The sequence below is a fragment of the Eubalaena glacialis genome, chromosome 6, assembly GCF_028564815.1.
Source record: "Eubalaena glacialis isolate mEubGla1 chromosome 6, mEubGla1.1.hap2.+ XY, whole genome shotgun sequence".
NCBI lineage: Eukaryota > Metazoa > Chordata > Mammalia > Artiodactyla > Balaenidae > Eubalaena > Eubalaena glacialis.
This window is the reverse complement of record NC_083721.1, coordinates 123,918,274-124,062,452: the sequence shown is the minus strand read 5'-3', so window position 1 is coordinate 124,062,452 and position 144,179 is coordinate 123,918,274.

Below are 144,179 nucleotides of genomic sequence, written 5' to 3'. Positions count from 1 at the left end.
CAAGTCCACAAATTAGCCACAGTCAAAGTGGTTTCGGTATGTTATTTGCTTCCAAGTCTTTTCTGCTTTTGCTTTTGTTTTGCTTTGCTTTATTTTGTAGAAACAGCTGTGAATATTGCTTCTTTTTCAAATATGTCAAAAGTCACACTAAAATGCTCTTCCCTGAAGATCTGTAGTCTTTTGTGATGATAACATTAAACACAAGCAGATCTACACAGGCAAGTTATTCACTACTTACACATATGAAGTTTTATTTTTCTAGAGAGCTCTTAAATTTTAATTCTCTCATCTGAGGAGTCAACACCATTATGTTACTAGACTGGAACAAAGAAAAAAACTACATCTGAAAGAAAAGCTCTTCATCTACAAACTTTAACCATGTTTCTGAGACTAGATGAATTATACTTTTTAAAATTGTGCTTTGCCTACAAGCTGAAATGAGTCTTCGTTTCTTTTATACTATAATGAAGTAATGAAATATAAGCATAATCCTAGACCAAAAGTTCAATAAAAATAAACTTTGGATTACCAAAGTTCAGTAGTTTAAGTCCAGCATACTTCTTTTTCAAGTCCATCTCACTCAAATTCTATATGCAGACAACACATCTTTCCGCATGTATAAGATTCCTCCTTTACTACATTTATTTCTCAACATCAATGTTGTGTGCTTTCTTTCAATTTAAGTGATTCTAACTGAAAGTTAAGTATGTGTTTGGACATTTTGATTGAAAAACTTTGCACACAGGATTCTCATTTTATCATTAACGTTTTTATTATAATTCCCCAGGGTTATTAAATATATCATTAATATTTTCTAAATAATGTATTCCCCTTTCATGTTATAGAATCATCAAGATTTTGACTCCATTTAATTATTTTTCCATTCTAGTAAAAGTAGTCATGACTCAATTTTTATAGGTAAACTCATAACAGTTTAGCATCTACAAGCTAGTATTGTTTGGTAGAGTTTTGACATCTGCTTCTCATTTGTGGATTCTATTATTTTCTCACAAATGGTCAAATTTGAAATAGAATTGAAACCTAACATTATTCATAACTGTGTTTCACCAAAATGATCTCAATCATCCTAATTATTCAAATGAAATCTGAAAGTGTTATCTCCAAATCCAGTTGTTTCCATACACTTAAATATGACATCATATGAATGCAGTCATGGAATCCAAATGCAACTTCTCTACGCTATTATTATCTATAAAGCTTATTTTAAAAAAATAAGTAAAATCTATGAATTCAATGCATTATATGGTTTTAGTGCTCCTGTGTTATTTACAGTCTAAATAAATACCGTCTGCCACATACACCTGCTACATTTACATGTCATTCTACACATAATTGTTTTGTTTCTCAAACTTATAATTGGAAATTATCCAACTTTTCCTTTTTATTTTAATAATGCATATTAATAAACATGCCTAAAGTGGAATAAATGGTGGAAAAAGAAAGATAGAAGAGAGGGCAAATAAGAAATTAGAGAAGGAAAAAAGGGAGGAAGGAAGAAAGTAAGGAAAGACTGATTAACTTCATACTTGACCATATGGAACTTACACTCTCTTTCAAGTAACTACATTTACAAGTAGGATAAAATGTACTTTGAGTGAAATTTTAGTGCAAACTGTTAAATAAAAAAAGGAAAATCTAGGTAGGATGAGTTAGAAAAAACAGGTATTTTGAAGTGTACTTTCAATAATCATCTCACATCACGTTATTTTGAAGTTTAATCAAACTTATTTTAAAGGGGTTAGCATTATGCTTGAATCAGAATAAGTAATAAATGGTAAATATTAATTACTTTCACTGCTACCGCAGCAGTTTTATTGTTAACATTGTAAGACATTTTCAGAAGCATGGGGGAAGATTCCAAGTAGATAAGCAGTATAAGCAAAAGGATAATGACAGGATTGAGAGTTGCACGTTGAGTGGATGGTATAGGAATAGTCTTGATTAAATTTGAGAAACAAAGGAATAGTTTTGGAAAGTTGTAAGATTAAACAGGTTTTTTAAAAAGCCTGTTAGAACACTTTAACTTTAAAAGATTTTTTTTTTTAATCCTTTATATTAAAATATGTTGGGGAAAAAACAGAAGTCCAGAAAATGTATATAAAGATAATAATAATTTATAATTTTACCATTTTAATCACTGTAAACATTCTGGTTTAGTTTCTCCATAGGAAGATTTTCTCCCTGCAATTGTTTTAAAATACTTGGCATTATAATTAATATTATAATGCATTCATATATTTGTGCCTTGCTTCTTTTTTTAACATTATAACACAAGCATTTTTTCCTTGTAGCTGCAAGTTGTATACAGCCATCATTTAATGGACTCAAATAAACATAATTCTCTCTCTCTTTACTCCATCTTTCCTCCCACACTCCAGTCACAACAATCTACTGCATTTTTCTGAAGATTTCAAGAAAACCCAATGGGATTTCTATATAATCAGATCACTATGAATAAAGACTTCTTCCTTTACAAACTGTATTTATTTTATTTCTTTTTCTTGCTTGATTGCAATGTCTATAAGCTCCAGTACAGTGTTGAGTAGGAGTGGTGATAATGGACATCCTTGTTTCTGATTTTAGGAAGAAAATTAACTACAGTGTTATCAGTTTCTCATAGATGCCCATTATCAGGTGTGAGGGAATTCCCTACTTTTCCTCATTTTCTGAGAATTTTTATCGGGAATAGATGTTGGATTTGGTCAAATGCTTCTCTGTGTCTTCTGGCTTTAGCAGCAGGAAACTCAGGCTTTAGTTATAAACACCCCAGTATAGTTGGGATGGGGCTTTCTTCAACAGGGGCTTTGAGCATAAGGTCTTTTGCTGTGGGAGTAGTAATAGTAGCAGTAGTGATACCAATTATTGCTCAGGCACATGGGCTAAATAATTTATAAATAAATTATCTCTGGTCAGGGACAGCCTGTCTACCATATTGTCAGTCTTCCCACTCTGACTTTAAGAGTATATCATATATTTCGTTTCCCTTCTGAGGAGATACAAAAGAAAGTTCTCTCTTCCATGTTGTATTTAGAATGTTCTTATTTAGTAAAGGTAGCCTCTCTTCTTCAAATATAGAAACAGTTTTCACACTGCTGAATAAACTGATGACAAAATAGCAGAATATATTATTTGCCAGTTTATGTAAAACACTACAAAGATCTGTATTGTAACATACTTACATAATTTTGATTCTAAAGCACACTAAAGAAAAAAGAAACCTTGCTGATTTAGATTTATAGTAGGGTTCTACAAGCCATTTTCCAAATTTTTGGAAAATGTGTGTTTCTAGCATCAAAGGTTTTGGGTTTTGGAAATTCATGATTGTTCACATGCCATTTATTATCTATCACTGCCAACAGGGCCTGAAGTGGTAGAACTTAGTTAAACTTATAATATCTCAGCAGCAAAAAAGAAAAAAAAGAAAAAAAAAAAGAATATTTTCACAAAGGACATATACAGCCTCACACTGGTTCAGGTCAGGCTTTGACTCCAAATAAGTTTTCTGCAATTCACAAACATATGTTTGTTTTAAAAAGATATATTTTTGGAATTGTGGATAACAGATTTTGTGCCTATCATGGGCATTTAATTTCATTTAATTTTTTCGCACAGCTTTAAATAATTTTTGACAATATTATTTTACACTTATTTCTGATTATTCTAGAGAATTTCACAATTGTGATTTGTTGGTTATCACAAATCACCCCAACAAACTTGGTCATTTTGACAAAAATTGAAGAAATTCATTTATTGTAATTTATGGAAGGTGGCGCTAGGAAACACAGCCATTGTAAGAAACGTGTTTCAGAAGGGAAATATTTATGCCCGTCCTGTTTTACTTTATTGTAAGTCAAATATTTTTACTCATCATTTTGGAAAGTTTTTTAATGTGAAAGTATTATAAATTCACTTTAAAGCTAGGTTTTATATTTTATCATTCTTTCTTAATTTCTTATTTTCTTATTTTATGGAACTAGATGACCAAAGAGTAGTAGCAATTAAGGATTGACTTTGGCTATTTGGTTAAGACAGTACCAACTGTCTTTACAGGGTATTCTTATATTCATTTTACATAAAGTTTATACCTTTGACTATCATTTTGATCACTGAAGTGTTTTTCAAGAAATCTAGTACAAAACATTTTGGAATTCTGAAGAACATGCTCTAACTGTTATACAGTTGTTATGGCAAAGACAATTTTGACTTTCAGTTTTTCCCTCTAAATAAGAAAAAATGACACCCATTTGGTAGTGGGTTCCCATTATTGTGCAGGATATAGGTGCAACTTTCTTATTACTGAGATAAAAGAAAAGGTATCTGGTTCAACTGCATGCAATAAGAAAACTTCCACAAACCTCTTGACTGAAAATGAAATAGTCTGTAAAGAATAACAAGAAAGAAATAACTTGAAAAGTAACATAAACATTTTAGTCCAAGATCATAAATGAAAAGGATGATGAGAAAGTAAAGAAAGAGGTGGTAAGGGATAAAAAGAAATACCCTCAGCAATACATCTTTTGACCCAGATAGAAATATAATTATTACCTGGTTGGCTGTTTTTGGCAAAATGAGAAGCATATGGAGAATTGGCACCATATGGGTAAACCTTTATATGACAGTGTTTTATACAGATAGTTGTACATATAAAGACATATTTTATTTTTTAATGACTATTCTCAATTAATATCTGATTGAATACTTTACAGTCTCGGAGCTATTTGTTAAATTACTTATTTTTGTCAGTAGAATTTCACTTCACTAATCTGATAGCAGTGATGCTTCCTTCCAAGGAGTCACTGGAACAAGATTATAATTTAATATTAAATATGACAACTACAATTTCCTAAACATTTATGACTAAATGAGATATACATAAACTATCTGGTGCACAATATGGATAGAAAAAAATGTCATTTTATTTTTTCCACTGTTCCTTCTCCTAAAGATTATAAAACATAGTATAAATATGCATGTAACTATTAGACAACTTAGAAAATATTAACTCTTTTACCAAAAGAAATCTTTCTTTGCTCAAAAAGGACAGTCAGAAGGAACTATGTATGTTGACAGACCATAAAAATTGGTATCTTTAAAAGTTTTCATAGGGACTTCCCCGATGGTCCAGTGGTTAAGAATCCATCTTGCAATGCAAGGGACACCAGTTCGATCCCTGGTCAGGGAACTAAGATCCCACATGCCACGGGGCAATTAAGCCCGCATGCCACAACTAGAGAGCCTGCGCACCACAACGAAAGATCATGTGTGTCGCAACTAAGACCCGACGCAGCCAAAAAAAGTTTTCATGGATAATGTTTAAAATTTTCAGGACTTAGGGGTAGCATTTCATGAAAAGAAACTTTTTCACTTCTCAAAAGAACAAAGTAAAATTTTTTAATTTTCATATGTGAGGACCTAGCAAATGCTATAAATTCTTGGATTTGGTGAAAATTAAAACATTTTACATAAATTATGGTCATGTTTATCCATGTATATAATATGGAAGGTGAATATATCTAAAGAGTTGGCATTTGTAAAAACAATAGACAATGACTTTATTCATATAAATTTTGTTTTTTCCCCAATCAAATATACTCTGGAAATACATATTTATTCTGCATGAGGAATAACTCAATTTTATTAAATATATTAAATATATTAATGGCTTTTTATGGACCAGTGAGATAAAATTTTAAAAGAATAATCAAGTAGCTATGAGTATAGATATCAAGTTATGATGCAAGGCATAGACTGCTTTTATCTATATATATTACATTTTGGATTGTCAGAATATCTGTGCGTAGCTTTAGAGGAGGTGTCCCCTAGTTTTCTTCAGAGTGGAAAGGTATCCAGTGTCATTAACTAAACACATGGATGTATGATCATCATGCAAGATTTTTGAGATACAAAGAGATAAATATAACTCTGCTTGCCTTTGAGGAGCTTAAGAGTAGTATAAATAAAAAAAAAGATAATTAGAGCTTAGGTACCAATATAGTTAAGTTGGGATTTTGGACGAAGGAAATTAGAGAAAATGATCCAAAGGAAGTGACTCAGTTGAGTCTTTCAGGAAAGTTAAGATGGCCAAATTTTCAGATAGAAGGAGGCTAATCTAGAATGAGAAACAGCTGTGTTTCAGTTCAAGGGACAAGGGGTTGAAATTGGGAACTTGAGGGAAATGATAAAACTAGTGATCTAAAGAATGGCTCACATGAAAACCACAGTGTTATGGGAAAGAGTTTGGTTTCATTCTGAAAGTCATAGAAGTTAGTGAATGATTTTAAACAGAAAAGTCATTCGTAATTCACATTTTAAAAACATCTCTTCAGGTACTGTGGAAGATTCAGTCAAAAAGGACTATGACAAACTAGGGAAGCAGGTAATGAGGCTGTTACAAAAATTCACAGAAAAATGATGAAAACTGAAACATGGGTGTTGTCTGAAGGACCGGAGAGAGTGGTACATTTGAGAGACAGGAAGGAGGGAGAATGAACGGATGGCTCTGAAAGATTTAGGGTGCAGGTTTAGAGAGAGGAATGAAAAAATGTCTCTTCCATATTCCTGGCTTGGGAGACTGGGTGATTGGTGTTACCATTCCCTGAAATAGAGATAATGTAAATAAGAATAAATATGGAGAGAGGTAAAGTAAAAATGAGTTTAGCACTGGACATGTTAAATTTGGAGTGCCTGTGGGACTTAAGTGCTGATGTCAGTTCTGCTGGGATAAACTCCTTCCTAACAGATCATAAACTCAAACGTATTCCTCAGAAGCAGTCTATCCCTGCCATCATAATCTGATCATAAACATATGCTTGTTCAAATCCTTTAATATGAAGAATTCAAGCAGTTAAGCACTAATGCCTCCTTTGTATCAATGAACGATTATGTCTACAGATACATTCTATAACAGAAAAGTGCATTTTCTTTTCCTGAGTTTAGATTCAATCATTCAAGAGGTTGTGTATTTGCAAGTAATTTCAAAAAAGTCAAATTAATTTCAGATTGTAATGAATGAAATAGAAAACTAGCACAGGGGATTTTTTTTCAACATCTTTATTGGAGTATAATTGCTTTACAATGGTGTGTTAGTTTCTGCTTTATAACAAAGTGAATCAACTATACATATACATATATCCACAGGAATTTTTTTCATGCATGATTTCCCCAAATGGTTATCTGACTTGGATAAATTTTAAGGGCAAAATATTTGAAACAATTAACTTTACCTCTATTTCTATTTTGGGCTAAGATGAAGCTATTCAACTCAAAGTAATATTTCAAGTGTGGAGTTTTACATAATATTTACGCTTTGAAAAGTGTGTCCCTTATTATCGATTTTCCCCATGTAGACCATGGCACTTGTTTTAAAAAGTCCCACACTTGGGAGAAAGTCTTCAAATAATTTTGATGGCTTACACCTCCCTCTTGATTGCAACTTCACAAACAATATAGAATTAGCTACAGGACATTTGCATTTATACACATGCTGGCTGCTTTGGGATGTCCTATTTTGTGTAAGAGAACAGAGCAGAGGTACCTTTAAATGATGTTTTGTAGAGCTCCTTTAAACCTTATTAAATCTTTTCATCAACAGGAGGGAGACATCCTACTGTGATAATTTCTTTTCACCATCTCTCTCTCTGTCTCTCTTCTCTCAAATCTGAAAGCAACAGTATTCTGCAGAAAGCAGATGGGAACTGAATAGGACTTTTTAAAAGCTCATACATAAATAAGAAGGAAGCTGTCATCAATGTGTAATGTTCATTCTCTTAAAAATATATATTAAGCCCCTACCACATGTCAAACACTGTGTTAGACTCCAGTGTATACAGTGGTGATAAAAGCAGTCATGATTCTTGCTTTCCAGCAGCTAAGACTAAATATAGTGGGGAATATAGCATTGATTTAAAAAAAAAAAAAGTCATAAATACATAAACTTGAGACCTGTCAGGGTTAGCTTCTAATGTCAAGCAAGTGGCCTTTTATTTTAGAGGAATCTTGGGTATGGGAAATGCCACAATTCCACAGAACTCTTGTTGCTGTAGCTGTTTGGAAATGCATCATTTGTTTTAAAACAATTTGTCCAGATCAAAGTGGTTGAAAGAGAATATAAATCAAAGGAATCAGTGTATAGAAAAATAATATTTGCAATTATTTTGTGCCGTTAGGGTTTTGTTTAATTTTTATAATCTGAAGGAATTTTGTTAACTTTAACTTTTGGATTAAGATACAATTATACAGTTTATATGTATTTTAATATATTTACCCATTTTCCAGATCTCAAATTTATCATTCATTTCATCATTTATCATTCATTATGTTTGCTGTATATGTTGCTGGTATTAATGAATTTTAAAACTTTTGTCTCTGACAAAATTATATTGTATGAACACAATTTTATAATTGGTAGAAATTTTGACATTTTAAAAATCTGAATAAAGTCAAAATATTTTTTTAAAAACAGATGTCTTCAAGAATAAATATAAATAAATCTCCCAAATCAAAAATCTTAAAAAAGGATAAATTCTTCTTGAAAATACTAAACAAGTTATAAAACTGTTTTATTTTATATAAAAATTAGACCAAAACCCTTACAATTTAATAAAAACACTGAAAAGTTTATTTAAAACTTTAAAGAATGATTGATAGGACATCTGGTCTCTGGTTCCACATGTAAGTCACCACTCTGTCTTAACAACAAATAAAAAAGCTTGAACAGATTGAAAAATCTACAACTCTTCTTGAATGCATAAGACGGAGGACATAGGGCATTGAAAAATAATCAAGGAATACTACTGAACAATTCTATACTAAAAATTTTATAACCTTGTTGGAATGGACCTATTCCTTGAAAAGCACAACCTATCAGAACTTACACAAAAAATAGAAATTTGAATAAGCCTATACCTCTTGAAGAAATTGAATCAATAATTAATAACACTCCAAAACAGAAAGCACCATTCCCAGATGGGTTCACTGGTGAATTCTATTATATCAAACATTTCAGGGAGAAATTACACCACTTCTCTATAATCTCTTTCAGAGGATAGAAGCAGTGGGAATACTTTGTAAGTCACCTTATGAGGCTAGCATTACCTTATTACCAAAACCAAAGGCATTACAAGAAAAGAAAACTACAGACCAATATCTCTTGTTGCACATAAATGCAAAAATTCTCAACAAAATATTAGCAAATTAAATCCAACAGTATATAGAAAGAATTATATCCCATGACCAAGTGGTTTTTATTCCAGGTATGCAATGTCCTAGTTCAACATTCAAAAATCAATTAATGCAATCCAACACACTGATAGACTAAAAAAGAAAAATCACACGATCCTATCAATAGCTATAGAAAAAGCACTGACAAAATCTAACACCTATTCATGATAAAAACTGTCAGTAAACTAGGAATAGAAGGAAACTCCCTCAACTTGATAAAAAATAACTTAAAAAAAAAAAGAAAAAACACCACTAACATACTTAATAATGAGAAACTCAAAGCTTTCCCCCTGAGATAGGTAAAAGGCAAGGAAGTCCCCTCTCACCACTTCTTTTTAACATGATATTAGAAGTACTAGCTAATGCAATAAAACAAAGAATAGAAATAACATGTATACAGATTGAGAAGGAAGACATAAAACTGTCTTTGTTCACAGATGACATGGTTGTCTATGTAGAAAATCTTAAAGAACTGATCAAAACACTCCTATAACTAATAAGCAGTTATGGCAAGGTTGCAGGACATAAGGTTAATATTACAAAAGTCAATCATTTTCCTATATGCCAGTAATGAACAAGTGGAATTTGAAATTAAAATCACAATACCATTTACATTAACTCCCTCAAAATGAAACACTTAGATATAAATCTAACAAAATATGTGTAATATCTATATAGGAAAACTACAAAACTCTGCTGAATGAAATCAAAGAAGAATTAAATAAATGGAGAGATATTCCATGTTCATGGAAAGGAAGACTCAATATTGTTTAGATATTAGTTCTTCCCAACTTGATCTATAGATTCAATGCAGTCTCAATCAAAACCCAGCAAGTTATGTTGTGGGCATCAACAAAATCATTCTAAAGTTTATACAGAGAAGCAAATACCCAAATAGCCAACACAGTATTGAAGAAGAGCAAAGTTGGAGGACTGACACTACTCAATTTCAATACTTAGTATAGAGCAACAGCAATCAAGACAGTGTGGTATTGGCAAAAGAAAAGGCAAATAGATCAATGGAACGTAGTAGAGAGCCCTGAAATAGACCTCGATGAATATTGTCACCTGATCTTTGGCAAAGGAATAAAGGCAATACAATGGAGCAAAGATAGACTTCTACAAATGGTGCTGGAACAACTGGACATAAAAAAAATTAAGCTAGGTACACACCTAACACCCTTTAAAAATTTACTCAAAATGAATCACAGTAATAAATGTCAAATCCAAAAGTATAAAACTCCTAGAAGATAACACATGAGAAAAACTAGATGACCTTGGGTATGGTGGTGCCCTATTAATATAACACCAAAGACACAATTCATGAAACAAATAATTGATAATCTGGACTCCATTAAAATTAAAAACTTCTGCTCTTGTGTGAAAGACAATGTCAAGTGAATGAGAAGACAGGCCACAGACTGGGAAAGGATATTCGCAAAAGACACATCTAACAAAGGATTATTATCCAGCATATACAAAGTACTTATAAAACCCAAGAGTCAGAAAGCAAACAACTTGATTAAAAAATGGGCCAAAGCCCTTAACAGACACCTCACCAAAGAATATACGCAGATAACAAATAAACATATGAAAAGATGATCCACATCACATGCCATCAGGGAAATGCATATTGAGATACCACTACAATGAGATACCACTACACACCTATGAGAATGGCCAAAATTCAAAACACTGACAATACCAAATACTGGTGAAGATGTGAAGCCACAGGAAGTGCGATTGCAAAATGGTACAGACACTTTGGAAGACAATTTGGCCATTTCTTATAAAACTAAATATACTCTTACCATTTGATCCAAAAAATGTGCTCCTTTGTATTTACCCAAAGAAATTGAAAACTTACCTCCACTCAAAAATATGCACATGGATATTTATAGCAGCTTTATTCATAATTGCCAAACTTGGAAGCACCAAAGATGTCCTTCAGCTGCCAAATGGATAAATAAAGTAGTACATCTAGACAATGAAATGTTATTCAGTGCTAAAAAGAAATGAGTTATCAAGCTATAAAAAGACATGGAGGAATCTTAAATGCATATTACTAAGTGAAAGAAGCAAATCTGAAAAGCATTCTGGAAAAGGCAAAATCATAGCAATAGTAAAAACATCAGTGGTTGCCAAGAATTGGACACACACAAGAGATGAATAGGCGAAGCAAAGAGGAATTTTAGGGCAGTAAAAATACTCTGGATGATACCACAATGATGGATACACGTCATCATACATTTGTCCAAAACCCATAGAAGGTACAGTGCCAAGAGTGAATCTTAATGTAAACTATGGACTTTGGATGATTATGATGTGTCAATATAGGTTTATCATTTATAACAAATGTACCATTCTGGTAGGGGATGTTGATAATAGTGAAAGTCTATGCACGTATAGGGGCAGGGGTATATGGGAAGTCTCTGTACTTGCCCTCAATTTTGCTGTGAACCTAACACTGCTTAAAAAATAAAGTTCTAATAAAATGAGGAAAACAATAAAGAGCAAAGAATTTATAAATTCATGAAAAATGTATCTTTTCAGTAAATCTACTTGGAATTGGCCAGAGTTGCCAATGGATTTGCCAATGGGCAATTGTTTCTTCGATTGCCAAAAAAAAAAAAAAAAAAATCCAAGTGTAGTGGACATCTTTCTCTTATAAGTCACTCTCATAATTGGCTTGCTCTCAAAATATATTGGGAGTCATTGCTCCTTTTGCCAGCACCCCTTACTTAACAACTCAAACAGCAGCAACTTCCAGGTAAGTATATTGCTTTTCTTAGAATCTTAATATTATTTAGTTCCATATGCATTTCACCTAACCTAGAAAAATTCTTCAATTTTTGTGGCATATGTGTGACATCTTTTTTTTGTTTGTTTCTGCTTCTAAATTCACATGTTTCTTCCTTAATTGTGTTTTCTGTTAGTCCTTTCCTTAGCTTTCAGTTAATGGTGACTGGGGATGGGAAGGGCAGGGGCCAGGAATAATGCCTGTGCTAACATCATTCCCTGAAGACTCTTGTTTATGTCCTTCATGGAGAGTATTATATCAAATTGAAGAGCCAACAGAGTGCAAAAGACAAATCAGTGTGATATTGAGAATGTCAGTCTAAATTTGATTCTTTAAGTATCATATCTTTAGAAAGCCTCCCTAAAGTTTGCAGCTGGGTTAAGTACGCTTTGTATGTTTGCACACAATATTGTGTGTGAATGTGTGTGTTTGTATACTTATATACATATGTATGTGTATGTGTGAGTATACATATATATGTGGGAATAATTTAATTTACTACATTGCATTATAATTATCCCTTATTAGACTGTGAACACTCTGGAGGCAGGGAATATATGTTAGTAATATTAAAATCCCCAAGACCTGGTATAATACCTGAACGTAGAAAAATTTCAAATGTATATTAGTTGAATTAAGTATGGCATCTTTTACACATACAAGTATGAATAAGTATTCTATATTGTTATGAAGTATTACCACTTATACACTTATTCTAAATTTATTTCCTATTTACGTAACTGTCCATGTTTTTGCCTAATTGTTTAGTGTGATTATAATCAGTGAGAGGACATTACGTGTGAGATACAACATGAATTTACCACCTTTTCAGTGTACTTTGGAACTATATTTTGATAAGGGACATCAGTACATTATTATTTAACATTAGTATTTAGTTTTAAAATTGCTTATGTTTATCTACCATTGCTTACATATAATAATTGTCTATATTTGACACTTGTTTTATAATCAGAGGTTAATGGTACTAACTACCGTTTATAACCTTGCTGAGTAATCTCTGACTTCAAAGATAGATTGATTTGAATGTTATATTTAAAATACCTCATGTTGATGATTAATGTGTAGTAATGTATATAGGAAATTAATTATATAATTATGTTTCCAAATGCTGAATTCATGCTAAAATTATAATGACACTAACTAGAAATGGCTTCCTAGGTTATTTTCACGTATTATTAAGTAAGAAGATCAGGGGAAGTTTTTAATTGGTTTAGTAGCTTAAAATCCAGCTTGAATTTAATCTGACACCCACAACCGATATGAAATTGGATTTGTTCATTTTCGAATATGATACCAAAAACAATCTTAAAATATCCATGAAAAAAACTATGACACTGGTGATGAAGGATTCAATGTGTACCAGAGTGTGCATAGAAGTAGTCTCTGTACATCTGCTAAGTTTTCCTAAAAATTAATGCGTAAGGTGCAGAAAAATGGATTAGAATGGGGGTAATAAGGTATAATGTATAACTACAATAAATAAGGCCTATTCACATGACAGAAGTTGTCAAAATGGCCTTTCTTATGCTGCTAGTTCAGGCCTTATAGTACACACAGCTTCAGTGGCAAAGAAATAACTGAATTCTGATAGATCAAATCCACCCCTCCTCCCACCTGATATGTTTTCTACTATTTGTGAGAACAGATATAGTTACAGCAGCAACCTCAAATATTTCTTGACTAGCCACTGTTTAGAACAATCTCTGGTAGTGATTTAAGATGTAAAAAACTTAGAGTCTATAGGGAAAACCAAGCACACATAAAATATAAGTGGTAATAAGAGCTCAGGATTGGTAGAAATTGTGCTTCAGTCAGATTGATAATAATGTTAGAGAACTTTATTGAGGCCATAACAATCTCTTCCTAAGCTTTGGATAGGCTTTGTTATAGGAATTAAATAATAAAAGTAATGTATGCTATTATTTAGTATCATGATACTTTCTAGTATTGTTAAACATCTACCCTATGAAGTGGCTCTTATTATTCCCATTTTACCCCTAGGAAAACCAAATAATTTGTACAGGAGGCACACAGTTGAAAAGTGTTAGAATTGGAATATGAATTCAGGACTCACTGATTCTAAATCCCAAGCCCTTTCCATTATACCATGCTGACTGCTAATATCACCTCAAACTCTATTTTCCCTATTCAAACAGCATACTTTCATTTGGAAAATAGTAACACAACCTTCAGGTAATATGGAATTGTGACAAAAGAGACAGAAGATCAGAGCTGAAGGATGAAGAGGTCAACTTCCTAGACATATCATTCCAGACATTGCTTGGATGACCTTTTTTTCATTGAGCACCAGGTGACCCTAGACAGAAAAGACAATATATCAGCTTGGAATTGCATTTGGCTGCAAGTGGCAAAGAACAGAAATAACAGTTGCTTCAATATGAGAGAGGTTTATTTCTCTCTCACAGAGTAAAAGTAGAAATATGTAGTCCAGAGCTATTTTTTTTCTTTTTTTTTTTAAACATCTTTATTGGGGTATAATTGCTTTACAATGGCGTGTTAGTTTCTGCTTTATAACAAAGTGAATCAGCTATATGTATACATATATCCCCATATCTCCTCCCTCTTGCTTCTCCCTCCCATCCTCCCTGTCCCACCCTCTAGGTGGTCATAAAGCACTGAGCTGATCTCCCTATGCTATGCAGCTGCTTCCCACTAGCTATTTTACATTTGGTAGTGTATATATGTCCATGCCACTCTCTCCCTTCGTCCCAGCTTACCATTCCCACTCCCCGTGTCCTGAAGTCCATTCTGTAAGTCTGCGTCTTTATGCCTGTCCTGCCCCTAGGTTCTTCAGAACCATTTTTTTTTTTTTAGATTCCATATATATGTGTTAGCAAACGGTATTTGTTTTTCTCTTTCTGACTTTCTTCACTCTGTATAGTCCAGAGCTATTTTGACTGCTATGTGGTGATTCAATCAAGGACCTACCTTTTTTTCCCCCTCTCTTTCCATTTCATCATTCTTTGCAAAGTCTTCCACCTTTAGAATCACCTCCAGATCCAAAATGGCTGATGGAGTGAACACTCTTCATCATAACCTGCATTTCAGAGAAGCAGCAGGAATAAAGGGGAGGGCATATGCCAGCTCTGTCTGCTTCTAAAAGAGCTTTCCCCCAATTCTACCTACCAGCTTCCACTTATTTCTCATTAGTCAACTCTGGCTTCATGGAAGATTGGAAATGTAGTTATTTAGCTCGGAAAATTGTTGCCTAGAGTAATACCTGGATTTTGTTACTAAGGAAGAGGGGAGAATGGATACTGAGTAGCAGTCTGGGCCCCAAGCACTAAGGAAACAAAATAGTGAACACATTCCAGACATGCGCTACCCAAGCAATTTGAGGAGCTTGGCTCTCTTGTTAAGGTTAATTGGGAGTTTGTGGAATCCCCATTGGGAGAATTTCAAAGGGAAAACTGAGTGATCAGGTAATTTATGCAGCTCAAATCAGGTGAAAAATTCAGTTAAACTCTTATGATGGGCTCTGCGGCACAAAGCTTTCTGTCTGCTTACATTTTCTCTCAGCCCATCAGCAGGAATTAACTTAATCAGCAGTACAAGATCAAACTATTATGTATGCAACTCTATATTCTAAGCAACTTTCCATCAATCTAGAAGCCAATTACATGATAAATCATCAAAATCCTGTCTATATTTTCATGGTCAATTTTTAAATTTTCATAATTCACATTCATAAATATATAATATATAACATTCACATGCCCTGATCATATTCAGATATTATATCCTCCAGGAAACATTTCAAATGATGCAATTCACAACATGGAGAAAAATTCTAAGTCAAGTTTAAGATTGCTTCTATATTTTTCTTAGATCTAAAGTAAATTAATTCCTTAGTTGGAAAAAAATAAGGAACAGGGAAGCAGTGTAGCACTGCAGAATTAGCATGGACTTTGGACTTGAATAAATCTCAGTTTCAGTGCCGTCTCAGACCATAATTCTCTTGATATTTGACTTTGCACAAGCTGTGTAAACTCCTTGAGCCTCATCTTGAATTGTAAAATTGTGATTCTGGTACATAGCTAGGCCTGAGAACCTCTGTAGTACAGAGTATTTAAGAAATGTCTGTTTATTCTCTAATCATCAGCCTACTGAAAAGTCAGCCTTCCTTGGTTAACACAAGGTAGACCAAATTCCAAGAACTGGGCGCCTGCTTCCTAAGTCACCACTTCAGAGATGGAACATGGGTAGCAAATGTGTGGGACCGCATGGCTGAGCATATTTTATGGGATGGAGTCAGCAGGTTGAGTTTTTGTTACTAATTCTTGTTGTCCTGAGGGGGACAAGCAGTCTGGACACAATCCATTGTCTGTGAACTGAATTTGTCCTCAGGCCAGCCCTTTAAGTCCTAGGAAAAGAACAGGCTGTGAGGAAAAATAAAAAACAAAAGTAAAAAACAAAGCCAAGCAAAAAACTGTGCTACTACATCTTGGAACACAGAAACTCCTGCTTTGAGATCTGTTGAAAACATTGTAACCCAATGGGGAGAAATGCACTTTCTCAGTTTTGCTGTAAACTCCAGTTGCATCTTTTGCTTCCCAAATGCTGACTTGAATACCTGGAAGTTGATGTGGAATAGCTGTAATACTCACTGTAAAAATAGGATAACAGAACAAAGCAGGTGACCATCCCCCGTAACAGAGCAGTACAGTACAGTGGATATGCCCAGCATGCTCAGCCCAGCTGACATGGCTCCTGGCAGGGAACTGCTCAGGGGACTGTTTAGGAGGAACTGGGGTTCCTGATACTTGAGTGTGGAGACATTGGGAATGGAGTACCTGTAAGTCATCCTTCCAGAGCCTCCCAGAAATACATACAGAGGACAGGTAATACAAAGGAGTAAGAATCCTGAAGTTAAGCAGATGGAGATATGAGTCAACAAAATGTGGTTATATACGCTATAGTAACTAATTCATTTATGTTTAAGCTTGTATTCGGAGTCTAGCAGCCTGTTCTCTGTCTTATTCACTATGTATGATCTTGTTTGTTAATGGGCAGAAGCTGAGTGGAGGTAAATCCTGATTATTTGTACTCTGGGACAGAAAGGGGAGTAAGGTTACCCTAAGGAGCAGCAGTGATGTGTTGGGACCCAGGACTAGATACCACGAGGTTAAAACAGGTGGACCCAGAGTGTGCGTCAGGAAACGCACATAAAGAACAGGCTGCCAATTACGGTATGGTCAACAGATAAGCTAAAATACTCAGGAAATCAGCACTGAGTTCACCAATTCAAGAACTCTTGTGGACAAGAGAAACTACACTTTGGGTTGAAAGTAGGAGGTTGAGACACGATGTGGTAAACAAATAAGAAAAATGAAGTTATGCGTTATAGGACAGCAGATAAATGTACAGATACAGCTTTTGTTTGGTTCCTCTGACCATAGTAGGAACAAATGTCAAAAGGCATGACTGGATTTGTAAACAGCATGTGAGCATGAGCCTCGAATCTACTTAGAATCTTGCTTCTTTTTAGTTGGGGACCCTATATGACTATGGCCAATCCTTTAGGATGCAGGAGTTCTGTAACTTGGGCCCCAGTCCCATTTACCCTAATAATTAATTGCCATAGATGTCCTTATTTAATGATAACCATCTCTCACCTGTCTGATACGTCCTTCTTCCAGATTCTACCTTGGTTTCTTTCACATATCTAAAACCATCCTCATATAACCCTTGCTGAAAATCTCTGAAGATAACAAAGACTTGCCTGAATCTCTACCTAGTACCATACTTTAGATTATGCTCTACTTGCCTACTTGACTGTTGTTGACAGATGCTGGATCTGCCTTTAAATACCTATTCCTTTGTAGTAACATATAGGTTCTATGCCCCACTTCTTAATTGGTCAGCTAAGAACCACTGCTGAGAGAACCTTCTCTTCCAGGTTGGTTCTTACTGCCTGTCAGGATGATGTAAACACAATTAAACTACTAGCCCGGGATGCAAAGCCTTAGCCATAATAGAAGCTTTGTTCCAAAGAGCAAGTACTATTTAAAATAAACTGGATGTCTTAGCTTAAAGGGCTTGAAAACAAAACTAAAAGGTAAGGTCGTGCGGCGTCAAAAGGATCAGGACTTGGGGTCCCACCTCAAGGTAACCAATCTGCCATCTTATTAGGTTTCTTTGTACATGGTGGTGATTGAACAGCCCTGTTGCTCAGCCACATAACAGAATCTTTTCTCCAACCTTTGTCTGGAGTTGAACAAATCTTCTAGAGCTTTTCACCTCTTTTTAGATAGTTTTCCCAGATATGTCTGTATTGGACACTCCTAGATTTTAAATTTGCATCCAAAGCTACCCTTTCCTTTTTTATTTGATTTTATCAATCACCTCACCTCCTAAAACAGGAACTATTCTAAAATTAGATTTGAAAGGTTATAGATCTCCTTTAAAGATGTTCGTTTTGGTATTACAGTCACTCCTACTCAGATAGAGAGGCTATCTTTTCATCTGGGGTTTTCTTTAGAACTCTCACTTCCGTTTTTGAATTTCAAAGTAAGTACAAACTATGTTTTATACAAAACCTCTTCTGGTAGCTCATTATGTCAGTAAAGAGGAACAGATGAGCTGGTTCAGCTGGCGTCTTCCACCAGTAATGGTGTGGGGTCACCATGGCCCAGGATCTGGTCCTTAATATTTCAGGCTGAGGAAAATAATTCTATCATTTTATAGTTTCTCAGTCTGTGAGAGATAAGCTCATAGCAATGTCATAGACCAAATGACATGCCATTAGGTGATTTGGCTCAAGAACTAGGGCTGTTCCCCTGCAAAGAGCTCTTCCCTCTGCCACTCAGGAGACTAAATTACAAATCTGAAGGTAGCAATATAAGCTTGGAACAGGACAAGGGATGCTGGCTATGCTCAAGGTATTTTTATCAAATTATGGTACATAAATGACTTATCCTGATTTATATTAAAAATGTTTATGATGAAATAAAGTTGTTCTTTTGGAATCAGTCATTAAGATTCTCTGCTGAACAACAGGAAACAAATTCTCCATCTTTTAAATTTCTCATTTTAGATTTAATTTAAACTATATTAGAAATGTTATGGAAGCACAGTTCTTAACTCATGCATTTGAATATGATAGAGTTTGGGGGGTGATGCCTATGTCTTCTTGTTTAGATCCAGGGGATATTTGGGTCCCAATACATTTATAAACCTTCCCTTTGCATATGTGATCACTGCTCGTTTTACTTTCAGGATATTTGTCTGAAGTTGTCCCCAATTCCTGAAAATTAACATTATAATCCTTATCACACAGATAACATACTATACTCTCTAAAGAAGGACAAGCTGTATGTGATGGCCACTTTCAAGGTTATCTATCCATTGCTCATATATTTAGTTTTTACTTTAAAAAGTATAGTAGCTTGCCTTGAAGTTTAAAGTGTATTGGCCTCCCTTCTCAAAAAGAAAATGCAGTGCCCTGGCAGAATAAAAATGTCCTTGCCTCTGTGGCTTAACACATGGTAAACTCTGAAGCTGAATATTTTAATCCAAGCTCTGGGTCATTCTTTTAAAAGTACATAGTCTATGTACATAATCTTAAATTTTATTATTGGATAAATTAGAATTAATATAAAAATTCTCAGACAACAAAGCATTGGACTAACAAAGACCCTGTTAATAATAACTTGACTTACAGAAAGACTCATTGCTGAGCATAATGACTCTGCAAAATGCTGTGTCATAGCATGTGCTCCAACTGTATATGAGAGACGTAAAAGCTATCTTACTTAAGTACATTTTAAAAAAATGTCATTTATTTTTCCAATCCATGGGTGGCTATTTAGATGTATTTTAAGCATATGAATTTTTTCTAGTTAGATTACATTCATTGAGATGAAAATGTTGGCAGCTTGTAAGTAAACAATTTAGATATGCCAGGTGCACTGATATTTTATCATGAAGTAGAGATGTTTTGTACCTTTGCTGCAATTATTTTTTATGAGATTTGGAAAAAGATGGAGTATTTAGTATTAAACATAAATTAAATCTGAGCATTTTCTGTAATCTTTTTCATTCTTACACAGTTTTGATGATTGGCCTTATTTTAATACCAACCACCTGGGGAACAGTAGTGCACATGTATCTTGACAAACACAATCTGAAGCCTTATTTCATTAGTCCCACCTGTCCTTAAGCACTAAATTGCTTTCCATTTACCAAAGACAGTCTGAATTAATTTATGTGAGTTTTCTCTAAGGTGCTTTTTACATTTGTGTGCATTATTCTTGTAATCCTGGTTATATTGCTAAATCAGAGGAAGGAATAGATAGCATTCACTCATACACTTGATTATTTGTTTATTAATACCTAGTACTTGTCAAGAGCAGAAGAGTTTGAGATTTTATCTTGCTTTAAGCTAACAGGCTATCCTGCTACAGTTTCTATACGTAGAAGCTGGATGTTGGTAGAAGACATGATACTCTTGGATCAGAGATGAAGGACTTCAATTTACAACACAGCAAGCAGCTTAAGTTTCCTGTTTGCTTCAGTTCCCCTTGCCCCCAAATTCCACAGTGGCACATGAAATGCCCTTAGTGGACGTCACGCACACAGTGGTTTTGCTACAACTGAGGAGACTTAAACTTAGGCTACTCAAACGGTTTATAAAGCAAACTCCCCACACTTTTTCCTGGAGGCTCACATTAGCTTTGATGTACTCAGTTGCAAACACTTGTGCTCCCCTCTGGAGGGGGCTACTATCTATATCTTCTAAGGCTCTTCCTTATACAAATATCCTTGAAAAATAATCTGGAAAAAAAGATGTCTATGCCTCCGCTTACAAGATGTGCAGAAAACACAAGAAACTCAGGGAGAATTGCCTCCTAACCATACTTTATAGAGAGATATTTTTATGGTAACGAATCAGCCAAAGACTGTTTTATTTTAGATATAACACTGAGAGACTGAATATTCAAAGGAACAACGGTCAGACCATTATATGAAAATAGAACTCTTTCTGGCTCCCAACCTCTGCAGCAACCAGCCCTAGAAGCCAAATCACAACCTCTGTATAAACCAGACCCAAATGGACAGAACTTGGTCAATGACTGCCAACTTTCCTATTTTGCCTCCTGCTTCCAACTCAGGACCAAATAGAGAAAGCCAAATATGTTCCCCAGACCTATCACACAAGAGGCCCTGCTTCTAGTTAGCCATCCTCCAGCTTCCCCGGCCAACAACTTCCAATCAAGCATACCTGAAGCCTTTCCTTTTTTTTTTTTTTTTTTTTTTTTTGCTATGAAACTTTCCCACTCCTCTGCCTGCCTTGAGTCTCTGCCAAACACAGGTGATGGACTAACTCCCTTGTGATAGCAAGTTCTGAATTGCCTCTGTTTTCATTTCAGTTTATTTCCACAATATACATATTTAAACAAATATGAAAATTAGAACCGGATCCAGCAACAGTTTAATTTCTATAAAAGATACCAAATTAAGACATTACGGCTGTATGTGTGTGTGTTTTAAAAGATCTGAATAGAATTCAGGGAAAAAAATTAAATGGTGTAATCTTTGTGGATTTGTATATATTTTTGATGTAGTGTGAGTGCTTAACACTAATGAAAAAAGCAAAAATCTCAGTTTTCTTAAGTTACAGATTCAGTCTCTAGATACTTATAAAATGCCATGTAGCTAGAGATACTAAGAATAGCTTAAAAAAATCCCTCTACCATATAAATATTTAAAATCTATTAGAATTATATTGCTTTTATAACCTTACTATCCATGAAATGGTTTAGATGAGATGACCTTCCATGCTGTTCTTTAGTGCAAAGAATGAAGGAATTTTGCAAGCAGTAGCTGGCCTTATCAACACTGGGGACATATAAAATGTGTAAACTGAAAGGTAAAAGGCACCAAAATTCTAAAATATGCCTTGCTATAAAGACCAAAGAAATGTGGTCCAGAATCTGCTGCTTTTTATATTTTGGCTGTGCCTAGCAGATATTAGGCATTCAAGCATGTTTGTTTAATACATGAGTGAGAATATTTTTAGAAGCAGAATCTCAAAGCCCTCAATTTGTCCTTGTAACCTTGACCACTGAGGGGCCAAGGAGAAGGTACATGGCTGGGGATTTGTACCTTATCTGTAGCCCCCTGACTCCTGTATGCAGTTCAGTGGAGATTTCATAGATATCAGTATGATCACCTCTTTTAAGCACAAACACAGGTAATTCCATTCTGTCATCTATAAGTGCTCTCACCCCCAAGCAAACATTTTCATGGGAAGGTAAAGCTACTAAAATAATTGGGCTGATTATAGACTCAGAACAATGACATTCTAGCTATGCATTGACTAAAAGTGGATTGTTAGAGGAAAGAGTGAGATTAGAGAGAGGACATTGGTAGAGAAATCTGACAGGAGTTTCATTTGAGAAGAATTTGGGTAGCTGATTATGGGTAGCCAACGATGGAACTGGATATGGTACCTAGGAGGGGACTGAATGATTCCTCCCCTGGCTCACCTGAAAAATAACATCACACAGGGCCGCTGTTAGAGACCTGTGGCCTATGGTGTAGACAAAGATGATTCTGTTTCTGTATTAAGGCAATTTTTGAAATTCACCTAAAACACACCTAAAGTGAATCTAGGGTAAAGTTTGTTTTCATATAATTTTATTTTCCCTTGTTTCTGTGTTATAAAAAGAAGGAAAGCTTTATCTTGAACAAATGACAGTGTAGGAAATAGAAGATACACTTAGAAAACTAAAGAGCTAAAAAAAATTAGATACAACGTGCAGAAAGAATAAAAATATTCATTTTTAAACTTCTAGAAGAATTCACTGCTATTTTGAAATCTTGTTCTAGAGTAATAAATGTCCAAGTGGCCAGATGAAAATGCTAATTAAATTGGCTTTTAGCTTCAGCACTGTGAGGTCTGAAATAACTGTACCATTCTCTGTCACATCAAATGAATGAGGCTTAACCTTAAGACTATCAGAGGAAAATCAACATTCTTAGGAATTTGCTGCAGGTTCTCTTCTAATCTTTTTTAGATTAGTCATTTTCAAAGGACTTCTGTTTGTCCTCTTGCAGGATACTCAAGTTTTATTCAGTAAGTTGGCATCTGTCATTTAGTTGCTACCATTTTTTTTTTACTTTCCTTTCTTTCATTTTTTAATTTTTATTTTAATTTTTATTTTTAGTAATGCCATTGGGCTTGGGAGGTGAGGAAGGGCAAAGACTTGTCAGTTATTTGTGATACTCTCATTGGCTCACTTTGGTTGGTGTTGCATTTGTGTGTTTCTTGGGGCAAGTACAGGTGGATGATTTGATTTAACTATGTGGTCATTTTCACTTAGTGAAGAGTTTTAAAATTTTGAAGAAAAACTGACTGTTTTGCTGAATTGATGAAATCAAGCAGTAATTTTGGTGTCTTGGGAAAGAAGGTAAACAGGGACTCAAGTAATCTAAGAGGTTACCCAGTTACTACTTGCTTGCACCAAGATGAACTCAATGTCTTACTCTATGAAATGGATCTTATTATAATTTCATATTTTAAAAACAGTCTTGGTCTAAATCATGTCTAAAGTGTTTCTAATGCTTTATGTTTTTATATCAATTTAAAGTTAAATTGAATTTTTTATGAGGTAGTCTGCAGAGAAATCCTTGGTTTGAATTCCTTTCTGGCAAATATTACTATTTTGGATCAGGCTTGAATACAATTGAGGGTGAACTTTTTCTTTAACACTTAATCTGCTCTAAGTTTATTTCAATTTTTATAATACCCCAACCTTTGACAGTCTCAGATACCAGTGTCCTCAAGCTGTTCTGACTAGGCAGCCTCATGACCTTTTGAGATGGCAACATCCTGAAAAACCTTAAAATAATTGCAATCTCTCTTACACAGGGCTGGTTCCTGTCTCAATCCTCAATTCTTGTGTAAATGGAAGTTACCATCAACCTATGCTTTAGATCCTAAACCACAAACTATTACTCTTAAATTTAGAATAAGACCTCAAGCATCAGTCATATTACTGAGGTGAGGCTGTATTGTTTTTGACTTTTGCACACTGTATTTGAAATCAAAGGCATAAATACTTCATCTAATAGAACTGTATCCAAATTAGGCCCAGACTTCCAAACCTCTAAAATCACTTTCTTTGATACCTCTAGGCCAGATGTTTGCTAGCAATCCCATCTCATCCCAGCAAGCACACTATCTTCATAGTCTTCTTTCTCTCTCCCTCCCTCCTTTCCTTCCTTCCTTCCTTCCATCCTTCCCTCAGTTCTCTCTCTCTCTCTCACACACACACACGCATGCACACGCACACCACTACATGTGGTGGCATTCACATGTGTGGGACATTCTCTGTGCTGTTTTTATTTTATTTATTTATTTATGGCTATGTTGGGTCTTCATTGCTGTGTGCGGGCTTTCTCTAGTTGTGAGCGGGGGCTGCACTTCATTGCAGTGTGCGTACTTCTCATTACAGTGGCTTCTCTTGTTGCGGAGCATGGGCTCTAGGCGTGCGGGCTTCAGTAGTTGTGGCACACGGCTCAGTAGTTGTGTGCTGTTTTTAGCTCCACCCCTCACTCTCTCACTTAAGAAAGCACATCAGCATTAATGTAAATGAGTGATAGTGTCAATAGGAAAACTGCAATGACTGTCTAATTTGTAAAGAACAAATTGTTTGAAAATTGTAGTGTGTATCTATTGTAATGTCTCCTGAATCATGTAAACTTCTTCACTAGGTAACAGTGTGACTCCCCAGAGTGATACATCTAGTCACTGTAGCCCAAATCCCTGAAAGCATCCTTAATCCCTCCCACTGCATCTGCCTCCAATCCATCAGCCATGCCCTTAGCAATCCCTTCAACATTTAGATTTCCACCTCCAAGGATGCCATCGTAGTCCTTGCCACTGTATCTCTTGCCTAGGTCACTTATTTATCCTCCTCAGTAGGCTTCTCACTTCCATTCTCACTCTGCAATAGCTCAGTCTCCACACAGAAGTCAGAATGATCTTCTAAAGACTAATACTAGTTGAGACATTGCTAAATAAAACCATAGAATTAAACGCAGACATCCCCCCACCTCTGCTAAGTCTTTGCACAGCCAGTTCCTGCTTATCTCTTGAGTGCATTCTATAGCTTCTCCTCTTTGCTCACTAGGCTCAGCTGCCCTGCTCTGTTTTCTCGGAGAAAACATGGAGGCTTTGCTTGGCTTAGTGCTTTTGCCCTTCAGTGAGTCTGATTCATCAGGCTTGGCACATGGCTGGGCTCCTTTGCAGGCTTAGCTTACCTCCTCATCCTCCATCCTCTGCTTCTCCTCATTACTTCCCATCACATAACTGTGTTTACTTTCTTTATAGCATTCAGCAGACACTGAACTTACTTTTAAAATTTATTTACTTTGTGTTCATTTCACAGTAAAATGCAAGTTTCCAAGGGCAATACCCTGCCTTTCTTTTTCACTTCTGTATCCACTGCATCCAGACTAGTACATGACCAGAAGATAATCAGTGATATTTATTGAATTGTTGACCCATGTAATCATTCACTAACAATATGAGAAATCCAAGTCCAGGTACCAAATATCCATTTTATAGTGTTCAGCATGTTTTACATGTTCTATAGTGATACAATTTTACAATTACACAGCCCCTAACATACATAAAGTAGGATGACACAATGGAAAGAACATGAATTTCAGCATCAGACAAAACTAGATTTAAATCTTAGCTCTAGTCACCATCTGAAGTGAACTTTTTTAGTTTTAGAAGTCAGGATAGTGTTTAAATTTGGGAAGAGAGAGAGGGTAGTGATTGGAAAGGGTAATGAGAGGGGTTTCTGGGAGGTTTGTAATGCTTTATTTCTTCATTTGGACAGTGGTTACACAAGTGCATTGACTGATAATTCATTGACTTGTAAGCTTATGTGATTTTCCAAATCATATTATATATATTACATAAATTATATGTATATAATTCTACATATATTATATATTATGTATTATATATTATATATTATGTATTATGTATTCCTATTATGCATATAATTATACATAATTAATTCTATATATAATCTTTAAATTAAAATATGTATAAGGTAGTGACTTTCTGGGTCCAAGGGTCTGAAACCTGGTTAAGTTCTTGACACTTATTGCCAAATTTTCCTTCGGAAATTATTGTTGGTGTGCATGCCCATCATTTTCTCATTCATTTACTCAACAAATGTTTACTGTTTACTTACCAGTCACCATTATTGACGGACCCTTGACAACTCAGAATCCTCTCATGAAAGTATATCTTTATTACTTAATAGCGAAATATGTAACATGTTTTGCTTTTTTATAATTAGTGAAGTGGCATGATTTTTAATATTTTTCCACTGAAATTTGTTGCCTTGTTAATTATCCGTTCACACTGTGCCAAGTTTTATTTTGAGGTTGCAAGTTCTTTAAGTATTAATTAATAATTAATTCTTGTATTAAGTATCATCCCTAATTTTCCTTTTTATGATAGGATGAGGACTCTGGAGAAAGGCTGTGGATCCATAAAACTGCCACCAAATTTCTCCTGTCCCTCTCCCAATTACACTGTCACTTTTATATAGCAAAAGATTGGAAGGGGGTGTACTAAAATACTGCTGGAAACATGACGGTACAAATACAGATAATTTGAATTTTCTTCTTCATATATATAGTGTTTTTTTTTTTAACTTTTCCAAATTTAACATGTATAGGGTTTTAATTTTAAAAATAAATAAAACCTAAGACAGTTAATACAGAATTTGGTACATAGAATATGTTATTTTTTTCTACATATCACTCTTATTTTCTTCTTTTATTACTCTTTCTTTCCTTGCTAAATCTTTTCCATGCTATAAAAAATCTAGGATGCCTATAGTATATACTTTCTTTGAAATTTCTTTATGGGGAATGTGTGTTCATCTTAGAAGACAAATGTAGAAATCTAATAGAATGATGACCATAAATCCTTGGTGGCTTAGTAGTAGTAGGAATAACATTAACAGTACTAATAGTACTGCATGCCCTTTGAGAAGCTGCTGATGGACATTTTTAAACTGTAAATTGATGATGGTGACTGTTGTTGAGATGGTTGAAAATATTTATTGACTAATTGGTGTCAGTCAGTCTTCTAAGCACTGTATGTGCTTCATCTCATTTAATACAACATACCTACATTGTAGATTTTAATGTTATCCCCATTTTACATAAAAGGAAATAAGGCTTTGTATAGTTTGTGTAGTTTGACCTAAGACACCCAGGTAGTAAATGGTGAACCTGGGATTCAAACCTGACTGAAATCTGATCCCAGGTACAAGCATTTATGAGGGACAAGTACAAGGAATGATTGTGCCATTTACAATGAGCATGGCAGGCCCAGGGGTGGATGAAAAGTTCCTGCCCTCAAGGACCTCACAGTCTCCTAGTGGTACCAGATGAACATGATAGTCATTTTAACACAGTTTGATGAACGCTATTCCAGAGGGAAGCATAACACTGTGAGAGTATATAGGGGCACGTCTACTCCATGTTAATGCTGAGTATTTTTTCTTACCGCCCCCCCCCCCAAAGTGCCTTTTCTCATTACAAAAGCAATCTAGATTCAATGAAACATAATCCAAATACCCATATAGATAAACTGAAGACAAATTTAAAACAAATAAACAAAAAGTTTATAAAGCTATCACTTAGGATAGTATTTGTTATCCTTTCAGACCTTTATCAACATAATTTTACAAAACTGGAATCACAGAGCACACACTCTGTGGTAACCAAGGCTTCCATGGCTAAGCTTTACCACATGTTGCTTCCTTAGCCTAGAAGATTCTTCCTTTTAAACTTCACCAGTCAAATTTCTATTGCTTCTATGCTGTTACTTATCCTCAAAATTACTCTGTTAAGTTCATTTATACTATAGTCAATGTTTTTCATCTTTGTATTTACTATAATTTTATAATTAGATTAAAGGTACATATTTAAGCAGAGATTTTTGTATTTATTTCTAACTCTCCCTTAATGAGTAATTTCGTTCATAGTATGTCATAGTGACACATGTTGGAAAAGTGATCACATATTAATAGCCTCATAACACTGAGTGTTTTAAGTTCAATGATGGGAGATTTTCCTGAAGATAATCCATAAAGAACCACTTGATAAATATTAGTTGAACTAATGATACATTATAAACATAATTTATTTTTCCAACCTCATCTTTTAAAAAGTCTGAAAAGTATTTATTGTATGTTTATACCATAAATTATTTATTAATCCCTTACAGTTTAACAGCTGCCTTGTTGATATTTTTACATGATCATTCATGCTGCAGCAATAAAAACATCATACTTTTTACTCCCCAAAATAAGTGCCTAGAAATAGAATTGTTATATATAAAAAATTTACCTTTGTAAGACTACTGACAAATAAAACAATAATAGAACATAATAGAATAACTCTCAGAGATCAATATAATATTCAGGACAGGCCATTTATTCAATCATTTGCGTTTGTTTGGTCCCCTGAAAAAGCAGTCATCTCTAATTGTATTTTTAGCAGCTACTTTTCCCTGTTTTTTTTCTGTTTTTGTTGTTGATGTCCCACTTTGGTCAAAAGTACATAGACATATATACAATGGAATATTACTCAGCCATAAAAAGAAATGAAATGGAGGTGTTTGTAATGAGGTGGATGGAGTTAGAGTCTGTCATACAGAGTGAAGTAAGTCAGAAAGAGAAAAACAAATACAGTATGCTAACACATATATATGGAATCTAAGGGAAAAAAAAAAAAAAAAAAGAGGTCATGAAGAACCTAGTGGCAAGATGGGAATAAAGACACAGACCTACTAGAGAATGGACTTGAGGATATGGGGAGGGGGAGGGGTGAGATGTGACAGGGTGAGAGAGTGTCATGGACATATATACACTACCAAATGTAAAATAGATAACTAGTGGGAAGCAGCCGCATAGCACAGGGAGATCAGCTCGGTGCTTTGTGACCACCTAGAGGGGTGGGATAGGGAGGGTGGGAGGGAGGGAGATACAAGAGGGAAGAGATATGGCAACATATGTATATGTGTAACTGATTCACTTTGTTGTAAAGCAGAAGCTAGCACACCATTGTAAAGCAATTATACTTCAATAAAGATGTTTAAAAAAAAAAAAAAAAAAAAAGTACATAGATTATCCAAAGTCAGTTAGTTCAAAAGTGGGAAGAGTGGTAAAGAAATAGACTCAGTTATTAATGATGATTTATTTAAAACATGACATATTAGGGCCATCCTTATGTTTTGAAAGTATAATCTAACTTTTCTTATACCACATTATTTGGAGCCCATCTATAAATCTTGAGTGCTTGGTATTGATTTTATTTAGCATTAGGATAGTGTTTTGGCATATGTGACAACTTAAAAGCAGAGGTTTGAGTACAGTTATGAATTATTATAATTTAATCATCATAAATTAAATGGTGTCACTTACTACTTATCTTGCTTTATTATTAACTCATGCTATGGTTGTACAACTATAAATATAATTCAGGAACACTTTTATCTATGCCACCTAATTTTATACCTAAAGCATTCTTCAAGACTTAATCATTTTAGAAGTGTAATTATGTGGTAGAGGTTGCTAATTGACTCTCAGCATTCCAACATTCTTTTCCTCTTTAGTAACAAAACTGTAATATTATTTGGGATGACAACGAGCTCTGTTAAGAGACTAGATTTCTATAGCTTCCTGGAACTTAGGTGTAGCTATATAACTAAATTTTGTCATATTAAATGTAAGGCAAAGCATTGTCTATGACTACTGATAATTCTCCCTTTCCCTTTATTTCTACCACTTGTTTGCCTTGAGCTAAAGCAGTCACCTTTGATAATGAGAGGATGTTTAAAGTGCTTGTGAGCTCACCAACAATGGAGCCCACAAACCAGCCCTGAACTCTCTCCATTTGGATTTGTTTTTACAAGAAAGTATAATCCTTTGTTTTTGAGCCAGTTTTACTTGGTATGTTTTATGCATACAGCCAGATCTAATCCTAAATACAATATATTGATATTTATCCCAAGTATTCAGACTATACTCAGAAACCAGATTGACAATTTTACTGTTCATTGTCTATGGAGTGTCTGTGAGTTTCTCAACTGAAAATCCTAAAGTAGAGGAGACAAAATCTGTCTGTTGCCTAGGATGGCAGTTCTGATAGGAGATCCCAACAAAGTCAATGTTTTTCTTTCACTAAGTAGTCCTTGTTTTAATTATTTATTACTGTGTAACAAATTACCACCAACCCTTGGATTAATAAAACATGTTTATTATCTCACAGTTTCTATAGGTCAGGAGTTGGGCATGGCTTTGATGGGTTCTCTGCTTCAGTATCTCATCTGAAAGCTGCAGTCAGGGTGCTGGCCATGGCTGCAGTCTAACTTAAGTTAAACTGGGGAGGGAATGCTTCCAGGCTGAGTGAGGTCTTAGCTCTTTGTTGGCTATCAGCCAAGGTCTGCCCTCATTTTATGGCTGGTTGTTGACCCAAGGCCACCCTTGCTCCCTTACCACATGGACTTCCCCAATATGGCCACTGACTTTATCATAGCCAGCAAGAGAGAGCATCTCTAGTGAGACAGATGTTAAAATCTTATGTAGAATAATCACTGATGTGACATCCTGTCACCGCACCTTTGCCATATTCTGTTGTTAGAAGTGAGTCACATGTCCCACACACAAGAAACAGGAGGGGATTGCACAAAGGTGTTAGTACTAGGAGGCAGGGATAAATGGGATAGTCTGTATGCCACAATCCTCTGAAACACTTAAAAAAATTATCTATGCCGTATTTCTACTTACCTTTAATACTTATCAATCTAAGGTCTTTTGCAGAATCTTATTTTGCAGTAATTTCTGTGAATTGTTATTATTTCCCAAGGAATCATAGAACCTCACCTGGCTTTGGAACAATCTGCAAAATATAAAATATACTTTTCAATTCGTTCAGCCAAACCACCACAGGTCTTACGTCGTTCTGATCTGAGTATGTATCTCTGTTGTTTACCATTGAATCAGCTCAAGGAAAAGAGAAAATCCCCCTTAAATTGATTGTATCCATTTTAAGACAAATAGTAAATGTTTATAGTGTGCTGTATGAAAAAATTAATATACACATTTTCCTGCTTTATTGTTCTACAATGAAATTAAGTATAAACTATATGAGAAGAGAAATACTTTGCAAAAAAGGTTACAACTATACACTGTAGTTAATAGTGGGAGTCAAATAGAAGTTTACTTTTGTTCCTGGATGAACACTAAACATTTAAATCAGGGCATGAAATATTATATAAGTGAAGAAATATGTATTTTCTAGCACAGTTCCCAGATTTTGAATCCTGGTTTCTGAATATTCCTTGGCATGTTTTAAATTTATGAAACTGTGTTACCCCATTTAGAAAATCGGTGATAATTAGAAAAAAAAAGGATTAGGGTTGTATAAAAAATTGGCAGGGTAGGAATAGAGAGGTTTGCAATGCAGCTTTGAGGGAGATAAGGAAGGCTGAGCCAAAGATACTGCGGATTTAGGACTGCATTCCTCACTATTATAGGGGAGGGAGCTGATCGGTCCCTGAACTTTATTGCTGGAATGTGCTAAGATCTGTCAGGAGACAATATATTATAGTGTTTACAAGGGCACATTCTGTGAAACACTGAGTTCAAATTTTCACTGTAAATTTACTTGCTGAATGACCATGGCAGGATCATTTATTATATTTGAGCCTCAATTTTTTCAACTGTAAATTGAGATTAAAATTGATATCTCTCAGGGGTGTTGAGTATTCAGTGAGATAGTATTGATAAAGTGTCAGATCAGTTCCATAAATGATGTATAATTGTAAAGCTAAAAGAGGTAACTAAGTGTGTGTTTTTATGTATATGTGTTTATTTGTGTGTGTCTGTGTGTGTGTATTTTGGATAGCTATGGATGGTAAATGGAAAATCATCCCGGAGTATTACTCCTATAGTTAACTGGTAACATACTTAGCAAGTTTATTTTCTTGTTACTGTTGAAGTTCATTATCCTGTATCCCTAAAGCTGATAAAAGACCAGAAACAAGAGTCTGCCAATTGGATATTGTATTTGAAGTGCCCAGCACATTTATTGGCTCATAGTAGGCCCTCAATAAATACAAATTCCCTTCTTAACTATCCCGAGTCCATTACTGAAATTCAATAAAATATCTCTGTATACAAATGCTTTTAATTTTATAAAGTAAAACTTTCTTTGTCCTTAAAATGCACTTTTTCCTTGGGAGAATCACAGTCTACTTTACTCTTATAGTAAAGCTTGCTTATGGATGAAAATATGAGATGATGTTCTTTGTGGGAAGAATGTTTGAAATTAAATTTTATGGAAAAACCCATAAATCTATGAATGATGAAGCTTGTAACTTGAATATTAGGTGGCATTCTACTTTCCAAATTCTTCTAAGAACATTTTAAAGTATATTTATTAGAAGCATTTGAATTGTTATTTTAAATGACACTTTGCATCGCCTTATCCCAATTGCTAAAAATGAACCTCAAATTTTATAGAAACCAGAATCTGATTAAACCTGCTCCTGAAAACTGTTTCTCTGCATTGTAAAATTTCATTAGCATTTTAGACTTTGAAAACTCATTCAATGGTGTACATTTATTCTTATCTTTCTGGTCTTTGTGTGTTATCAAGTATATTATTTTAAAAGCATTTTATACTGCGATTAAATTATTTCTATCTTAAATCATTTGTAACAAGGATGGTATAATCTTTGAATTTTATGAGTATGTATTATCCATTAACTGCAAATATCAGTAATAACAAAGAATGTGTCTATTTGGAATTAAAAATAAAATTGGAGCTGCTTTCTAGCATGTTTATTTTCTGTCAATATTTATATAGAACATACCTGAGAACAAACTTTCAACCCAGATGCTAAGGTATGGAAGAGCTATGCTAAGTATATGGTGCTTGTAAAATTAGCAATATCTGTTGTGTACAGTGGATGTGGTAGCATATGATAATAAATTTGTGAAGTGATTGTAGTATTTGAAGAATGACATAAGAAACATGAGAAATCTACTCTCATTTAACTAAATCTTGAAAACTATTGGGAAAAAATAAAGCCATACCTGAAGAAATAATTAAGATAAGCAAGAATTCTCTTAGGTAGCTATGCATGTGGAAATTGCACTAAATTTGTAATCAGTAGTCATGAGCTGCATCCCTGATTTTCTTCCTTCTACCTGAGTGAAAGTAGCAAATCACTGAACACCTCCAAGTCACAATTTCTTTAGCAACAAGGTAGGATATTAATACACACTTCACATAGTTGTTATAAGGCTTAAATTAGACAATGTGAAACCCCATTGTAAATTGCTGGACAAATGTTACTCATTACTAAAATGTATATGAAAGTACTTTGTCAAATATGAAGCACCGTATTATTATTGAAATGCAGCATACAGTTTTTTTCTATAATAGTATTATTGGAATATATATTTTAAGTTTATTTATTCATCAAACAGTAGTCCTCATAAGACATATCTGTTTTGCAGTCGTAAAAAGGTACTAGTAATTCTTAGATATTTCTATCTGTTGTTTATTATTCTTATTAACTGTGATACTAAGAATATAATTGACATAGGTGAGGTCTATACAGATGCTATTTATGGCAGGGAAATTTGGATGGAATTTGGCCAACTACAAAATAGAAAAATGATGAGTAAACCGAGGTCTTCTAAATAGTGGTTAGATTCTTTAAGTGTATTTGTTTTTCAGGTGATTACTTTCTCTTGCTAAAGGATTATTAGCTTGCTTCTATCTGGTTGTTGTTACTACTAATTCTTCTAGTAAGCAAGTTCCTCAGTTGCTCTCTTCAAGTTTCAATTAGTTCCAGGTTGGAAGACTTTATTTCTCTTGGCCTAATTGCCAGTAGAGAAATGGTAGAAGTTAGCTGGAACTAACCAGATGGAGAGACAGTATACAAGATACATATGGGGAAAAGGGCAAGAGAAATATTAATAAATGTTTCTCATTCTTTTCTTAATGACCCATAGTTAACATAGGAATATGCATAATTTTCCCATTTTGCCTATTTTTCCCCCTAATTAAAAAAAATTAATCTCTATTACTTGTATAGAAGGTTTGTATGTGGAGTATATTGAGTGAAAGACTTTAGATTCAAATACTGATTCAGACACTGGAAACATGAGCAAGATGTAACTACTTTGAATTTGTTCTACAATAATTAAATGGGAAGAAGTAATATTTACTGTAAATTTTGTTTTGAGTATTCATTGAGATACTCTAGTCATTTTTTAAATAAACACTCCCCACCATTCTATGAAAATGTCTCATGCCAAGGACACTAATAATCTCTATGTCTCTTCAGCTAAAGGATGTATTTTAGTGTTCTTCTGAAATTTGACCTCTCATGAGCATTTGATTGAACCGATCATTCCTTTCTTCACAAAACACTCTCCTATTAGCATTTATAACACAATGCTTTTCCTATTTTTCCTCTATTTCTTAAGTCACCTCATCTCATTCTCAGGAGTCATTAAAATTAACCCAGAGAATAAACAGAGTTTCTAGGGTCTCTCTTTCTTTCCACTCTCTTGCCTCTCCTGAGGCAATTTCTTCCTTTTCCTTGTTATCATTTATCATCCATGTAATAATGACTCATCAATGTGTATCACCAGACCAGGTCTCTCCTTTGAGCGCCAAACCTATATATGTATATATCCAACTGCCTACTCAAAATTCCCTTTCCTCTAGGATGTTTCAGTCTCATCTCAAATTCAGTATGTCCCAAGACCAAACCCCTGATCTTATAAATACTCTCTCCCATATAAAGAATTAGGCAATAATCAAGCATGATTTCTTGTTTCTAATCTAACATTTCCCGTCTTGGTGAGTTTTACCACCTTCCATGTAGGCACAAAAGTCTGAGCCTAAAAATGATCAATACTGGCTTCTCTCACCTTACATAGTTATTCCATTATCCAGTTCTAACAATTTTACAACTTCAACACATTTCCTATTTATCTGCTTCTCTATCGCCACCCCCCTAGTTCAAGCTTCTATTTTCACCTGTCCAGTCTATAGCAGTATCCCACGACCAGGTCTCCTAGTGTCCAATCTGTTCTTCAGACTGAAACTGCTGTTCTAGTCTCAGAATACAAATCTGATACTGTCACACTCCTTAACAAATTGATTGAAATCCCTTTATTGCTTCCCCATTGTTCTTAGAAAAAAGTCTAAAGTACTGTACTTAGTGATGCAGAATCCTTGCCCAGCTGCCACTCCTCTCTGGTGTCACTCTCTCTTGGTGTCTCACTGCTCTCCAGTCTTAAAGGTTTTCTTTTATTTTCTCCTGCCACAGGGCCTTTACACATATTGTATTTAGCCTTCAGAATGCTCACCAACCTCCCCCTCTCCTGCTTATATCTTATTCATCCCTTCAGAACTGGCTCAGGTACCTTTTTTTCAGGAAAGCTTGACCTTATACTCCTGTCTCTTCTGGTTAGTTGAAACTATCATATACAATACCCCCTTCCCTCTTTAGACTCTACTCAGTCTCAGTTTGTAATTGTGCCCCTTTTTCTGTGATTATTTGAATAATGTCTGTCTCTATACGCAGAACTTAAGCTCCTTGAGAAGAGTAACCATTTCTATTCTCACTCTGTAGTACTCAGAGCATGATAGCCTAAGTAAATATTTTAATCACATTGTTGCTAAAGGTAAAGAGCTCTACAGTGTCTAAACTTATTATAAAACTGTTATTTTAGGCCTGTGCACCTATTTGTTTTTGTCCACATCTACTTTCTCAATTTACATCAAGTTGATTGAGAAATTTTGTGAGGTATGTTTTAATAATAATGATAGTTTATATGCGCTTCGTTGGAGAAGCACTCATGCACCTCAGATAAATATGATTTATATGTAATTCTTTTCTATATCTTCAATTCACCTTACTTTAAAAGAGGACATTGAAAAGCAAAAGTACCTTGACTTGTATTACACCCATAATGTTAAATGGAAATGAAGTACCATTACACTGCCTTGTCCTTTAGGGTCTATTGGAGCATGAAATCAATACCACCATTAGCTCAAGTACAACCAAATATTCTTTCCAATTTCTGCCACTAGCTGTCACCTGCATTTGCAATTTCATGACATTTTTATTTCACACAGTTTCTTTTTGCACATTTCTGCAAAATTCACACTACGATCTAGAATTATCAAAGGGTCACTGCCGAGGTGAGTAAGATTAAACTTAGAATAAAAGATATGACTTAACGTAATGGGAGCATGATTATCTCTCTTTCCTTTTTGACTCTGCCTCTACATTCTGTTCTCATAGGAAAACAGGGTAATGGAATTGCAAATATTCCAGTGTGTTCAGCAGGATTCACTGTTGTGAGGAATGATCAGTTATTGACAGAGGCTGGAAAGACTTGGAAATGCTGGTTGCTGAAATATACTGACCTTCTGGAACAGGGTGAACACGAATAGTGAGGAGACACTGAGCAGTCTGGGAAAGGCCCAAGGGAATGAGAAGAGAAAGCACTGAGGAACAAATCGGTGAACTGAAATAGTGAGCTCAGATGAGAAAAATGAAAGGAAATTCAGAGGCACAGAATAATTCAGATGGACCAGTATTCATCAAAAGAGAAGATTTTAAAAATAATCACAAGAATGGAAGGGAGGAAACATTAAAACATAAAAAAAAAAACAAACTCTCACAGCCTGAGATAAAGCCAACATCCTTAGATTGACAGGCTCTACCAAGGACTGAATAGGATGAATTTAAAAGAGATTCATCTCTAGACATATGTTGGAGCAGATGTCAGAGTACTGAGTATTGAGGGTGAACTCCTAAACCCCTTCCAGTGGGAATGAATAGATTTACTTTAAATAATGAAAACTAGATTATCATCAGACATCTTATTGGTATTACCAGATAGATGAGGAAAGTAGAGAAACATAGTGAAAATTCTGAGGGAAAACCTTACAGCCCAGTTTCTAGAGCACATACTTGAGCAAAATTAAAGAAAAAAAAAAAAAACTCAGGAATGTGATATAGGAAGTAATCTAAAACAGATTTTAATTTATTATTTTAACAAATTGAAACTTAATAGCAACTTGGAAATAAAATATCAGAAGATCTCAATGACAAGGAGGTTGCTGGAACTCTAGGGTGTGGAACATTCAAGAAGGAGGAGAAGGCAGGTAAAAGAACTCTAATATTTCTTGTCTTATTTAGGGAGAGAAACTTTAGGATGGAGAGAAAATGTGGCTGTGAGTTGTGTTAAAATTTTGTAAAGCTTAATATACACATAAAATAAAATGGGATTAAGTCTAAGCAGATGAATATTCATAATATGTCAGAGCAACTTAACCTATTAATGGCTTCTGAGAACAGTTTTAAAACAATTAGCTAGATGTTGTTTCCAAAGAAAGGTGTTGAAAAAAATATATTATTTTATATAGGAAGTTTGGGAAAAGAGATGTGGGGGATGAGGTATGGGTGCTTAAAGAGAAATAGACAAAGTTAATTGCATAACTTTTTAAAAATTGGTAAAATAAAGTACTCCATAAATACAATTAAAGAGCAAATAAAACTATGTGAGGAAGATGGTTATAATACAACAGAAAATTGACTAATATTTGAATGTAATATTTTTATCGACTGTCAAGTGAGATTAAAAATTGGTAAATGTTTTGGAGGATGATTTGGCATTAATAAATGTATCATTTAACCCATCATTCATTGAAATGATGAGGAGATCCATCACAGGCTATGTGAAGTAGAGTAGAGCCCCATCAAGTAATATTAAGCAGAGATAAAAAGCAAAAGATAGATCTATATATACTGATGTGAAGAGCTCTAAGATATTAAATAAAAAACAACTAAGGGCCGAACAATATCTACAGTATGACACCACTAATATAAAATACACTAACACACACAAGCTATATTTTCTATTTTCTATGGGTACAATATAGGCATGTAAAACATTTAAAAAATTCTGGAAGGACACACAGCAAAATGATGTTAATGGTTACACCTAGGGGAAGGACTGAATTGGAATGAGCTGTTAATCAAAGAGAATTTTTACTACGACTATATTGTTTAAATACTTTAATATGTGTGTTAATAAATATTAATATTTTATAATTAAAAATTAAAGCAAAATAGGTAAGATTAAAAATAGAAAGCCAAAAACTGAGTTAAATTTAGGGGATGAGTCATCAGTGGTATTCTAATTGCTTTAACTCTGGAGAGAAAAAAAATGTCCCTAATATTTGCAACTAAGAATACAAAGAAGTTGTTGACATTATAAAAAATTTAATGCTCTGTTTAGTCTTGAAAAAGAAGAATTTATATACACCTATTCAAAGAAGAAATTGACTGTTAACACACTCACATATAATTCCAGTCAGTTTTGTTGCATTATCCCTGACGTCAGTTACTGTTATCATATTCTTATAGATGGTATTGGGTGAAAGAGAGGTTGAAACATGCAGAATCCCAGGCTAGAAATAGATACATAGGGAAACTCGAATGCAGCCTCAATATGGAGAATTATGTCATAGAAATAAATTTTTCAATATAAAGTTAAATATTTTAACATTGACCTACTACTGCATTTATAGTCTAGAATCATGCTTATACAAGCATTTGATGTGGATGTATTATACCAATAGAACAACTTCTTTATCTCTGAGAGTAGAGACTTTCATTTTGAATAAAATTATTTTCCAAAAGCCTGAATATGACAGATAATATCTAACCATTTATAAATATTAGCTATAGCACATTACCATAGATACATATATAGGTATATCTCTGGTATATGCTGTAAGTATTTAAAAAAGATGATGGATGTGAATATGTATCTTAATATAAAGTATTTGAGTAATTTTTCATCAGTTCAACAAATATTTACAAAGTATCAGGCACTGGACTATGGTTTCAAGATACAGAGATGATTATGTCACAAACCCTGCCCTTTCAGGATTTACAGTTTAATTACGAAGTCAATTATGTATGCAGATGGATTATAATACAATACAGTAGATGCTGAAAATATATTATGATAGACATCACCAGGCCAACTACATATTTCTATTTTCTGAGACTTCTTTGAGGAGGTAATTTACAAGCTAAGTCTTAAAGAATGAGAAAGGTGAGGAAAAAGATACCATAAGTAGAAATTAGCAAGTACAGAGGCTACTCTCTTTTTTTTATGCACTGTCAGAATTTCCTGCTCTTTTCTACTTTTGAGGCTTTGATCATACTGTTTCCTCTATTTGAGAAAGTCTTCCCTTCCTTGCCATTTCAACCCCTGCTTGACAGTCCCATACAGTCACTCAGAATTAATTCACTTGGGAGGTCTTCATGATAACATCCCAGAATCATGATTCTCCCTTACCCCATTTTATTACTCCTTTAAATATTATAGTTTCTCCTTAATGTATTATCTGTGCATATGTCACATTCTTTTTTGGCTGACCATCTCCTTGAAAGCAGGGATGATGTTTAGTTATCTTCATATAACAAACAAATCCTTTCCTAGTTCTTGGCTAAAAAGCCAAAAAATATTTACTGGTTTAAAAAATATTTACTGGGTTAAATTTTCCTCATTTAATGACCTAGGCTTAGAACATGATCAGGTCCAGTACATGACAGGCATGTGTGGTGGTAAAAGGTATGAGTTGGGGGTGGGGGGGCTCTAGTGGGAAGGGAGTCACTGTGGATATATATAGACGTAGATTTTAGCAGTGTCACATCAATTAAAAATAAAAAGTAAGATATTGGTGTCTCTCTCCTCTGGAATATCCAGTGTTCTCTGTATACTAAGTGTAAGTGTTAGGAGGGACAAGATACAAGACAGTCTAAAGGTTTTTAGTGGAAAGTTACTTTTTCACTCCACAGAGTTATAGAGACCATGTCAATGTCTTATCCAAGCCCATTAACCATCGCTTCAAGTGGTATTTCAGAGGTTTCCCATTGACATTTCCATTTAATCACTTCAGGATCTAAACTGAACAGCTTCTACTAGCAGGATTATTTTTATCTGCAAGTGATCTAAACTCTTTGGTTTAATAATCACTGAATACTTTTTTGCCTTATTATGAAGTAAAATATATTTTTAGCAAATTGTTATTCTTCAGAGTTGAGACTTTCTAGTTCTTAGATCTCTCAAATACCTAAAGTTTATAATGTTATTTCTAATTTTGGAAAGGTGTCCAGATACTTCTCAATAAAAAATTTGCAATTGCTGGGGTCACGTTTTTGGACTGAGCAATTCAATATAATAATGCCCTGAATAGAAAAAAAATGATCAGGACATTGTGTACTTCTATTAAATTTTGTATAGTCTAATAAAAAGATATCAAATTATTCATTAATTCAAGGACTACATCTTATCAGAATAAAAAAATAATGCCCAAGAAAATGCTTTCAAAATTTCACAAAGCACTTAATGTACCTTAAATAAAGTCTATGCTAGAAACAGAAGTATGGAATTTATTCTCACTTGTTAAAGAAAAATCTAGGTAATTAATTCTTCATAAACCTTTCAAACAGCAAAGAAAAAATGCATAGCATTTTGTCTTCAAAGGAAACTTAGGAAAGTAGGCTTTAAGTCAATTTGTTTTTGAAAGTTGAGCTAAATGAATTCTATTCTAAACTTCAGCTGTGCTGCGGGTAAGAAAGAAAAGCTGCTATCTGAAATGAGGTCAAGTTCATAGCTGGCCCAAAGGCCACTCTTCTCAAGTATTTGAGAGTTTCATTTCTGCACCTGCAATATGATAGTGCCAGAATTGCTGACTCAACTGCCCAGCTGTCCCGTCTGCCAGATGCCTAGACTCAGCTTGTTAATACAGCACATCTAATAAGTAGCCCAAAACAATGAAGGGAATACATTACATATTTGATCTTGGTTCACATCACTGTTTGCCCACCAGTGCAATGTATTATATTTCAACAGCTATGGTATGTAAAAGGGATGATTTTGGAGCATATAATGCATATGAAGATAATTCATGATCACATGGCTTTGTAATGCCCTCTACATTTAGCAGCACTCAGGAGTTCTTCAGAAGGGCATGTGCTGTCTTTGACAATTGATTTTTTGTGGATTCTCAGAAACAAATTTAGGCAACTAAGCAACTAAGTCATTCATCTTGTGAAAATGAAGTATGGTGTTTTTATTACTCGAATTACTATGAAAGACTGATAGAAATATCAGTCCTAGCAGTATCTGAATGTGTCTGCATTGTGAATATTCACAGGATTTACTTGTCAGGGATGAATGACTAGTAGTGACCCCTGCCGTCCTAAAAGGTACGTGCTCCTCTGATCCTGCCCTCTTTTGTGTCAGAGACATATCATCCTGGTTCATTTCTTACTTTATTGATTACCTTGCTCTCTCTTCTTCACTAATTTTTCTCCCTCTTTCTCCAAGAATTGGGGGGCATCCAAGAAATGGGAACATCTTTCAAGCTTCAGTAATATCTCTCCTCCGTCATTAAGACTTCTTTCCTGATAATGTCAGTTAGTAAAATTGCTTAAAAGGGCTCAAACTCTTCCATTCCCCATGTCCATTTGTGACAAATGGCAGTTTCCTTGTATTGTTTTCTCCAGAAATTGCAGAAAATGTTTCTTTGACATGTAATTACTCAAACATCTGAATTTAGTTAAGTGGAGATTCTTCAGCATTATTTTTGTTTCTGGCTTTTTTTTTAAATTTTATATCCTATTATAGCCAAAGCATTCTGCCATGTTATGAAGTGTTTTCATCAATCTGTTTTTTTTTTTTTTTCTGAGCACCTTAACACACCAACTTTTTTTTTTTTTTTTTTTAACTTTTGGGTTTATTTATTTATTTATTTATTTATGGCTGTGTTGGGTCTTCGTCTCTGTACGAGGGCTTTCTCCAGTTGCAGCAAGTGGGGGCCACTCCTCATCGCGGTGCGCGGGCCTCTCACTATCGCGGCCTCTCTTGTTGCGGAGCACAGGCTCCAGACGCGCAGGCTCAGCAGTTGTGGCTCACGGGCCTAGTCGCTCCGCGGCACGTGGGATCCTCCCAGACCAGGGCTCGAACCCGTGTCCCCTGCATTGGCAGGCAGACCCTCAACCACTGCACCACCAAGGAAGCCCGTTTCTGGCTTTTTTTCATCTCTAATGACTCCAATCCATGAGATGCTGGGATTTAAGATGCTTCATTTTCCTATGATACATTTTCCAAAAAATGTCTGCTTCCTGAGACCTGGGAAATGCCTTCTCTCAGTGTTTGTTCTGTGCTCAGCTCTGGCTGTTCTCTTTGGCTCTGATTTCTGTCTATACCTCACTAGCTATACTCCTATAGTAGTGGTGATGGCACAGAAGGGGGAGAAAAGAGAAGGAGAAAGAGGCTGTTTTGGTTGAAGTGAAGGTAGTGGTATAAAGTGAGACTGCAGTACAAATCTGCAGCTGTGATAGCAAAACTATTTCCAGTTTATACACTGAATAAAAACGTGTTTTCACTGTACGTAATTCTAGCTTTCAGAAGGAGGGTCTGTCCAGTTTGAACACTGCTTGAAAACTGTTTTTTTTTTTTCACTGTGCATAAATTTCAGAGCCTCTGACGTTTCCTGTGCGGTATTTTTAAGCACACCCTCTTCATCCGCACCTAGCAGCCAAGGATTTTGTTGTAAGTCAATTACCTTCACATCTAGGCCACACTGACACAAGATACATTCACAATGTTTGTGTAGATCGAATGACTGACAGTTAATAAAAAATTATTTGCCTCCCAAATACTACAGAAGCCCTAAATTTTACTGTATTCACTGATTCACTCTATTAAAATGAGCACAAGCAGAAAGAAATGCTGTGGTTTGTTCTACTCATCAGAGAGAAATCAGAAACTTCATGCTAATGGAGCTTGTTAAATAGAAATTGCTGGAGCGAAAGTTAACAACCTGCTTTGCCTCCCATGGAGTGTCATATTGCTGTATTATTTTACTAAAAAAATTGCATATAAATTGTTCAAAGTTGTATAGTGGATGATTATTTAGTAGGTCTATCTTAGACAAAAGATTCCAGAATAATCTTTTGGTATTTGTGTGTATGCACACACAGACACGCAGACACACACAGACACACATCTTCCTAAGGCTTCTGCCAAAAATGAAAAAGCAAAGTGCTTTTACATAAAGCACAGTGGATGTAAAGTCTCTCTCTTCAATTTCAGTGCGCTTAATTAACCCTACTAACTTTTTCTCTTGAGAGCTGCCAATACATACCTGAATGAATTGATACAATGTCAATAATCAGGCTCTTGGAACTCCTTTCTGTATCTGAAAGACCATGAGGGACTTTCATAGCTGACTAGAAAGGTTAGATTTCTCCCTATTCATTATCTCAAAAAACATTTACTTTTCTTTAAATCTCAGATGATCAAGTAAACTTTTAAATACACTCTAATTTACGTAACTACTGAAATATTTAAGACTTTAATCTTATCCCAGCAGAGCCTTGATTTACAGTGGCCTTAGTTGTAAGGTTTAATTAACATGCACAATTAATTAGGTTAATTAGTTAATTAGGTTTAATACACACAAACTTTGAAAAGTATGGAAACGATATACTTTCGTATGCAGTTCTGCATGGAAAACATGAGTTGTTATTTGAATAACAATAGTTTATTTACCTTTGAAGAACACCAGGTCTCTTGTGGGACTGTGGGCCATCTTTCATGGTCTGATCAGGGTGCAGTGATTCTTCCACCCTTCTCCATATTCCATATTTGGGCACTCTTCCTTACAGTTGGAACCATCTTTACACAAATATATATTACTTTGAAATTGATGATGTTAATCTTTCTTGGAAAACATACTAATAGAGATTGACTTCTGAAATCCAGATACATAAGGTTAGGAAGACTTTATAATTCCTAGAAAATAAATGATAAGAACCAGCACACCCTTCATAAATGACAGTAATTAACAACATTTATGTCATTGTGCCAAAACACTCATAGATTGACCATGGCCTAATGTTGTAGGCAAGCAGAGGTACCATGTTCCTTACCTCTCATTTATCTACCATTATGATGTGAATGTGGAAACATGTGCTGTGTTAGAGTCCATAATTTAGTTTTAAAACCAACATTGATCCACCATGTCATGTTAAAAAAGATCAAAGCATGTGTAAAAAAAAATGTTGAGATCAACTACTTACTTAATTAGAGGGCACAACTTCTCTAAATTAGCAGGAAAATACTTCTGGTTCCAAAGATTCTGGTTTACTAAACTGTTAAGTCACTGAGTCTGAGATTTTTCACTGTTTGAATATATTTGAAAAATACCACTTTTTTTCAGGTATTTTAAGTTGACCTTAATGATATCAGCAGTTTGTAATAAAATACTTTAGGAAACACTTATTTAGGTCTTGTTTTCTTTGGATGTTAAAATTAAGAACAGGAAAATTTTTGGAACTTCTTGTTTTGTAACTGGTAGCTGATTACTTGTTTCTCCAAAGAAATATTATTTGCAAATTCCATGACGTCTACAACTAAATAAAAACCACAGAAACACTTCAGATCCTTTACTAAGGAAATTCAGATTAATAAAATAAAAAAGTAAAAACTAGAATAATTAATTTAAAGGGAGAATTTTACACTCAAAAATGTTCCTGAGAACTGGTTTTTGCACCCGTATTATGTAAAAGGAAATATTTATAAGATTTGAGATGGAGAGTTGAAATGATATATTGATAACATTTATACTGGTTACAACTAAACCAGACTCAGATCATTATTGAAAAATTAAGTGACAGTCTTCACACACACACACACACACACTTAGGACAGTGACTGTCTCCCCAGAATTCCTCATTTTAATCTTACCATTGTGTAGTAGCTGTTTATTTTGATTATATTAACCTAACTCCAGTTGCTAGACTGGCACTGATTCACCTAAGCTAATCACGTATCAACTAAGGTGGCCTCACTGGCCTCACTAATTGGTTCGGGGAAGGGATCATCACCTGTGTCTGCCCAATCAGAGTAAAGCTCAAAAATGTCATTCAATGGTGGTGGTAGTGGTGAGTGGTGCTTCTACCTTCTTGTAAAAAGCATGTAGATGTAGAATTAAAGCTGCCTCAAGTACTTTGCTTCCTTTGAAGTAAAGCTTGAAGAGGAAGCTGATAAACAGGAAAGATCAGAATAAATGAAATTGCCAAAAAGTGGATCTAATGTCTGATCAAAACATGCTTGGACCCAGAGATAAACCCACTCACATATGGTCACCTTATCTTTGATAAAGGAGGCAAGAATATACAATGGAGAAAAGACAGTCTCTTCAATAAGTGGTGCTGGGAAAACTGGACAGCTACGTGTAAAAGAATGAAATGAGAACACTCCCTAACACCATACACAAAAATAAACTCAAAATGGATTAAAGACCTAAATGTAAGGCCAGACACTATAAAACTCTTAGAGGAAAACATAGGCAGAACACTCTATGACATAAATCACAGCAAGATCCTTTTTGACCCACCTCCTAGAGAAATGGAAATAAAAACAAAAATAAACAAATGGGACCTAATGAAACTTAAAAGCTTTTGCACAGCAAAGGAAACCATAAACAAGACGAAAACACAGCCCTCAGAATGGGAGAAAATATTTGCAAATGAAGCAACTGACAAAGGATTAATCTCCAAAATTTACAAGCAGCTCATGCAGTTCAATATCAAAACAACAAACAACCCAATCCAAAAATGGGCAGAAGACCTAAATAGACATTTCTACAAAGAAGATATACAGATTGCCAACAAACAAGTGAAAGGATGCTCAATATCACTAATCATTAGAGAAATGCAAATCAAAACTACAATGAGGTATCACCTCACACCAGTCAAAATGGTCATCATCAAAAAAATCTACAAACAATAAATGCTGGAGAGGGTATGGAGAAAAGGGAACCCTCTTGCACTGTTGGTGGGAATGTAAATTGATAACAGCCACTATGGAGAACAGTATGGAGGTTCCTTAAAAAACTAAAAATAGAACTACCATATGACCCAGCAATCCCACTACTGGGCATATACCCTGAGAAAACCATATTTCAAAAAGAGTCATGAACCACAATGTTCACTGCAGCTCTATTTGCAGTAACCAGGACATGGAAGCAACCTAAGTGTCCATGGACAGATGAATGGATAAAGAAGATGTGGCACATATATACAATGGAATATTACTCAGCCATAAAAAGAAATGAAATTGAGTTATTTGTAGTGAGGTGGATGGACCTAGAGTCTGTCATACAGAGTGAAGTAAGTCAGAAAGAGAAAAACAAATACTGTATGCTAACATACATATGGAATTAAAAAAAAGATGGTTCTGAAAAGCCTAGGGTCAGGACAAGATTACAGATGCAGATGTAGAGAATGGACTTGAGGACACGGGGAGGGGGAAGAGTAAGCTGGAACGAAGTGAGAGAGTGGAGTTACTACCAAATGTAAAATAGATAGCTAGTGAGAAGCAGCTGCATACCACAGGGAGATCAGCTCGGTGCTTTGTGTCCACCTAGAGGGGTGGGACAGGGAGGGTGGGAGTGAGACACAAGAGGACACAAGGGAGACACAAGAGGAAGGAGGTATGGAGATATATGTATATGTATATGTATAGGTGATTCACTTTGTTATAAAGCAGAAACTAACACACCATTGTAAAGCAATTGTACTTCAATAGAGGTGTTAAAAAAAAAAAAGAACATGCTTCGAGCTTAACCTCTAGGCTGAGTCCCCTAGATTACTTAAGCCAGGTTGAGCTGGATATTCTGTTACTTGCTAGTGAAAGTATCTTAAATTATAAAATGATTGAAAATTCTTAAATGGTCCTCAGTAAATTTTCATGAAAATAAATATGTGAAAGGGAAGCATCTGAGTAAATAAAATGCATGACTTTTGGATCTAAAAGAATTTGGTCTGGGACTTCCCTGGTGGCACAGTGGTTAAGAATCCACCTGCCAATGCAGGAGACACGGGTTCAAGCCCTGATCTGGGAAGATCCCACATGCCGTGGAGCAACAAAGCCCATGCACCACAAATACTGAGCCTGTGCTCTGGAACCCACGAGCCACAACTACTGAGACCGTGGGCCACAACTACTGAAGCCTGCGTGCCTAGAACCCATGCTCTGCAACAAGAGAAGCCACCTCAATGAGAAGCCTGCGCACGCGACGGAGTATCCCCCACTCGCTGTAACTAGAGAAATCCCGCGCACAGCAACGAAGACCCAATGCAGCTAAAAATTAATGAATTAATTAATTAAAAAAAAGACTGATTCCAGAACTGTAGACTGAACAGACATTCTAACAGTTAGTACATTAGAGAATAAACATAAATGGCAGTCATTGAGAGGCCCCCTCAAAGGGAAAATAAATACACACATACAAATACCACAAACAATTTTTGATTTACAAGTGAAGATATCTCTGATAGGTAGTGTGGATTCTATCATTGTCTCTTAAATTTGGAAATGAAACTGAATGTTAATTAATACAGTGGAGTGCTTGGTGTAGCTTAGGACTTTACCATTTTGAAAGAAACAAGCGGTTTCCATTCCTTGGTCTTGAAATTTTTACATTTGGGGGAAATCGTTCTTAGCATGATATAAGTTCTTTAATGTGTCTTTTATTTTCACATGTATAAGGCAAAATATAACTATTTGGTGGAAATTTTCACTCAAGACCTGACTCTGTTATAGCACAAATGTAGTAACTTCAGATTGAGATGTGGTGTATGTGGAACATATTGTGTAGGAATCTGAATTTCGTGTGTCTTTAGCACAATTATGCACAATAAATATAGAAAATGTCTTTCCCTCTCTCACATCTAGATTTAGAATGGCTTTGACTTAAAAAATATTTTTCGTCTTCAGATATGTGAGTGCTTGTGTCACCTCTTGTTCACAGGAGGTTAAGAGTGAAGATCATGTGGCAGTACAGATTGCATGCAGGCTAGAGTATCTTCATCTCTTGCCAATGTAAAGAGTGGAAAACAACTGCCCTGAACTTGGCACAGCGCTACCTGGAGCCCTTTGTTGCTGAGCCACATATGGTCTCATTTGAGACTTAATAATCCAGAATCTTGGAAGCATATGGTCAACTAATCTGATTAGATTTATCCCGAGGGCCATGGACTTGATAACTCTTTATGTGAGTGGGTTGAGTTTCACTTGAACCCATTGTCAAATCTTGGAAAATGGTCAATTGTGGGAGGAAATGAAGTAACTCTTAAAATAAGTAAGGAAAAATACTTCTTTTTCTGGACCTGTGGGCAAACTGTGCCTGGGATCAAAAACATGGAAATGTTTTGAAAATTCTGATATTGGAAGTATGTTATGTCTGCCACATGAAGGCTGACCAGGGGCTGGACAGGTTATCATGGCAAGTCTTATTCAATTCATCACCCAGTATTTCTCTTCTACCAACATATAGCTTATGATTGCATCTACTTTCTCAATTCTCACTGCAATGAAAATCATCCAGGAAACTATCATTTTTCAAATGTGTGTTATTTCAGTGCCTCTATCCACACTGGTCTTATTGCCTCTCAGCTTCAATTCTTACAGCCACCCTTATTCAGAAGGAAGAAACTTTCTAAAACACCGGCTTATTAGTGTCACCCTTCTTCCTAAAATTTTTCAATGACTCCTCATTACTTTGTCACAAAGTGGTCTTTGAAAGGTTTGTTGACTGAATAAAAAGTAGTCTTGACAAAGACCCTTCCAAAGACCCTTCCTCCAACATTTTAGATATATCTTCCCAAGCAAACCACGTGCATAAGAAACAGCTTAAGGAGCATTTTTCATGAAAAATGAAAAGATAACAGATAAGTAATTAAAGAAAAATATATTTAAAATCTTATAATGCACAGAATAATATTAGGTAAGATCAGACAGCTAATTGTTTTAGTGAAAATCGTGAAGTTTTGTACCTGTATATTTTTCTCATGGATTCTGTCAGTCCAAAAAACAAGGCAGGTTTATTCAGTTGTTATTACATATCACTATAAAAACAGACAAGCTAAAAAGTTGAGAGTTTGAGAAACGAGGTAATCAGATGAACATATTCAGTTGAAAGGTAATAAAAAAAAACAGTGTATTGTAGTTCTTAGAAGCAATGCTTTAGAAGCTAATTCTTCCAGGAACTATATTAAATATTAGAAACCATGATTTGCTGGTACTCTGGTGTTATTCACTAATCTCTAATTTCTCTTGTTAATATTAAATCAAAGCTGAAAAATACTTATCCTTTTCAATATATTATGGTATAGTCATTTTACCATGTGATATAAAAAATGTGGATTTGTATTACAGTAAATTTTTGTCACTTAAAAAATCCTGTATTTCAATCTAAATTAGACAAACCATCAGAAGAATACAAATCCACCTCCCTACCACAAAACATGTACTCTTTCACAAGCAGACACCTTCAGCACACATTTGGGAGATGTACCTGTGCTCTTTTGATTATCTAGGGTTCTTCGCTTTAGTAAACAGGCTTTAGAAACCAACTAAAGGGGCTTACAAAGGAATTTGGGGCAAGTTTTAATTTAAAATGAAGAACTGATTTCACAGTTATATTATACATTTAATCTGCTTAACCTCAACTCCATTGACGCACCCTCAACCCTAGGCCATTTCAGCCAAATTAAAAATTCGTCTACTCTTCCACCTTGCTAGCTGTTGTATGAACAGCTGAAGGAGAAGCTGTCAGTTTGGTCAATGGAGACAGAGGCCACTTGGAGAGGCATCCTTATTTTTTGCAGTAATTAGAATATTGAGATGCCCAAAGTAATATATTGAGATTGGCAGGATCAGTTTATAGATACATTTATTAATCCATTCTTTTATTCATAATTTTAGTTAAGAATTTAGTGAATGGTTACTATATTCTTAACGCCTTGCGTATAAAGCAGTAGGAGACAGATAAAGCATTAAATAAGCAAACAGATGTAAGCTCTACAGAGAAAAATGACAGATAATAAGAAGAAATAGAGAATATTGGTGTTTGCAATTTCTAATTTACATTAAACAGAATCAGAGAAGGTCTTGCTGATTAAGTGGCATCTGAGGAATGTTCAGGGGCCTAAGGGTGGGTATGGAGACCCACTCAAGGTAAAGGGAGCATTAAGCACAATGGCATCAAATACATTCAGTTTGTTTGAGGAATGTAAGGAGGTCAATGTGTGGGGTTGAGAGTCTAAAGGGGAGAATGGCAGGAATTCAGGTCAAAGAGGTGAGAGTGAGTCAGATCATAAGGCCTTGGGATCTTTGTCACAAATGGTTTCTTTACCAAAATGCATTCCTCTTCTGATGGGGCATAAAGAACATTTCCCAGTTTTCTTTGGATCAGATGTAGTCACTTGATTGACTTACATCCAGTAGAACAGGAAGTGAGGTGATGTATTCCATTTCTAGCCCTGGCCTATAAAAATCTCTCAGGTTTGATCGTCATGCTGTTTCTTCATTCACTGACATGAGACAGGTAAGCATAGTCACCATGGAAGCTACATGCTTAAGAGGGTGGAGACATGAGATTGAATTCATGGCCTTGAACTGCCATGGGCAAGGGAAATACCTTCCAATTAGAAATGTTTGTTTTAAGACTTATGAGAATCAAAAGTAAACATTTATTACATTTAAGCCCTTATACATCTCTGGCTGTGTTTGTTATGGCAGCTAGCATTACCTTAACTAATGTTGGGCCATTGGAAAAAAAATTGCCTTTTACTCGGAGACAGATAGGGAAAGGATTTTTTGCAATTAAAATTATTATTTTCCTTTCTGATGTTTTGTGCAGAAGAGTGGCATGATCAGATTGATAGTTTAAAACGGATGACTCTGCTCACAGCATAGAAGATAGTTTACAATGGGGAAAGGATGGAAGGAGGGGGATTGGTTAGAGGCTATGTTTTCCAGTCTAGAGATAATGTTGATTTAACTGGATTGGTAGCAGTTGAAGTGGTAGGGAGTGGTTAGATTCTGGAAAAAAAAATATCTGTAGAGTTAACAATATTGCTAACAGCCTGGAAGTGAAATGCATGAGAAGGAAAGGAATTGAGAATGATAACGATTTTTTTTTTTGTCGGAGCAATTGAAAAAAATGATGCTGGCTTTTACTGGCTTTTGACAGGAAGTAGCAGAATTCGAGGATGATCAGGACCTCAATTAGAAATGCCTTTAGACACCAAGTATTGATGTTGAATAGACATTTTAAACATGGATCTGGAGTCCAGAGGAGAGATGGACACTGAAGATATAATTTTGAGTGTTGAGATAGTATTTAACGCCTTGAGACTACATGAGATATCTAGGGAGTAAGTGAAGCTACAAAAGAGAAGAGGGGTAAAATTGCTACCTGTTGCACTCCAGCATTAAGAGGGCAGGGAGAATAGGAGAAACCAAAAATGGAGTCTGTAAAGCAGTGGCCAGAGAAGCAGAATATAAAAATATCTCAATGTGGTTTTTAAAAGCCACGTGAAGAAGTTTATTTCAAAAAATGAATGAATGAGAAACTATGCCCAATATGGCTGTTACATTAAGTAACATGAAGATGGAGAACTGGTCAAGTGGGATTCATGAGTGATTCTGTCAATAGCTGTTTCAATCAAGTAAGTACCACAGAAGTTTTACTGGGGTACACTCAACAGAAAAAAAATTGGGAGAAATTGGAAGCGTGAGTATATAGAAGTCATTCAGAAAGTTTTATTCTGAATAGGAGTAAATAAATATGGTGGTAGCTGGGGGAGCTGTTGGATCAAGAGAAAATTTTTCACTAAGATGGGAAATGTTAGAGTACATTTGGAATTATACATTAGAAAGAAAAATGATAATTCAGAAGAGAAAATAAGCAACTTCTGAGGCAATTGAGCTGGGAAGAGATTATGGGATCTAGCGCATACATGATCATTTAAGTAGGAATATGGAAATTTTATCAGAAAAGAAAACAAAACTAATTGTCATTTGTGTAGGCAAGAGGGTAAATGTGGTGGGAACTTTTAGAAGCACTGATTGTTTTGTATTTTCTCAATGAAATAGAAAGTAGGATCGATAGTTGACACTGAGAATGTGGGGGAGAGGAGTTGGAGGTCTGATGGGAAATGAGGAGGCATAATAGTCATCTAAAAGATGGGGGACTGAATGTATTCTAGAAAGCCATAGGATTGTTGGACATTATGATAGTTCCACTTCTGGTTAATAATCATTATATGATGGGACAAGTTTACAAGGTTAAATGGTTTTCTCCAGTTATTAGCTGCACAGGAACATACAAAGAGTTGGCTTTAAACAGAATGGCTGTTGTGTTAGTATAGTACCATAAAATGAATGGAAGGTAAGAGACTTAAGGGCACATCAAAAGATTGATAATGATTGAGGATTTAATTTAACCCATGAAAAGAGGCATTTGTAAAAAATTTAGTAAAACAGTAAACAAAACAGTAAAATTGTGATAAGATCAGTGGACTTCCAATTCTAGTGGAATTAAAAAAAATTAAAATCATGGTATTGGAAGATGTCTTGGGGTTATGTTGTAGATGTGGATCAAAGAGCATGACAATTGAAATTAAGATTATGGAGAGCATCTTCTCATGTTCCTGCTGGCCATGTGCAATTCCTCTTTGGAAAAATGTCTATTCATTTCTTCTGTCTATTTTTAATTGGGTTGTTTGTTTTTTCTTTGATGTTGAGTTATATGAGCTGCTTATATATCGGTCATATAATTTGAAAATATTTTCTCCCGTTTAGTAGGTTGTCTTTCTGTTTTGTTTATGGTTTCCTTTGCTGTGCAAAAGTTTTTACATTTAATTGGTCCCGTTTGTTTATTTTTGCTTTTATTTCCTTTGCTTTAGGAGACAGATCCAAAAAATATTGATGCAATTTATGTCAAAGAGTGTTCTGCCTATGTTTTCCTCTAGGAGTTTTATAGTATCTGGCCTTACATTTAGGCCTTTATTCCATCTTGAGTTTATTTTTGTAAATTGTGTTAGAGAATATTCTACTTTCATTCTTTTACATGTAGCTGTCCAGTATTCCCAGCACCACTTATTGAAGAGACTGTCTTTTCTCCATTGTATATTCTTGCCTTCTTTGTCATAGATTAGTTGACCATAAGTGCATGGGTTTATTTCTGAGCTCTCTATCCTCTTCCATTGATCTATCTGTCTATTTTTGTGCCAGTACCATACTGTTTTGGTTACTGTAGCTTTCTAGTATAGTCTGAAGTCAGGAAGCATGATTCCTCCAGCTCTGTTCTTCTTTCTCAAGATGATTTTGGCTATTTGGGGTCTTTTGTGTTTCATACAAAAAATTTGTTTTTGATTTCTAGTTATTTTTTATTTTTTAAAAATTTTTATTGGAGTATAGTTGCTTTACAATGTTGTGTTAGTTTCTACTGTACAGCAAAGTGAATCAGGTATATGTATACATATATACCCTCTTTTTGGATTTCCTTCCCATTTAGGTCACCACAGAGCATTGACTAGAGTTCCCTGTGCTATACAGTAGGTTCTCATTAATTATCTACTTTATACATAGTATCAATGGTGTATATATGTCAATCCCAATCTCCCAATTCATCCCACCCCCTCATTCCCCCTTGGTATCTATATGTTTGTTCTCTATGTCTGTGTCTCTATTTCTGCTTTACAAATCATACAAATTTTTAAATCATATGTTCTAGTTCTGTGAAAAATGCCATTGGTAATTTGATAGGGATTTCATTGAATCTGTAGATTGCCTCAGGTAGTATGATCATTTTAACAATATTGATTCTTCCAATCCAAGAACATGGTATATCTTTCTATCTGTTTGTGTCCTCTTCATTTTCTTTCATCAGTGCTTTACAGTTTTCGGAGTACAGATCTTTTGCCTCCTCAGGTAGGTGTATTCCTAGGTATTATATTCTTTTCGACGTGATGGTAAATGGGATTATTTTCTCAATTTCTCTTTCTGATAGTTTGTTGTTAGTGTATAGAACTGCAACAGATTTCTGTATATTGATGAAAAGATCTCAACGTCGCCAATCATCAGGGAAATGCAAATCAAAACCACAATGAGATACCACCTCACACCTGTCAGAATGGCTATCATCAGAAAGAACACAAATAACAAATGTTGGAAAGGATGTGGAGAAAAGGGGACTCTTGTACACTGTTGGTAGGAGTGTAAACTCGTGCAGCCGCTATGGAAAACAGTATAGCATTTTCTCAAAAAAACTAAAAATAGAACTACCATATGATCTAGTAATTCCACTCCTGGGTATATATCTGAAAAAAAACCAACACTAATTTGAAAATATTTATGCACCCCAATGTTTATAGCATTATTTACAATTGCCAAGATATGGAAGCAACCTAAATGTCCATCAACAGACGAATGGATAAAGAAGATGTGGTATGTATGTGTGTAAATATATATATATATATATATATACATATATATATATATACATACATACACACACAATGGAATACTACTGAGCCATAAAAAAGAATGGAATTTTGCCATCTGCAGCAACATGGATGGACTTGGAGGGCATTATGGTAAGTGAAATAAGTCCGACAGAGAAAGACTAATACTGTATGATATCACTTATATGTGAAATCTAGAAAATAAAAGAAACTAGTGAATACAACAAAGAAGAAACAGACTCACAGATATAGAGAACAAACTGGTGGTTACTAGTGGGTAGGGAGGGGCACTATAGGGGTGGGGGAGTGGGAGGTACAAACTTTTGGGTATAAGTTAGGCTACAACAATGTATTGTACAACACAGTAGATACAGCCAATATTTTGTAATAACTGAATGGAGTATAACCTTTTAAATTTATATTAAAAATTTTATAAATAAAAAAGATTATGGAGAGTATATAGTTATTGAGAGTGACAAAGTCTAAGTCTATGTAAAATGAATAACTGAAATAGGGGGATGGAGAAGATAATTAGGAGGAAGGGATCTAGGTTATTAAAAAGTTCTCTGTAGGGGCTTCCCTGGTGGCGCAGTGGTTGAGAGTCTGCCTGCCAATGCAGGGGACACGGGTTCGAGCCCTGGTCTGGGAGGATCCCACATGCCGCGGAGCAACTGGGCCCGTGAGCCACAGCTGCTGAGCCTGCGCGTCTGGAGCCTGTGCTCCGCAACAAGAGAGGCCGCGATAGTGAGAGGCCCGCGCACCGCGATGAAGAGTGGCCCCCGCTCGCCGCAACTAGAGAAAGCCCTCGCACAGAAACGGAGACCCAACACAGCCAAAAATAAATAAATAAATTTAAAAAGTTCTCTGTAGATATTGGAATTATAAGTAATATGGCAGGAATTGTTTTGGAGAGATAGAGACTGAGGCAAATATGAAGATCTTCAAGGAATGAACAGGTGACCAAAGAGATCTGTCCATGACTGTAACAAGGATAGGTTGTACTAGCTTCAAAGTTGGAAGCTTTTTTTTAGAGAGAAGGAAGCAACTGAGAGTAGGACACTATCCCACTGTAGGCCTAGTGGAAGTGGTTTGTTAAAAATGAATGGTCACCCCTTGAGAGTGATTCCAGGGGAAACGTGATCAGATGAGAACCAGGTTTAAGTTAGAGAGGAAATGGATGAAAAGAAGGTTTTAATATTTGCTGCATAGTAAGATCACTTGAAATTTTTTCACACCTATGTTCATTCCCTACCACTGACTCATTATTCTAGTTATGGCCCATTCACCTTTTCTTTTGTGTGTGTGTGTGTGTGTGTGTGTGTGTGTGTATCCTAGGTAAATTTTCAGTCCTCTGTATTATTTTATTCTTAAGGTTTAATACTTGCTATTTCCTCCTCTATCTAAGCACTGACATTAAGAAAAAAACCCTACTAATATCTTTTTCCCTGGAAATGGGTACATGCCCAACAAATTTGGGGTGGCTTTTCCTCTGGGGAGAAAAAGCCAAATGCAGTCAGTTTTCCAGACATTTCTGTTTCTAAACCTCCCTAATCACGTATGAACATAGGTAAGTGTCTGGGTACCTGTGCACACACACATGAGCTGACGGTTTTCTGCTCTTTGTCCCAGGTGTCTGCTCTATCCAGTCCCGGGAAAATGGAGAACCTAATCTTCATGGAGCTGAAGTACCAACTCCATGAGGTCGGCTCCGTGAAGTGGGCAGCGAGCACCTTTGGACCCCTGCAGAAGAGCCGGCTGGGGGAGCGTGAATTAGAGACTCTCAGGAAATTACTGGAAAACCTGGTGAGTCTCCTGCCATTGTCCTTCCATGCCAGTCTGTTGAGGCTTAACACCCTGGAACCAGTCAGTACAAGGCATTAGGTGGGCATGAGAACTGTTGTATCACTGTTCAGTTGTTAAAGCCTCATTGATTGGCAACTTTAAATTTATGGTCATTCTAATAGTAGTTGAGTTTTCTTTGTGTGTGTATGCTTTTTTTTAAAAAAATTGAGGTATTATTGATATATAACATTATATTAGCTTCAGGTTGTCAACAAAAATAATCAATAACCAATGTATAATAAGAATAGAAAAGGGTTTTATTTTAGCCAAACTGAGGACTATAGCCCAGGAGACACAGATTCAGGAAGTACTTGTAGTCCACTGGACTACAAAATGGGCTTATAAAGGCAAAAAGCACAAAATTACATAAGCTGTTGTCAAGAATTAGGATTGGAACTGACAAGAAGTAAGGGTGCTTGTTAAGTAAGGATTGTTTGGGGTTTGAAATGGTTGCATAATTACAAGGGGAGACCTTGAGACAATAAGGTTGTAACTGGTAGCTCCTAGCAGATACTGTTTTGAGAATGGCTGGTGGTATCCTTGAGTCTGATACAGTTCAGAAAATTCAAGTTATCAGTAATGCAAAAACATGTCTGAAACCAAATCCAAAATGGCCACTCTGCTCCATCCTGGATGCTTGAACCACAGTCACTCCATCTTAATTTTTAAAATGCATTCTTTTCTGTAATGATCAAAGCATGTGTATACTGCATGTGTGACGGGGCACAATACAGGCTGTTCTAGTTAGCATAAAGTTCAACTTAAATCATGTATAACCCAGAATGACTTCCCCTAACCTCAATTTGTGAAAATTTCTGCCATCAAGGTGTACAAATATACATAGTGATTTGATACTTGTATATATTGTGAAATGATCACTACAATAAAATTAGTTAACATCCATCAACAACACTGTTAAAATTTTTTTCCTTGTGATGAGATCTTTTAAGATCTGGTCTCTTAGCAACTTTCAAATATACAATACAGTATTAATAACTATAGTCACCATGCTGTATATTACATCCTTGGGACTTATTTATTTTATAACTGGAAGTCTGTACCTTTTGAGCCCCTATACCCAGATGAATATGTGATATACTTCTTTTCTTTATCCATTTAATCATTGATGGACACTTAGGTTGATTCTGTATTTTGGCTATTATGAATAATGCTGCAATGAACATGGGGTTGCATATATCTTTTCCAGTTAGTGTTTTTGTTTTCTTTGGATAAATATCCAGAAACGGAGTTGCTAGGTCAAATGGTAGTTCTATTTTTAATATTTTGAGGACCCTCCATACTATTTTCCGTAGTAGCTGCAGCAATTTACATTCCTAACAACAGTACACAAGGGTTCCCTTTTCTCTACATTTTTGCCAACACTTGTTATCTCTTGTCTTTTTATAACAGCCATTCTAACAGGTGTGAGGTGATATCTCATTGTGGTTTTGATTTGTATTTCCCTGACGATTAGCAATCTCGAGCACCTTTTCATGTACCTGTTGACCATCTGTCTATCTTTGGAAAAATGTCTCAGGATACTCTGCCCATATTTTAATTGAATTGTTTGTTTTTTAGCTATTGAGTTGTATGAGTTCTTTATATATTTTTCATATTAATTCCTTATTAGATGTATGATTTGCAAATATTTTCTCAATCTTTAGATTGCCTTTTCATTTTGTTGATGACTTCCTTTGCTGTTAAGAAGCTTTGATGTAGTCATGCTTGTTTACTTTTGCTTTACTTGCTTGTGCTTTTGATGTCAAATCCAAAAAAATCATTGCCAAGACTGATGTCAAGGAGCTTCCTGCCTGTGTTTTCTTCTAGGAGTTTTATGGTTTCAGGTCTTATGTTCAAGTATTTAATCCATTTTGAGTTAATTTTTGTGTATGGTGTAAGATAGTGGTCATTTCATTTTTTTGCATGTGGCTGTCCAGTTTTCCAACACCATTTTTTGAAGAGACTATCTTCATAATTCTAGTTGTGGGATATTTACCTTTTAAAAAAAATTATCCCCAAGTGATTATACTATACAGTTGGCATTGAGAAATATTGATTCAGACACTGTAGTAACAAACCAAGTAAAGGTAAGAATGCATAAACCAGAAGGAATAAATAACTCCTTTCTTTCTGTTGACACCATTTTTTATAGCTTTATTATAGCACTTATCCTTTTGTAGTACAGTAAATTTTACATGTCACTGTGTCTCTGACTAGACTTTGAGTTCCTTAAATTAAGACTCACATCTGATTCATGTTTGCGCCATGTTGAGCTTAACACAATGACTTTCCCAGACAGGTTTGTTTTATTATTACATGACAGCTATACCATCGTTGAGAATATAGAAAATTGGTTTTACTTAATAAAGAAAACCTTCAAATAGGTACCATACATCCAGTACTTCTTTTTTATCAGCTCTTTCCAGGTGGTGTTGTCTTCTAAATTATTTAATGTCACTATTTTCTATAAACAATGTATTATAACTATAATAATTAAATATTGCTATACAATATTTCTGTTTCTCATGTAGAACACCAAGCATTTTAAATTATTTTGGACTCCTCAGTAGGAACTCAAATTTTGTCGTCTAGGTAGGGATTACATTTTTAAAAAAATATATTGAATTCTAAATTTGACAAGGCTGATGGCATCTTGGCTATTCAGGGTGAGTTATTTCATCCACTTGTATCTTCTTCAAGGAAATTGTGAATGCAAGTTTTCACTGATAACCAGATGCTGTGTTGGTGCTAATGTATACTATTAATCAGGCAGTAAACTTACAACACAGCAAAAATAGAAGGTGAAAGAAACAACAGAAAAAGCAATACAAATTCCACAGTCTTCAGAAATTGTTATTCGGACTTCCCCCAGTTCAGAGTCTACCATTTGACCTTAAGGTAAATGAAAATGATATACAGAGCACACCACTAAAGAGGAATTATTTTATTATTTTTATTCTGAGAATATAGAACCAGTGGAGTCATTATTTTTTAAGTATTTTATTTTCTTTATCCTTTTGCATTCTCATTTGGTAGAAAGGTTTGACACCTATTTTAAGCTGAGTCCACAATTTGGTGTAAGTACCACTCTTGGAAAAGTATTTTTTTAAATTAATGACTAGTGAATATTTTTACAGAGTGATTGATCATTACTACCTTTAACTTGGTTTGGGCTCAGCAACTAATCTTGACAGAGGATATAAAACAGTATTAATGTGTGTTTTTTCTACCTGGCACTGCGTTGATAAAATCTGGATTAAAAAAAAAACAACAACAACTTTTCATGTTATCCTTGAACTCAATTTATTGTCTTCTTTCTAAAGTGCACCTCATCCCCTCTATCTGCATTCCTACTGCTTTACTTCAAACTCCCATAAACTTTCACATAGACTCTTAACTCCTTCTCTCTTACCTCTCCCAACTCCAATTTCTCTTTTACAGTTACCATTTAAATTCAAGTGACTTTGATGGTAAACATGCTTGTCATCCTCCTGCTTAAAAAGAAAACAAAGAAAAAATTAACGCCAAAATGCTTAATAAAGAAACTCAGATGGCTTTTGAGGCTGTTTATGTTCAGATAGTTACTGGCAGATTTTCAGAGGTATGAATGAGTTAATGTCAGCTGTAGAAGTCTGGTTACTCAGGTGAGACCGTTAGTGATAGGTTGGTCCAAGGAGTCCATTCATGGGAATGAATCCATGTCTGATTGTCTATAAATAAATAAATAAGTAAAATGAGGTGCTGTTACCTGATTGATTGGTGTCCAGAGGCTTGTTCACTGAGAAGAAAAAAAACGTCACTGGTTAAATAGAAATACACACTGGATTTTGGTTGTTCTATAACTATAGAACTATAATTTATTGATTAAACGTGTCTAACCAGTTCTAGTGGCTACTTATTTTCATGGCTAAAGAACAGTTGGTTTCCCCAGGGATATGGGGACTTGTTTTTAATCTCACCCCTTCCTTTTTCATTTTTTTCAGCCAAGGCTGCAGGAGAGACTATCAAGGATTAACTAGATTTTAATCGTTGTTAATTTTCTTTGAGTATGAGGATTTTTGGCTTTGTCTTTTGGTGAAGGACTGATTTTATGCTCTAGTATCAGTTAGCTTAATTTCATTCTGTTTTTGTCTTTTAATTATTTTTTGAACTATCTCTGAATAGTGGATATATAAATTTATTTAGATTCTGTATATATACATTGAGCAACTGTGAGACAAGAAAACTAAAAGTAATAAAAGGTGGCACTGGATGTCTCTATATAAATATTACCCACAAATGTTCAAGCAGGTAAGTCCCAGTAATGTCTTAAGTCTATCTATCTGAAATAAGCAAGTTGGCTTTTCTTTTAACTTAGATATGGATTGTTTAATTTTACCTTTAGTGTTAAGCCAGATAACACATGATATATTACCAGTTGTGTAGATATCCTATGTTTGACCAAAAGAAAAAGCCAAAGCTATTTTGTTTTTCATCTGAGAAATTGAAATTTGATTTGGGGACCAGAAAGCATGAATTGAATTATTAGCTATGTTAAACAAAATAAGACACACATTTTTTATGACCATCTTATGTTTTCCAGCTTCTATGGATGAAAGCACTATCCTCAAGAGTCTTTCAACTGACAATTATTTTTTTTTCCAGGAAGGGTTTTATCTCTTTGGACTATTTTAAAGAAGACTTAATAAATAGAGGATGATAAAAAGTCATCTTCTTCAAATAATCTGTTCATCTTACAGAACATATTCAATAATTATTTAAAATGTTTGTCTTAGGAATAACTTGGGAGTGTTGAAATATAGATTTAGAGTGGTAATTGCCCTTAATAAATCTTAAAGGGAAATTATGCACACACATACACATGTACACACACATAAAGAAGAAATATATGACCAAATTAACAAAGTTGAGTGTGAAAAGCAATAATTCCAGGTGTCCCTTTGGTCTTAGGTAGAAACTATCTACTTAAGGAAGGCATCAACTTGTTTTGAGGATCTTGAGTCATTAGACAGCTTCTGTTGATCTTCATTTTCTGGAGGTTCTATCTAGAATCACAGTTAAAGGTATCAAATATTACAAATTTCAATTTCCTCAAAAGTTCTTTCCATTTTTCCAGAGATTAAAGGTAATAAAAAGAGTCAAGTTCTTGAGCAAAAGATCAGCCTTGCATAATTCATAATAATTATCTCAGTAAAATGTGTTCCTTTACTGTTGGACAGATAATGTGGAATACCTTAGATAAGAAATATGATATCTATAGTTGTGGGGCTTTTCCCACTATAAGTGCTGTGGTTTTGACAATATAATGTTTCAAGTCCATTCAAAAATATGAATTCTATTAATAGAATATTTTTATAACTAATAGAGAGAAGCAATTGTATAAGCTACTTACAGATGTTCAAAGTATTCTTCAGGATATGGTTCTATTCTATGCACCACCATTACAGTTTTTATATAATTAAAGTTACAGCATACTATGACTACATCTTATATTATTCCAAAAAAATTTTGCTAATTACTATTTTATGTGATGATCAATTTGTACTGATTGTGACAGATTGTCTCATGGAGAATTTTTAGCAAATGTCAACTTGAAGTTATATCTGGTGCTGCTAGGCAGCCATTCTGGCTGTGCCAGATCTTATTCTCATGAACCTAACAACTCAATTATTTTCAAATTTTTATTGAATTGAGGCCACATATTGTGTGTACATAATGAGATCCCTAAATTTCTAAATGGGTTTTTCTTTCTTTTACATAAACATAACTTTAGTCATATATACCAGTTTAACATGATTATCTGTTAAAGTATTTTCTCTACATACTGTGATCCTCTAAACTTATTGCAGCAATTTATTTGGTAGCATGAAAGCATCAAGTAATAATCATTCCATAATATACTATACACATACTTACACTTTTATTTTTAGTAATTTGACATGCTCTTAAATGCCATAATTATGGCTTTTGGAGTTGATTGACTTCTGGTGAAGATTGGATATTATAGATTAGCTATTGCATCACCAGACTGTCATTGTCACTTTTAATTTTTTTTTTTTTTTTTTTTTAAAAGACTGCTGATTGATCAGATGTGGGTATGGTTTGGGTGGAAGTAAGATGTGGGGTAGGGTAATAATCAGGGTTGATTCCTTGCTTTTTAAATTTTATTTATTTATTTATTTATTGGCTGTGTTGGGTCTTCGTTTCTGTGCGAGGGCTTTCTCTAGTTGCGGCAAGTGGGGGCCACTCTTCATCGCGGTGCGCGGGCCTCTCACTGTCGCGGCCTCTCTTGTTGCGGAGCACAGGCTCCAGACGCGCAGGCTCAGTAGTTGTGGCTCACGGGCCCAGTTGCTCCGCGGCATGTGGGATCTTCCCAGACCAGGGCTCGAACCCGTGTCCCCTGCATTGGCAGGCAAATTCTCAACCACTGCGCCACCAGGGAAGCCCTCACTTTTAATTTTTAAAGGAAGACATAAAAACAAAAAATAATACTTCAGAATTTGTTAACAGAGTCTCCAAAATATCAGAATCTATACATGAATACTTCTTAAGCCTCAGAAAGATAATTATGAATTACTCCTTCTTTGGTTAAGAATGATAGAGGTGATGAATTGAGAGTGTTTTACTATAGAAGGAAAAGAAAGCAAAAAATTTTCATAATCAGTTTGTCAGTTAACTAAAAACATATTGAATGTTTTCCATTAGCAATAGGAATTATTCTGCATAAGGTACCATCAGATTTAATGGTTATCTAGTATAAGTGCTGAAGAATCTGTAGTTAATTTTCCCAAGGCTGAAATTGCTCTGAGGCAAGGAGAGTAAGACTTGACTACTATATCAAGAGATAGGCTATGATAGGCAACAGGTCATTGACGTGTGCCATGCTGTTAATAATCCCAGAGCATAGCCTAACATTTCATGCATATGAAAAGATTATGATAATCTTGGAAGAATTAATCTGTACTCCTGTGTGTATTGTTCCACATATTTTGTTTGTATCTTGGAGTCTTTTTCCCTTAGGGATTCTAGAACCATAGATGATTCTTCAGATTTTTCCTTTTTTTTTTTGAATCATACATAGTACATGTATATTAATGTTAAGATCAGCAGTAATCTGATCATATTTAAGAAAACTTTTTCAAAAAACTAAATAATCTTTCTATAGTATATTACTGGAAAGGTTGATTTTCGAAGTAGATTCTACCTATTACATTTTAGAAGTTATAACACAAGATGTAAGAAGTATCTTTTTGATGAGTCACCAAATGAGTTACAGGTTGGACTTGGGAAAGGATTTAGAAAAGTTGGCAATTCCATCTACTTGAGGGGTTCTAGCAAACCAAGGCAAATAGTTCATTTCCCTGTCAAGCTTTCTACAATTTACTATCTACTTCAAGATTGTCTTTTACCTTATTCTTTCATATTTTGGCCCAATCAGACATTTTTTATTTAAATGAAATTTCTTTTTTGCTTTCACTCTTAAAGCTGGTTAATTAACCTCCCTTTTTTCTATGAAAATCCCTTTAAAATTAACTCTGAAGATCCGATGGCCTATGGAGGTGGCACTCTTGTCAACAAGAAAGCTGAATTATTGTTTACCTATATTTATAAATATAAATAAAGTTCTCTTGGAAATTTAGAGAAAAATAGAGAAATTTTCAATGCTAACATTGCCCTCAGAGCATAATTGGGCAAATTCTGTACAGTTGCCTTTTTGTTTCTTATGCATCATGGGGCACTGCTTCTTCTAATGGGCCTTTGTTTGCAGCATCTACTGAGGTCCTTACCCATAGGCTCTGAACTCTGAAAGAACAGAAGACTTTTTGATCTTGTTTTTATTTCTGAAACCAGTTGTTTTATCTAGTGCACCGTAAGTTTGTTTTAATTTCTAGCTTGTTTATTTTCAAAGCTTTCTTTAAAAATATTCAGCTACAAATTGGTGTTTTGGGTTCTTTTTTTTTTTTTAACATCTTTATTAGAGTATAGTTGCTTTACAATGGTATGTTAGTTTCTGCTTTATAACAACGTGAATCAGCTATACATATACATATATCCCCATATCTGGCAATTCTATATTTTGATTTTTCTCTTTTACTTCCCTATTTCTGAAAACAGAGTCTAAAGTTTCCTTTACTTCAGCTATTAAATCCATACCAGAATACACCAGAGCACTATTTGGAAGTTTCCTGTAGTCAATTTCTTATCTTAATTTTCTTTACAATTTTCAATTTTTGTGGAATATGCCCATAAGTGAAAAGCTTTTAAAGTGGACTTGAATAGTATATTTCCTTCTCAATTAAAAAAAAAATTTAAATATATAATTAGATTAGATATTTATAATCTTTGTGTACCCTGATAATTTTAAGCATTTCTTTTTATTTCTCTTTGTCTCTCATGAAAGACTATTAATTAAGTGATCTAATTTGCTAACATCTCATAGTCCAGGACACTGTGCATCTAATACAATCCTGATTTCTTCAGTTTCTGAAGTTTAAGGAAATCCTTAGTTGAAGCACTCCACTCACATCTAGAACAGGGTTTAAAGCCAGCGTCCAAAGATTTGTCTTAAGATATACGAATTTTATAAATGATTGTTATTTTCTTGAAGATACCTGAAGAAAGGATAAGCACATTTGGAGGTCAGATGAAGAAGCATAAGCAAAAGAAGGAATATAGGTGCGGTGCGTTGGGCTGATAAAGTTGAGAGAGAAAGCAGTGAAAGGAGATTAGGTTTTAGAAGATTAAAAAGAGAATGGTTGAGAGAGACTATTTTGGAATTAGATTTTTCTTTGGATTTGATTAAGGAGGCTAACTATTTTGCATTTTATCTTCTAATTTTCCTAGAGCTCCGTCTTCAATGTATTAGTTAGTTGATTTTTCACATGTCAAAAATTTCCCATGATGGCCACTCTTATTTTAAGACAAAATTTTTACCTTTCACCAAGCTAATTTCAAAAGTTTTGATTATAGTATGAGCTTATAAAAGGAACCAGAATTTCTTCTAGATATTTTGGATAGTGACAAGTTCATGATAAACAAGAAAGAGACCATCACAACTGGTAAAAATGTGTGGTTATGAATGATCCTCAGTTTACTAGGCAGGGGTAGAAAAGGGTCCTACAATCAACAGTTCATCAACCTTTACCACAAAATATGGTCTAAAGAAAAAGAACTTTCTTTTACAAATTGACAGGGGCACTTTTATGAAGATTTTGTAGGGATCAGGAGTTAGACCAGTTGCCAATTTGTCCATACTGACTACCTTAATATTGAACTTCTGGACTCCAGAATTGTGAGATAATAAATTTGTTTTCTAAACCACTACATTTGTGGTAATTTGTTATAGCAGCCACAGGGAACTAACACAATTACTTTATGCAAAGACTTATTTGGTTATATGTCCTAGGATAATAGAATAAATTCAGAAACATGTACTCAGTGAAACAGTTAGAGGTCAAACCATTGTTGATCATTGCTCAACTGACAGAAAATCTAAAGGACAAACAGAATAAAAATGTCATTTATAGATTAAGCAGTTTTAAAATCAGTTCTGGTGACTACTTGTTATCATGGTCATAGAACAATTAGTCTTTTCCTAAGAGTGTGAGGATTTCTTTATATTCTCATGAGGGATCATGTCTTACTCATTTTTATATACCTGAATAAATGATTTTTAAATTAGTCTCAATAAATTTATTTTTTAATTAATATTTATGGTCAAGAAAAAAGTGTTCTTTTGTCGGAATGGCAATTTGTTTTTTTGCTAATAAAATATTGCATAGAACTCTTCTGGGTGGCCAGCAGAGAATTTAAATATTTAAAATCAACTGCTTATAGGTGCAGCTTGAACCCTTCAGTGTCTTGTACTCCACTAGTACCTGTGTATTGTCTTAGATCAGGCAATTTTATATATTTCCATTAAATGTGTAGCTTCTGAAAGCATGAAAGTTGGCAACCACTTTTAGAGGATCATCAGTTGTCAGTTTGTTTGTTTTCCTGTTGGCCACAAACACTCAGTAGATTATATGAATAGATATGCACATAGACATTATGGTTGAATCCAGGGTTATTCACTATTCCCAGGTAATCTTCCTGTAACCTTGCCTCTTTCTCTTCCACCCAAGAGATCATGTATATGAAATATCCTCATATTTCCTCCTCAGGAGCTATTTGCTAACTGAAAACAAAAGGTTAGTAGCAACTCACTCTACTTTTCAGAGGATTAATGTCCCTGGGAGTAAAGAAAAGAAATGGTCATGCCAAATCTATGAAGATATTTGATATCAGAAAGGTAATGAAGAGTCTTTATCTATGGAATACATCTAAGAGGAGTTTCTGGGCTCTGAAAATTGCTTATGGTAAATAAATCTAGAATTTATGGATTTATGGATTCATGACCTGCTAGGAATGTCATATCTTCTCTATAATAATTAGAGTATAAAATAGAGTTGTTTCATGACTGAAGTATCTCCTTTTCTGCAAGCCATGTCTCATATGCATCATTTTGCACTTCATATGTTAAATATGGACCAGAGTCAGTCCTAATGTGGTGAAAAACTATCTGGGGAGCTAGTCGATACTTTAAACCTTCTCTGTGCTTTGACCTGTATCTTATTATCAGTGTTATTTGAATTTTTAGTAAAGTTTAACACTGAGAAATATCTCTGTTCATTTGAATTTAATTTGCTAATCTGAGCCTTTGTGTTATCAGTCAAACCTTGATCCTTTACTTTTCAATTTGTTACTAATTTTTCAATATACCCTTATGTTTATATACATCATGGTTGATAATCATAGCTATAAAGAATTCAATCTAACAGTATTGGAGTTCATTTGGAGGACTGCTAGTAAAAAGAACTTAATAAGCAAGGTATGCACAGCATAGAGAGTCTAAAAAGCTAGAATGTGATTTTGAGATTTGCTATCAATGGCAATGTTTTTGGTACGTTGGTCCTTACCATTGGTATAAGCAATATTTTAGGAGATTAGTTGTGTTACTCTGAGAAAAGAGGCCCATTAGTAAATTTAGGTAAAGGACTGTTGTAGTCATCCAGACATTTAGGAGACAACAGGTTGACTTAGAGTGTAAACAGTGGAAATAAAGTGAAAATACAGAATTTTTTTAAAATTTAAAGAAAGAATCAACAACACTTAGCAACAGATTGAGTACATAGAATATAGTCAGGAACTATCAAAGATGGCTACAAAATTTCTACCTATTATCTGAGAAGACTTCTATACAATTCCCCACCAAAAAAGTGCTCACTGCTCTGGCATGGATTAGGGGGTCTTAAGTAGATTTTTGCTCCCAAAGGTAAAATTTAAATCAGACATTTTGTGGGCTGACTGAGGTTGCTGTTGATAAAGCACGTAGAACATGATGTGAATAGCAACATTAGAGATATTGCGTAGCTGATATTTTCAACATACAGAAGGAGAGCCCCACCACTTTTATAATAATATTGAACTCATAAAATTATACATATTACTTCCAGCTTCACTCCCTTAAGTTTTTATTGATGCCTCCTATGATTTTAATCTTATATCACATTAATTAATTCATTCATTTAAAATTGATCATTCTTTAAGCATGATGATAAGCAATGGGAATTGGTATAGCTATTAAGACCATACATCAGGTATATCAGGTTCAAATATATTAAGCCATTTCTGAAGTGTTGTGTTGCAAAAAGGAAGGAGGCCCATGATCACCATCCAGTGTACTTTGCAACCCCAAAACTCAATTTCTTAACACATAAAAATTACGTGATTTCTTTTACAGAGAGGTACAGTCTTTGGCCCATTGCAAAAACTGCCTTGTGGTTAGCAAGGAAAAAGTGCCACCATGGTACTTAGAAGGGGAAGGGAGATTTGATTTCGCAGTTGTAAATTAGCAACCTTACAAGTTAATTTGAAAGTGGTACTAAAGTCACTAATAAAATCTTTTTTAAAGATATCAAAGTGTTTACCCCATAAAATAGGTGGGAAACATAATTTGGTTGATGTTTGCTTTCTTTCTTTGGCTATATCAGGTAGTATTGTTTTATTGAAGAGAGACTGATATAAAAAATAGTCTCTTTCAGATATCAGAGATGTTTAAAAAAAATCTAAGATATGTTTTCTTTTTATTATATGATGCCATTGCTAATTTAAGAAAATCTAGGTAGATGTGTGTGTGAGACAGAGAATGTATGTATTGCATTTTAACCATTTAATGTCACACTGCAGTTCACTGTGCTTGTGAAGGACAGAATTTGACTGCATTTCAAACAAATGTGTGCATTTAATAATGATTTTATACCATTTCATGTTGTGGAATAACGACTTAGGAATTGTTTCCTTTTTATCCAGTTCAGAGGTAAGGTATCTATTTTAAATTAGTAAAATTTTAATACTAGGCAGGATTATCAACAAGTCTGCAAACCTTGAAAGAATGATATGCAAAGTGCTAGTATCCCTTGAGAAGCACTTGTTCTTAAAGTCATTCACTGTGCATTTTAGGAAATATTTCGACTTAAAACATACAGTCAAAAGTATGAGTCATAGTTGGTATACTATAGTTTCCTGATTGACAGAGCTCTGAAAATGTCACTGGCTCTAAGCTGCTCACTGAGGGATGTGGAAACCATAATTGTATTTGTAAAGGCAAAATAGTCCCTAGGGCAGGGTTTCCCAAGCATTTCACATCATAGGCCACAGAGAAAATGATAAAATGTATGTGGTGCCTGGGTGTAAATGGGTCAAACTGTTCATGGATGGCAGTTACTGTTCTGGCCATTCGAGTCCCCACAAAGCTTTCTTAAAGTCTGAGGACTTCTATACCTTAAGATTGTCTAATTCAGTCATTTAGTAATAAGTAAAATATCACATTCTTATGATGGAAAGACAAATATTACGTTACAAAGAGTAATCATCAATGCTATGTTCTTATGTCAAGGAAAGAAGCAAAATATTAGTGAAAAAAAGGTATATGATCCATTTTTTGCCTTTGTTCAAAATGGCAGGAATTTGATGTATTGATTGATATTCTAATTTTTGAATAAGCAATATCTAAAAGATTAGTAGTAATCTAGAAATTATGATGTTAACATATTTTTCCACATAGTGTTTTACCAGCAACACCCATACCTATTCCACTATGTATTTCTATTGCTAAAACCAATACCCATACTTATGTTTCTGTCCACTGGACTGTAAAAGCAAAATACATTTAAAATAATAAATTAGAGAATAGCATGATTGTGGGGACGTTTCTTCCAGTGTTTACTTTCCTTTCCAAGCAATTTCCTCCTCCAAAATCTTCTATAGCTTTACATTTCCTAAAGAAGAAACTTTTTAACCAGCTCTCATGGCACCTTATGATCTGAATTTCAGTTATCTTTCCAAGAATTTCTTTCACTAGTTTTCTTTGTGCACCCACACTCCAGCTGTTTTCTATGGTTAGGTAAGAAATCATCACAAACTTAGTGGCTTAAAACAACACCCATTTATGATCTCACCCTTCGGTAAGGCAGAAGTCTGGTGGGCTCTGCTGGGTTCTCTGCTCAGGGTCTTACAATCCTGAGATGTTGGCTGAGCTGACTCAGTGTCCTCCTCCAAGCTCATGTGGTATTTACACAATTCATTCCCTTGCAGCATAAATTCAGGAAGCCTGAATATTCACAGTTGTCAGGAAAATGCATCTCTGAGTTTGAATCTCCCTTTGAGGCATCATCTGATTAGGTCAGACCCACCCAGGACAATCTTTTTTTGATTAGAGACTTTAATTACATCTATAAAAATCCTGTTTGCTAGAGAAAGTAGTATAATCATGGGAATAATATGCCCTAATAGTCACAGGTTCTGCTGCACTCAAGAACAGCATATTACACAAAGTATATATATCAGGATGCAGGAATCTTAGGGGCCATCTTAGAATTTTGCTTATTACACCAGCCAAATTGAACTACTTGCTCTTACTTATTCATGCCTCACATATTTTCTCAATACTTTTATGTATGCTCATCCTTCTGTCTGGAATGATTCCTTTCCTCAAGTTTACATGTATGAATATTAGACAGTTTTTTGTTCAACATTAACATAATACTATCTCATTGAAGAAGTTGATTCTCCAAGTAGTTCAGTGTTTTCAAACTGTGTGCTGATTATCACTGTGTTGTGTGAGTAGCATAATAAGTGAACACCCATTATTAAACAAAAAGAATAGAATAGAATAACAATATATTAACGATAACAGTAGTATAGAAATAGTATAGAACAATAGTATAGAAAACATTAGAATAAAGATAAAATAGAATACAAAAAAGATACATAGAATATGTATTCTTATACATAGAATAAAGATAAAATATTGTTCTGTGACACATTTGTTTCCATTTTATGTACATGACAGTGGAAAATACATTTACTACTGTGGGTTGAAGTAAAAAGAAGTTTGAGAAGCACTGCTGCAGTAAATCTCTAAAGCCAATTGTCATTTTCTACCTTGAATTACAATATTTCTATTTCATATCTGTCCTGTATAGTTCATTCTTTCAAGGAGGAACTATGTCTCATTTATCTTTCCATCTCCCATAAGAGCTAATATAGTACCTTGTACATAGTATGAATCCAATAAAAATGTGTAGAATGAACAAAAGTAAAGTTTGTTTTATATTTTCAATTTTGTTTTCCAACAAATAATCAAGTTAAAAGTAAATCATTTTTTCTTTGAGTTTTCCTGATTCTATATAAAAATTCCTTATTCTTTAAACACAGGGAGTACTTTCATCAATAATAAATCACTGTAGATTTCAGGTGTTGGCAGTGTATAGCCATCCAAGTGATTGATTAAAATATTTCCTCTATTAAATTATTAGATTTCTGGAAAAAAATTACATTTTATTTCAACAAACATTTATTAAATGTCAGTGAGTTCTGGGCACCAGAGATATAATAGAACATAGAATGGTAAGGTCCTTGACGTTGGGGAGCCTGCAGTCTACTGGGAGATGTGGGCAAAACATAAATAGAAGGATTACACTGAGACTACCATCATCAAAGGCAGAGTTTTGCAATAGAGCATTGCTGAGAGGAACTACCACAGAGAGGCAGTCAATAAAGTCTTCTCTGAGGAAGAGAAGGTCAAGAACTTAAGAACTTGGAAATTGTGAGATGTTTTAATTCAGGACCAGAAATACACAACATTCACGAGTAATTTACTGCAGAATCATGTGATTATGTCTTGGCAGAAATATTAATTATTCACTAGCAGTTCTCATATTATTCAAGGGTATATAATCATTCAATGAATATTATGTTATATGCAAGTTTGTGTATTTTTGCCTTTGTTAAAAGCCAAAAATGTATTTAGCCCTTATTTAAAAATTCAAAATTCTCCCTCTCTCTTTATATATATATATATTTCTCAATATTTATATACATACATATATATACAGTTTGAACTATGTATGTTTATCTTTCAATATTTTGCTCACAATTGAAAACTTTAATAAAATGCCTACTTGATTTTTCTCCTGTAAGTTTGACAATAGGAACATAGTTATATTTTATTTAACTGACATCAGCTATTTGACCTAGTAATTTTAATTTGGAAGACACAAGCTCTATGTTGATATTCTGCTTTTAATACCTTCCTCAGTTCTTTGTGTTCTAACTGAAAGTTTGCTCTTGTCAAAAATCCTGAAATGGCAACATTAAAACCACGAAATCAGTAAATAATATTTAGTAAGAGTTTATTGTGCATATAAGGATGGTTTGAGAACAGGGAACTTTCAAATTCAAAAACTAATACAAAACTCAGGGACATGAAGTTATAGGATGGCTTACAAAGTAAAAATGAGAAAGTTGTTTACCCTTTCCAGTGATTGGTTATTACAATGGAGGGTTTCAGGCAGCAGAGGCTTGGTTAAAAATGATTACCTCATACTATTTTTAGTAAGATGACTTAAGTCTCTTTCATGGTTGTCAGAGGCATTTATAGGAAATAACCTAAGTTAGGTTTTGCTTATGTTTATGAAATGAGATTGATTTAGTTTTGCTTATGTGGCCTAAATGGTTTTGCCTGCTCAGAGAATGCTCAAGTCCATTCTCAAGTCTCCATTTTGTATTTAATTTTAATACTTTGGGGAGGCAGAATTAATAAAATTATTTTTAATTTTTATTTTTAAAAAATTATTTATTTATGTATTTATTTTTGGCTGCGTTGGGTCTTCGTTGCTGCGCAGAGGCTTTCTCTAGTTGTGGCGAGCGGGGGCTACTCTTCATTACTGTGCGCAGGCTTCTCATTGCGGTGGCTTCTCTTGTTGCAGAGCACGGGCTCTAGGCGTGCTGGCTTCAGTAGTTGTGGCTCGCGGGCTCTAGAGCGCAGGCTCAGTTGTTGTGGCGCACGGGCTTAGCTGCTCCGTGGCATGTGGGATCTTCCCGGACCAGGGCTCGAACCCGTGTCCCCTGCTTTGGCAGGCAGATTCCTTACCACTGTGCCACCAGGGAAGTCCCAATAAAATTATTTTTAAAAACTTGGATTTTCAAAAATGGAGTATTTGATATTAGTGGATATATGCTTTGTTAGTCATATCTTTTGCCATAGATTATTCAATAATTTAAAGATTACATCTCCAATTACTTTCCTCATAATTTTTTTCTGAAGTAAAAAATCTGTTCTCTCTGAAGTTATAACGCAAATTCAGAAATTGCAAATATTCAGAAACCTAAACAAATATTGTCATATACTTCAAAAACATACACTTCCTCCTCTTGGCTAGAATGTCCTGGTAAATGCATTAAGTATGTTTCCAGTAAAAATAATTTTAAACAATACATGTGTGGCACAACCTTAATATGCTTACTTGTGTACTTCTCTGGTTCTATCCAGATTTTCACTGTAAGATTGGAAGGAGCATTGGGGTGGCAAGATAATTAGTTTTTGGTTTCTACTGTCTTTTAGAGTTTGGAGCTTGCTAGTTCCATATTTAAAGACTTTTAGTGCCTACGGAATTGATGTAAACAAGGCAGCGTGGGGTCTGAGCATCTTCAGATGTGATTATGGCGTACTGTTTCAGCCTATTTGCCAACCACCCCCTGCATAGAGCCTGCATTTTATCCAAACAGAAATTCTTCTTGCTCTTTTCTAAGCACGGTCCCTCAATTCCGGTGTCTGTGACTTTGCTCATAAAACTTCCTACCTTTCTAAATGTTTTAATTTAACCCATTCCTCAAAGTCCAGCACAAACGCAGTCATTTCTGGGAAGACTGTGGGTTCCTTAGAAAGAGCATAGTCTCTTCCTCCTTCACGCTCTGTAGAAATCTATTCTGGACTCTGTTATGGTAACTGTCATTCTCTGACTTGTGCTATTATTTTTGAATATTTATTATTCCTCCGCTACTAGACTGTAAGTTCACTGTTTCTTCATATTTACAGCCCAAATATGCTCAGTGAATATCCTCTGAAAATTGTTCTTCAACAGCAGCTCTGGAAAATGTCATAATTTATGCTTTGATTTGTAAGCTTTAGAATGTGTTTAAAGCACCATTTTCTCATGGATTTTTTAAACTCAAACTTGTGCCTAAAGGAATGATTCAGATTTCAGACAATTATTTTGAAATTTTATATTCTTAACTTTTGCTCAGAAGTCCTTTGGCAGATTGTTCTCTTGTGCTCTCTTGTTATTGCTTTGCTTTAGACAAATTTACAAAGCCAAAATGTTACATGAAGTGATAGTTCTGTCTGTGTTATTCTTAACCATTTTTTCCTCCAACGAAACAGATTTTTTTAACCTTTGTTTAGAAAATCGTTGGTGTGAAGGAATATATTTTTTAAAATATTTATTTTCTTTATTTTTGGCTGTGTCGGGTCTTCGTTGCAGCACGCGGGATCTTCGTTGAGGCATTCAGGCTATTCGTTGTGGCGCGCGGGCTTCTCTCTAGTTCTGCCATGTGGGTTTCCTCCTCTCTAGTTGTAGCACATGTTTTTTTTTTTCTTCTGTAGTTGTGGCGGGCGGGCTCCAAGGCACGTGGGCTCTGTATTTGTGGCGTGCGGGCTTAGTTGCCCTGTGGCATAGTGGGTTCTTAGTTCCCCAACCAGGGATCAAACCTGTGTCCCTTGCATTGGAAGGTGGATTTTTTATCACTGGACCACCAGGGAAGTCCCAGTGTGAATGAATATTTATTTAATAAGTCAGTAAGCTGACTTAGTTTTAAGGTCTAAGACTATTGTTCTAAGTAGATGAGAATTTGTTTGATGCCATATTCTTTGCATTTTTATAATTTTGTATTTTTTAAATATAAAGAATAACTAAAGCTAGACTGAATTAGTGTTAACTGATTTTAAAGCAGTTGCCATAAGGAAATTATGTTTCTGTCTTTATATATCAAGCAAATAAACATGCTTCATTGTTACACTTTAATAAGATTAGGAGCATACTAGAAGGTATGAACAAAACATTCTTTTGTGTATGTGTGAGGACTACACTAAGAACACTTTCGTCTAGGGAATTGGAGTAGATTGAACTACACAGCCTGAGACAGAAATGATAAAATTCATTTTCATTAATTAAGCTCATCAGGGTTTGGGGCCTTTACTTGGAACCATGCCTTCTGCTGCCAACATACATTTTTACTGCTTTCTTCTGAGTATGACTTTTGAAATTATATATTTAATTAAAGAGTACATGACAGCAGCCTAAATAAGATGAGGTAAGAACTGCAAAAAACTAACCAAAATGTAACCCTAAGCAAATGTAAAAAAGGCTGTCCTTATGCCGGAGTTTAAGAGCCTGGTATTTTTCTGGATGAAACATAAAACAAAAATCCCCTCATCTGAAGTTCTAGCTGTAGATGTTAGAGTAGCTGTATGGAGAAATGTGATTTATTATTCTATTTTACATACAGGCTTTAGGTACCACACTCTTTCAATTTCTCAGTGACATAGGCTTGCTTATTCAGATAATAATGAATACTTACTGGTACATTACTAGAGGCCCTAAAACTTTATGATTTTTTTATAGAAAGAATTTGATTAATCTTTCTGACAACCAACTGGTGTTCAAGCACCTGAACCTGAATAAAAGGCTCTTAATAAATGACTAGACATGTTCATAACTTGTAATTCCAATGGCATGGAAAACACATTTGTTTGAATGAAAGTTTTTCCTCAGCAGAAAATCTGCATTTGAAATTAATTATCATAATTCATTATAATTTGCATAACATTTGATGGGAAAACATTGTCTTGGAAATTCTTAGGATTATAGTCTGCAGAAAGCTATCTAGCAATCGCATTAGTTTATGTGCCATGTAACCATTCATCAATTTTGCCAAATATGAGGCATGCAGAATTTTTCTTTTCTTTGTAAGGCAGAGGAAGATTATACATAAACATTGTTTCTTTTACAAGGTGACTCTGATTCAGAAGGATGGCTTCTGCATGGAATGTAACATCTAGTACAGGGAAATTTATCATGGGAACCATGAGATTTTTGAGAAAGCATTTCTTTCTGAAATTGCTTTAATTTATTCTGCATATGACCAATGTGCCTGGTTGACACTTGGGAAATTTTGACTTAAGTACAAATTTCTGGTAGTGCTTCCGCTAAAACAAAACAAAACAAAACAAAAAACAGAAACTACTGTATTCTCTATTCCAGCTTCTGTTTTTCTCACCACTACTCTAGCATCCCACACTCCTTTACCAACCGTATCATCCCTACAAGGACATGATATTTTCCCTTGGCAGAGGACAGAAGACTTCATGAAGGAGGTCAACCTCTGAACCGAATCTTGAACAAAAAAAGGGGTTGGACTTCTTGACATAAAAATGTTATATACATACACTTACTTATACCTCTCCACGTGATAAATTACTAGTACAATTATGATAATTTGCAAATGTTTTTTTTCTACTAAATACTCTCTCCACACTCATTCATTGTTTCATTCATTTATTCATTTCATACTAACTACATATTTTGTGCAAAGGGCATGGAAAGATAGACATGTAAGGAACTAATTATAACAAAAGAATAAAATAATGCATTTTTAAAATCAGAGGTGAATTAAAGTCTATGAGAGCATAATGGGAGAACTGAGCTATCTTCACAGTGGAACTGACATTTGAACAATTGTGGTTAGAGCGTAAATTAGGGGCAAGAAGACATAGGGAATTGCATAAGCACCGTTGAAAAAAATAAGATATATTTGGTAAGGTGTAAGAAGAATAAAGAGAGAAAAGCTTTTGAAAAGGGAGAAGGAATGCAGACTGTGGCTGGCTTTGAATGTCATCCTAAAGTAGAATCTTCAAGAGCCAGCCAGGAGCTGCCTATAGCCACCCCTGGTCCATAATTCATTGAAGAATGTCCTCTAGGAATTCTTGTTTACTCTCAATGGCACTGATGTTGACTGTGGCCCATGGAAGGTCCATGGGCTAGGGCACAAAAGTCCTGGGGAAGAACTTGCGTGTGTTTTATTTGTTTTTATTTTTTCAGTTTTTATTTTGAATTAGATATTTCTTTTTATGCAGTTAATAGACTAGAATAATGTGTAATCCAATCAAAGTGACCAAGTCAGGTAATCTGGGGAAAAATATAAAAGAAAGTTGCGATCCAATAAAGGACATCATGCAATATGACTAAAGCAGTGGCCTGATTTAAAAAGTGAGTTGCCAAAGATGAGTACTTTTCTGCATATCTCCAGCACTGAAGAGGCGGCAGAGACAGTTTTGAATGACCAAGAAAATAAACTGGTCCTAATTAGCAAGTAGCAAGTGTTTACATATATCTGTCAGAATATTTATTTGGGATTTGGAAACAGATGAAAGGGATTACTGGGTCCTCTTTTACAAAAGCTTGACTTTTTACTGACCAGACAGTTTTCACATCCAAAAGGGCAGGGCAGAAGTCAAATTGAAGATTTTTGTCAAGTAAAGATGCAAATAATTTCTGTGCAGTGCAACAGATTGAACACTGAAGATTACAGTTTATGGCTCCGTTAGATATTTACCACTTTAAAATACTCTAACGTAGCAATTTTATCTTATTGTTTTTTTGATAAATTGCCCATATACACCTAGTTTCTCAAATGATCTTTAAACCGGTTTAAACATCTAACTGGTGGTTTAATTAATAAGCAGAATAAAATCTCTGACATGGCTTCATTTTACATTTGCATGAGAGTCGTGATTTTCTTAAAAATTATACTTCAATATGTTCTCATAATGGAGAGGACATTAGGCTATCATTATTTCCCATTAGAGTTTTCAGTTGCTCTTTAGTTTTATTTTCTGCTTTACAAGCACATTTTGATAATAGTTTAATACCTACCTTAATGTGAGAATTGTGTCCTGCTGCCATGTGTGTTACTTTATGCTGGGAAACTGTAATCACAGTGATTGGGATCTCATTCCCAATTCTTCCATGTATTAGTTTCATGACACAGGCAACAACTGAATTTCTCTGATTTTCCCATCTCATTGGTAAAATGAAAGACCTGTTGCATAGTGCTATCACGAGAATTTAAAAGGACTATTTCATTGTGAGTGCCTAGCAGGTGTAGAGCATTGAAGGAACACACACATTCTAATAGCCTTATTTGTATTGAAGTTAATACCTGTTTTTGCTTTTTCATGTAAGAATTCATGATTAGTTTTCTCTGTCACATTTACTTAACACATCTATACCTCAAAAATTGACTTTTTCTTATTGTAAGGCGTTCATTTTTTCTATTTTTATTGGAAAATCCTTCTTCCCCACTCTAGATGTTTCTATTATTTATTTCCTACTTCTCCATTCCAGGGTTTATAGAGTGATTTTTTTTTCTCATCAGTATGTTTGGGAGGAGTAAATCTGCATGCTAGGCTCAGCCCTAACCTCCCTCTTTCCCAGGAGCCAACAGAGTACTGGAAGCCTTCTCTTGATGGTTCTTTAAAGGAGGTAATGAGTACCCTCTCCTAATTCAGGAGGAGGTGGGGTACATATCTATGCCTGGATTTGTGAAGCAGCCTAATTCTGGATTAGTTAACAAATTTATTTTGCTTCACACTCAGTTATGTCTCCATGTTTGTTGGTTGGTTTATCGCTCATAAAGGTAATCTTTCGGTGTCCCCTGCCACTCCCTTGCATTATTTCTTAATTTGTTCATGGCAGGTGTTGAGAAGTAAGGTGCTTTTGTGGGAGTATCTAAGATACCCAATACCTATCTCAATTTCTTCCTTTTCTTTTCAGACATTTTCTTTCACTTTCCCTAATTTCCTGACACTTTTTCTCCTGTGTTGGACCATAGATAGTCCATGGCTGTCTAAGGCATTCATCTTTGCTTGGGCATTACCAACTCTAAAGTAACTCAGGTATTCCTTTACTGTTGATGTTACAAAATTTTACCTAGAAAATGAACACCCTAAAACAGGTGGGTAGAGGTTTATTATTGTTTATTTATATGTATACTTAATAATGTGACCAAGCATTGTCACATAAAATTTACAAAAAAATTATTTCCATTTTAGAGAAGAGAAAAAATTGAGTCACAGAGTAGTGAAGTGATTAGCCCAAATCAACACAGCTAGAGAAGTCCAGCAGGCTCAGAGCAGGAATCCAAACAGTTTGACTTCAAGAACTTTTAAATTCTTCACTACCATGTCTCTCTATGTATGAGAAAGCAGAAGCAAAGAGGGGCTAGGGGCTTGTCCTTGATTCAGAAGATTTGCTTATCTGAGACCCAAAGTTTACTAACTATATAACCTTGAGAAAATTTCTGTAACATCTTAGAGCCTCAAGTTTCTCATGTGTTCAATGGAAATATTAATACCTCCCCTGCATTCTTGCCAGACTTATTGGGAAGGTAACATTTTTTAAACTCTTATTTATTTCATATGTTGTATCATGCCTTGTTCCAAAAAGGATTTAAGGCAGTGTGAACATGCATATGAAAACTCTTTCCAACTGTTAAATGTTAAACAGCTGAATGTAGTCATTGTCTATAAATGTAAACCCTAGCAGAGGTAAGTGTATACCTGCTCCAGGAAGAGAAACCTGCTCTGTCATGGCAAGTCTTTCACCTACTGGATGAGGAATATTTTGTGGAAACACCCATCATGATTGTTGAGAGGAAGTAGGGATTTCTAATGCATTGATTGTCACCATGCCTTTTGTGATCATCATGATTTAGAAGATAATGGCTAAATAAAAGTAAATCACATGATTTCAGAATTTTGAAAGATAGAAGCTGAAAACTCTGAATCATAGAAGATGGGAAGGGATAGCAACAACCACATAATTTGTGGAGGGATATGGAAGAGCCTCGTTTTAAGGACAGATAAACAGAATTTGTGCAACAGATATGAGAGAGAAAGTGCTGAGAGAGTCTAGATAAAAACTAAATAAATAATAATTTAAAACTGCTGTGTTTAAAAGCTACATAGCTTTCTGTACATTTCTCCAAAACTGCTGTATTTTCTTCTACAGTTAATTTGCAGAAATGCTTAGAGTTCAACAACACGTGTAAAAAATTATTCTCAGGGAATAAATGACCCATTTGTATTCAAACCACTGATGTTAGTCATGTGCAAAGTAAGTGAATCATACCAGCTAGTGGGTACTTGGAAACCAATTTAGCCACAATATAGGGAATAGATGCTACTTTTAAAAGCACAGGAAAGGGTTTGATTCTGGAAATTAATATTCCATTGTTTCATACTGTAATATTTTATCAGAATACAAAGTAGAATGAAATCAGGAGACATTTCCCTATATTTTTTAGATTGTATGTCAAAATGTAATTATATATGATTGTATATTTTTAGATGAAGTGCCTTTCAAACTAATTTCCAATTTCTATATTGAGATAACATTAAAATAGAGAAATAAAAACATAAGGATAATAAAATGAAAATTTTACATTTTGCCACTAGAGAATAAGAAAACTTTGGCTGTTAAAAGCATGGGCTTCTGAGTCATCAGACTTGGATTTAAATCTGTGATCTACCACTACTTCCTAGCTGTGGGCCCTTGTATAAATTACTGAAATCACGCATAGCTCAGTTTTCCTATCTGTAATATTAATTTCAATTAATAAGAATCATAGATCTGTAAGACTATATGAGATAATGTATGGGGAACAGATTGCATGGTGTCTGGCTCATAAAACTCAATAGATGGTATGTATTCTTCCAGTTATTCTGAATGTTATTGGTAAAATTCTAATATTTCTCTTTATGGGTATTAGACTGTTACATGAAGACCTGGCACCTCTTTATAAACAGAAAACAAAATAAAAACCAGATGGTAATAAATCTGTTAAAGCTACAGAATCTCAATAGGCTCATTTATTATGCATAGAAGATGACTCATACAGGTTTTCAGGAGATATGTTTATGAGAAAGAAGGAAACTGGCACTTTTCTTGCATCTACTATATGTGCTTTGTATATAGTATATTGTGCTTTATTTCCAGTAATACTGTGAGATTGATATTATTATCCATATTTTATAGAAAGATCACGGATAGCTTGGTTAACGAAGTTGGTCTCCCAGTCTATGCAAAGGCAAGATAACTGGTAGTGGTTAAGAGTATGAATTCTAGAGTCATACCACTTACACTCAAATCACGTTCAAAATCATTAAATGAAATAATGTATTTAGAGTGCCTGTGACACAGTAAACACTCAATGAACAATAGCTGTATTATTACCTTACTATACTATTATACTTATCAATGTTATTGTTGGAAAGAAAGTTAGATTCACAGTCTTCACCTGAAACAACATTCAAGTAGCTGTCTGCTTAATGCTTTTGGTAATCAGAGGGAATCTTCCATCTATGAGTGATGTTCAGCAGGTACTGGTCAGCATCCTGCCTTGTTCTGACCAGACTGGTTGTGAAAGATGTTGAATATCACCTATGCTTCTAACCATTTGACATCTAGCAGTGTAATCAATATTGCTATGTGTACTGTATGACATATGAGGGAGACTGAGTTGGTGGATATTTCTTTTCTGCTCTTCTCTTATGCAACTGGATATGCTGTAGTAATAAAGAAGATGTGATGTATCAGGTGTGTGAGCATGAAGCTGAGCACAAATGAGATCATGCATGGAAAAATTGACAATTTTCAAGAACTGTTTTTAGGAATTAAAAAGAAAGCCTTGTTATGGGATTATATTAACAGGTTACACAAAGATATAGATGTGTAATTTCTCCTTTTCTCTGGTTAAATTAGATATTTCCAAGGGCGACCAAGATTATAGCAGTGATCATCGCCCATCTGACAGTCAAAAAAAGAAAAACAAAGAAAACTATTCACTCTGATATAAAACTTTAGCTGAGAAAGTCATCTTAAACAAATATATATCACAAATATATATTTGTGAATATTTGTTACATTATATTTTTTCTAATTCTCTTTTTAATGAAGTGGTAATGCCATATGGAAATCTGCCTTTATAAATGTGATTTGAGATTTTGACGTGGGGTGAAATATAATATTGGAATTACAGAGAAATCCTCACTTAATTGAGTAAAGAAGTCTAATGGGAAGGGAGGGGAATTCATCCAAATGAAGTTAATATGTATGATTTAATTTTACAACTGTCTTTAATTTAAAAGTCCCCAAATGCTTGCTAAGCAAGTGAATGTTCTTCCATATATTTAATAGGCCATGGTGCTATAAGAATTTCATATTAATTGATCCATTTTGTCAGGAGGAGAATCGATACAGGAACATCAAGATACAGAAACACTTTCATTTTATGGGTATTTTAACATTATTTCTAAGTAATCTTAGAATATTTTTTTCTTTTTTTTCCCTTTTGCTTTTTAAATTTTTAATAGATCTTTATTGGAGTATAATTGCTTCACAGTACTGTGTTAGTTTCTGTTGTGCAATAAAGTGAATCAGCCATATGCATACATATGTCCCCGTATCCCCTCCCTCTTGAGCCTCCCTCCCATCCTCCCTATCCCACCCCTCTAGGTCATCACAAAGCACCGAGCTGATCTCCCTGTGCTATGTTGCTGCTTCCCACTAGCTAACTATTTTACATTTGGTAGTGTATATATGTCGATGCTACTCTCACTTCGTCCCAGCTTCCCCCTTCCACACCGTGACTTCAGGTCCATTCTCTGTGTCTACATCTTTATTCCTGCCCTGCCACTAGGTTCATCCGTACCTTTTTTTTTTAGATTCCATATATGTGCATTAGCATATGGTATTTGTTTTTCTCTTTCTGACTTAATTTACTCTGTATGACAGACTCTAGGTCCATCCACTTCACTACAAATAACTCAGTTTCATTTCTTTTTATGCCTGAGTAATATTCCATTGTATATATGTGCCACATCTTCTTTATCCATTCATCTGTTGATAGACATTTAGGTTGGTTCCATGTCCTGGCTATTGTAAATAGTGCTCAAATGAACATTGTGGTACATGTCCCTTTTTGAATTATGGTTTTCTCAGGGTATATGCCCAGCAGTGGGATTGCTGGGTCATATGGTAGTTCTATAGGTTGCAGGATACAAAATTAATGCACAGAAATCTCTGGCATTTCTATACACCAACAACGAAAATCAGAAAGAGAAATTAAAGAAACACTCTCATTTGCCTTTGCAACAAAAAGAATAAAATACCTAGGAATAAACCTGCATAAGGAGGTGAAAGACTTGTACTCAGAAAACTATAAAACACTAATGAAAGAAATCAAAGATGACGTAAACATATGGAGAAATATACCATGTTCTTGGATTGGAAGAATCAATGTTGTGAAAATGACTATACTACCCAAAGCAATCTACAGATTCAGTGCAATCCCTATCAAACTACCAATGGCATTCTTCACAGAATTAGAACAAAAATTTTACAATTTGTATGGAAACACAAAAGACTCTGAATAGCCAAAGCAATCTTCAGAAAGAAAAACGGAGTTGGAGGAATCAGGCTCCCCAGCTTCAAACTATACCACAAAGCTACAGTAATCAAGAAAGTATGGTACTGGCACAAAAACAGAAATATAGATCAATGGTACAGGATAGAATGCCCAGAGATAAACCCACGCACATATGGGCACCTAATTTATGACAAAGGAGGCAAGGACATACAATGGAGAAAAGACAGCCTCTTCAATAAGTGGAGCTGGGAAAACTGGACAGCTACATGTAAAAGAATGAAATTAGAACACTCCCTAACACCATACACAAAAATAAACTCCAAATGGATTAAAGTCTTAAATGTAAGATGAGACACTATAAAACTCTTAGAGGAAAACATAGGAAAAACACTCTTTGACATAAACCACAGCAAGATCTTTTTTGATCCACCTACTAGAGTAATGGAAATAAAAACAAAAGTAAACAAATGGGACTTAATGAAACTTAAAAGCTTTTGCACAGCAAAGGAAACCATAAACAAGACAAAAAGACAACCCTCTTAGAATATTTTTAATTCAATATTTTAAACTCAAAAGATGGGAAAAATTTAAGACAATTCTATAGTCACACTTTTTAAAAATTAGAGTGATGAACAGAAGAATCCCAGTATTTCACAATAGTTTCTATATTTGCATATATATATGAATTTACAGACACACACACACACACACAAAAGAAATGTATGCACAATTTCATTTTGTTTCTCATTGAAATTGCATACTATTAGGGTATATTAGAAATAAAAAATAGTAAATAGGCATACTCTTGGTGACTGTACATACTTCTTACTAAAATTTTTTCACATAAATAAGTGACTTTCATTTGCTTGATATTCATGTTTCCTCTTTTGATTAATACCATGTAGGAATAGTTGTCTCATTTTTATAAACCTTTTTAAAATTCAGAAAATGCTGCACATCTATACAAGTTAAAGTCATGAAATATTCGTTACTCTGAAAAGGTCTATGATTTTGTTAAGTCAAGCTTAGAATTGTTGATTGGGTCTCTTTGGTAGTCAAATAATTTGTTAGTAAATAACATTCATAAAAGAATATTCATGAGATCAAAGTACCATTTAAACTCCAGGGGAATATTTAATCAAGCTGTATTTTTATCATAAATAGGTTATAGGCTCTTTTTAATGTTATAAATCATTATCACCACCATATTAATTTGGAAATCTACCCTGAGTCATCTATTCAAAATGAAGATAGTAACATGTTTCAACATAAGACATTCTGCTTATGACAATTTTTATATACTTTCAAATACACCATCATCTTGTTCCATATCATTGGAGAATGTATGACTTAATGTTTGTCTTCATATTTTGTTAAAACATCAGAGTGTCTGTGTCAGTCTGTTTAGGCAGGTATGTGGAGTACTTATAGATCTGAACACTGATTATCAGAACTACTATTAGAATGTTTACATTTGTTTTTTCCCTCCTCTTTCTTCTTTCCTTTTTAAAAACATTTTAATTGAGAAAAAAGCACTGCTTTGGTGGAGCATGCACATTAAGAAAACTATATAGTAAATTAGAAGGTAATGAATGGTCTAAGGAAAACAATGGTGGTCAGGATACAGGAAATCGAGACTTCTGGGGATGAGGCTGGGGTCAAATTTTTAAATAATGCAACTAGGCTACATCTCAATGAGAAGGTGAGATGCGAGCAAAGAATTGAAAAGGTGAAGGATTTAACCAAATGGATATATAGAAGGAGAACACCAGGCAGAGAAAACAGCCCAAAGATCCTAAGGCAGATTTAAGGCTGTTGTAATCTCGGAATAACAGGAAGCCTCTAGAGTTTGAACAAAATGAATGAGGGGAGGAATAGTAGGAAATGACATCATAGAGACAAGGAGGGTTCAGATAATCTATGACAGGAGTCAGCAAACTATGACAGTCTATGAGCAAATGTGGCCTGTAGGCTATTTTGTAAATAAAATTACTGAGACACAGGACAATTTGATTACATACTGTCTACGGCTACTTTAGCGCTACAACAATGGCAGTTGAGTAGTTGGGACAGAGACTTGCAAAGCAAAAAATATTTACTATCTAGCCTTTTATAGAAAGATATAAAAAAATATTATCACTCCCTGATCTATGGCCAATGTAGAGATTTTCATACATTTTTTGGGAAAATGGTGAGTCATTGGGGGGATTTGAGCAGAGTGGTCACATAATTTAATAATGTTTAAAACAATTATTTTGGTTTCTATTTTGTGAACAAAATGGGGTGGGGGCATGAGTAGAAGGAGACACTTGAGGAGCTAGTGCTGAAATCTAGGTTAGGGATTATGGTGGCTCAGACAGTGTGGTAGTTGTGGAAGCACTGAAAGAGAAAGCTTTGAGCAGTCTGGTTAGAGAACTCTGGACTTTAAGGACCATGCTGGTTAGGGCTCAAAAGGAAATGAGGAACATGTTAACGTATTACAATGGAAACCAACACACCCCTCTGGCTGGAACACTGCAGTTCTATCCTGAGGCCATACATGACCCAAGTGAAGGCACCACCATCAATCACAGATATTACATACCATTAATACATTTTAATTTCCATTTAAAATTAATTATGAAATATATCCATCACACCAAAGAATATCTAAAACACACATACATAGTACATACACACACATATGCACACATATATAAAACAACTTTTAAGAACGTGTGTGTGTGTATATATATATATATATATATATATATATACACATATATATATATATATTTCTGCCTCCTCACATTTCCCTTTTTCTTCACCATATATAACCATTATCTTGCTTTTCTGGGGTATCATTTTATAATTTAAATAAATATAAGTAAACAATACATTGCTTAGATTTTCATCTTTCTTTAAATAGAATTTTGCTGATTTTTGACTTTTGTAACTTGCTTCTTTTGTTTGATAGTCCGTGTTTACTGTGTCTCTGTAAGTCTTGCTAGATGAATTCCTATCCAGTTTTACTAAGATGTATGCAGAGAAGGCTCCTGGCTCTTCAAGATATCAGTGATGGAATACAGAAGTCAAAAAAGTGACAGTGAAATTAGTATTGTCTGTTACTTCTTTTTTTTTTTTTTTAAACATCTTTATTGAAGTATAATTGCTTTACAGTGGTGTGTTAGCTTCTGCTTTATAACAAAATGAATCAGTTATACATATACATATGTTCCCATATCTCTTCCCTCTTGCATCTCCCTCCCTCCCACCCTCTCTATCCCACCCCTCTAGGTGGTCACAAAGCACCGAGCTGATCTCCCTGTGCTATGCGGCTGCTTCCCACTAGCTATCTATTTTACATTTGGTAGTGTTACTTCTTTTTATATTGATTTTAATACAGATTTATCTATTATTTATTTGGAATGTTTACGAAACATAGGAAAGTCTGTGGTTCGATAAGGGAAAGAATTTTCCTTACAGTTATTTAAAATGTTACCATAAGAATTTATAAAGACTTTATTAACATATAAAAGTATTCCTCTATGACACCTATCAGAAATTATACCAGATTTTAAAAAGACTCAAACTTCTTTTTTTTCTAAATGTACTTGACTACTTCTTAGGATACCATTGACTTTCATAATAATCAAACTGTCATTGAATCTTGACATAATTTATTTTGCAGATTGTATTTTTCAAGATAAGAAGTTCTGCCAGCTTATTCTTTTTATCAACTGTAGTTGGACAGACTTGAAATTTGAAATTCAGTCTGTTGCAACATTTGTAATATCTAACAAAACTTGTTATGATATATCGTTATGATGAAATGAAAACAAGAAATGCTCTCATTAAATCGTGAAGCATTTTATGACTTGTCATTAAGTGGTACTCAGGTGGTTGAATTCAGTATAGTTTCCAAAGATGTGTATATCCTATTAATAGTAGATTATAATAGTAGATTATAATGGATAAACTATGTAACACAATTTAATAGGGGTTGTATTTGGGCATCAGAAAAACTGAAATAGTTGGTTACAAATAAGATATATCTAGGAATTTCTTGAGTCAGAGTGATGTAACAGCTAACTAAATGAATGATATATACTGTAATCTGACTTATTCCTATTAGATTTATTTCCTACACTAATGGGTTCACAAAAAGTTAAAAAATCATATAGACATAAATTTTAAAGAAGTAAGATAAGGAGAAGTAAATGTTATAGAAAGCAAAGAAACCATGGTGAATTTTGAACAAAATTGAGTATTATTCTTATTCATGGCTCAAGTTTATTTTATTTCCCAAAGATTAAAAACAAAGATGACAAACTTTTCCTTAAATCCCTGTTTAATTTTAATCTTATGTTGGAATCTCTTTTCACATAAGTAGCCATCATTTGTGTGGTTATAAAAGTCAACTGCATGAAAAGAGAATACTAGATCTGAACATCAAAAAAGTCAAACATCTTCAGGAAATATATCTGTTCACACATACATAATTTGACTTTTGATAGCATATTTTATAGGAACAAATAATTCCCATAGGTAGTGGGTTTCTTGCTGCTAGGTGTATTTTAAAAAAGTGGAGTTCTTCAACTGGGTACCTATAAATTTATACACTTGACTTTGTTAACTTTGGCCTAGCCATCTTAGAACTCACCTTAAATAAGGGCACATATATCAGAACTTTATCAGAAAACTATTCTACCATAATAAGAGATATCACTTGAAAGCTTTCCAAAATAGTAATTAGTGTAGAGAAGACACATAAAACTGTCTGGGTGGAAGACTTATTGGTGCTGATGCTCCTTGTCAAGATGGGAATGCTGTTTATCTGCAGACATTAATTACGGATGGCTTTTTCCAAGTAGGTTAACAGATAATTTTCATTGACTGTCTTGTGTAACAGAGCTCAAGAGCCATCACAATGAATGGGCCACTAGGTCTAAGAGTATTTGCGTTTCAGGTGGGACAAGGTAACCTCAAGATCTTAACATATGGCAAATTTGACACTTGACATGAAATTACTCTCAGTGGATATACTTTGCAATTGTACTTCTGGTTCTATCAGTACAACAGCTCTATAATATTTTATGCTCAGTAGACCATCTTTGTTTTTTTATTTTAACTATTACATATTGGACCTATTGTAAACTTTAAAAGACAAAATAAGACTTCACACACTATTTGTTAAATTGGTCACGTCAGTCAAACTGTAAACATTCCATTTTTGACAAGTGATTTTATATAGTTTTTGAAGAAAATGTTTTTGTAAGATATTATAACTTTAGAAATTAACACTCTCTTTAGAGGTGAATTTTAGAGAGTAAATGAGGGTAGATATATACATATATATAAATGAGATGGCAATTTATAATGGCCAGTGTATTTGACTTAAAGTTGGATCCTTTCAAAACTCCCTGTGTGGCTTAATATTAGCATGAAATAACTATTAGATTATCATGAGGAACTTTCACCGGGGATCATTATCACCTATTAAATTCAATTTAATATACCCACAGCCATTATCGCTTAAGCCAAATATGTTGATAAATCAGATGAATTTTATTTGAGTAAAACGGAGGTTATATTTCAGTAACACACACACAGACAAATGCTTCGCATAAAGTGAATATTTGTGCCTCAAACATAAGTTTAGATGTTGGGATTTAAGATGCTTGGAAAATTAATTTTGAGAAGTGGTTCTTCCAAGTTTTCTGTTTTTTTTAGAGGGTAATCTGAATACTATGCTTTAATAGATATTATTCAGTGTGTTTAATTATGCAAGCAGCTTATATTATGGATATATATACATACTATGTATGTATGATTGAGCATTATTTTTTAAAATGAGAGGCAGTGACCTAAAGAAAACATAAGTAGCCAACCCAGCTTCTCATGTACTAGTCTTCATAATGAAACTATGTCAAAAAATGTAACTATTGCTTAAATACAAAGACCATCCTAGACTCCATTAATGGATACAGCTAAGAAATTTCTGATTCCCTGAAACATATTTAGAATAGAGCTATTTTTAAAAATCACCTGTTCTGAACCAGAGTCTGTTGGGCCAATGTGGAATTTGTTGTTTCTGAAATAGAAATCAAATGAGAATGTAAAAACATCAATCTGTCTCTCTATCTACCTATCTATCTATCTATCTATCTATCTATCTATCTATCTATCTATCCTATGTGCAGATGACCACTCAGCTTCCTCTCATACTGCTATATTTTTATAGAGATCATTTTTATTTATTTATTGTGAAATGTAACAATATCAACTTATTTTATGATTCCAATTCCCTCACAAAATATTTTTTATTAATCTGAAGGATTTTTAAATCAAAACTATTTTTATCACATTTCTGCTTCAATAAAAATTATTTTAAATCTTCTTAAGGAATATCAAATCCCTTTAGCCTCCTAAGAAGCATTCTATATTTATTATTTCTTTAGTTACAAAGTTATATGCGCTCAAAGTAATAAGTTAAAAAATACAAAAATATAAAGAAAGATGAGCATAAATTAATTGTGCTTCTTTCAATATGTTTCCTGTTTTCCCAATCCTTTATCCTGAAATAAGTCAAGGTTGACAGTATGGCATGCATTTTCCATAATTTTCGCATACTGACATCAACATACATGCAGAGTATTGAGTTTTTTGGTTTAAATATGGAATTGCATTATGAAAATTATGAATTTTTAAATTATGAGCTCATCATGAATATCTTTCTAGATACATAGAAGAAGATCTAATTATTTGCACAGCTTTGGAAAGTTGATAGAATGTATGTACTGTAATTTTTTCTTATTCCTCTATTAAGCGACATTCAGGCTGTTTCCCATTTTATGTCATAAATAATGCCATTATAGGTATTTACTTAACTACTTGTTTCTTTTTACTTTAGACGCTGATGCTTTTATTTCTACAGGATCAATTTGTAGAGGCAGAGTTGCTGTGTCATGTAAACTGCTCTGATGGATACTGACAATGACCTTCTAAAGGTTACTGTAATTCATTGTCAAACCAGCAATGTACCCGAAGGCCCTCCTTCCTAATGCCTTGTCTGCAACAACATTGGTCTTCCCACCTTCTGATAAATTAGGATTGAATTGTTTTTTTTTAATTTTGCACTGATTGGAATTTTCCTAAACACCATCGATTTTGATGATCTTTTTATGCATTTATTGTTCGTTTTGAGACCCAACAAAAACAAATAGTTAAGACTATGGATTTTAAAGACAGATGCTTCTGTTTGAATCCTGGCACCTGTAGTTAGTACTTTTGTAACCACGGGCAAATGCCTAAGGTCGCTGTAACTCAGTTTCCTCATCTATAAAATGAGATAGCAACAGTTTCCAACTCAGAGCAGAGATGCCTGGGCAAATTCAGCTTCTCCTTGCTCTCTTCCACTTCATGTCCGTTGACTGCTAGCACTGCCATCCAACAGTGGCATCCACTACCAGGTATTTGTCCCCAGAACCACAGAGGCAGTAATTCTACAGTGGCAACAGCTTCCCTTAAACCTCTTCATAAATTTCACCTTCATGATCACACTTTGCATTTCTCTGCAAGCTATGGAGAAAGAGAAAAGAGCCCTTGACATTTAAGAGTTGGCCTGGAATAGCAGGGTCTTAGTATTCTCCTGTTCAAAATAAATAATTTCAGAAACATTGATAACAGACAAGATCACTCTTTCTGACCTCAGTGGATTAAAAGAAAAACAAGACCACCCCGTATTCATGTCTGAACATAAACAGAACAAGAACATTATCCAATGCACAAAAATGACCACATATGCCCTAATCTTAGCTAATATGAATAACTGTGCTTCTCTGCCAATTATAATTATAGCATTGGACTAGTCTTCTCTCCTTCTAGATAAGATTTTTTAAGATATCAAATCATTGAATTATCCTTGTTTCCAGAGTAAATACCTGCCTGCATAAACCTACCCCCAAATCACCTAACACAAACCTAAATCTTACAGTAATTCCTTTCAAACACACTCTTACTAAGACATTCCCGTCGTGTGTATCTCCCTTGCTGCAATGAATAATAAACCCAACTCATTCAGCTTGTTCAGATATGTTCCTGGTGGTCTTGGCTGGAGGGCATCAACACTACAAACTGTTAACCCACACAAGTGCTTCAGATGAAATAATAACCAATTTAGCAACTTCTCTGATTATCAGAAATCCTCTTTCAGAATTTACTTTCCCACCTTTTGTGTAAGGTCTAATCCTTATAATATTCTCTGCTTTGCTGACTAAACTCCAATGCACTCTTAATAGCATACATTTGGCATACTTATATTTTTCTCAGTTCTATCAAATTTTCTGTTCATGCTTTCCTACTATCTTATAATACTCACTTTTTAATATTAATATATTATTTGTTTGGAATCATTCTGAAGTTTTGTTTGGAATAATGTATATTTTAAATAAAAATCTTTTTCTTTCACCATGTGATAGCCCTTTGAATTGACACAAGCATATTTCTAATTCTTAAGCTATTTTATAAATGTGGAATCATATCAGTCACTCATACAACTTACTTTATTCTGATTTATGTCTCGTTCTGATACATTGGCAGGGCAAATTTACGATTCTGTGATAGAGACCATTGACTTCATGATATTTTCATAATGGGGAGATCAAAAGAGATCATCTATAAGGTGTCGTGGCACGCTAGTATGTGAGCATGCTTTAGAGGTAGAAAGAGCCCTGTTCAAACTGTTCTTATACCACTTTCTAGCAGTGCATGATCATGGAAAACTTATTTACACTTTTGCAGTTTCAGTTTTCCCATTTATAAAATGGAGGGAATACATGAATTACACTACCTTTGTGATTGAAGTAAGTGTGTAATGCCCAGCACAATATCTGGTACATAGTAGGGGTATCATAATAATGGGCATGTCCACCACTAACTAAATTAATTTGTTCAGTTATCCATATGCTCATTCAGCAACAATTTATCGAAGGGCTTCTCTATGCCTCGTGTCAAATGGAAGGAGAAAATAGAAGAGATAAAAAGAATTCCAGCCTCTAGAGTTCACATTCTGCTGAAAAAAACAGATGAAAACCATTTATTAAAAAGAAAAAGAAAAAGAAGGAGGAGGAGGAAGGAGGAAGGGAAAAGAAAAGAACTTCAATTCAGCTTAACATTATTTCTTTCCAGTGTGAATGTTATTCAGTATTGCGTTGTTATTTTAACTTGTCCATACGTAGTTCAAAATCATCTCAAAACATCTGAGTAAATACATAGCATATAAACTACACAGAATCTAAAGGAAATTCCACAGGGTTGGATAAGAGTCACTCTAAGAGATTTAATACTGGTTTGTCACAAATGTGACATTTGATATGTAGTTTAACCTCTCTTCCATCTTCATAAGTTTGTCCTGAAAATTCAGTGAGAAAAGACTTAAAAAGTACCTAGAACCTAAGTACATACACAGTAATTATTACTTATGTTTTATGTTTCACTGTCCTTTAATCTATCACTAAATCTTCTCTCTTTATCCTTGTTATTATTTTATGCTGTGGTCAAAGTTATTTATCTGGTATTCCAGAAAATGACACACAGTTTTGTGGTGCCTTTGTCTTCCAAAGCCAGTCCCCACCCCATGTTAACTCACACACATAGAACACTAGGTTTAGAAAGATACAGGGAGAGTGTCACTACCCTGTAAACAGGAGTCCTATTTTTAGGTTAAAGAGAAAGAGGAAGCAGTAGCAACACTTGGTCGAGTCTCCTGGAAGTAGCTTTTTGCCACATGACATGGATAAAGAACCTGTTAAATAAAACAAACACCTAAAAGTTTAAATAACTCCAAGCTTAGGTATAAAAGTTTGCATGACTCTAAACTTGGAAATAGAAAATAAAATATAAATTATTTAAAATAATAGTAGGTCATCTTAGAATAGACTAGCTAGAGCCAAGAATGACGTGGGATTTAGAGGATGATTTAAAACCTGGTAGAAGGTCTGTATGAGGCCAGATCTTGGACTTTTCTGCCTAATTCAGGGGTGGAGGGTTCGGAGGTATAGTTTATAGCAGAATTTTTCCTTATAACTCAATAGCGTATTATATCTCGGTAGGATTTTAATTAATTTAAAATGAAATACCATGTAATTCTTATTCATCCTGCCCATAAGGAAATGATTGGTGAGATACTTTGGAGAGAATTAGAGTTTCTCTTGCTCAGTAGTTTTGTCTTTTTAACCTAAGAAATTTCCCCCGAATTATTTTTAATTTAAAAATTTTAATTGAGTGGCTAGATCAAGAACTTAAATCTCTAGTATATGTGAATTGGATTGGAATTTACAGAATATATTTTAATACCTATAGAAACCTTAGGTTCATAAATGTATATGACTTTTCTCAGTATCTTATGAACTCATTTTGTCAGAATTTTTAGGGAAAAAAAGACCCCCAATTCTTCTGTACTTTGTTTTTCAAATTTCCAAATTATTAACACTCATAGTTTGATGAATGATATTTTTGCTTATGTTAATTTTTTATCTTAAACATTACTGTCCATGACTAACTTATTTTATTTGCTAAATATTGGCAAATTTAGGATATAGAGGCAAAGTTATTGAAGACATGAAATTGAGATTGTCACAGAAAATTTGAATATCTGTCTGTATCTGTGTCCAATGATGTTTCATAAGTAAATAATTCTATTTTAATAAATGAGACACAGGTGAATATATTCTTCTCTAGTCATTGACAATAAAATTGAGTGACTTTACTATTAAAGGGGTAAATTTTTACTTTTTCCTTTTTTTTATCCTAAATCATTTTTCAAACTTACTAGCTATATTTGCCTGTGATTCATACAAAATTTTCCAAGGACAGGGTTTAAATAGGTATTATACGTACAGACATAGAATTTAAAACAGCAAGACTCACACACACAAAAAAGCAGAAACAATGGTTTATGCTCTGCTGTTGTTGCTCAGACTAAAACTATCTTCCCAAATGAATTTTCATACGAATATTTAGTTAAAAAGGCCATTTGGTTTCAGAGCATACATAGAATTCTGTAAAACATCACCACCTAATTGTTAATTGCCTATATGCTCAATTTCAGTACATTTGGGATATTATCATTGCAGGTACATTTAATATCTCTTAAGAATGATTTTTTATGAAAGTTAACTGAACAGGATCTTGTGCTTATTTTAAAAGTTATATCCAACAGCTCCTTGAAGTGTAGACTTTATTAATTCATGACTGAATCATAGGGCAATAAGATAAAAATTACAAGAGCCTGCAGACACTAATGCATTTGTTTATGAAAAATTGAACTTCAGACAGTTGACAACTTCGATCCCTTCTCCTCATAACTGGAGCTGCTTTTAGGTATGTTATAGCTATATTTTAAGAAGGAGCTTCTAGGATAGTCTTCCAAAACATGCTTTTTTTTTTTCTATTTCTCAGGACTCCAAAATTTCCCTGTTACTCACATTTCCACTCCCTTTGGACAAAAGCTTAAAAAAAAATGTCTGGCTGAGGTGACATAGGAAGACAATAATTCTGTGCTGAATGTTACCACTGGATTCCTGGTATGCCTGACAGCTTAAGGAATAGGTGACATTCTCTCTAGAGATATAAGGTCACTGTTGTTGTATGACTAACTGTCCTGATGTGGTTTTGTTCTTATGGAATCAGTGCTGGCAAATTATACGCTGTTTGTATGCTTCAGTTTTAACAGGAACTTAAAAGGAGATGTTGATAACTTAAAATGCATTACACACATATATATATTTGTGTTATTGTTAATTTTTATACAATTAAAAGTTTCAAAATCCCCATGTAATAGTCACATGATATATATCATCAGTTAATTTATCTTCTTAAGAGAGAAGGTATATATCACAGTAATATTAGAGAGGCTTATGTACTTTACTTGCCCAGTCCTATGATCCCTCCTATTTTTCCTTGTGTCCACTCAAATATATACACTGTAAAATCATTTATAATAATAACACCTAGAATTTACTGAATTTCTACACTTTACATATTTTGTATATTTTGGAACCCACAACGACTCCCTCACATGTAAAATTATCCTCATTTTATAGATGAGACTCCTGAGGCTCAAGTGAGTTAAGGTCACTGCGTTAGTAAGTATAAGGACTTGGATTGCACCCAAGATCTGGCTAACCCCAAATTATACACACTCTTCATTATACTGTACTGACTATTTATACATTGTTGTATTTATTTCTTTACCAGTGTGTATGGACCCAATACAAATAGGTACATTTTAGCCCAAATCCTGAATCACTAAACCATATAAAATAATAGGAAGGAAGGGTAGAAGCTCATGGTAGGCTCCTGACTAAAACACATAGAGACAGTTTTCTAAATTTGGTACTCAAACTGAGGTCACTTTAGAATTTTGTTACTAGTATGTACAAGCATATTTGGGTAGTCTGTAGCAAAAGCTTGTTTTAGATTTATTTGTAGGAATGACTGGGATATTTGGGATAAAAATTCATATTAAGGGAATAGAATGTGTGTAAAATACAAGTTCATGGACAATTGGCTTGGGTTAGAGAGCAACCATTTTGTCATTCAGATTATCTTCTATTTTCCTAATGCACATTTGACTAAACCCTCCAGAGAAGGGGCTGCAAATATAAAGCAAAACCAAAGACAAACAAACAAATCCCTGTTTTATTACACTTCCTTTAGGACAATGGTACAAATGCTGGCGTTGACAGATGTAGCAGTTTTGGCAGACGTTCTTTAATAATCAGTTACAGAGGTTAGAGATCGGTCAGAGGCCTCGAACAGTGCTCTGGCCAGTTGAAATCATCACAAAAAGTCAGGGTAAGGAAAAAAGGAAACATCAGCTATCACATGTGAGGGTAGGTTGTGATTCTGAACACAATTGAGATACTTCTTTAAGTTCTAAAAGAGAGATTTGCAAGACAATGTTCCCAACACTGAGGGTAGAACCAGAGGAAAACAGTGATGGCTGGGTTTTTTTTTGTTTTTTTTCCCTGAAATGACAGGCATTTATTTATTGTTTTTATTGGAGTATAATTGCTTTACAATGTTGTGTTAGTTTCTGCTGTACAACGAAGAATCAGCTATGTGTATACATATATCCCCTCCCTCTTGGACCTCCCTCCCACCCCCCACCATCCCGCCCATCTAGGTCATCACAGAGCAAGGAGCTGAGCTCCGTGAGCTATACAGCAGGTTCCCACTAGCTGTCTATTTTACACATGGTAGTGTATTTATGTCAAACCTAATCTCCCAATTCATCCCATCCTCCCCTCCCCTTGCTGTGTTCACACGTCCGTTCCCTACCTCTGCTTTTCTATTCCTACCCTGGAAATAGGTTCATCTCTACCGTTTTTCTAGATTCCACATACATGCGTTAATATACGATATTTGTTTTGGTACCCACATTTTAACTCCAAGCTGGTATGACCTAGGAAGCAAAGATATATGAATAAGTAGATCATGATTATCAGATGAGAATTTAGAGAGCCTATGTTTCAGCTTTGTAACTACATGCAGAAAAAAAAAAGTGAGTTTCTGAGTGGTGAGACGACTTACGTAAGGACCCCTAGCTAGTTATTGGCAGAGACTGAGAAAGAAGCAAGACCTTCAAATTCTCGCTTCAGTCCCTTTGCACTAAGCTGTGTCTTAACTTTAGAGCGCAACTGTATATGTTGGAGATATTATTAGTTTAGTATCTCAGAGCATACAGTTCTGGGTCAGATAGATATAGATTCCATCCAACTCCTTTGCCTGCAAGGTTCTGGGCAAATCACAAATCACTTTGTGCTTCAGTTTCCTCATTGAGAATATCCAAATAATGACAATATCAGCCTCAAATGCTTGTTTTAAGCATTAATTAGTAATCTAAGCATGGAGTCTAACTTTATAAATACTCAACAAAGAAGACTTATTTTATTCATTTATACCATATTAGAGGTTGATTCCAAAGTATTTTTCTCCAGATGTCAACATATTTTCATGTAGTTTTAAATAAATCTTGGAAATAAGAGGGATATTCATTTTCTGTGTTAAGAAAGAAGGTTCTGTGGATATAGTATTATGCACAAGTCATTTGTGTGAAGCTTCCATTTCAAAAATATTCACTAGGGTTAAATCTTTACAGTAACACCCTGTTATTCTAATTTCACATGTAATAATGAGCTGATGGATACATTAGAGCCAAGTAGCTGAAAACGTGGATTGATAAAGCAATAAAATGAATGAATCCTTTATCACAGATCCTGGAATATGTATATCTACAATTATGAGAACTCTATAGTAAAAATGAGATTATCTTGCTTTTTGAATAGTAAAGTGATTTTTAAGGAACGTGCATGAGTCTAAGAAGAAAGCCACTTATTTAATTCTCAAATTTTGATTTAAATGCTTAGATAAAAGTGTACTTTTAACAAAAGAGATAATGATTACTGTTTCTGGATCACGGTAGATAGTATTGAAAGGAGAACCATACATACTAAAATTCCAGTCAGTTTACCCCCCATATCTTGTTTAACATATCTGAAGCAATGTTTGTTAGATGCTATTAGTTATTTGTGTTTTACAACTTAAAAAACAAAGGCTTAGACAGTTAGGTCAGTTGTTCAAAATGAGAAAGTCAGTAAGTGGAGGAACCAGGACATAAATTCGTATCTAAAGAATCTAAAACCTTGCTCAATTCATAAAGTCAAACTATATATTCATAGAGATTGTCTTACTATTGATAGAGTATGATATTTGTTGTGACCCATTTTTGATACATAGGTGGTTGTTAATACCAACTAAATTTTAGCAAAGACAAATATTAATTTATATTATTTGTACACAATACTAAAACATAAGTTTCAAAATCTGAGTAAACTAGATTAAATTGAGACTGCTTATTTTGGGAATAATTTAAATCTTCTTTAATGTTTAAAAGAATTAGAAGCATCCTAAGCAAGGAAAAATAAAGTTAACATTAAACTCAGTATTATGCTTCCTAGCAACCAAGGTGAAAGAGGAAATGGCTGAATAATATCATCCACATTATCTATTATGAGGAAGCACAGCTTATCAGGAAAGAAATATAAATGGATAAGAAAAGAAAACAAAATACACCTAGCATTTACTAGCAGATGCTATGTATAAGACATGCTGAACACTATAATAGATGATGACTGTAACATTATATGACCTTTTTCTTAGGTTAACCAATTATAAACCTTAAGACAAAATGTTAAATCCCAGTTCAGTGAAAGTGTTTCTATGAAGAACAGAATAATAGAGTTCAGTTACCTGGCTTGCTCAATTGTCGAGCTTTGACAGCAGCTGTATGAGACCAAATTTCAAGTTGAGAACTCTGACAAGTAAGTGAAAGGTGTTCTGAGTTTTTGATTGAAAGAATCCTCATGCTCTGGAGACCTGGGATATAAGTTAGAAAGTTCACATTTTGAAATGAAAATTAAACAGTATGACTAAATCCAATCAGTGTGCATTATTTCATGAAATAATGACTATTTGTAGTTAAATGAAAAAGTCATTAAGATAAGATCATTCTTATCAAATAAAATTTAGTATTTAAAATTTAGGACTGCACTGCGAGACCTGTTTTTATTATTTCTCTTCATTTTCTCCAATTTGAAAAAGTCGTATTTATTTGTTAGCACACATTTACCTTTTTTTATGCCTATGTCTATGTTACCTCTGATATTTTCACACCTAATTCATAGTATAATTCCATTATGTTATATAAATAAATTTAGAAATCAAGTACTTATGTTAAAAAAAGTCATTTTGAGTTCCCTAAAGCCAGAATCTTCGAGTTATGTAAAATAAGTCTTTTGGTGACATGAGGACATGAATCCTTCTATCACTGGTGTTCAACATCTATTCTTCAATTATTTTTTGTAAAATTTTCCTCATGAGTCTTATATTGTGTCTGATATGTGTTAAGCACCATAATAAGCTATGATAAGTTGTTTTCAAGGGCTACTTATTTATGATTTCCTCTCTTCAACTCTCTCTTATTTTGGAAATGCATATATTATTGATCAATTCAACCGAAATGTTCTAGCTAATGTGGTGAGAAGCTCATACTTATTGATGAAATGGCAAGCTGAGATGCACTGTTTTGGTGCAAAACCATAGCTTATGCATCCTACCAATTAAAACTAGAGTCATTAACTAGTTTATAAAGAAAGGTGGTTGCAGTCTTTAGTTTTGACATCCATCGCTATTCATATGGCTGGTTAGAACTGATGGTAACCATTTTAAATTAATTTGAGGGTCTTCTGCATGCATTATTATATTGGGCAATGTGAGGGATACAAAGATTCACATTACCCATTCACTCAGCAAATATTTATTTAGTCACTACTGTATGACAACTACTGTTCTAGGTACAAGGAATTCAGCAGTGAAACAAAACGACAAAAAGAGAAAGCAGTGAACAAAACATAAAGATACATTAGTCACAGCCTTTTCTTAGAAGAAAAGAGAAAAATATGGATATCTAGACAGTATGGACAAGAGAAATTTCTGAAAACAATACCAAGAACTTGTTAAAAAGCAACATTCTTTGAAAGTTAAAAGCAAAAACTTGAGTTGATCTTTTGAGTCTTGTCTTACTCTTTACAAATACCGGATGCATTTTGTTTTTTAAACCTAATAATCAGCAAATATCCTCTGGGTAGAATGAAGAGAAAACAGCATGAGACCCAAAGTGACTATTTTCATTCCCTGATTATATAGTCCACAGTACTTAGGGTTATTATAAGCCATTTGAAACAACTTTCAAATGATGCATTTAGACAATGGTCTACCAATGACCATTTGGAATGATGCCGTTTTCCAGAGAAATATCTCACAATGAATACTGATTTAAATAGAAACTGTTAGATTAAATGACTTTTTTTTTCTTATAAAGGTACTTCTGTAAATTATCTAATCCCTTAAAAGGATATTCTGATTGTCTCCTTTGTATTTCCGTAATAACTGATAAATAACACAAAGCTGTGTGTGCACATGTCTGTTTCTACCAGAGGAGGGTGCTGCTGGAGGACAAGGGTGGGGCTTTAGTCACTCTTTCTCTCTGGGGCACTTAGCCTCACACCTAAGTGTGCTTCAAACAAATGCTGAACTGATTGAATTTTAATCCTAATAAAACGGGGAGTCAAAGGCAAAAAAAAAAGAAAAAAAGAAAAAGAAAGACTCCCAAAGCATTCAGAGTAGAATGAGTCTTCGGAGAACTTTCTCTTGAGAAGGGAGGTGGAGAAAAAGGACTGACAGCGCTCCTCACGCTCTTGCTTCTCTACCAAAGTCCCTCTTATATCGACGCAGCTGCTTATTCTCTTTCTTGCTCCTTCCCTTTTTCCTCCACTTTGCAAATTCCCAAAAGGATCCACAGTGTTCAAGCCGTTGCTGTTTTCTTACCCTTTCACCTTCGCAGATTTTTCTACCTCGATTTCACCACATAGCCTTTCTGAAGCATCCTAGTCTCTTTTAGTTTCTCACTGTTCTCACCATCTCCCCTCCTCCAGGCAAAACCAGGTCCTATTAATACCACACAACAGAAACGCTCCTACTCTTTAGGCAACTGGAGAAAACAGGGATTGCAAATGCTCAGGGTAGGTTTTGGTTCGCTTATTTGGTTTTTGTTGTTGTTTTCATTCATCTCTATCACAGGCAAAAGATGTGTGGGTTGAAAATGTCTGCCTGTTAAAATCTTTGAGGAAAAAAAAACAAGCAAAGACATTTAGTAAACACAGCGACGTTCAGCAACTACAGACCTCTGTAGTTGGAACAGGAGGAGGCGGGGATCCATCACGTTACACTGCCATAAGTAAAAGGTCCTGGAGAAACTGGATTACACAAAGAAAAATCAACAAGCACAAAGAGATACAGTCTAGCCAGTGTTTAGGTGGGCTCCTGATACTCTGGTCAGTTCTTAGGAGAGATTAAAATCAAACAATCAAAAAAGAATTAGCAGGATGCTCCAAATTTAGGGATCAAGATGTCTCTCATGGTCTGAATACATCTGCTCCCCGGATTCTTAGCCTTCCCTTTATAGCCAAGCAGGAGATATCCTGATTCCTTCAATGGCCAACACCTCCAATGGAACTACAGGTCCTACTCACTCTCACCTTTCCAAAGCTTTTGATCTGGCATTTATCCTCTCTAATACTATCTATGTCCCCTTCTCCACTGGATCCTTTCCATCAATATACACATATATTTTAACATTTTCTGTCTTATAAAAAATGCTGCTTAATCCCACATTTACCCTATACTACTGCCCCATTTCTCTGTTTTCTTCACTTAGAAAAATGACTAAAAATTTTGACACCCTCTGTCACTCTTCTTGAAACCACCCATCCTTTGGCTTTCATGACAACACACATTAGGTGATGTGCTTCTTTCCTCACTAGAATTCTGTTCTAAGTCTCCTTGGCTGGTGCCTCCTCCTTGACTATAAAGGTCGAAAAAAATCAGAGATTTATCCTGGGCTCATTTCTCTTTGCCATCTATCTACATAATGTACGTAGGTTATATTATCTATATCTACACCTATCTATCTATCTATCTATCTATCTATCTATCTATCTATCTATTTATCTACCTATCACAACATCCTTGTGCAAAATGCTCCCTGAAATCCTACAGTCGTATACCAGACTGTCTCCTTGCCATCTGTACGTGATTGTCTAAATGACATCTTGAACATATGTTGGACAATATGGAACTCGGGATTTTTCTCATAAATTTGTTCTACCTCATTCTATTCTATTTGAATAAAGAGCACAACTCTCTTCTCAGAAATGTCCTCCTAATTCATCTCCCTACTCCAACCTTTGATCTCTTTGCAATAAAATTTCCATCAAGCAGACAAGGTAATATTTTCAAACGTAAATCAGATCAGGTCACTCCTCTGCTCTAGCAATTCCAGTGGCTTCCTTGTAAAGTTAGAACAAAATCTAAACTCACTATCCTTGTTGACAAAGCTCTAAATGATCTATCTGTTGCAGGAAGGGGGACCCCTTCTGGGGCCTGAGAGTGGGTTCTTGTCTAACGCTTGCAAATGAACTGTCCGAGGAGACACATGTGATGACAAAGCAAGAGACTTTATTGAGAAGGGGCGCCCGGGTGTAGAGCAGCAGGGTAACAGAACCCAGGAGAACTGCTGTGTCACGTGGCTCGCAGTCTCAGGTTTTATGGGGAATGAAGTTAGTTTCTGGATTGTCTCTGGCCAATCATTCTGACTCAGGGTCCTTCCTGGTGGCGCTTGCTTTGCTCAGCCAAGATGGATTCCAGAGAGGATTCTGGAAATTTGGTAGGACGTGTGGACTGGCGTCTCCTCTTTCCTTTTGACCTTTCCTGAATTCTTTCGGTTGGTGGTAGCTTGTTAGTTCCACCTTCCTTACCAGGACCTCTTGTTGTAAGATAACTCATGCAAGTGATTACTATATTGTCTGGCCGGGGTGGGCGGTTTCAGTCAATGGTTCCCCTAACATATTCCTTATCTGCCTCTTTGCTTTGAAACTCAAGCCTCTGACCTACCTAGCCCAGCATACTTTTGTGAGTGGAGCTCTCTTTAGATTTTTTCAACGTTGCTGAGCTGAGGTCTGTTTAGGGATTTTGCACAAGCTGTTCCATCCATATTTGCTCATATGAGCATTTTCTCAAAAATATCAGTAGCAATGTTTAAATTACAAGCATCACCAGAAAGCCTCATGAATTTCAAATTCTGATGATGCTTATTTACTAAGCAAGGTTGACTCACACCTATACACAGGTTCTCACTGTGACTTTCAAGTGGCTGGCTCCTCATTATTCATGTGCTGATGTAAATGTCACCTCTTCAGGTGACTATAAGATGCCACTCAGTCATTCTCTATTACATCACCCATTTAAATTTCTGTATATATCACTCAGCACTAGGCTGAGATTATGTTTTTGTCTATTTGTTTATCACCTTTCTGTCTCTTCCAACTAGAAGATACTCACTATGTGAACAGAGACTTTGACCCTTTGTTCCTTGTTGTGTTCCCAGGACCCATGCCTGGCCCAGAGCAGGCACTCAGGAAATATTCATTATGTTGTGCTGCATCCTTATGCCCCTAGCATAGTACTTGAATCATATTTTAAATTTAACAATAGCTTCCAAATTTTTTCCAAACAATAGCTTTCATATTTTTCTGAGTCAAATTTTGTACCCTTTATAATTCCATTGTCACCAACCCTCAAATATTTAGACTGTTCCCTGCTCCCCCCAATTTTTGTTGTGAAAAATAAAGCTATAGAGATGGAACACATAAGAGTTCCTTTAATAGGAATTAACAAAGAGAATTGTCAGGGAGGAAGAAATTTTCCTCTACCCTTTTAGGTTCTTCTGGCTTGTCTAAGTTTTAAATTGACATGAAACAGATGAACAGGAAAAGATTAAACAAATTTTTGATTATATGTATACAAGGGAGAGCTCCCGGAAGACTAAGTAACTTGCCAAAATGGCTGAAATCCTCCCCTTAAATACCATCTTCAGCTAAAGACAAATGAGGATGTTGGGGGTAGTGATTTGGGACTTCAAAGGGGAGGAAGGCAAGTCACATGGAGATGGAAAGGCAAATGTCTGGTAAACAGATGTTTGCTGGGCCACACAAAGACAGTGGAACACAGAGAAGAATCTTAACAGACTGCTAGGTTCCTCCCTGTCTGCACACCTAGCTGGTACTAGTTATCTATGGTGATAGTAAAAACTGAGCAGGACCCTGTGGTTGCTCCTGGGCATGAGAGCCTTTCTGTTCAGCCTCCGTGACCTTCCCTGAGTTCCAAGGGCAGATTTGAACAGTTGCTAATCAAGGAATGGAAAGGATGCAGAATCAAGGAGGAACAGCCATGACACAATAGTACAGCCTTGGGGCAGGGTCCTGGGCCCTGCTTCAAGAGATACATATAACAATGTCTTTAAGCCCTTTTATAGAATTAAAACCCAACAAATGGAAGACGTCAGCATTCTCCATACCAGAGAAGACCACCTGAGGGCAGACTAAAGGAAAGAGAGAAGCTCATCAAGAAGATTACCTGAGATGATGGGAATTCCCTGGCGATCCAGTAGTTAAGACTCCGCACTTTCACTGCTGAAGGCGTGGGTTCAATCCCTGGTCTGGGAACTAAGATCCCACAAGCTGTGCCCTGTGGCATAAATAAGTAAATAAATAAATACAGCTGTGCCGTGTGGCATTAAATAAGTAAATAAATAAATAAAATAAAATAAAATAAAAGGAATGGAGAATATCATTTAAAAAGAAAAAAAAGAAAAGAAAAAATAATTACCTGAGATGAGATTAAAGGAGTGCAGGCCTTGCACACACCCTAATCTTATCAGCAACCCCACCTTTGAACAGTTGCCATAAAACTCCTCACCAAACTCCCCTGGGTTGGGACACCCAGTTTTCCAGGGCTGGAGCCCACTGTGTCCTCTTTTGCCTGGCAAAGCAGTAAAGCTATTCTTTTATACTTCACCCAAAACTCTGTCTCTCAGTTTTGATTTGGCACCAGTGTACAGAGAGGCTGAGCTTTCAGCATCAATAGCACCCTTTCTCAAACAGGTTCTCTATCTACATTGTTTCAGGTAGTTAGGTGGAAGATCAAAGTTTCTTCCTGAGTCTTTCAGTCCTTGATTGTTTTCAGCTCAAAATAATCTGCATAGCAAAGAGACACATTTTGGGGTGGCAAATTTTGCTACCCTACAAAATTCTGTGGTATGTCTAGAAAAAGGAGGAAAAAAAGAAAAAGAAAAAAACTTCAGGCAATTTACATCTTAGAAAAAAAAAATATGGTCAGTGCCCCTAGTTGGACAAGTATAATACGTACTATAAAGATTTTCTTCAATTATGTATTGCCAGAATGTAATAGCAAACAAAAAGTTTGTGAGTGTAACAGGGAAGAACAAAATCTGACTCCATGTTGAATCAGTTTCTTTTACTTTGACCTTTGCTTTCCGTTGCTTTTGTTCTGTTCTATCTATAGCTATAGACATACATAATGGCCTACCTTGGGGAACCCTGCCCCTTTGCCTGAATGTTAAACTAAAGTGCCTTTGTTTAGCTCACAGTGAAACACCCTGACCCTGCCCACCTGTGAATGGCTGCAGAAAAGAAGAAATGAACACATCCCCTCCCGGAGGCTGGGCAAAACCAGGAGATATTTTGCAAGACGTGTGGCCTTTTTACTTTAATTCCTCACCTCCTCCCCCTCTCTGTTCTATAAAAGAAACTAGCATCCAGACCCCGATAAGATGGCACTCGAGGATGCTAGTCTGCCATCTTCTCAGATGCCTGGTTTCTGAATAAAGTTGCTATTCCTTGCCTCAACACCTCATCTCCCAATTTATTGGCCTGTCGTGTAGCCAGCAGAGTGAGCTTGGACTCAGTAACATGAGTAGTGATTCTACCTTCCCATGTGTAGAATGCCAGGTTCATGTATCTTCAAAGGTATTCCCTTTTTCATCATTATATTTCCTATTTCTTTCTACTTTCTACTTGTAATTTTGCATTACTTTCAAGAATCAGTATACACTGATGAAAATGATAGGAAATGTGTAGATGATTTAGTTATTATTTTTAACTGGTTTCATTCTCTATACTCATGTACCTTATTTTTTTAACTTAATATACTATCAGAAATTAAGTTAATTACATCCTAAGCATTTTAACAAATAATGAAACTCTAAATTCAATTCTATACTCCATGATGACTGCATAATTTCTATAGAGAAGGTGTAAAGGAGCAGTCAAATTGCAAGTAATGGCTAAGTTATTTGTCTTGAAATTACATTTATATAACAAACACAATACTTTTCTTTGTTGTTTTTATTTGGGGTGTTTGCGTTACAGTAAGGAGAATATTGAAGAAGACTAAAACTCTTTTTCACTTTCTTGGTTCCATCGCAATACTCTTGTCTGATATTTTTAGAGAAGGTTTTGTTTCCATGATGTTTCTTTCTTTTTTAAATTTAAAAGTAAAGGTCAAAATAGCACCTTGCTTAGAAAACTTGAATCAAATTTATAATGAATCATATTTTTAATCCCCTAAATAACTGGAAGTAACTTCTTTCTTTGATCATGTAAGCTTTTTCTTATAAAATATCTGTGATTAATGTTTACATTACTATAATTATCAGAAAGCCTAATGCATTTACAATTCAGAATAAGCTCATTTACTGAGCAAAATTGACTTACAAATTTGTTCCCCTTTTCATACTATTGTATGTTAAATGTCAACCAGCATATAGTGAAATTGAAGTGCCAAGTGTCAAATGTCTGAAAAACAACTTTCTAAGTAGTCAGTAGACCAAGTCAGTTTTTCTCACAAGGAAGTACATTTGACAGTCCTTGCTAAAAGGTGACATTACAGCATGAAAGAGGAGAAAGGATAAACCCTAATGAATACGCACAGAATATGGGTAATAGATGATTTTATGGTATAGCGCAAACATGCAGCAGTTTGATGAGTTTTAGAATCTTACATTCTTACTGAGGATTGTCAAACAGTAATCAATATTGAGGCTGCAAAGAACAAAAGAGCTTTCTTTTGGGTTTTAAGAATTGCAATTTGGGAGACACAGATTTGGTTAAAACCAAGAAAGTATTTTGAGGAAGAAAAAAGAGGGGCTTATAAAGGCAAAAGCCATGGGGCTGTACTCTTACACAAGAAAAGAAATATTTGTCCTAAAGGGAGAGGCTGTCATGAGTTGTTTTAGGTTAAGGGTCTGATAAGTATCTTGAGTTTCTGGCAGATGTTCTGGATGCCTTTGTTAGGACAGTAGTGGTCAAAAGGTCAGATTCCATCCAGACTGAGACATGAATAAGTCACATGTCCTCTATGGCCTCCTGGCTCCATTTTGGAGAGCTCTCTTAGCAATACCGACTCCGTTTTGCTTTTCCTTTCACAGGATGATTCCCTTAAAAGTATCACTTTGAGAGAAAAGGCTTTAAGTGAAAACACATTGCCCTTCAAAATAATGATAAAGGTGAGAGCTAAGTTCTAGGGTTGAATTTTTTTTTTTTTTATCAGTTTATCTGCTCTGATACCAGGAAAGAGTTTTGCTAAAATATTCCAAGAAAACCAGGAAAATTTTACACCAAGAAAGAGTTCATCCTAAGACAGCTCTTTGTCATGAAGATAAGGGAAAAGTAGTTAGTTGGTTAAATTCTCCTAATATATGCTAAAATAATCACATTTTAATAACATCTTTTGTTTTAACATATGTACTTTAAAGGAGCATGTGCTGTTATAAACATACAAATACATGAGCAGAGATAGTGCCCTAAGGAAACCGCCTCTCTGATTTTAAGAGAACTCAAGTTTTCACTGGCAAGACGTGTGAATGATCATTTTCACTTAGAAGTGAATTTTACTCCTTCATATGAAGCCTCCCATTTTGGGATGCCTTCTCTCAAAAGTTAAATTGTCTTTTGGTTAATTAACGTTTCACTTTTAAATGATGTCCCATTGTAGTCCCTGTAACAGGATAATTGGGACATTAATCAGAATTTCAACATTATTTTATTTTATCTCAATTCTGTATCTTAAAATGTTGGATTGGGTACATGAAAGTTAGTCTTCTGTGACGTATTCAAGTATACTTTAAAGAAATTGAGTGTTTTCTCATGTATTTTAGGTAAAATGATCTCTTAAAAACTTGATAGTTTGAAGATGCACATTTTAATAAAGTAATAGGGTCCGTGATTACGACTGTCAGTTTGGTTTGGATGAAAAAAGTCAATGCCTCAGCACAAGTGCCTTTCACGGTGGTAAGCACACATGAGGATTTTTCACTGATTTATGAGCCTTGCCTCTGTGTTGGGCCTGTGACCCCTGACACCATGACGCTTAGACTGCATCTGACCACAGCATGTACTCTGTGAGCTGCCTACTCTTACACCTGTGTCAGGCCCTGCTGTCCAAGGTGATGCTTTGCCTATAGTTCAGGACTAGACCCCATGCTTAGTGCTTAAAGGGATTTTCCAGTACCTGTGGTTGTCGTTACTCTATGGGAGTTCCTTATTTACCAAGATCATGGATATTCTTAAACCAGATGCTCCAACATGTGCAATTCAGCATCACAGTATTTCTGTGAGTCTCACCACTGTTCTGAAACAGCGACTAAGCACAGAACAAGGATTTTTAAATAGCTTGGTGTTGGGTACCAAAAGATAGAGAGCGTCACGTCACTTCTGACTCTATGCTGATGAATATCTTTCACACTGAATATGATAGTTTAGTTGTGCACTAGAACAGAGGCTGCAGCACTTGGCTGCAAAATACCTCTTATGAAATTAAATTGAAATTTCATGTTGTTTATGTTCATCTTACTATTTAAAATGTGCAAGTGAGCACTTTGTTAAAAATATATTATTTCCCCATCTTTCTTGCTTATTATAGCATCATAAATATGTTGACAGTTCTCTCTACAGGCTTGTCAACTGTTGAGAAATCTAATGCCATCTTAATGTGATTTAAATGTAATCAATAATTTGGTTTTTCTGCTTACTTTTCATTTCTTTGATCAGGATACTTTGATATGCCCTTCCATCTGCTTTTAAGTCATTGGTTCATGAACATAAAGAAGAATCCACTTGGTAGGACACTGAATCCATAGGTATTTTTAATTGTAAAATTTTAACTAAGGTTCTGGGAGTTTGGCTGTTATGTTGCATTTCAAGTTCTCTCTTGGAATCCTTTAAACTTGTCACTTTCAGATGCTTTTTTTTTTTTTTTTTTAACATTTCCAGCTGAGCAGTAAAATATTTTCACCTTACTAACTGCTCTAAGGGTATCCCATGGCATATGTAAAAATAAAAGTCTGAATTTCAGCGAGCTCAAAAATAGATTTTTATTTTCCCTTTTGTGAAAATAACAAACTCAGAGTCAATGTATCTGTACTTTATTATGCTGTTTTTCTACATTCGATTTGACTTTGGATTTATGAGAAGAAATAAAAAAGTCTAGTCAATGTAGAAAAAAATTTCAATAGTGAGACTCATAAGTATTCTAAAAGAAGTTCCCCAAATTTGTGAAAAGACAGGAGTAGAATCCCTAATTAATTTTTAATTGAGACTGATGACCATTGTCCTGTGTGTTTTTCTAAAAGCATGACATATTTGAATTAAATGTATTTAGGGGGAAAATTGGCTTAAAATAAGAGTAAGGAGAACAGTGAATAAGATCCTGGTAAGGGTGGAAACTAGGAACTAACCATATAGATCACATAGATATCATATATTTGAAATTTTGAAACATTAACTCAGAAATTATATATATACATATAGTGTCTTTGCTTTCTTTTCCTTGGGTCATTTAGCTAAATAAGAATGACTTTTTTTGGTAAGAATTTTTTTCCTCTTTTTTATATGCAATTTAAAAAATTAAAGCTTCCCAAGGCAGACTTCTTCTTCTGGGCAGCAAGGCAAACTAGTTCTCCTGCCACAAAACACCTAGAGGTTGGACAAACTACAACAAACATATTTCTAAATGATTTGCAAAACTCTTCAAACTCTGAAGGTGGCACCAGAAATTCCCAAGAATTTCCCTCTGCCTGCACCCCAACTCCCCCTACAAACACACACACACACACACACACACACACAAATTTGAAAGCAAATTGATAAGCAAACCTGGGAGCTGAAATTGCCCTGAGGGAAGCTGACAAACACAGGAAACTAAATTTTGGTTGTTAACAGCATGTTATGATATGAGAATGGGTCTTAGCCTAATAGAATAAGAAAGATAACCTGAAATCCCCAAGTAGAACTGAGACTCTGAAAAGATATACCTTAAATTAAAAGTGTGATCTTAAAAGTACATATCTTAAAACACATACACATATGTATGATGTAACATGTAGATATAGAGATAGATAGATGATAGATAGATAGATAGGTAGATAGATAGATGATAGATTTTTTTTTTAAAGCAAAGTGACTGCCAAGCTTACTAGTACTTCACAAGGTTCCCCTCAGCAATTATCTACATTTCTCTTCCTCCCTAAGAAGTAACCACCAACCTGAATTTTAGATCACACATTCCCATGCAGTCTTTAGAGTTTTACTACCTATATATCTATTCCAAGCAAAACATTTGTTTAGTTTGTTTTTCTGTTTTTGAACATGGACTCAAACTATACATGATGCTGTATTCTCCACACTCATTTTGCCAGTAGTTTGGACAAAAGTACCCATTCAGTCAGACCAGTATCATTATTAGCAGCCTGCAGATCCAAGAACAAGCAGTAAATTAGATAAAAAGTGATAATCAAGAGTTAGTGCTCAGAGAGGTTTGGCCAAGATGACAGAGGAGGAAACCCCTGGTCTCACTTCCTCCCAAGGGCACACCAAAATTACAACTACAGTAATCCCCTACATACGAACCTTCAAGTTGCGAACTTTCAAAGATGTGAACGTGTGTTCCATCAGAGTCAGGTGTGAGTGAAATTGCATCTTGCCCTCCGTCTCCTATTGCTGACGATCCTTCAGCTCTACCATCTCCCACCTCCTCTCCCTTCTCCAGTCAGTAACTCTTCTTGCCTGTTCGCTTGATACCAGCCCCTGTATGCTAGCTGTTATACTGTACTACTGTAATTTTCAAGGTACTGTACTGTAAGATTAAACATGTTTTCTTTATTTTTTGTGTTGTTTGTTTTTTATGTATTATTTGTGTAAAAAGTATTACAAACCTATTACAGTACAGTACTATATAGCCGATTGTGTCAGTTGGGTACCCAGGCTAACTTTGTTGGACTTATGAACGGACTCTCAGAATGGAACTCATTCGTATGTAAGGGACTTACTGTTTTTAAAGAACAACTGTAGTCTAGCAAGTGGCATCCATTTTGGGGAGGTCATTTCACCATGTGGACACTGGCGCTGACAGGAGCAATTTTGGAGTTCTCCCTCTAGCTTATTAGCCCTGGGACCCAGATTCATCTACCAGTCTCTCAGCAATAGGACTGGGATGCCTCAGTCCAAGCAGCTAGCCTGGTGGAGACTCAGCCCCCATAACAGCAGGCCAGTTGCCATAGGGCCCTATGAACCCCTAGCAACCCTGGGACCTGGCCTCACCCACCAAAGGCCAGCACTAGCCTTAAAACCCCCTGAACCCTGGCATTGACCACTAGTGGGCCAACACAGTCTACAGGACATCCAGAGACTTACATTCAAAGACCCTGGGAGCTGGCTCTGTCTACCAGTGAGCTGGCACTAGCGTCAGGACCTGATCTTACCCACCAGTGGGCCAGCATCAGCCCCAGAACCATTGCAGCCCTGTAGCCAGCCCACATACCAGCAGGCATGCACCTGCCCTGAGACCCTCTGATCCCCAGCCCTGCCCACCAGCAGGCCAAAAGCAACTATGTGGACCCCTGGGCCCAGCAACCAGAGCCCCAGGACCTGGCCCCACCCACCAATAGGCCAGCAATAGCCCTGGGGCCCCCTGGGCTCCAGCCTTCCGTGCCAGCAGGCTGATACCAGCTCTGAGACACCTTGGGCCCCACAGCCAGCCTCCCTGGGGTCAGGTACCACTCACCAGGAGACTGATACCAGCTTAGAGACACCCTGGACCCCACAGCCAGCCATGTCATGCACTGGACCCAACCAGGAGACTGACAATAGATTTAGGATCCCTAGCCTCACAACCATCCACTCTGGAACCCAGCCCCATCTACCAGTGAGCCAGCACTACCTCCAGGACCCTAGGGACTCCATAGTAAGCTACCTTTTGACTTGACTCCACACACCAATGGCACAGGACCTGGCAACAAATCAGACTGGGAGTCAGCCTTGCCTACCAGACTGCCCACAATAGCCAGCCCACTACAGCAGAAGGGCCCATGCAGCCCACATAGGAGAGACCTCTAGAGCATATAGCTCTAGTGACCAGAAGAGATTGTGCTGCTGGGACACAAAAGATGTCTCCAACAAAGGGCCATGTCTCCTAGATCCAGAAACATAACCAACCTACAAAATATATAGACGGAAAACAGCAAACTAGGCAAAATTAAGTGATAGATAAATATGTTCCAAACAAAGGAACAAGATAAAACCCCAGAAGAAGACCTAAGTGAAGCAGAGATAAGCAATCCACATGGTAAAGAGTTCAAGTTAATGACCATAAAGATGCTCAAAAAAACTCAAGAGAAAAGTGAATGAACAGAGAAGTTAGAAATTTTTAACAAAGATTTAGAAAATATAAAGAAGAACTAAACAGATCTGAAGAATATGATAACTGAAGTGAAAAATGCACTAGAAGGTATCAACAGTAGATTAGATGACACAGAGCAATGGATCAGTGAACTGGAAGGCGGAGTAGTGGAAATCACTGAAGCTGAAAAGAAAAAATTTAAAAATTGAGAACAAGTTAAGAGATGTCTGAAACAATATCAAGCATACTAACTTTTGCATTATTGGGATCCCAGAAGGAGAAAAGAGAGAAAGGGACAGAGAACATATTTGAGGACATAATAGCTGAAAACTTCCCTAACCTGGGAAAGGAAAATGACATCCAAGTACAGGCAGTACAGAGATTTCCAAACAGGATCAACCCAAAGAGGACCACACCAAGACACATAGTAATTAAAATGACAAAAATTAAAGAGGGAATATTAAAAGCAGCAAGGGAAAAGCAACAAGAGAACTCCCATAAGGCTATGAGCTGACTTTTCAACAGAAACTCTGCAGGCCAGAGGGGAGTGGCACAATATATTTAAAGTGATAAAAGGGTAAAACCTAAAACAAAGAATACTCTTCCAAGCAAGTCTTTCATTCAGATTTGAAGGAGAGATCAAAAGTTTTACAGACAAGCAAAAGCTAAAAGAGTTTAGGAGGATGAAACCAGATTTACAAGAAATGTTAAAGGGACTTCTCTAAGTGGAAAAGAAAAGGCCTCAATTAGAAATATGAAAAGTATGAAAGGAAAAATCACATTGGTAAAGGCAAACATACTGTAAAGGTAGTAAGTCAACCATGTATAAAGCTAGTAGGAAGGTTAAAAACTGAAAGTAGTAAAATCATCTATATCCACAGTAGGTAGGTAAGGGATACACAAACCAGAAAGAAATAAAATATGTCAAAAACAGTAAAGGGGAGGAAATTAAAAATGAAGGATTGCTAAATGCATTTGAAATTAAGAGCTCAGCAACTTAAAATTATATATATATATATATACACATATATGTATATATATATACATGCACACCAATGGTAACCACAAACCAAAAATCTATAATAGACACACACACAAAAAGAGTAAGGAACTCAAACATAGCACTAAAGATAGTCAAAGCACAAGGGAAGAGGGCAAAAGAAGAAAGGAACAAAAAATAACTACAGAAACAATGCAAAAACAATTATGAAAATGGCAATAAGTACATACATATCAATAATTAAATGTCAATGGATTAAGTTCTCCAATTAAAAGACATAGAGTGGCTGAATGGATACAGAAACAAGAACCATATATATGATTCCTATTAAAAAAATCACTTCAGAGCTTAAAGACACACAGACTGAAAGTGAGGGGATGGAAAAAGGTGTTTCATGCAAATGGAAATAGACTTTCCAAGAAAAAAATAGAGAGGGACCAAATCAATAAAATCAGAAATGAAACATAAAAAATTACAACCAGCACCACAGAAATATAAAATATTCTAAGAATGAACCAGGAAGAAATAGTAAATATGAACAGACCAATTACCAGTAATGAAAGTGAATCAGTGATATTAAAACTCCCAACAAACAAAAGTCCAGGAAGGGCTGACTTCATAGGTGAATTCTACCAAACATTTAGAGAAAAGTTAGCATCTATCATTCTCAAGCTTTCCAAAAAATTGCAGAGGAAGAACTGCTTCCAAACTCCTAAAAGGCCAGCATCACCTTGATACCAAAACCAGACAAAGATGCCACAAGAAAAGAAGATTATAGGCCAAAATCACTGATGAACATAGATGCAAAACTCGTCAACAAAATATTGGCAAACCAAATTTAACAATGCAGTATTAGGATCATACACCATGATCAAGAGGGATTTATCCCAGGGATGCAAGGATAGTTTAAAATCTGCAAATCAATCAATGTGATACACCACATTACAAATTGAAGACTGAAAATCATATGATTATTTCAATATAAGCAGAAAAAGCTTTTGACAAAATTCAACATCCATTTATGATAAATACGCTGGACAATGTGGGTAGAGAGGGAACATACCTCAACATAATAAAGGCCATATATGACAAGCCCACAGATAACATACTCAACAATGAAAAGCTGAAAGCACTTCCTTTAAGATCAGGAACAAGACAAGGATGCCCACTCTCACCACTCTTATTAAACATAGTATTGGAAGTCTTAGCCACAGCAATGAGAAAAGAAAAAGAAAAGAAATTCAGGGGACTTCCGTGGTGGTCCAGTGGTTAAGACACCGTGTTTCCTATGCAGGGGGCACAGGTTAGATCCCTGGTCAGGGAACTAAGATCCCATATGCCATGCTGTGTGGCAAAAAAAAAAAAAGAAAAAAAAAATCAAATTGGAAAGGAAAAGTAAAACTGACACTGCAGATGACATGATACTTTACACAGAAAATCTTCAAGATGCCACCAAAAAACTACTAGAGTTCATCAATGAATTTGTTAAAGTTGCAGTATATAAAAATAATATATAGAAAATTTTTGCATTTCTATACACTAACAATGAACTATCAGAGAAATTAAGAAAAAAATTCAATTTACAATCGCATCAAAAAGAATAAAATACCTAGGAATAAATCTAACCAAGGAGATAAAAGCATTATACTTGGAAAACTATAAGACATCGATGAAAGAAATTGAAGATGACTCAAACAAATGGAAATTTACTGTGTTCATGGATTGAAAAAATTAACATTGTTAAAAGGAACATACTAAACAAAACAATCTACAGATTGAACGCAATCCCTGTCAAAATACCAGTGGATTATTTCACAGAAATAGAACAAATATTCTAAAATTCGTATGAAAACACAAAACACCCTGAATAGCCAAAAACATTTTGATATAGAACACCAAACTGGAGGTATGACATTCTCTAATTGCAAACTGCACTACAAAGCTACAGTAATAAAAGAGGTATGTTTCTGGCAAAAAACTGGCACATAGACCAATGGAACAGAATGGGCAGCCCAGAAATAAATCCACATTTACATAGGTAATTAATCTACAACAAAGGTGTCAAGAATACACAATGAGGAAAAGAAAGCCTCTTCAATAAATGGTGTTGGAAAAACTGGACAGCTGCATGCAAAAGAATCAAACTGGACTACTCTCTCACACCATACATGAAAATACATTCAAAATGGATTAAAGATATAAATGTAAGACATGAAACCACAAAAACTTCTAGAAGAAAACATAGTAAACTCTCTGACATCCTTCTCAGTAATATTTTTTGGATATGTCTTCTCAGGCAGGGGAATCAAAAGTAAAAATAAACAAATAGGACTACCTCAAACTAAAAAGCTTTTGCACAGTGAAGGAAACTATCAACAAAACAAAAAGTCCACCTACTGAATGGGAGAAGATATTTTCAAACAACATATCCAATAAGTGGTTAATATCCAAAATATACAAGGATCTCATACAACTGAACATCAAAAACAAAAACAGAAAAAAAAATGGGCAGAGGATCCGAAAAGACATTTTTCTAAAGAAGATATACAGATGGCCAAGAGGCACATGAAAAGATCCTCAACATCACTAATCATTGGAAAAATACAAATCAAAACCACGAGATAATCACCTCACACCCGCAAGAATGGCTATTATCAAAAAGACAATAAATAGCAAGTTTTGGCGAGAATGTGGTGAAAAGGGAATCCTTGTGCATTGTTGGTGGGAATGTAAAGAGTGCAGCTGCTGTGGAAAACAATACGGAGGAACCTCAGAAAACTAAAAATAGAACTACTGTATGATCCACCAATCCCATTCCTGGGTATAAATCTGGAGAAAACAAAAACACTATTTCAAAAAGATACATGCACCTCAATTTTCATAGCAGCACAATAGCCAAGATATGGAAGCCACCCAAGTTTCCATCTACAGAAAAATGGGTAAAGAAAATGTGATATGCGTATAGAGTGGAATGTTACTCAGCCATTATAATGAAATTCTGCCGTTTGCAACAACATGGATGGACCTAGAGGATATTAGATTGAAATAATTCAGATAGAGAAAGACAAATACTATACAGTGCATGAATTATCCCCAGTTTTTATGTTCTAACTTCATTATTCCCATTGCTTGTTTATCCCTGGATAGACATGGTTTTTAACACCTCCTTCAACTCTGCATCCATCCAAATTTAATAAAATTCCACAAGAGAAGAGATTTAATTCACTAGATCTACTTGTTTCCATTGAATTTTTAAAAACAATAGTATTTTTTATTTTTACTTTTTTTTAAAACATCTTTATTGGAGTATAATTGCTTTACAATGGTGTGTTACTTTCTGCTTTATAACAAAGTGAATCAGTTATACATATACATATGTTCCCATATCTCTTCCCTCTTGCATCTCCCTCCCTCCCACCCTCCCTAACCCACCCCTCTAGGTGGTCACAAAGCACTGAGCTCATCTCCCTGTGCTATGCGGCTGCTTCCCACTAGCTAGCTATTTTACATTTGGTAGTGTATATATGTCCATGACACTCTCTCACCCTGTCACATCTCACCCCTCCCCCTCCCCATATCCTCAAGTCCATTCTCTAGTAGGTCTGTGTCTTTATTCCCATCTTGCCACTAGGTTCTTCATGACCTTTTTTTTTCCCCTTAGATTCCATATATATGTGTTAGCATACTGTATTTCTTTTTCTCTTTCTGACTTACTTCACTCTGTATGACAGACTCTAACTCCATCCACCTCATTACAAATACCTCCATTTCATTTCTTTTTATGGCTGAGTAATATTCCATTGTATATATGTGCCACATCTTCTTTATCCATTCATCCGATGATGGACACCTAGGTTGCTTCCAGGTCCTGGCTATTATAGACAGAGCTGCAATGAATATTTTGGTACATGACTCTTTCTGAATTATGGTTTTCTCAGGGTATATGCCCAGTAGTGGGATTGCTGGGTCATATGGTAGTTCTATTTTTAGTTTTTTAAGGAACCTCCATACTGTTTTCCATAGTGGCTGTATCAATTTACATTCCCACCAACAGTGCAAGAGTGTTCCCTTTTCTCCACACCCTCTCCAGCATTTATTGTTTGTAGATTTTTTGATGATGGCCATTCTGACCGGTGTGAGATGATACCTTATTGTAGTTTTGATTCACATTTCTCTAATGATTAATGATGTTGAGCATTCTTTCATGTGTCTGTTGGCAATCTGTATATCTTCTTTGGAGAAATGTCTATTTATTTTCATTTTGGATGATGTGTCTATTGGTTAAGTGAGGTGTTAAAGTCCCCCACTATTACTGTGTTACTGTCGATTTCCTCTTTTATAGCTGTTAGTAGTTGACTTATGTATTGAGGTTCTCCTATGTTGGGTGCATATATATTTATAATTTTTATATCTCCTTCTTGGATTGATCCCTTGATCATTATGTAGTGTCCTTCCTTGTCTCTTGTAACATTCTTTATTTTAAAGTCTATTTGATCTGATATGAGTATTGCTACTCCAGCTTTCTTTTGATTTCCATTTGCATGGAATATCTTCCTCCATCCCCTCACTTTCAGTCTGTGTGTGTCCCTAGGTCTGAAGTTGGTTTCTTGTAGATAGCATATATATGGGTCTTGTTTTTGTATCCATTCAGTGAGCCTGTGTCTTTTGGTTGGAGCATTTAATCCATTCACGTTTAAGGTAATTTTCGATATGTATGTTCCTATTAACATTTTCTTAATTGTTATGGGTTTGCTTTTGTAGGTCCTTTTCTTCTCTTGTGTTTCCCACTTACAGAAGTTCCTTTAGCATTTGTTGTGGAGCTGGTTTGTTGTGAAGTCTCTTCACTTCTGCTTGTCTGTAAAGCTTTTGGTTTCTCCATCAAATCTGAATGAGATACTTGATGGGTAGAGTAATCTTGGTTGTAGGTTCTTCCCTTTCATCACTTTAAGTATATTGTGCCACTCCCTTCTGGCTTGTAGATTTCCTGCTGAGAAATCAGCTGTTAACCTTATGGGAGTTCCCTTGTATGTTATTTGTGCTTTTTCCCTTGTTGCTTTCAATAATTTTTCTTTGTCTTTAGTTTTTGTCAATTTGATTATTATGTGACTTGGCGTGTTTCTCCTTGGGTTTATCCTGCCTGAGAGTCTCTGTGCTTCCTGGACTTTGGTGGCTATTTGCTTTCCCATGTTAGGGAAGTTTTCGACTATAATCTCTTCAAATACTTTCTTGGGTCCTTTCTCTCTCTCTTCTTCTGGGACCCCTATAATGCGAATGTTGTTGCATTTAATGTTGTCCCAGAGCTCTCTTAGGCTGTCTTTATTTGTTTTCATTCTTTATTCTTTTTTCTGTTCCGTGGCAGTGAATTCCACCATTCTGTCTCCAGGTCACTTATCCGTTCTTCTGCCTGAGTTATTCTGCTATTGATTCCTTCTAGTGTATTTTTCATTTCAGTTATTGTATTGTTCATTTCTGTTTGTTTGTTCTTTCGTTCTTCTAGGTGTTTGTTCTTTAATTCTTCTAGATCTTTGTTAAACATTTCTTGCATCTTTTTGATCTTTGCCTCCATTCTTTTTCTGAGGTCCTGAATCATCTTCACTATCATTATTCTGAATTCTTTTTCTGGAAGGTTGCCTATCTCCACTTCATTCAGTTGTTTTTCTCGGGTTTTATCTTGTTCCTTCATCTGGTACAAAGTCCTCTGCATTTTCATTTTGTCTATCTTTCTGTTAATGTGCTTTTCCTTCAACTGGCTGCAGAATTGTAGTTCTTCTTGCTTGTGCTGTCTACCCCCTGGTGGATGAGGCTATCTAAGAGGCTTGTGCAACCTTCCTGATGGGAGGGACTGGTGGTGGGTAGAGCTGGGTGTTGTTCTGGTGGGCACAGTTCAGTAAAACTTTAATCCACTTGTCTGCTGATATGTGGGGCTGGGTTCCCTCCCTGTTGGTTGTTTGGCCTGAGGTGACCTAGCACTGGAGCCTACCCGACTCTTTGGTGGGGCTAATGGACAGTGGGAGGGCTCTCACCAAGGAGTACTTCCCAGAACTTCTGCTGCCAGTGTCCTTGTCCCCATGGTGAGCCACAGCCACACCCCACCTCTGCAGGAGACCCTCCAACACTAGCAGGTAGTTCTGGTTCAGTCTCCTATAGGGTCACTGCTCCTTCCCCTGGGTCCCGATGGGCACACTGCTTTGTGTGTGCCCTGCAAGAGTGGAGTCTCTGTTTCCCCCAGTCCTGTTGAAGTCCTGCAATCAAATCCTGCTAGCCTTCAAAGTCTGATTCTCTAGGAATTCCTCCTCCCATTGCTGGACCACCAGGTTGGGAAGCATGATGTGGGGCTCAGAACCTTCACTCCAGTGGGTGGACTTCTGTGGTATAAGTGTTCTCCAGTTTGTGAATCACCACGTAGCAGTTATGGGGTTTGATTTTATTGTGATTGTGCCCCTCCTACCATCTCTTTGCAGCTTCTCCTTTGTCTTTGGATGTGGGGTATCCTTTTTGTGAGTTCTAATGTCTTCCTGTCGATGATTGTTCAGCAGTTAGTTGTTATTCTGGTGCTCTCACAAGAGGGAGGGAGCACACATCCTTCTACTCTGCCAGCTTGAACCAATCTCTGAAAAGTCTTTGAATGGTTTGATTTTAATTTTTTCTTCATTACCTATTCACTGTGGGACATTGGGCAATTTCTCTACAGCTCATTTTCTTCATGTGTAACATGGAGATAGTAATAGTATATACTTCAAAGGATTTTCTTGAAAATTAATTAGTGCATGTAAGTCACTAATAACAATACCTGACACATAGTAAACTCTCAATAAATGTTTTAAGTTATGGGAGTTTCTAGGGGCAAGCAATAATAATCTGAGTAGTTCTGACTTAACCCATTATATTTGTTGATTTCTTAACAGGAAATCTAGGAAGAGGTAGTTCTAGCGTTTATTTTGCAGCTCAATGATATCAGAGCAAAAGTCTGACATCTCAGTGATTTTTCTCTCTTATGGGACACAAAATGATTCTTTTTGCTCCAAATATTACATTTTCATAGCAGTTATTGTATATATGGAGGAAGAAAGGAAGAGATGGCAAAAGTAAGCCACCTTTGCAATCCTGTCCCTTTTGCCAAAAAGCAAAAATTTTTTCCTGACACCCTCCAAGTAGGCCTTCCTTCATGTGCTAATTGGCCACGACTTTGTCACATGGCCACCATTAATTCCTAGTGAGTGTATTCTTCAGGGAAGGGAATAATGATGAACCAATTGTGAGTCATGTTTTGGGGTTGGCCATTATGCTACGTGTATTAAAGTGAAGATATCTTCATAAGGCAGAAGGGGGGAAGTAGCTAGTAAATAATAAACTTTTAAAAACATCCAGCTTTGGAAATTTCATATTAATTTTGCCTTTTATTTTTATTTTATACTTTTGCCTTACAAACGCTATTGTAATAATACAATGCAACATTTTATTCAATTCCAGTTGCAAAAAAAAAAAAAGTGTTGCTTGTTAATGTTGATGAAAATTGGTTTCAAAAAATATGTAAATTGGCTTAGGGTGTGATTGAAAATCTGATTGTTTTTATTTTTTATGCAATTACTGCTTTCCTTGCTGCAAACTCTATTTGAACAGAATCACCCTTGGTGAGAAAAATCTTCATTGAATCACAGGCAGCTACAAACCTGATGATTAACTGATGTTTCTCTGAATATTTGGAGCCTTGTCACATGAATAACTTTAGATGAAAAATGTTACACATGAATTACCATGTTTTGCTTCAAAAAACAGCCCTTTTTTTACAGCATTAAGTGTATCATTTCTTGGTTTTTGCAATCTCTCTGACTCAAATAGCAAAACATAATCACTACCATAATCTTCATAGACATCTCATTTTTAAAAAAAATTCTGTCATACTTGTGGGGACATTATAATTAAAAATTACACAAATACATGTGTAGATATAGATATACAAAAATCAGCTTCTATTCATTTATTTATTCAAAAACATATTTATAGACTAGCTTCTATTTCTCAATGTCAGTTCCATGGTGAAAAACAAACTCTTCTTGCTCATAGAAATCTTATATTTTAGATACACACTAGACTAGTGTGACAGTGAAAGATCTCCAATAACTATTATACCACTCTTCCTTAGTTAGAACACTGATTTTTAGCTAGGCACATTGCCACCAACCTTAAAAGCTACATTTCCCAACCTCCATTGTAGGAGAGTAATGAGGGTCAGATTCCCCAGGAAGCACACTAGGGGATGAAGATTTACATGAAGGAATTTTACTGAGGAATACTTTCAGTATCAATACCAGCAGAAAAATGAGAAAGTGAGATTGGTAAGTATTGCCAGGCAGACACAACAAAGGATTTAGCCAATCCTAAGGGGAACTTTGGAGCTGGAATGGCCAAAAGTTTTCCCATTTGGGGATAAGTTACCAGGCGTTAGCCCTTTTTATCACCAATATTTGGAAGGGAAGGGGACATGACCTTGAAAAAGCTCTCTTTACCTGTTGACAATCATGACAGTCATGGGAGGAGAAGGCAGAGGTGGAGGAGCAGTGCAAACTCAGCTGAAAACTTAAAGCCATTAACACTCCCACAGCTGTTAGAAAATGAATGCTTCCATCCTGAAAAGATAGGATACCACTGGGTATCATCACTAAGCTGGCACCTGAGCTGTGCCCTCAGCTGATCAATCACTCTTACAGGCTGACCATTTCTGGAAGGTATGGCATGTGATAGTACCAGGGTATCCCATTGTCATGAATCACTGCTGTACTTCCTTGATTGTAAAGTAGGTCTCCTGCTTCATTGAGAAGCTAAACAGAATCCAAGCTGAAGGGTCAAACACTCTGTATAAGTACTTGGATATTAGTGCTGGTTGAAGTACTAGTGACTGAAAGGCAAAACTACATTTCGAATATTAGTCAAATCTAGTCAAGATGTATCATGGCGACTTTTGGGTTAGAAAGGGTCCAATATAAGGAACTTGACACCAAGCCAAACTTGTCCCTCTAAGGAAAATGGATGATTCTGGCCAATAGTAATTTAATGTCCAGTACCTCTAATTGAGTATTACAAAATGATAACAATAGTAACGACAATAATAGCAATAATCAGTGACAGACTGATTCCTTTAGGGGGGATGGGTCTCTTGAAGAGCTGGCCTTCTAAAAGGAGTTGAGCAGGGCTGAATACTTCACTTAAATTTGGGGTCACAAATGAAGCTGCTACTATGCATATTTTGATTTGTCAGGTGGGAAGGTTGAACTCAGAGGAAAGCAGGCCTGGCTCTTCTTCTTCAGAATTCCTGTTTTCTGGGAAAGATGACATGCAGGGTTAGGGCTGTGAGTGACTGAGGTGCAGTTGGAGTGCAAACAACGGAAATGGAGCTGAGGGTACTGGGTGATCATTCAGTGAGATGCTGAAGATCCTCTGACTGTGCCTGAGCTTGGTAATGGTTAAGGAGTAAAGGAAGACAAAGAAATCTCCAATACATGAGGGGAACAAAAGCGAGAGAGCAGGTGAACTAAAAGTAAGGAGACAGAGAGTGGTAAAAAATGATCTGCTTTTGGGAGAAGTAATACATCTGCTTTTGGGAGGAGAAGTAATAACTTAGTGCATGACTCTTGTTTACATGGGATGGAAAATAATAAACAGCATCTACTTAAAAGAGCTGAAGGAGATATGTACCCTCAGAGAAGATCAGGGTCTTTAGGAGAGATCCTGGAGTGATTTAAGAAAATAAGGGAGTTTACAGTGTTGATGATAAAGGAAGAGTGATGGGATCTTTGATACAGAATGGGATTTCATGGGGCATCAAAAACAGATGTGTGTGAATAGGGTTCGATGGGAGTATGAGTGAGTAAAAGGAAATGTAGGCTTGTATACAAGATTCAGTAAGAGCAGATAGCTGGCCCAAAATATTTACATTATGGATATCGACAGAACATGATATGAATGTGAATTAAGTGGACTGTTCTAGGCAACACATCTTTCTTTATTTGATAAAAAGACCTTATATCAGTTTTCATCATACTTTTCTTTCTTACCCCTGAATGTTCATTTTGATCCTGTTTTCCCTAAATAGTATTTTGGGGGTGTTCCAAAATGCGATATGTACCTTTCTATCAAACATGGTACTGTCATAAGCAGAACCTACCATTTGTGGTCCATAGAATCTAGACTCTTAGGATTAATATAGCTCAAAGTAATTGATATTGCCCATTAGAAAATAGGCTGGGGGAGGGGGCACTAAACAAAACCCATAATCTCAGAATAATTAGAAATTACAGAGACCTTTTGTTCAGATCACCTATAGAATTGATGCATTGTGTTAAATTTGGTTTCATCCAGTCAGAAGGCTCAGTTACCTTTGGTCAGTAAATCAGAGACATTTACCACAGATGCCATTATTCTAAAAGCTACAGTACTATTTCAGAAAACTACTGTACAGACAGTACCAGGAATCTTTTGAAAAAGTTGACAAGTAATTAAAATATGTTTTTCAGCCAAATAGACATTTTATCTGCATGTGTTTAACATTATAAAAATGTAATTTTAAGTTAAATAGTACCTAAATTGACTAATCAGCTCATTCATTTTTACAGGCTTTAAAATAAAATTTATACAAGTGTCAACAACTACATAACTTCTATATAACAAACAAAAAATTTGCTCCAAACATCCTCTGTTAGATGTGGGTTTGGTAGGCCAGGCTATTAGGGAAACATCTTTTTTATTGAGTAAGTAAATTGCCTTTTCAATCCATGTTTTATTTTTTCATATGTGGGTCTTTGTGGTATTAGCAAGTTTTTTTATGGAGATGCTCACTTGCTTGATTCATTTAGTTGCAGTTTGCTGGAATCCTGTGACACCCTGGGAAAGAGGGCTTTGGCTAAGGCAAACCCTGGGATTAGTCTCAGTTGCTATCTAGTGTGAGAGAGACAGAAGTGTCATGAGTGCCTGGAAGCTAACTTTTTTTTTTTTTTTTAAATTAATTAATTTATTTATTTTTAGCTGTGTTGGGCCTTCGTTTCTGTGCGAGGGCTTTCTGTAGTTGTGGCAAGCGGGGGCCACTCTTCATCGCGGTGCGCGGGCCTCTCACTATCGCGGCCTCTCTTGTTGCGGAGCGCAGGCTCAGTAGTTGTGGCTCACGGGCCCAGTTGCTCCGTGGCATGTGGGATCTTCCCAGACCAGGGCTCGAACCCGTGTCCCCTGCATTAGCAGGCAGATTCTCAACCACTGTGCCACCAGGGAAGCCCTGGAAGCTAACTTTTAAAGCTGGGTACAGGCCACACAGGTACAGGGGTACACACAAAAGAGCACTTCAAATGAATAAAGCCCTGAACTAAATCGAGGAGACTGTACCTAAGGCCTGTGCTGAGGGCCAAGCAAGGATTTTCTAAGGCACACAGAAAATTCTCTATCCATTTCCCTAAAACAAATTGTTTCACAAAATAGAACAAAAAGTCCATCAATCTTCTCTTGCCTTTTAAAATTAAATAAAAAGCTTATAAATGTGCATATTTAGAATGACACTAATTGTATTGAACACTAATTTGAGGGTTGTTTCAGAATTGCCAATTAAGTGATTTTCCTACACAGTATGCAAAATCTGAAGGTGAGACCAGGCATGTTTGTGCCTTAATGTGCATCACACTGTTTTAACGATGCCTTAAAAACATTGCAGAATAGTGATGTAAGTAAAGATTACTTTTCTTTAAATTCTTTATTATAAAACATATTATTTTTCCATCTGGACTATTATGGATAATATCACATACAGCGATTCCAAGGAGTAGTTATTTGAGTCCAAATTGTCAATTAATATATAAGGTTGATTTAAAACACTCTGCCAAACAAAACTCACTATCCCAGCTTTTATAGGAAGTAATATTTCTGAATATTTACCTTTGCCCAGTAAAAATAGTAAACCAAGTAAGGTCAGATTATTCCTTTCAGAAAAGAAAATTTATGATTCACCTACAAAATCAAATTGCTATGAAATTTTAATGAGAATTTGCAAGAGGGGTAAAATAAATGGAAAGAAGAAGATCTTTAATTATGTTTTTTTCTTACAATTTCTTTCACTTCACCATATGCCATACAACAAGCAATTTAGCAGTTCATAAAAGCCTTGATGACCAGTGGGCAGGAAAATGAGAGCCATACAATGGAAGAAATATACAAATGTGGTTGTAGAGAAAACAGTTTTTAAAAAGCAATTTCTGACTGTTGATTTTTTACTTGACTTGGCTTTATGAGTATTGGTTAATTTGTGTTTTAACCACTATGCTATATGTATCCAGAACCCTTTCTTAAAGACTTTGCTTGTTAACTATATAAAGGTCAAGCAAAGCCAATCTAAATTTCTAGATTTACCGCTTATTACAATTCAGTAATGTCATGCTATTTTAGGTACTGATTGCCCCATGAGGCCTGAGATTTAGAAATATGAAGCATTAATGATATTAAAGTGATGGAATTGATAAAGCAATGTTTTCCTTATTTAAATCCTATTAAAGAATGACAGGTAGTATATTCGATATTAGATATTTAAAGAATGTTTTGGTTAAGTTTGACTGCCTGCATTCTTCAGTTTTGTTTAGGAGGACCATATTAGAATCTTGGACTATTATCAAAGACACATAATCCCATTCCTCAGACTTTGTTATATTTTTCTGCCCACATTTATTTTCAACTACTTGGGATAACTTATTGGTAATCAGATGTGCCACTATTGTGATCCTCCACATTTAAGAAACTCATTCCAAAAAAAAAAAATTCTCTACTTCAAAGACAAGTATGAGCTCTAATGAGTCATGCATCCTTACTGATTTCTCCAGTGATGTGTTGTACTAATACATCATTTCTGAAACTGTCTCTTTAATGATGTATTAATATAATACATCATCAGGCTGAGGCAGAAGAAAGATGGATTGCTTAAAATATGATGCCTTCAATGGAACAAAAGATTTTTGGAGCAGATTAATTTTAATTATAATAGAAAGGGAGTCTACTTCTGAGCAAATTACATCAGCTCTTCCCAGTTGGCGTCTGCATCTCTTCAACTAAATATAAAGATGCTGTTTAATTTGACTCTTTTATTTTGACGCAAAAGAAAAAAATTTATGTACAGCTTCTTCTTTTTGTTACTCAGATTTGAAATATAGCCTTTGGTTACTTTTCAGTTATAATATACAAATAGATTCTCCTCAATTACAATATTTTTAAAGACCTTTACTATATATAGGGATATTGTGATTATATGTTATTTTTAAGGGCTCTTCTTTATGTATAATAAATTATAATAAATCCATGTTATGTGAAAGATGCTCACCTACACAAGAATGTTCTATATATGATTGACTATCAAGATAGAAGGCCAGTCAACTTGGTGACAAATTACTTGTCCTTGAATATTCACCTTTGTAAAGGGATTCTGTCATGTTTTTGTCTTTTGTGTGAACTCAGTAAGTCATTTAATCCCTCTAAACCTCAATTCCTTTATCTATAAAAGAAATTATGAATACTAGATGCATTTCCAATTCAAACTCTGTATATATGTCTTTGACTATATGCCTGTATAAGCTACTGCTATAGAATAAATGTTTGTGTCCCTCTAAAATGTATATGTTGAAGCTTAACCCCCAATGTTATCTGGAGGTGGGGCCTTTGGGAAGTGATTAGGTACTGAGGGCAGAGCCCTCATGAATGAGATTTGTGCCATTCTTGAGTGAGGGAGAAAGCTTCCTTTCCCTTTCTTTGCTCACCTTTAAAATGATTCTACCTTGGACAGATGCATACTGCCAAGAAGCTGCTAAAAATATTTATTTTCAATCCAATTCACTAGTAAGATCATTCTAATTGTCTCAATAGAACTTTTCTTAGATTAACTTTTAAACTAAGAATCAATTTTCACTAAAAATGGTGTCATCAACATTTCTCTCAACATTAAGTACACAAATATTTGCTTTTTTCCTAATTGTCTAATCTTAAAAACTATAGACTTCTTGAATGATATTTACATTTGAATAAATTGAGTTCTATACTTATGAATTTCTGTATATTACCAGATTTTATACTCTATACAGTCTGTAAATGGCAGGATTCTTTAGCTTAAAAAATCAGAAACTGAAACAGTGCATTGCTATGTCCACAGTATAGTATTTAAGCTAAATTTGGCTGAAAAGCTTTTAGAGTTAATTTGAGAGGTGAGAAAATTAACCAACTTATACTTTTTAAAAAATATTAACTAATAGAAATGTAAAAAGAATTACAGTGATTTAATCTCAGCAGAGTATTTACTAGTCAGATTATGAAAATATCCAAATACAGTTTAATATTTTATGGAGATTGCTTATGGGAGGGTAGCATTTTAAACGATATGAAAGCCAAAATTATACCCACAAGAGAGATTAACATAAGACCCAAAAGAAAATACTTACAGAAAATAGAAATACAATAGAAAATACAAATATTTTCTCTATGTAGTGGAAATACTATAACGAATTAAACTTGTTGAAAAAGTTTATGAAACTTTATTTGTTGAAAGTATGAGGACTTGCTACCTAGGGTGAACTGGATGGTGCTCGACCAGAAATAGTAATTGATGAAGATGAATTATGCCTTTTTCTTAAATGTCTTTGTATACTGACTCTAGTAATTTAAATTTCTCTATATTAAAATTTATCAGTAAAAAGAAATGGACATAGTAATAAGAGCTCTGACACCTAAAGAGCTTGGAAGTCATCACACCCATCCTCATAAGAAATAAATTAACAAACTGAAACCAATGACTTTTTCTAGATACATCAGAGAATTGAGGTCACAGGTAAAACCAGCATCTCAAAACCAGCATTCTCAAAATATCACAGTCAATATCAGCTTACATGATCAGTACTGATAGGAACATTTAGTTGGTAATTTTGATGAATGCTGGTGGCTGAGTGTGGGTTGGTATAAGAGTTGAAAATTCCTGGGAACTGAGTCTTGAAAGGACCCCCATAATTACATGGGTTTTGCCTCCAGCCATTCCATTAAGTTCTCACTATAAAGACTGGAAAACATTTCCATCCTGATTCTGGCCATGGAAGGAAAAAGTAACCATTTTGTAATACCCCAGTGTGTTCTTCATAACAGAAGCCTACCCTCTAAGGGAATCCACTTTAACAAAGTTACCTCTGGGAAGGACAGTTAGCCAACTCAAGCCCTTTCTAGACTTTGTCTCATATAATGGTAGAAAAAAGGGGGGGGTGCTAAGAAGTTATTCTGAAGATGACAGCCCAGAGATTCAAGCCCACTAAAAAAATGAGATTTAGTCATACAATTATAGAATACTTCCTCTTCCCAAAACCTACCACTTTATTCAACAGGATTTCAGTATAATAGCAGCAGATTAGAACAAAGAGAGCTGCAAGACACTGACTCTATTTAAGCAGGAGATTTTAGGGAAACACAAAGATAAAGGAGGAAAATAAAAAGCCAAAGGAAATTAGAGTAAACTGAAGACTTTGACGTCTATAGAACTATAAATATTAAACACAGCCCTACTTCTAGACAGATTAACATAAAGTCTTGCAGTAAAGGGCTAATTGTCTCAATTCATGTTACGCAATACATCATATGTGGCTTTCAAGAAAACTGCAATGTAGGCTGAAAGGCAAGAAAAAAATAGACTGAAAAGGCAAGGCAAACATTAGGACCTGATACAGATGACACAAATCTTGAAATCACCAGATAGTGGAATTAAAGTAGATGTGATTACTATGTTAAGGGTTCTAATGGGATAAAAATTAGATAACATAAAAAACAGAGAGTTAATGTAAGCAGAGAAGTGGAAACTCTAAGGAAGAAACAAAAAGAAATGCTAAAAATCAAAAGCACCATGTCAAATGAAGAAAGCCTTTGATTTACTTATTCACTGGGCATGGCTAAGCTGAGTTGGTGAGCTTAAAGATAGGGTGATAGAAACTTCCTAAACTTAAAAGCAAAGAAAAACAGAGAATGAAAAAAGAAAAGAATATCCAACATCTTCAGAATAATTACACAACATGAACTATATGCATAATTGAAACGCCAGAAAAAGAAGAAAGAAAGGAGCAGAAGAAATAATTTTTTTAATTAATTAATTAATTTTATTTACTTATTTTGGCTGCATTGGGTCTTTGCTGCTGCGCGCGGTCTTTCTCTAATTGCAGCAAGTGGGGGCTACTCTTCATTGCAGTGTGCGGGCTTCTCATTGTGGTGGCCTCTCTTGCTGCAGAGCACAGGCTCTAGGTGCGTGGGCTTCAGTAGTTGCAGCATGTGGGCTCAGTAGTTGTGGCTCACGGGCTCTAGAGCACAGGCTCAGTAGTTGTGGCGCACTGGCTTAGTTGCTCCGCGGCACGTGGGATCTTCCTGGACCAGGGATCAAACCCGTGTTCCCTGCACTGGCAGGTGGATTCTCAACCACTGCGCCACCAGCGAAGCCCCCAGAAGAAATATTTGAAGTAACAATGGCTCAGAATTTTCCAGAATGTATGACAGATATCAAAGCACAGACCCAGGAATACAGAAAACACCAAGAAGGATAAATACCAATAAATTTACACCTCTGTAATATAAATTTACACATAATATTGGAACTGAAGAAAAACAAAAACAGAGAAAATCTTGAAAGAAGTCAAAGGAGGGGGGCAACTTACCTAGAGAAGTACAAGGATAAGTATTACATAAGATTCTTGTCAGAAAACAATATAAACAAGAAGAGAATGGAGTGAACATTTAAAGTTCTGAAAGGAAAAATTCCCACAAGTGTAGACGGTCAGAAAATCAGATCTGCATAAAGAAGTGAAGAGTATCAGAGAAGAAATAAATGAAGGTAAAATAAAATGTTTTATTGTTTTTATTCTTAATTGATCTAATAGCTAACTATTTGTTAAAAGCAATAAGAGCAACAGTGTATTGGGTCTTTATAGAGAATAGATACGTGAAATGAATGACAGCAATATTATATGAGACACAGGGAGGGGTTGTGAATATTCTGTTATAAGGGACCAGAATTACCCAGGAAGTGGTACAGTGCTATTTGAAAGAGAACTTAGTTTAGTTTAAATCACTTTTTTTAAAAGAAGTATAATTGATATATTGAGAGGAGGGAGAAAATGTTATCATATAAAATTCTCACTTAAAACAAGAGAAGGCAGATAAAGATGCAAAGATTAAAAAAGGAAACAAAGAGCAAGACTGCTAAATAGAAAACAATTAAAATTATGAATGATGCTCATCTTACCATACCAATAATCACTTTAAATATGACTGGTCTAACTGCAACAATTAAAACAGAGATTGCCAAAGCAGATAAAAGATAGCCAATATATGTTGTCTACAAGAAATCAGCTTTGAGCAAAAAGATACAGTTAGATTAAAGGTAAAAGAATGGATAAAGATATACAATTCTAACACTAATCAAAAGGAAACTACAGGCATACATCAGAGATATCACAGATTCGATTCCAAATCATATCACAATAATGCAAGCCATACAAATTTTTTTTTGGTTTCCCAGTGCATATAAAAGTTATGTTTACATTATACTGTAGTCTATTAAGTTTGCAATAGCATTATATCCATAAAAAAACCACAATGTACATACCTTAATTTAAAAGTACTTTATTGCTAAAAAATGCTAACCATCATCTGAGCCTTCAGCAAACTGTAATCTTTGCTCGTGGAGGGTCTTACCTTGATGTCGATGGCAGCTGACTGATCAGGGTGGTGGTTGCTGAAGGCTGGGATGGCTGTGGCGAGTTTTAAAAATAAGACAACAATAAAATTTGCCACATTAATTGACTTTTCCTTTCACAAACAATTCCTCTGTAGCATGCAGTGCTGTTTGATAGCATTTTATCTGCAGAACTTCTTTCAAAATTGGAGTCAATCCTCTCAAAGCCTCCTGCTGCATTATTAACTAAGTTTATGTTACATTCAAAATCCTTGTCATTTCAACAATCTCCACAGCATCTTCACCAGGAGTAGATTCCATCTCAGGAAACCACTTTCTTTGCTCATCCATAAGAAGCAACACCTCATTTGTTAAAGTTTTGTCATAAGATTTCAGTAATCCAGTCACATACTAAGGCTCCATTTCTGATTCTAGTTTTCTTGCTATTTCTACCACATGTGCAGTTACTTCCTCCACTGAAGTCTTGAATCCCTCAAAGCCATCCATGAGGATTGAAGTTAATCTCTTCCAAAGTCCTGTTTATGTTGAAAGTTTGAACTCTTCCTATGAATCATGAATGTTTTTAATGGCATCTAGAATGGTGAATCCTTTCCAGAAAGTTTTCAATTGACTTTGCCCAGACCCATCAGTGGAATCACTATCTATGCAAGCTATAGCCTTACAAAATGTATTTCTTAAATAATAAGACTTGAAAGTCATAAATATTCTTTGGACCATGAGCTGTGGAATGGATATTGTGTTAGTGGGCATGAAAACAACCTCAATCTCATTGTTCATCTCCATGAGAGCTCTTGGGTGACCAGGTGCATTGTCAATAAGCAGTCATATTTTGAAAGGAATCTTTTTCTCAGCAGAAGTTCTCAACACTGGGCTTAAAATATTCAGCAAACCATGTTGTAAAAATGTACCATCATCCAGACTTTGTTATTACATTTATAGAGAACTTGCAGAGTAGATTTAGCATAATTCTTAAGAGACCTAGGATATTCAGAATGGTAAATGAACATTGAATTCAACTTAAAGTTCCCAGCTGTATTAGCCCCTAACAAGACAGGCAGCCTGTCTTTGAAGCTTTGAAGCCAGGCATTGACTTCTCCTCTCTAGTTATGAAAGTCCTAGATGGCATCTTCTTCCAATAGAAGGCTGTTTGATTACCTTGAAAATCTGTTGTTTAGTGTAGTCACTTTCATGAATTATCTTAGCTAGATATTCTGGATAACTTGATGCAGCTTCTACATCAGCACTTGCTGCTTCCCCTTATACTTTAAGGTATGGAGACAGGTTCTCCTCTTAAACTTCATGAACCAACCTCTGCTAGCCTCAGACTTTTCTTTTGCAGCTTCTTGCCTCTCTCAGCCTTTGTAGAATTGGAGAGAGTTGGGGCCTTTCTCTGGATTAGGCTTTGGCTTAGAGAATGTTGTAGCTGGTTTGATCTTCCATGGAGACCATTAAAACTTTTTCCATATCAGCAATAAGGCTGCTTTGCCTTTTTATCATTGGTGTGTTCACTGGTGTAGCACTTTTAATTTCCTTCAAGAAATTTTCCTTTGTATTCTCAACTTAGCTAACTGGCACAAGAAGCCTAGCTTTTGGACTATCTCAGCTTTTGACATGCCTTCCTCACTAAGCTTAATCACTTCTAGCTTTTGATTTATAATGAGAGATATGCAGCTCTTCCTTTTACTTGAACAATTAGAGGCCACTGAAGGGTTATTCACTGGCCTAATTTTAAGATCTTTTTGTCTCAGGGAATTGGGAGTAATGAGGAATGAGAGAAAGGCAGGAGAACAGCTGGTCAACAAAATACTGTAGAGGAAGACCAATTTCAGATGACTGATACTACCAGACTTCAAAACTTACTATAATGCCATACTAATAAATACTACATGGTATTATTAAACATAGACAAATAGATCAATGGAATAGAAAGAGCCAAGAGACAAACCCTTACAAATCTAGTCAACTCATCTTTGATAAAGAAACAAAAGCAACTAAATAGAAAAACAAAATTATTTCCAACAAATAGTGCTAGAGCAATTTGATATCCATATGCTAAAATTAATTAAAAAGGATCATAAACCTAAATGTAAAATGCAAAACTATAAAATTTCTAGAAAATAACATAGAAGAAAGTCTAGGTGACTTTGTGATTAGCAATGACTTTTTAGATATAACACCAAAAGTGTGATCTATGAAAGAAAAAAATTGGTAAGTTGGACTTTATTAAAACTAAAAATTTTTCTGTGGCTGACGTTATTAAGAGAATGAAAAGAGGAGTCACAGACAGACTGGGAGAAAATATTTGCAGAACATATATCTAATAAAGGAGTTATATCCAAAATATACCAAAAAAATCCCCAAAATCAGCATTTAAAAAACAGCCAAATTAAACAATAGACAAAAGATCTGAATAGACACCTGACCAAAGAAGATATATAGATGGTAAATAAGCTTCTCAAAAGATGCTCATAATATGTCATTAAGGAGATGGAAATGAAAACAATGAGACTCGGCCATATACCTATTAGAATGGCTATAATTCAAAAACTGTCAATACCAGGTACTGTCAAGGAGGCAGAGCAAAAGAACTGTCATTCATTGCTAGTAGGAATACAGAATGGTACAGCCACTTTGCAGGACAGTTTGGCAGTTTCTTACAAAGCTAAGCATCGTATTATCATATAATTCACTCTTCGTATTCCCAGATGTCTACCCAATTAACTGGAAAACTTATGTCTCCACACAAATTTGCACATTAATGTTCACAGAAGCTTTGTTCATAATTGTCAAAACTGGAAACAACTAAGATGTTCCTCAATAGGTGAGTGGATAAACAAACTGTAGTACCTCCATACAATGGGATATTATTCAGAAGTAAAAAGAAATAAGCTATCAAACCACAAGAAAAATGGAGGAACTTTAAATTCAAAATAAATTTCATACATGAAATTTATTTGTATATTTCAGTGAAAGAAACTAGTTTGAAGAGGCTACTTACTTTATGATTCTAACTGTATGAAGAAAGCAAATTATAGAGATAGTGAAAAGATCAGTGGCAGACAAGGGTTGGAGGGGATAAGGAATGAACAGGTGAAGCATCTGGTTACAGTAGTAACCAGTCTTAACCAGTTATAATAACCAGTCATAACCAGTATGCAGTAGTCTGCATACTACTGGAATGGTGGATATATGATAATATGTATTTGTCAAAACTCATTGACCCGTGTAACACAAAGAGCAACCCTTCATGTAAACTATGGACTTTAGTTAATAGTGTATCAATACTGGTTCATTTATGGTAACAAATGTATCATGTATCGCTCTAATGTAAGATGTTAATAATAGAGGAAACTGTATGTGGAGGATGGTTGCTACATGGGAACTCTCTGTTCAATCTGCTATTTTTATTTTTGTAAATCTAAAACTGTTCTAAAAATGGGGGAAGGGGCAGTTGGGGAAAGAGATTGGATCTGGGAAACCTGGGTTCAAGTTATTCTTCCAGGTCAGGTGACTGTAGGAAGAAATATCAGAAAATCTTTTTGGGGGGTTTTATTTTCTCTTCCCCCCCAAAATCTCTATTTTTCATAACTAGATGCAGCTTCTCTGAGATTTCAGTTCCTGTGATCCTTTCCAGGAAAGAACCATATGCATATTATGACTTTGTCTGTACCTTACTGTATTTACACCTCATGAAACTGATGTCAGCATATTGGGCCACACAAATGAGATAGTTCCTAAAGGAATTTATTATCCTAAAATAATCTTCTCACAGTTTACTGCAGTTATCTCAGTTTTCAGGTCATATATGCAAATGACCTTAACTATAAATGCAATTGTTATGCTAAAAGCAAGCCATGGGGGAATAATGAATCTAATAAAAGGACTGTATTTGGAGAACCCATTGTTTTCTGGAACAAAGTACTTCATTGACACATAATAATGAGGATAATGAAGTGTGGTGTATAAACAAGTAAAAAAGCTTTTAAATTTAATTTTAAATATGTTTCCCCTCTCAATTATGAATATTTCCCCTTTTGTTATTAACATAGATGAATTAAAAGTTATATCAACAGTCTTATTCACAAAGGAAAAAAATAGAAGAAGAGAGGGAAAAAGAAGACTGTTTAATTGTGTTTGAGAAATGAAATAGAATCCTTATTAGTGTGGGAGGAATAAATTATTGAAGCTACCTGCACTCTCCATTTTTAATCTCTACTATGCAATTTTGTATCCATAAATGTTCTCATACAATCTCTGGTAAAGCACTAATTAGTATTTAAGAACTGATTCATTTTATGCTTGACCTTTAGCTAATTTCAGTTTGTGAGTTCTTTGTGTATACAAATAGCTTGGCAAAATTGATTTCTTTCAGTTCTGATAATCCAAAATTCAATTAAAAGACTTTTAAGTTATTTTTTTCCTGTGCTTAGTGAAGCCACATTTCATCATAGCATAAAGTGTCTTTATTAATTATTTCAGGAGTAAGAAGCATTGCTGTTAATGACAATCCAGTTTTAATATAGACTCCTTTTGAATGTTTCTTGTAGAATCGAGAAAGATTTTTAAACTGTAATTATGTTATACTATCTTTTCTTCATAATTAGAAGGTAGAGAGTGTTGTGATTATACAGATGAGGAAACTAAAACACAGGTAATTGAAACAATTTTTGCAGTTAATCAACATAGGAAAATCAGGTGGGGGGAGTTATTATATCCTGTATCTTGCTTACCTTTATTCAATAAGAGAAGCATTCAATACCACAGGAAGCATTTACTAAATTCCTGAGTGGTACAACTCTGTATATCATAAAAACGCAAAGTTCACACTTGTCCTTATTTTTATCCATGTTCTAACTTTAATCAAGCAGTACCTATCTGCTTTATATGTGGGTTCCATTCAGGCTGAACCTTTGGTTTGAATTCCTTCCATGAGAGAGTGTACAATAAAATATCTCAATGAAAAAGACACCTGCTTAAAACCTGAGGACTTCTTGTAAGTGCCTTCTACCTCCCAGTCATTTGTTTATTGCTTTTCCTTGTGTCAACTGTCAACTCCCAAAAAGCCTATTGGAAAAAACTGTTGATCAAGCAAAGCCAAGTGTATTAGATTCATTTCAGGATGGAGAACACCGCCTTGACAGAACTTTGATCATGTTTCAGAGAGAGAATTCAGGGGGGACATTGTAGCATTTCAGAGTCTAGACTGGATGGTTTTCAGGTATGTCTTGCAAAGAAGGAAACTAGTTTATGATTGAACAAAGTTTAAGATATACTAACCTTGGGTTGGAGAGCACAGCAAGGAAAAAGTCTTGATTCATAATGAGTAAGTTTTGATAAGCTCTTTAGTTGGTTCACAGTCTTATCTTTCAAGAGAAAATATTTCTTGGAACAAACAGCTAGGTTATTTTCACTATTGTTTAACAAAAATAGGGGAGAGGATTTCCAGTACTGATTAACACAGGAATAGGGACTATGCTCGTTTCATTTTTTATTTTGTGTTTATCAGTTTGTAGCTATCAATTGGGGTCTGGAACAGAAATATTTTGTCAGCTTAGATCTAACTCCCAACTTCCCAGGTTAGTGGACAAGTCAGATTGTTACTGAATTTGTTGACTGGACCCATCCCGGGGTCCTCGTCTGGGCAGAGACCCCTTATCTCAGCCAGGAAGGTTCTTTTTCTGATAGGATTCTTCCTCCCAGTAATGAAACCAATGCTGAGACTGGAACAGCACAAACTTTATTCAATGGCCAAAGAATGGAGAAGCAGGAACCTAGTTCGCAAATCAACTTCTCAACCCAATTCAGGCAGAGACATCAAATATATAGAAGGGTTGAAGTGAAAGGGAGGGATTTGGGAAGAGTGGGAGGAATATTCATGAGTTATCTGAGAAAAAGAGTGTGGTTTGGACCTGGAACTGATGCAACTCTTCTTTTCAGTCCTTGTATGGGCTTTTCTAGTTGTTGTCATGGCAATCTTCAACTGTCAGGGCACTGGTGGATGTGTCATTTAGCATGCTAATATATTACCATAAGCGTATAATGAGGCTCAAGGTCTACTGGAAGTCAAATCTTCCACCATCTTGGGCCTAGTTGGTTCTAACCAGTTCTTGTTTTCTTTCTTCTTGCAGCTTCCTCCTGAAACTTAGATAAGAGTAATTGGTTTCCATTCCAGGGAGGGGCAGGGGTATGATTCTGGGTCAATAGCTTTGGTAACAAGGTGTTGTAATTATTGGAACTTCATTTTTTTCACTAGACAGAGTCACACAAAGATCTCAATGTGGTGCTTATAAATTGGGGGAAGTGCCCCTACTTTCTAGTCCATCATAGCTGCAGCTGCTGCTATTTTCATTGTCTAAATCCATGTAATTCCCTTAAATTCCAGGGGTTTTCCTTATAGTGCAGGGGAGTACTTGTCTAGTTTTGCATGATCAGAAGTGGATTTTAGAGGGGTAATTAATGAAGCTTAAGCTTCAAGGTCCATCACTTGCATGTGCACAGGCCCCTTCTGAGGCATTTTGAGTGGAACTTTCGATATGTAAACAGGCCCATCAATTTTTAAAATAAATACTATAAATTTAGGATATTTAACAATAGTTAGCTGAGACTGCTTTTGCTCCTCTCCTGCCTGGTGATATCAAAAGTTCATGCTGACAAAGGTAAAGGTAAGTTGAGGATAATTTGGTTTTGGTTTAGTGGGATATACTTATGTGGTTCTTAGTATAGCTAAGTAATTGCAAGTCATTGAATGTAAGTGTGACTTCCAGAAATACTAATTCCATCTACTACAACTTACCTGGTATCATGACAGAATAGGTGTCATGGTGAAAAAGTACAGGATCAAAATGTGCCCCAGCTGCCTGGCAAAGGAAGTACATGAGTAGTGAATAAGAAACAAGGCTTGAGGTATCTGGAATCATAAATTAGATAGTTAATAAAGAGACGTGTAAAATTCTAAGTAGAGGATTCACTTCTCATTGATGCACCAATGGAAACCCTCTCCCATCAGAAATATACCTCAAAATGCAGTAATGGACAACATGATAATTAGTATTCAATGTAATAATTTTATTCCTTGTGCCAGTGGCTGTACACATCTTTTTCCAATTTACTGTGGTAAAATACAAATATAAACTTCACCATCTTACCCATTTTTTTTTTTTGGCCCTGCCACACGGCTTGCAGGATCTTAGTTCCCCAACCAGGGATTGAACCTGGGCCCTAGCAGTGAAAGCGCTGAGTCCTAACCACTGGACTGCCAGGGAATTCTGCATCTTAACCATTTTTAATTGTACAGTTCAGTGGTATTAAGTACATTTATATTGTTGTGCAGCTGTCACCACTGTCCATCTCCAGAACCCATTTAGTCTTGCTAAACTGAAACTTCATACCCGTTAAACAATAAATCCCCGTTCCCTCCTCCCACCAGACCCTGGCAATTACCATTCTACTGTCTGTCTTTATGATTAATACTACTTTTAGTACCCTTTTAGTGGAATCATATAGAATTTGTCTTTCTGTGACTGGCTTATTTCACTTAACATAATGTTTTCCAGATTCATTCGTGTTGTAGCATATGTCAGAATTTACTTTTTAAGGCTGAGTAATATTCCATTGTATGTATACTGTACATACAATTTTAAATCAACTTTATTTGTATTTTATAAATAAAAAACATTTTTTTAGGTGTATGTATCTGTGAAACCAACACCGCAATCCAGATACAGAAAATTTGTATGCTCCCCAAAAGTTTCCTCGTGATTCTTTACAATTCATCAGTCCTCTTGTCCTCAGTGCTAGGCAAAGACGGATCTACATTTTGTCACTATAGAGTTTGTCTCTTCAAGAATTATATATGTGTATATATTGAATCATGTAGTATGTATTCCTTTTTATCAGAGATTTTTCACTAAGAATGATTTTGAGATTTATTCATGTTGTTGCATATATCTGTGGCCCATTACTTTTATTTCAAGTAATTTTCCATTGAGTGGATATACCACATTTTGTTTTAGTCATTCACCTGTTGGAAGACATTTGGGTTTTTTCCAATGCTGGACTATTATGAATAAAGTTTCTATAAAAATTTGTCTAGACTTTTTTATATCTCTTGGATACATACCTAGGAGTAGACTTAATGGATCATTTCATAAAGAAATAGCTACTGTTTTCCAAAGTGGATATACCATTTTACATTCCCTGCAGCAACCTATTCCACATATTTGTCAACATCTACTATCATCAGTTTTTAAAATTTTGCCCATTCTATTGAATACATAATAGTGTCTTATAGTTCAATTTGTGTTTCCCTGGTTACAAATAATGTTGAACCTTTTCCTGCACTTACTGACTATTCATATGTCATCTTTTGTCAAATGCATATTCTTATATTTTGCCCATTTATTATTTGATTTGTATTATTGAGTTGTAATATCTTCAGGAACCAAGTCTTTTTTCTGATATGTTTGTTGCAGAAATTTCTCTCAGTTGGTATAGTGTCTTTTAATTTTCTTACTATTGTCTTTTTCAGGGTAAAATTTTAATTTTGAATAATTCCAATTTATCATCTTTTCTCTTATGGTCTTTGCATTTGTGTCCTCCTTAAGAATTCTGTAACTACTGCAAGGTTGCAAAGATTTCTTCCTGTGGTTTCTACAACATAGATGTTCAGTTGTTTCAGTACCACTTACTGAAAAGACTTTTTCCCCCATTGAATTGTCTGTGTTATTATCAAGTATCAAGTGACCTTATAGTATGGGTTTATTTCTGAACTCTATTTTATTCCATTTATCCATGTGCCTTGTTTTTATCAATACCACATTCTCTTGTGTTACTGTAACCAGAGAATGAGTCTTGAACTCAGGTAGAAGTCCTGTAACTATGTTCTCCTTTACAAAACTAGGAGACTTTTCTAGGTTGTTTTCATTTCTATAAATATGTTATCACCAGTTTGCTAATTTCTACAAAAATATCTACTAGAATTTTAATTGATATTTATTGGGTCTGTAGATTAATTTGTATCACTTTTGGAAAGTTGTATTTTTCAAAGAATTTGCCCATTTCATGTAAGGTATCAAATGTGTTGCTTATGATATTTTCTTGTTATCCACTTAATGTCTGGAGGATCTGTAGTGATAATCTCTCTTTCTTGATTTGGTAATTTATCTTCTCTCTCTCCCTCTCAACTGAATCTCTTTAACTAGAGACATATCAATTGTATTGATCTGTTCAAGAAATCAGCTTTTAGATTTATTAATATATTTATTTTTCTTTCATTCCTTTCTGTTATAATCTTTACTATATCTTATTTTGTACTTATTTAGCTTTACTCTACTTTTCTTATCAAGCACCTTAAAGCAATACTTTAAACGTCTCTTCTTTTAGAACTTCTTTTGTTCTAAAATAATCACTTAAACTTATTTTTTTCTGAAATACTCCTTTGAATACACTGTATTTTCATTGTCATTTAGTTTGGTAGTATGAGAGCTAATATAAAGGCAGAGAGTGGCCTTGTTTTTACCTCAACAGGGAACATGTTTATAAGTTGACTAAAATTTTTTGCTGCTTTGCACACGTCTATGAATGATCATGAAAGTGCTGCAAGTATTGACTTGGGCCTTACAAATAAATTGGGTAGTAGGCAAGTTCACAAATATAGAATCTGTGAATAACGAGGCTTTGTCGCATATATATATATGTATATATATATATATGTACATATATATATATATATTTTACTTTTCACTTACCTGAGATTTTATATTTAGAGTAAATGTTGACAACACGGAATTGCATTTTCTTTATTTATACATTCTGGCCACTTTTGTCTCCTTTAATTATATCAATAATTAATTTACATTCAATATAATTTCTGATATGTCTGTATTTAGTTTTAACATTTTATTTTTTATTATTTTTACTTGGCCTGTCACCTCTGTTTTTTATTTCTCTGTACTTTTTTCTCACTTATTTTGGATTTTTTTTTCAGAATTCTATTTTAGTTATTTATTGATTTTTAGCTATACATGACTTTCAGTGGTTGCTCCAGGGATTATATTTTGAATCCTCTAATTTCTCCAGTCCATTTAGAGTTAATATTATAAACTTTCATGTAAAGTGCAGAAAATCTTGCAACTCTCTAGCCTATTTTTTCCAACCCCATCATCTTTTATGGTACAGTTATCCAAGGTATGATGTCTCTTAAAAAGATGGTAATTTTTGTTTTATACAGCCAAATTTACTTAAATTTCTGATACTTTTTATTTGTCTTTAAAGATCTGAGTTTCTATTGCAGTCTGAAGAACTACATTTACTATTTCTAGTATTGCAGCTCTGCTGGGAACAAATTCTGTTCATGTTCTTTTACCTAAATATGTCTTTATTTTATCATATTCTTGAGGAATGTATTCCTTGCATCTATAATTCTGGGTTGATCATTTTGTCTTTAAAACCTTAAATGTGTTTTTTCAAATGTTTTTGGCGTTCATCATTTCTGAAGCAAAGTCTGTAGTCATTTAGATCACTCTTCCCCTGTGTTCCAGTTACCTAATGTTGTGTAAAAACCACTCCCAAACTTAGTGGTTTAACAACAACATTCATTTTCTTTGTGAATTTGCACTCTGTGAAGGGCTTAGCAATGATAAGCTTATTTATGCTTCATTCAGTGTGTGCCGGGGTGGCTCAGATGCTGGGGTGGAAATTATTTGAAGGCTCACTCACAAAGTGTCTGCTACCTGCTATGGGAAACAAATAGCTCAGAGCTGGAGCAGCTTGAGCTCTTCTGGTGCTTTTCTTCCTTCTAAGCTGTAACTTACCTGCCTCATCACATTATCCCTTCTCATGTTTCCTCTATGACCTGAGCCATCAGTGTTCCTTACAAACTTTATCTACTGTTGTTGCTGCCATCATGACCGCCATAGCTTCCCATAGAAGTAAAGAAAATACAATGAAAGGGAAATAGAATAGAGGAGCAGAGAGAGACGTGTGAGATGCCAGCTCACATACGTGTTTAGAGAAGCATTGTTACATGTTTGTCCTTCTTGAGTTGGAAATCTTCACAAAACACAGATTGGAGAAATTTTGATTTAAAATCCAAAATAGAATTCATTTTTACCCACAGTGAGTTGCAGAATAAAAGATACATTTCTTAAACTGTAATTTTTCAAGAAACCACACATCAGTTTTGCCATGAAAGGTGACAATAAAAAATTTCTGTCTATTTGTCTACAAAATGGAGTTGCCTTGCACTTTATTTTTGGTGCTTGTCTCTGTTCTTTTACTTAGTTTTAACTTTTCTGTCTAAAAGAGTTCTTTGACACCTTTATACACCATTTTGCTCTTTAGAATAATAATAATAGACTTTCTTAGTTCTTACTAACTTTTTCTTTTGGAATTTACCTTCTATAAGATTATTCTACCTTCCTTGTTTGGCATGAAATATTTATGGTGAGAGAGGACTACCTATATATATAGTGTATTTTTCAGATTTACACTATCCCCAGACAATGGCAATGTACTAGGAAAAAACAATTACCATTTCACAGGTCTCCAAAGTCTAAGCGTGTGCATTAAAAGTTATACTTAAACATTTACTCAGCACCTATGTTCCAGGCTTTGTTAAATTTCTCTAAGTAGCATAAACAATTATTAGAACAACTAATTTTGAGGTCATTACAACAAGTTGGAGATAAGAAAATTTAAACACTGTTAAATAACAATATTTGGAAAAATGCTAAAATGAGTGCTATGCAAATCAGCATAGAAGTTCATTCTCAACTTTTTAGGAATGAAATAACAACAGCAGAAACAACAAAATTATAACAGTTCCTTTAGTAACTACAGATATAAAATTACATAAAACGATTTCACAGTTAGCTAATAAAGTTCTGTATGTACTTCACACAAATACAGATACAACTCAAAGCAATGAATATCAAGCACTAATCCTAATGCTTGTTTCTGATAAACAGCTATAATTTCTATATGTGGAAGTAACATATTCTAAGCACAATCTCCAGATTGTTATCTAATTCTTACATTTATAAATATTTAAAATATTCCTGACCCTTTGAGGTTGACATCCTACTCTATGATTTTGATAATATCATACATAGCACTCCAAAATATAGTACATTTAGTAACATCAGATGTCTAGGCAGTATGATTTCTATGTTAGAAAGGATTTTTATTTGAAAATCACACTACTTTTAGAAAATAGAGGATTTATTGGTAGGAAACTGGGGTAATTCATGCAATGAAAGTTCAAGAATGATTCGGGAGAAGCAGAAACTCCCCAAGAGCTGGAGAGGCCTAGACACAGCTTACTGCCAGCAAAGCCTTGTTTAACCTCACATTTCTTCTTCCTTCTTAGTACTATTTTCAGTCTCTCAAACTGGAATGCCTTGTATTCATGTATGTATGGATCTATAACCAAAAAGGACTCAAGAAAAATCCCAGGGAAAGATTCTGACTACATGGTAAATACTGACTCAGAGTTGAAGGACACAATGATAACACAGTCTCAACTACTTATGTAACCTTTGAGCAGGGGTCGAGTGGCTATAGGATAGAACCCTCCACATTGCTGGAGTGGGGAGAAGCAGTTCCCCCAAACAAAATAAGGTGTTACTACCAGAGGAAGGGGCAAAAGATGTTGGACAGTTTTAAATAATGTATGTACATTTCAATAAATGTCAAAATAGAATATTCTAAAATATTTCTAGAGATCCCAGGAGCAAGACATTTTGAGGAAGCTTAACTTAGAATTTCTTTCATAGTAATCTACCTCTGGAAGAAATTGAACTGCTTCCAATCAAGAGAAAGATTTAAAAGGATTATTTTATTCATTGTTTTTTAGCTTCTGTCTTTATATGGATGCTTCAGGGGACCTGGAATGACTCCCAGTGAGAACGACAATTATTGAGTTATTCTACTTTTAAATCCAAAAATTATTTTGGAAATAGACCTCAGTAAA